We start from the raw sequence: 131,259 nt of genomic DNA on the forward strand, positions 1-131,259 counted from the left end.
CCTTCTTTACAACAGCAGACAGAGAGTGACTTTCAGACTGACAGACTTGCATTGTAGAAATGCCCATTTTGGGTTCTTTCATGCACAGGGGCAGAGTCTGTGATATCACAAGCAGCTTAACCAACCTCCCTCACGACACATGTACAGTGAAAGTCAAATCCTATGTGTGCGGTTGGAAATTACCATATGCACAGTCAGATACAGTCATCATCCAACATTGTCAGATGTCATTGTCTGCCAGTCAACATCTGAAAGCTCCCGATCAGAATTGAATGTCATTTTAACTTTACTCTGCTTCAAAAAATTTACTGGCCAGCAAAATGGCAGTGTGTACGGGCATTTTTATAGAAATAAAAAACAGAATGTAAAAAGAGAAAGAGATAAATAAGAAATAAAAAACTAAAGAGACATTTGGAACAAAATTTGAAATGTAATTTTTTTCACATCAATTATACAGTTTATTGGATTGCATTTTCAATTCCTTAAACGGCAAGTCAACCCAGTTTTATGTGTCAAAACCTGTATGTGGCTATCTTCAATTATGTATATGAAATAACTAAAGTGTTTCTTCCTTACTAAATCTAACAAAGTCACATTTCAACATTGGTGAAAGGTAATTGGTACCATTGGTACAAAGGTAATTTCATAAGCTAACTTGATAGTAATATAAGTTAAATTCAGAAGAAGGTTTCCCACTACAGTATCTGATAAGCAGAGTGCCGGCATTGCTATTCAGTGTCTAACATGCTAATGTTGGGCAGAGCTCGCTAGGCTCTCACTGCTTAGTGTCAGTGCACTCAGGACTCAAAACTAGTAGAAGAGCTGACAGCAGTGACAGTGAGAAGGGGAGTCAGCTGGTCAAAGACTGAGCGCCACCTAGTGGGCCATTAGCATCTGGACACTCTCTTCATCCAAGATACATTTTTCATTTTTTGACTTCTTGAACTATATAGTTAATTAAATATCATCTGGCCACTGATGACAGTTGCTATTTACATATGCATGCATCTAATACACTCACCCCAGTTAAGATGATACATTATGATGATAAACAATCGTAAAGACTATAAATGTTATTAAGGCATATATGTCTTACCTTGTTCTTGTCTGTCAAGACCAACAATCAGACCACACAGCAAGTGAGTTACTGTCTGTTTACTTATTCTCCTATTTATGTGTGGTGGTGGTGTGCTCAGGAAACGTATGACAAATTGTGTTAATGGCACTGCACTATATTTCCTTTTAGTGTGTGTTTTGGGATAATATCTTACTGCTATATGATCATTTGCAACCAACATGAGAACCAAATGTACGGCATTATGCATAATATAAGTATATTAGTTGCTCATCTATAATTCATGTAATGTGTTTACCAAACTCAAGTGCTTTCCATTTACAAAATGTAAAGTCCTATATGAAAGAAATGGACACTGGATCTTTCTCTACTGTGTTCTTCTAATCGTAATACAATAGGTCAATGCTACGGTAAGAATATTATAAATAATTTATGAAACATGCCATTGCCTTTACATGTTACTTATAAAACACAGGACTGTCATTGGATGTGTTGGTTGCTGTTCGCTCATGGACAAATGGGTTCAAATGTTCTGTTGTCAGTATGGATCTATCTGTATGATATAACATCTAGACTAATCTTGCAAAGGCTTTTATGCATTATTGAAGAAAAATATAGAAATAAAATAATGACACTTGTGGAATTCCACCTTAGGGTTGCCCACCATTGAAAATATTGTGGTCTACAAAGATCTTTACTCCAATTTAAAGATTAACTTCCTCCAAATATAATACTGCCTCAGGCTTGCCCACAAGTACAAGAAAGATAGGGGCTCTTACCCTATTTATAATGATGGGTTAATTAACCATATAAGTAGCTATCTCAGACCTCTCATTGGGACACATTATGCATAACAGTGAAGTCTCCCTGCGGACAATGTTCTACTTGTATGTTGGCCATACTTGCCAACTCTCCCGGAATGTCCGGGAGACTCCCGCATTTTGCGAGATTCTCACGGACTCCCGGGAGAGTGTGACAATCTCCCGGATCTGCCGACTTCATTAGGAAGTGCCCACTTCTTAGTGAAGTGGGCAGAATAAGGTCCAAACGCCGCGACTCCCGGTGAATCGGGCGTTTGTCCCTGCCCCCCGCTGTCAAATGACGCGCTTGCATCATTACGTCACGGGGCGGGTCCAAAATGACGCGCATTTTGGAGCCCCGCCCCCCATCATGCCCACCTCTCCCAGAAACCAACTTTCTAAAGTTGGTAAGTATGATGTTGGCCCGGTAATTCATGAGTGTACTAGTTATTCATAGTAACTATGAATTTACCTTATTAGTTTTCCAACATTAACACAGATAAACTATATACTTTGGAAAAGCAGTGAAATATATTTCTGCTTATAAAACTTAAACATAATCAATTATACAACAAAGAAATACAATGTTTAGGCATACATCTTGCATCACACTACACAAAAAAAAAGAAAGTACAGTTATCACTGTATATATATTATATAATACAATAAGCATTCTATGAGAATGCGTGGCTATGATGTTACTGGCCTATTGGGGGTATTTACTAAGTGTAAAATTGCAAATGTTAAATTGCCCATAGCAACCAACCACCTAATAACAAACAGAAAAACTGAAAAAAACATATCACACTGCAAGCTATAAATCACAAACGCAATATATCTCTGAAAACACTGACCTATAATTAGCACCGCAGATGACAAATGGAGATCTTATGATCTTATGTCACAAACAGATGTTTATATGGGAAAGAGGGAAGTATGTCTTACAGAGGAAAACCAATTACAAAACTACACATGAAAGTTATGATAAGTATGATGACTTAAAGGACATTTCCACTCTAGGAAACAAGCATTTATATAATAGGGCCATGGTAGGCATTGTGTTCTCAAATCTCATTACAGTGCAGTGGGGAGTGGATGTAAAAGACCACACCACTGCGATCAGTCCAACATCCGATCCTTCACTGTGGTGGCCAGATTTCATCAGAATAAGAAGGTTTTAGGGGAATAACCACCCCCCATACTCACAAAGATAAACATAATAGTGATGCTGTTAAATTGATAAAAACTTTAGACTTTATAGACTTTACTGAAATGAATTAACAGCAGATATCTGCTGCTTTTAACTGACACGTAAAATGCTGCTTCCAAAAAAGGCAGCTGTCATGTGCAGATAATGTACTATATATTGTTCAAAGAGGCAGAAAAGAAAATGTGTGACAGGAACACTCACTGGATAATATGAGATTAATATATAACCTTTATTGATATGCATTAAAACATATTGGTAAATGAGAACTAATATGCCTTCTAAAGATTAAAAACAAATTCATTAGCGAAATACTAAAAATAAAGTGGATGAATAAACCTAAGTGTAATCAAACTGTTAAAATAGCAGAATTTCTGGTATGGCACGCGGCTATAGGTATAAATGTATGGGTATATTTAAATTGTTCTTTATGTATATCTCTAAACTCCTATAATAAAAATGATGATAAGTACATCAAAATAGGATGTGAATAAGGCTATGAAGGATAATGTATTCTGATTATTGTTTTATAGTCTGCAAATGCTGTCATAAGCTTTTCCCTTAAGCCCGACACCAAATGCTATATCAGTTTATCAATGGGCAAGATTTTCACTTAACTATCAATATATGTTAATGTTGTGCTATTACATAAATTTAATAGCACTTATATGAGTGCTTGCCCACTGTGGGCCTAATTTAGAGTCGGACGCAATGTGCGTCTAAGACTTATATGAAAGAGAAGGGGTGGGAGTGCGCCGCAGCCTGGTAGGGTATTACGAGTGGCATGCAACCCCAGTTGCGTCCCACTCGTAATACCCTACTGAGCTGCGACCAGTTCCTGCAGCGAGCTAACTACTTGCGCCACCTAATTCCTGCCGCACTTTTTCAGTCTTTTTTGACGTGTGTTCCACCTGCGTCGCGTCTTGATCCGACTAGGGTAGTTTTTGCCGGTAGACGCCCATAGTATCTGAATTATTCACATCATTCCTACATAACTCCGAGTTCCACCCTTTCCCTGGTACTGAGACGTAAGCTGTCGCAGTGTACACTTGTGTCTGAAAAGCAGACGGAACTTCAGGGACCTGTTTCTTACTGCGCATGCCCCGTCAGTGGGAATGTGCAGGATGCGCCTAAAATGGACTTTGTGTCCGACTCTAAATGAGGCCCTGTATGTATACCTCCCCTAAGTCCCAGCTATACAGCTGAGAACACTAGCTAATTTGCAAATATTAAAAAACGGATTTTTGCATTAGTATTGACACATTGTAACATTCTGCTAGGTTCATAGACTGAAATGCCCCAATTCTGATAAAAAAAAGGAACACGCTGGGTGTCAGAATATTATGTCATGACAAAGCCTGAATATAGCTCTGGATATTTGGTATTGGAGAGTCTGTACATCAAAGACCCTGTAACCCGACCCTAAAGTCCTTTCATGTTAAATTAGCTTAATCGCTTTTATCCTAATAGGTTTTGATCATAGCCAATTCAACTGACACATATGTTTTGTAGGAGATAGTGACGAGCGTGGCATATTGCCTGACACGCGTTTCGCTAATGCTTCAACAGAGGCTAATTCATTAGCTTCATTTGTTTTATTTCGCTAATGATTTTGTTTTTAATCTTTAGAAGGCATATTACTTCTCGTTTACCAATATGTTTTAATGCATATCAATAAAGGTTATATATTAAGCTCATTTTATCCAGTGAATGCACCTGTCACACATTTTCTTTTCTCCTCTTTTTGAACAATAGTATGCTGTATATGTGGGGGTGCACCTTCTCTTTAGTAGTCTGATATTTAAGTTTATTTCATAATAATTGCTTTATTATAAATCAAGGGACAGTGGAGTTACCCAGAGCGGTATATAGTTGTTTGGTTCCAATGTACTATATATGCAGGGCTGGATTAATAATGGGCCTGATGAAACTGCAGCTCCAGGCCTCTACACTGAAATAGGCCCAGAATGATCCGGTCCTAATATGTTTTTTATGTTGCTGTTAGGCTTTTGGAGTCTTCTTCTACTTTAATCTAAACAGCCATTTCTGCATGGATTACGCATAATTGCCTACTCTCCCAAAAGTCCAGGAGACTCCTGAATTTTTGGGAGTCCTCACGGACCCCCGGAAGAGCAGGGCACCCTCCCAGTTAAGTGGCGGGGTGGGGCTTAGTGACATGATTCGCTTGTCATCGTGGCCCCACCCCCCTGCTATAATTGGCAAAGAAATGTGTGGCCAGTATAGGGGCGGGGCCAAATGTGATTCGCTGAGCCCCATCCCCACACGCCCATCTCTTCCACAGTCTCCTGGAGCAGAACTTGCAAGTGTGGGTTTGAGGCTTAATAAATAGGCTCGCAGAACTGATACATATTACTACAAAGTAACATATTCTTGATTTTACAATACAAGCACGTTACACACATTTGTATGTAGCTTCTCCATTAGGTCCACTGGTATGCTCAATGATATGATTGGCCAAATAAGTATTTTCGTCCTCTTGATGCTTTTCGGGCTTGTGGATTGTTGACAGACTTGACTCACTCATGTTGCAAATAATAAATAAAAGCGTGGGTGTAGCTTGGTGACGCGTCAAGCTTTTATTGGCTCGTCGCAGCTCCAAAAGTTCAAACGGCCAGAGTTGAGCCCTAATTGGCTCACCTCTTGCTGTTTATATATAATATACATATTATTATATATATTGTATATATATCTATATATATATATATATATATATATATATATATATATATATATATGTATATATATATATCTATAATATAAATGTCTAGTGGCGTGTGTTAGTCTGTCTGTGTGTGGAAAAAATAAAACCAAGCTGCAGCGCCACCTGCTGGGCGGAGTTATACACTGACCTACTAAATTCTTAGTGTGTGTGGGAAAAAAAATTCAGAAAGGGCTGAAATTTGGTATACTAAGATGTTTTTAATTTGTTCATTTAATTTGTTAATTGTTAAAAGTGTTTATAAAGATTTAAAAAAATATATATATATTTCTTGAAGGAGAAGTGACAGTTGGGAGTGGTTGGTGGTTGCCGGGGGTGACAGTGGGGAGTGGTTGGTGGTTGAGGCCTGGGCTATGGCCCAAATGCATGACAAGAACCTTTTTAACACCTTAAGTAGCTTGATTTGACTAGAATGCATGAGTATCATGCACGGGTTAACTTGTATGTATGTATATATATATATATATATATATATATATATATATATATATTATAATAATATATATATTATTATATTGTTTACACTTAGTGTTAGATTAAAAGGAATATACTAATTAATTTAAGCAAAAAGTGTAACTGCGTTTCCACCTAATAGGCAAATGTCTGCTGTGGGAGTAACTCCACAGCAAGAAGCAGCAAAAAAGACAAAGGGCGGGGCAGCTATAGCCAGACGACAAACTATGACTGATGACCAAAGACAAGGCGAACATGATCGTCATCGCCATGTAAATATGACTCCTCTCCAAAGTGCTCGACACAGAAAATAATCGAAGAGCCAACAGGACAGAGGTAATATCACGTCAATGCCTATAAAGTCAGAGAACAAGATGCCGCGCCATTCTTCATGTCAGTGACTTTGATGAAACAAATATTAATACTCAAAACTGTGGTCCCATGAACAGTATTTGGCAATTTTGCCACGATAAGCATTTTGTAGCTGAGCAGTCATCTGACCAACTATTCAATCAATGCTGACACAGTGGTAAAGTCAAATTGGGTGCAGTAAAAGATAGGGTTCAACATGATCTTACTCTTATCTTTTTCAATCATTTAACAGGCTTTTAACTAGTATATATATATATATATTGTGGCAAAGAGGACTATTTGCCACACCTCTCTTGTATAGGGACAGGTGAGGTCCCAGGAAGTCTCCAGGGGAAAGCTACATACAAGGTTAAATCTTTACACAGTCAAACACCTAGCCACACACACAGGTGGTCTAATCATATAATTATACCATAGGGAGGAGTCTTGTGTATTTAAACCTGTTTTTTCAGCTGGTTGGTATGACTGATGCTGAACAAGTCGGCCAGTTGATAGAGACCTGGATTGTGATAGCTAGTATTAGGGTCACCAGGAGGTGTAGGCAACTAGGTATTGCTTACTGGTGTCATCCTGACAAGAATGCATGTTGTTATTGTGATGTGAACAAAAAAGCACTGTTTGATTTCAAGCAAGAAGCTGTTGGTGTCTGATGTCTGCGGAGTGTCATTGTTACAAGGTGTCAGTAAGTTCTACTATATACATATATATATATATATATATATATATATATATACAGTGCTTTTTTTTTGTCAATTTTTTACCTTTTTTCGGTGGATTTCCCAAGTCTTAAAAGTAACTTTTGATGTCTGGTCCACATGGAGTTGAATCTCCCTGTCGAGCGTAGCAGGTTGGCGGCAAAATCATTAAAACGGTGCATGCGGGCTGCTTGTGTGTCGAGTCCGATGCATGCGCACTTCGTCCATGCTGGTTGTGATGGCACTGCTCGGCTTGTGGCGCTGCTCAGCTTGTGATTGGCGCTTACTGCGGGCGGCGACCGTTGTGTTTCGTTACACAACTGACGTCTGTGGGTGTGTGTACAGTGATTGACTACCGTGATGTGAGTTCCGGCACCTTTTTTCTTACAAAAAGCACTATATATATATATATATATATATATATATATATATATATATATATTACACCTAGGTTCATAACTGACTGCTTTTAAAAACCACAGGAGAATGTTTGTCTGTAGTATCTGTGAGCTGGTGAAGGGCCATAAGCTTGATGAAAAAAATGGAAAAGGGTCCTGGGGTTATGGATGGAGAGAGAGGGCGGCCTCCAACCATTAGACCTGTTAATTGGGTCTTCCAAGCTACTAGTTGGAAGACCTACTACTGCTGGTAATCAGGAGTTGCACCTAAATGAGGCTGGTAAAAGGCTGCTGCTCAATTCGGTCAGTTACTTTCTCACTGCCTGGGGACAGGGACTGCAGATTCTCTGTGAGAGAAATCCTGATATCTGCCTGTAAGTTACTTTTAATTTTGTCTAGTTTGTTAGTCCGAAGTGACCAGTGTTTAGTTAGAGCTGGACGGCAAGGTGTTTATTTTGGAGTTTTCTTTTCTTTTTCTTATTGAATAAAACTGTCTGAGGCCAATTACTTGAAACCATTGGACGTCTGTGAAATCTCACGCTTGCTATAAACACCACCTACCCTAGGAGATGTTACCAGGCCCATCTACCCAGGGCCATCTTAACAACATTATGGGCCCCCGGGCAAAGCAGTGCACCAGGGCCCCTAGATATAGATATATAGATGTATACAGATACAGATATATAGAGATAGAGATAGATAGATGTACTTGCTCAGTGACCCTTGTAGGTTTTTTTTGCAGGTTTTTTTCTTTTGCAGGATTATTTATTCTCATTAAGAGCCATGCCTATGGGGCCCCCTTGCACGTGGGGGCCCCCGGGCAGCTGCCCATCGTGCCCAATGGAAAAGATGGCCCTGCATCTACCACTTCTCAAATTATTTATATATATATATGAACTATGTGGAACAAGGGGGGTAGATTATTTGTATGGATGGACTTTGGGGCATTTATTATATAGCACCACATGTGGGGTACAAGACTTAATATTGGGATGGTCAGGGTATGGCTTGACTTTGGGACTATAATATGACTATTTAATATGCCAGGACATTGAGGACTACAGAATACTGTGTATATTTAGCCTTGATATGGAGGGATGCTTAATATGAATGGACTTGGGATCATATAATATACCTACACATAGGATATGTAAGTGAGAAGAAGTGATCCAAGACAGAGAAGCAAAGCAAAGGGTGCATTTAGGGGAGAAGCAATTTGATTAGATTTGTTTTCAATATATTTGGCCATATCTTGCAGCCATTATGGTTTAATATCATGATCCAGTTCAGTTCTATTTATATTTAATGTCTGCATGCAGGTTAGAGTAGTACACATGTCAGAGCTAGAATTCAGACCCAGATCCTGTATGAGTGCATGGAAACGAGACAGACTAGAAAGGTCATCAGCATGTACACATTGTAAGAGACATCCCCAACACAAAATACTCAGGATATTCCATCTCATCACCCATTTTTGCTGCATACTGTGGGAACAGAAACCACATATGACACTTTCCATCCATATAGGCATTTCCTGGGTAACTGCAATTGCAAAACCTACACAGCAGCTGATCTTCTGGTATGGATGCACACAACTTGCCTTCCCTTTTCTGAACAACTTTGAATCTGCAATTATGCAAAAAATCTGATTGCAATTTTGATGTTTGATGTACCAAAACTATCTCTGTGACTTCCTCAATAAAACCTCAAGTGCTTCTGCTGACAAAGAGAATTTTTGTCTTAACCAGACACACACTGAAAAGCATCTTCAGTCATTTAAACACCATGAACAATCCACCAAAACAGACACCAGAGGGAAAAAAAACGTAATTCTTTAACCACTCTGAATCCTCCATCATCTCCTAATGAAGAATCCTTGTCTGCCACTTCACATGTCACTAATCTACCTTTAAAAAAAAAATTAAATTATATATATCATAAATCATCTCTTCCTTACGGGATGACAATGTTGGAGATATAAAGGAACCTGGAATAGCACAAATTACAGTCCAGGCTCCACCAACAACAAAGTGAACTACAGGACATCCACATTGATCTTATTGTTGTACAAGTCACAATCCAATATCCAGAATCAAACTCTACAAACATGTATTGGAAAGGTATATAGAAAATCAAAATAGCCATAACAATGTCAAAATAATAGGCTGACCTGAAAATGCCACACTTGTCCTAACTCCTAATGGCGTGGGTAGAAAGGCAACGGGACATCGGGTTTGCTTTGCTGATTGTACAAGCACATAGAACTGACTTAGACCTCTGATATTGTGCATTTACACTGACAAGATCAAACTAATGGAGGCATATAGAAAACCTAACGTATTATGAAGGTTACAAGCTTCTACTAATCCTAGTTTTTTCTAATATGGAAGCAAAAGCAACAAAAGAATAGTAACATATTTGCAAATCGCTTCTTGCTAAGAAGATTTAAAATATAATAATTATTGAAGATTTTCACTTTTTACAGCCAAGATGAATATAATATAGTAACCCCCATCTGCATGGATGTGTACTGTGGTAGTATGTCTTTTCTGATACCTACTTGTCACCCAGCTACAGCTTAGACACTCTCTCTCTCGTGAGTGGGGGTAAACAAAGATCCCAACCAGGGGGCAAATGTATCAAGCTGCAAGTTTCCGGCGGGTTTGAAAAGTGGAGATGTTGCCTATAGCAACCAATCAGATTCTAGTTATCACTTATTTAGTACATTCTACAAATTGACAGCTAGAATCTGATTGGTTGCTATAGGCAACATCTCCACTTTTCAAACCCACCAGAAACTGGCAGCTTGATACATTTACCCCCAGGAATGGAACTTCCATGGAACTAAGAAGTGCTGCTGCTATGGGGTTGGCAGTTGGGGGTTGCCATCCCTGTCAAAGCCCAATGCAGCAGCAGTGGGGTTGCAGACAATTTCTCACATTTTCCATCTTACTGGAACTCCCTCTATCAAATATTTCAAACATTGCACCAAGCTGTTCCATGTAGGCTAGGCAACATAACGGATGACCATGCTCAAGCATACTTCCATACAGGGGCAGGCTGGGAGGCAAGGGGCATTTGCCCCTTGGGCCCATCCCACAGTGGGCTACATTGGGTTGAGTCACTCAGCCACCTGCATTTTGTCCTGTAAAATGTTCCTAAAAGGCTGCGGAGTCGAGTCTTGCCCTCCTGGGCTAAAATTTTGCCAGCCAGCCCCTGCTTCAATACAAACAAATACGGATCAAATCTCCCATTACAGCCAAACATATATTTTCATATTTTTCAATTTAAAACTTATGAAAACTCCATAATATCCCTATTCAGAATCGGGAGTGGAAAAATCCCTTAGAGTCGCTCATAACCCCAAGAGATTCACCCTCACCTTCTGTTCAACAATATACTTAATCATCAGAACAATATCAGAGCATGCAACAAAGCAAATTAGGAGGGCTAAATGGTTCTTTCTAATGCAAAGTTTAAATTATTCAAGCTACTCTCTGTTTAGATAACACACTGACTTCCATTAGTTATCATGAAATTAATTTCAAAATGATCCATAGATTCATATCTATCCCCCAAATTGAGATATTTAGTTAAACTTTCACTGTGACTAATGATTGCTCAAACAACTCTCTTAGCTAGAAGCAAAATATATCATTGTCTCTAGGAAAGTGATAACATGCTAGACTTCCACCACCTCTTTGGGCATTTTGTGTTATCTTTCACACATCAGAAAAAACTTACTAATGCAGAAACAAACCTGCTAATATTTTTTTCTCCAGTGACAAACAAAGCCTACTTTATCCCAGTGAAGATACCCAGATACATTAGCCAAAATATGATTACAGATAAAAAGACAGACTTTTACTTACTTAGAATGGATCAATACTATGACATAATAGAGAAAGCTTGTAGGTGAATCTGTGGAAAAAACTTTTTTTTAGACACACTTTAACCCAGGGTTTCCCAAACCCAGTCCTCAGGGCTCCCCAACAGTGCAGGTTTTTAGGATCACATGTGACATAATTAGGACCACCTGTGGATCTGTTACAATGTATCAGTCAGTAATGAATACACCTGTGTTCCTGCAAGGAGATATGGAAAGCCTGCACTGTTAGGGAGCCCTGGGGACTGGGTTTGGGAAACCCTGCTTTAACCTCAAATAAAAAACTATTTTCCATACACCTCATGGATCATTAATGAACAGCTAACAATGCATTATAAAATCAACTTAAATACTTGACATATAACACTGAACTTGACACATTTTGACACTGATATTATCTTTACTAATAGGACGGATAGACTTTATGTTCTTTACCATTGTTGGATTGAGGATTTATTAAAAAATTACACAGTTTTTTATACTAATATAAGCAAAATCCAGGAGTCCCAATTCCGGCACCAAACTTTTGGTATGATAAATGCTATGTGAAATTTAGTACTGTCAGGGAGTGCCCTATTTTTTTTACTGATCTCTGTTTTTTAATTATTGATTTTTTTATTGATTGTCAGTAAATTTAGTTGGCACCCGTGAAACCCATACAGGTATGTGGATGGCATACAGTTCTATGGGGATAACTAAATAAAACATTAAAACTCTGAATAATAATTCTATAATTAGAATCATTGTGAAATACATATATTTGTAAGTCTGGTGTGCAAATATATGTACTGCAATTTAAAGAAGAACTCAAATTCAGTATGCCCAAAAGTACCAGAAAGGTAGGGATCTTCAGCTAGTTAAGGAGTGGAAGATCAAAGAGAAAGTTAAACGTTTATCGCAGCAGGAGTCTCTGCACAAGTGGCATCTGATTGGAAAACTGCAGAACAGACCCTATCCAATAAAGTAACGGGAGATCCGGAGAAAGAGAACCTCACTATATTGGTACCGGGAAGGAGAGCAAGCTTCAGGGGTGGTTATTCAATTTATACATGGTGGACAATAGACATCAAATCATAATAATCTTTAATTTTATAAGATGTTCTAACTACATAAATGTGTTTTGCAATTGCAAAATATCAATATCAAACAATATGGCTATATTTATTGACACTTTTTTTAAAGCTATGGCACAGTGATAGGAACGTGGTTTGCTACAACATATGCCATAATTTTTTAAAATTGATTCACATTTTTGGCTGTACTAATCACCACCATTTACACATAGTTAAACTATACAAATAGGAAAAAGAGTAAAACAGAATTACAACTGAAAAAAAACTTAAAAATAGTAAATTCTGTAATAAACAAGGAGATGTAATCTTTAGGCATAGAACTTGCCTCACGCCACATTAAAACTACATTACAGTTATCATGGATCAAAATGAAAGATTGCTAAACAGTACTGTATTCATATCACATGCAATTCAGATAACACAAAGCTTGATAAATTGTAATTGTTCACATTTAGAAGAATAAAAAAATACTCTATTCAATATTGGAAATGAGCATACAATGTATATAAAAAACAGTAAGGAGACTATAAAGGCAGCAAGAATGAATAACTAGGATGTTACTGACATACTGGAGGTCATTTACTATGTGCAAACTTGCAGTTACCCAGAGCATATCATATATAGTTGCAAGTTTTAAATCAAAAGAACCATATTCATGAAAACGCTAACATATACTTACTGCAGATAACCAATGGAGATGTTACAAGGGTTTCAGTCAATGTTTATATGTATGTCTTACAGAGAGGGAAGTATTTCTTACAAAGAACAACTTGAAAGAGTATTGTGCAATTTTATAACCAATCGCAGAGTTAGACGAAATATAAAAGATAAGATATGTATGATATAATGAGGTAACTATTGTCACACTGTTTTTCAAATCTCATTACGATGGGAGGGGGGGGGGCAAAGCCAACAGAACACTCCACAATGCTCAGTGCTGCACACTGATTCTTCTTTGTGGCAGACAGTTTGCTTCAAGGGCCGCACAAGGAAGTTCTAGTGGAGTGAAGCCCATTTATTATCTGCTAGGTGAAACTACCACGTGCAACAATAGTGAGCATTAGAAGATTTGGAAATAACTAGCGTGCCAGCAAACAGCAGATTCCATAGACTTTACTGATATGGATTCACATCAGGGGGTAAATGTATCAAGCTGAGAGTTTTCTGGCGGGTTTGAAAAACCAATCAGATTCTAGTTATCATTTATTTAGTACATTCTACAAAATGACAGTTAGAATCTGATTGGTTGCTGTAGGCAACATCTCCACCTTTCAAATCCGCCGGAAAACTCTCAGCTTGATACATTTACCCCCATATATCTGAGGATTTTTTTTACTGGCTCATAAAAAGCTGCTTTCAAAAATGCTCCTATTCAGGCTTCATTGTTAAAAAGTTTAAACGGATTGTCCCTGTGTTTATCTTGATGTCCAACCCTTTCCTTGCTCCACCCATCTCTAAGTCTGTAGTCTGTGGGCAGCACAGTGGTGAAGTGGTTAGCACTTCTGCCTCACAGCACTGGGGTAATGAGTTCAATTCCCAACCATGGCCTAATCTGTGTGGAGTTTGTGTGTTCTCCCCGTGTTTGCGTGGGTTTCCTCCGGGTGCTCCGGTTTCCTCCCACACTCCAAAAAACCATACTAGTAGGTTTATTGGCTGCTATCAAAAATTTACCCTAGTCTGTCTGTGTGTGTGTATGTTAGGAATTTAGACTGTAAGCTCCAATGGGGCAGGGACTGATGTGAATGAGTTCTCTGTACAGCGCTGCGGAATCAGTGGCGCAATATAAATAAATGATGATGATGATGTGTGTTATTCTGGTTTGGGGTCTCACTTCTCTCTGAGTTGGTAGCGCTCTCCTACAAGACAGGAGCAGAGCAGTCACGCTCAACAATCCACTGTCAAGAGCACACATTTATGTAGCCTCTAATTTATGTACTTGAAAGGCGGTGTACACTTCATAGTTCAGCTGTTTTACTTTACTATCAGAACTTTTGCATAACTTTTCTTTGCTACTGTTGAATAGATTGATACACAATTGGACTATTTTGTGCCACTTTGTACAAACAGAGGTTTGCCCCTTCCAAGCACAATTGCATAATTTACAAGCACTGTCTGTGGCTGAGTTGAGCCTTCTTGTTTACTTTAAAGTGGCAAGGTTGCCACCTTGTATAATAATTATTTAGTGATACATTCATTAAAAAAAACTCTTATAAAACTACCAAAACATTTCTACTTCCAAAAGGCAGAATCTAGCCAAACAAATTAATGCACAGTGATATAAAATCAGTCTCAGATCATTGATCACATGATGGGGGAAAGAGTTTTTCCCTGTGTCTCTTTTAAATTTGCATTGTGATTCATCCACAATATGGAAATCAAATCATGTGTCCGGCTCTGTATTAGAGGTATATCTGCCATGTGTACAGCAGGCGTACATCAGATATACTTACATATAAATTAACCCAGAACATATATGTGTGTGTATAGCTTTAATTATGCTCATTAGTGACTGTAGAGGGCAGCGTATGCCGTCATTATGAAGACTACTCGCTATTATCATAATACCTTTACATCATATTCTAGATGAATACACACGGAACACAGGGACGGATTAAGGGCACTGTTTGGCCCCTCCCTCCTTGTGAGCCCCCCCCCCCCCCCCCCCCCCCCCCGCTTACCTCCTATTCCTGATCCATCCTGGCTGCAGGCGTTCTTCCGTCACACCTTGTAGTGCGTCCGCGGCGGGCAGTAATCTCCTTACTGAGGAGATATCGTAAGACTATGACTCATAGTCTCACTCTCAGGAGATCTCCTCAGAAAGGAGATTACTGTGCGCTTCGGAAGCACTACAGTGACAGCAAGCAGCTAACAGCATAACATTTGCTGTTAGCTGCCTGCCATTCTCCTTGACCAGCTGACAGTCGGAGCCAGGGGCGGGGACGCCCACCTGGTCCGTTGAATAATGCCGCCAGCTGCACTACAGTTATAAAGAAGAAAAAAAAAAAGCAGTTTCAAGGGCCCCCCAAATGCCCGAGGCCCCTGAAACTTAGGTTTATTTGGAACATTATTACTACATTATTATGTATGTCTTAATTGTTTATGTATTGCACATTGACAATGTTATCTGACTGCCCCATATGTAGAAACAAAAGGCACTGTCGCACTAAATCATATTTTTAGAAGCTTACTGCCCAATATATTCCATGTATCAAAATTGTATCGATATGGGGTGCCACCTTAACTTATTGTACATAGGTCAAAAGAGAGAAAAGAAGTTAATCGGTAGGTGCACTGTGGCTTCTAATATGTAAATTTGATATTTAATAAAATATAACTTTTATTTTTAATATTAAAATAAGCGAAATATGTTAAAATCAACTAAAAAACAAATGCTGTCTGCATATATAACCTTCAAAATATGTGGACTTATGCTTAGGTAGATTAATAATATCACCACTAGTTATGATCATCTATTGTTCGGTGATATTTATATCTCAGAACACAGTGAAACCTCCCTTCATTAAGCCCATTCTCAAATAGAATCAGCTGAGTGTTGCACAAAGTTTCACTGCGATGAAAACACTATCTTGTTAGCCCATATATTAGGGTTATAGTGTCTCCTAGCAAAAACGGGGAGTGTATTGCTATCTACCTACATAATATCTCCAAACTAATTGTGGTTTTATTGAAGTATTATACAAGCTGCCAATCTAGAAGTTATATTTCCTGCTGACAGCGAGGACGCCGACGCGCGTTTCGTTTGAGTCTGCTTTATCCACAGTGCACCTACCGATTAACTTCTTTTCTCTCTTTTGACCTATGCCCCATATGTAACCAAGAAACCCTTTTGCACCTTAACTATTAACGCCTTATTAGGTACAGTGTACAGCATGTATATTGTACTGTCACTGCAACACTAATACCTCACATTAATCACGCTGTTTAATAGTAATGCATTCACTTCATTTGACTAAAATTATACAAATTCTATTTAATGAAACAGTGAAATCTTAGCAAAAATAAAATATTCATTTAGAATATTTTTTTGGTAAATAACATTTTTATATTTATATTAATCTTTAAAATGTATTGTTTAATCACACTGAGGTTTTGTAGCATATTGCTATGGAAACCTTTCATTGCGTTAATTTATTGGTGTAGCCGATCCACGTATGCCAGGATCCTCTGCCTTTTTGAGGTTGGAGGGAGTTCCTGGTCAACAGTGATTTGCTTCCAGTCCTTCCCGATGTATCTGCGACTTACTGCTACAGCACTTATCTGAGTTTTCCTGAGCACCTACTTATGCACCTGGAGTCTACTGTGTTTCATGCACTTCTGGGACTTGTTGTTCTTCAATGCTTTATTATTGCAATCATAATCCTCTTGTCGCGCTCTGGTCCCGCATACGGGCTCCTGTCTCGTTACCTGCTTCTCACAGACCATGAAACCGGTATACCCTGGCATTAGGCTCACACCATAGGTTACTCTGCAGTCAGATCTGCACAGGTGCAGAGTCTGTTCCCCTTCAGGACCTCCTCTCTTCCCTCATTGGCTATGGGGTTATGGAGCACTATTTAAACATCCTGGATTCACCTGTCTGATGCCTGTTTTTCAAGCTCACTTCCTGCAGCCTGTGGTTCTGGTTCCTGTCTTCCTTGTGGTTTGCGTTTGTTCCTGACAGTCTGCTCTCAGCTAGTGGTCTGTGTTGAACTACCGCTGTTCCAAGTATCTCAGTTACCACCTCCTGAGTACTTCATTGTGACAGCTTTGGTTCCCTCACCGCTATTTCTAGGAGCTGCTACTGCTCCTGTGACTCCTCAGCTGTTGTCCCGAGTTACCACTGCTACTTCAGTCTGCTCTCAGCTCGTGGCCTGTGTTGAACTACCGCTGTTCCAAGTATCTCGGTTACCACCTTCTGAGTACTTCATCGTGTCAGCATCGGTTCTCTCTCTACTGCCTCTCAAGCTTCTATTGTTCCTGTGACTTCCCTGTTGTCCCTAATTACCACCGCTGCATCCATCTCCATGGCCGGCATTGTATTACCACAGTTCCTGTATCTCTACTACTTACCTTCTGGTACCAGTGTCTGCCTCCTAGCATCTCCTGGCTCCTCCACACTACTCTGCTGTCCACTCACTCGAGGGACCGCGACCTGCAGGTTTGGTGCTGCTAAGACCAATATTCCTTGCTGGGGTTCCTGGTGAAAACCACCTTCCTGTTAGACTCCGCACCTGTGAGTGGGCCTAGCCATGCCCAGCAGAGCCTAGGGATCCAAGTCCAGCCTTGTCAACCGTGACACCTCTGCATGTCTGATTTACTACTAGGCTGGGTACACACTACAGGTTTTTCAGCCGACTATTGGGTCAATCTAGCGATAAACAACCAATATCGCATAAGTGTGTATAGTTGAACGACGAATGACAGTCGATCCAAAGCAACAATCATCGTTTCATTTGTTTGTTCAGCAGAACTATAAATCTCATTCCAACCCTTACGATCCTGCAGTGTGTATGCACTCACGACTGTCTGTCCAAAGAGAGCGTTAGCAGCTAGTCACTGTGTCTGTGTTGTTAAATGTAGAGATGGAATAATTTGTCAGTTCGTTCTGAGAATGAATATTTCGTTTCAGAGTCACAGAAACTAACAAAATACATAATGACATTGTGGAAAAGCCAAAGTTTATTTCATGACAGGAATGAATGAATGACTATTGTGCTGTCATTCTCTAAGCGCCTACAGGACCAGATGAAGAGCACAGATCTAAAGGTAAATCGTGTATAGTGTGTAGACATGAAGCGGCAGACTGATTGGAACTTCAGTCGTTTGTAAAATCCTTAGTGATAAAAAATTGATCGAAAGTTTTTGTAGTGTGTACCCTGTGTATCTCTGATTTACTGTTACTGTGCCATCCACCACTGTTTCGAGTTTGTGCTGTCACTATGATGTCCATATTCCTGTTATTATCTGTACTAGCATTCCATCCAGTTCTCCTACTGTGGGTGTCAATGCACATCAGAGCCAGGCACAGTTTTATCGGAGTCTTGTAGAACGCACCTACATGACATATTACATAGCACAACACTGCTGGAGAAATTCAATGCAGAAAAAATGGTGAGAAAAAGAAATTGTGACCTTAAAGTTACGTAGTCTTGATGTGTCCCAAAAACAAAATAACAAGGGTGGGATAAGGATAGATTTACCAGCACATGATTATTCTGTCAAGCATCAGCCTAATGATACAAAACAGTGTAATTTATATAATATGTGGAAATATATTTTGAGGTATGAATAATGGAAGCTACCATACGTAGCAATTTTTGTTGTAGTAATTGAGCTTTTGGCTGTTTTGGGAGTTTGTACATCACACAAAGTGCACAGATCCAGCTGTTACAGCGATGATGGGATCAGTGAGGATAGGGGGTATGCTATATATATATAGTAGAGGAAAAGAGTGAACAAATGGAGGAGTTTGTTTATCATAATGTACAGGTACAGAATCTATCATTGAGAATGCTCAGGACTTAATCTTTTATGCATAAGAGATTTTTCTATAATTTGGAGCTTCAAGTCTAAGATCCAATGAGCTACATTTTATTGTCTTCATGCAATTCATGTTAGGGAAGATGGGATTGAGATGTAGGTGGTTGGAGGGAGGAGCTAGCTATGTACTCCATGGCCACACCCCGTTTGGCAGGATGGTGATTCTCACAATAGGCACTTCAGAATTTTCAGGTCCAGGCACATGTGGACCTTAATCTGTCGCTGACTATATGGCATCTGCTTCTAAGCAGATACCTGACCAGTGTATAGTATATGCACATCACAAGCCTAAGTAATTATGGAGCTTGGCAGGAAGAAACTCTTACAAGTTTACAATGCTTAAGAGAAATGTCAACAGGTTAGGTTACAGCTCATAGAGACAACTTTCTATAGTATTCCAATCATGTGACTCAGAGGTAGGAACATCAGTGATATGAAAGTTGGTGTGCGCATGTTTGGAAGGAGAGCCTGTATTAAAAAAAAAAAAATTCAAGGTCAAAATTTCATTCTGCAGCATGATTATGTTTTGGGTTGTAGACCCATCTCTACTGTTATTTAAATTCAATGTAATGAACCAATGTAATCATGAATTAATCCAAGGTAATGATTCCCAATATCTGCCTCTGTGTTACAGGCAGCCATGTGTGACTGTGATGCTGTATGTGCATATGTGGACACTTGCACACTTTTCATAGTAAACTGGTTTACCACTGTTCTGCCAAAAAGCAGCTGAACACGATTGGCTGGCGTGTAATAATAGAGGATGATCTTATAAATGCCATATATATATATATATATATATATATATATATATATATATAATTTATTGCACAAATAAACAATTATTTTATCACAAATTTGATTTTTTACAATTTTATTTATATTGTATTTGTATTGAAAAACATGAGAAGCAACAGTGTATTTTTAAACAATATAGTATTGCATAGTATAGGTTTTAACCAGGATGCTATGATTATAATTATTAATAATAATAGATATTCATAATGATAAGGGACAGTATGTTTGATACGAGACATGGAACAATATGCAAATAACAGGTATAGTCTGACGACTCAGGGTTAGATATTAGGTCCTGAGGAGGGAGGGCATCCAATTGAGTGTGAGACTCATCGGGGTCCTTGAATGGTAGCCAAGCGAAGCAGGTGGAGATGATCTCAGCATATTTATCTCGGGAGGAAAGGATAAGGTCTTCCATATTTATAGAGGTCAATTCTATGATAATTCATTTTCAATTGACTAGAGAAATCTTACAGACACCGATGTCACTGTTTCCTATTGAATGGGTGTAATGAATTGATAAGCTAAATTGTCAGTCTTTCAAAGTAAATCGGTAGGTTGCATTCTCATTCATTTCTGTTCTCAGACGATTCTTGTCGTCCATGTGTGGCACTTTGAGCTGACATTTAGCTCTTGGGTTTTATTGCCCTGTAACCTATTCAGGGGTGCACGTAGGATTTTTCAGGGGGGTTTCCCCTCCACCCCCCCAAAAAAAAAGCTAGAGAGCTGCCAAGTATGCGCGTGCGCATGCGCGGCAGCTCCGTTTCCGTTTCGGCAGCCCTGTACTATACAGCAGCCGCAGCGCTGTCAAAGAAGCGTCCGTGGCGGTGCTGTATACAGCACCGCCGCGGACGCTTCTTTGACAGGGCCGCGACTGCTGTATAGTACAGTGCCGCTATGTAGGGCACTTTTTTAGCGGAGGGGAGGGGTTTCTGGAGACCCAGAAACCCCCCCTGCATGCGCCACTGCTATTGAATGTACACTCCTCATCCATGTGCAGATTGTTTGCAATTGTTTGACAACCTCAAACTAAGAGCCCTTTCACACGTTCATTAAATGCTGTACATTGATTTAGCCCAAATACCGGTGATATAGATAAGTGATAAATGCGTGAATGGGTTAATGTGCATATTTAAAGCAATATGAGCTTTTTTTAAAAAAAAAACTGGAATGGCAAGTGCTGAAATCCTATTTTTACAATAATATTTGTTGCATTGCCAGATGTACATTTACCATAATTTGGCAATCTATAGAACAAAAATAGTGGGTGCTTGATATTTCATATATTATTTATTAGCACAGATAAAAATGTATCAATAAAATAACAATGGTATTGATAAAACATATTCATGAATAATCATGCATAATTGAGGACCTCAAGCACATCATACATTCAAATGGCATTAATGCTCTGAGTTGCGCTAATAATATATAGAAAAAAATCAGCCTGTATCCACAGTAGAATTATTTTAAGTTCAGCGTGCTCGCATGTTGTGTCAGAGAAATTCACTATCACAGAGAGTATTATCTCAATTTAAAAACACTTGCGGCTCCAGCCCGTGGAGCAGGGGATGTTTTCCAAAACCCCAATTATTTTAGATCTGTCCCGGCTATTGACGTGAAAGGTGTTCTTTATCTCTCTTTGGATGTTCCGATAACCACAGCTGTGTGTGCAAACATATAGGGGCACATTTATCAATATTCACATAAAGTGAAAAGTAGTTTTCAATCCTTATCGCAATGATAAGGATTAAACTACTTCTTACATTTATGTACAGCCCTGCACAGAAACAGCAGTTCCGAAAAACTGCTGTTTCAGTGATAAAAAAAATCATACTTACCCCCCTCTTCGGAAGCGCTGTCTTCGGGTCTTCTCTTCACTCTTCAATTGCGCATGTCCAGTTCCAAGAACTGGACATGCGCACACAGATTTCCTCTCTGTCTCTGCAACGATAGTTGCAGAGAGAGAGCGCTGAGTGACAGGGAGGGATCATGTGATCATGACAAGTTCCCGAAAAAAATGTTTTTTTCGGGACTTGTTAGATTGCGGCCAGGAGCAGTCACCATTCTGTTGAATGGTGACTGCTCCCAAAAACGAAGAGGAATGCAAAGCAGCAGATATCCATGATATCTGCTGCGATGCCCCCTTAATAAATTTGCGGAGGACACTGTGGCACCTTAATGACCCGTTAAAAGCACTTTCGTGCTTTATTAAATATGCCCCATAATCCATTCAAAGTTGAAATGTCAAATAATGCATTATATCACCTGTGGGATACTGCAGCTTACATATTTCCCCGATAATGGACCGTCTCTCAGGCAATGCGCTTGTCCGGATGTAAGATAGACGTGCTGAATTGTATATACCTCACAATGGAGACAACAGCTTACTTGAAAGCGATGTATGTATAGCCAATATTCGTGCTGGCAATAGATAGGTTCTCAGTGACTCTGGCAAGAATTAAGCACTTATAAGTTTCAATCGAAGAAACTGCTTGATGCGTTTCTCGGCTTCATCTGCCGTTTCATCAGAAGCAAAGTCGGAAATGTTTACCATTATGATAAATGTGTATGATTTACAATTCACATTTTTCAAATTACATATGTTTATGCACGTGCGAAAGGGTTACATTTTTGTAATGAATTAATAATCAGTTTCCTGGCTTGTTTTCCAACTAGGACATACACAACTGGATTTAGGCAGCTGTTAAAAGCGGATATGCTGGATAGAAGTGGCAGAAATACAATGACTTTATTCATCAGGGTAAACTTCATAGTGGAAACTGCCACTAAGAGAATGATCTGACCTAAAAACACCGGTGTCCGTGTACAGAAAAATACCATGACCGCCGCCATTACTAATCTGTACAGTCTAGATGATTATTATTATTATTATCGTTTATTTATAAGGCGCCACAAGGTTTCCGCAGCGCCGTACACAATACAAACAATGGACAGTACAGAGAATAACAGTACAATACAATAAACGAGTAGTACCAACACTTCAGAGGCTCCAGGCAAGGCAAGTGAGTGGAGGTTGGAGCAGAAGAGAAGGTAGCGAGACAGGAGGGAGGAGGTCCCTGCTCATACGAGCTTACATCCTATAGGGAGGGTAGACAGATGACAGGCACAGAGGATGTCGGAGGAGGGGAGCAAGCGCTCCCCTCTACTGAGGAGAGTGAGCATGGAGAGAGGGTTAGGGGGAAGGCTGGTAGGCAATGCGGAAGAGATGAGTTTTGAGTGCCCGTTTGAAGGAGCACAGGTTAGGTGACAAACGGATGGACCGTGGGAGGTCATTCCAGTGCAGGGGGGCACCTCGGGAGAAGTCTTGAATTCTGGAGTGGGATGAGGTGATCAGAGTGGAGGAGAGGCGACGGTCATTGGCTGAACGCAGGGGCCGGGCGGGAGTGTGGATGGAGAGGAGATTGGAGATGTAAGGGGCAGTGGAGTGGGAGAGAGCCTTGTATGTGAGGGTAAGAAGTTTAAAAAGGATTCTGTAAGGGAAGGGGAGCCAGTGTAGGGCAAGGCAGAGAGGGGAGGCAGAAGAGGAGCGGCGAGAAAGGAAGATAAGCCTCGCAGCCACATTGAGTATAGAACGAAGGGGGGCGAGGCGAGAGCGGGGGAGGCCGGTGAGGAGAAGGTTACAGTAGTCCAGCCGGGAAATGATAAGCGCGTGGATAATAGTTTTGGATGATTCATGAGATAGGAAGGGCCGGATGCGGGCAATGTTGCGAAGTTGGAAGCGACAGGATTGGGCAAGGGATTGAATGTGGGGGGCAAAAGAGAGAGAGGAGTCGAGGGTGACTCCCAGGCAGCGGAGTTGGGGGACAGATGAGATAGTGGAATTGTTGACAGTGATGGAGAGATCCATGTGGGATGGGGACTGAGATGGAGGGAAAACAATGAGTTCGGTTTTAGCAATGTTAATTTTGAGAAAGCGTGAGTACATCCAAGAGGAGATGGCAGAGAGGCAGTCAGATACACGAGAGAGGAGGGCGGGGGAAAGATCGGGAGAGGAGATGTAAAGTTGAATATCATCGGCGTATAGGTGATACTGAAGACCGAATGAGGTGAAGAGAGCACCGAGGGAGGTAGTGTAGAGTGAGAAGAGTAGAGGGCCAAGAACAGAGCCCTGAGGGACTCCTACGGGGAGGGTGGAGGGGGGGGAGGAACATCCAAAGATAGAAACAGAGAAGGAGCGTTTGGCGAGGTAAGAGGTGAACCAAGTGAGGACAGAGCCAGAGAGACCGAGAGAGTGAAGGGTCTGCAAGAGGAGGGGGTGGTCAACGGTGTCAAAGGCTGCAGATAGGTCAAGGAGGATGAGGAGGGAGAACTGACCCCTGGATTTAGCAGAGAGGAGATCATTAGTAACGTTGGTGAGTGCGGTTTCGGTGGAGTGGAGGGGACGGAAACCAGATTGGAGGGGGTCAAGGAGGGAATTGTCTGAGAGGTGACAGGTTAGGCGGTTGCAGACAATTCGCTCGAGAAGTTTAGAGGCATAGGGGAGAAGTGAAATGGGGCGGTAGTTGGCGAGTGAGGTGGGATCAAGATTGGGTTTTTTTAGAATAGGAGTGATAAGGGCATGTTTGAAGGAGGAGGGGACAGTGCCAGAGGAGAGAGACAGGTTGAAGAGGTGAGCTAAGTAGGCACAGACAGTGGGGGAGAGGGATCGGAGAAGGTGAGAGGGGATGGGATCCAGGTGGCAGGTAGACGGGGGAGAGGAACGAATGACGGAGTTGACTTCATCGCCCGTAGTAGGGCGGAGGGAGCACCAGGGTGGGATGTGGGAAGAGGGGGGAGCGAGGAGAGAAGCAGGAGAGGAAGGGGAGGAGGAGATACCAAGTCTAATGGCCTCGATTTTGGAGGAGAAAAAGGATGCAAAATCAGTAGCAGAGAGGGAGAGTGGGATAGGAGGAGGTGGAGGGGTGAGGAGAGAGGTGAACGTGGCAAAGAGGCGGCGGGGATTAGAGGACTGAGAAGAAATGAGGGACTTAAAGAAGGATTGTTTGGCGAGGGATAAGGCGGAGCAGTAGGAGGAGAGAATAAACTTGAAGTGAAGGAAGTCAGCCAGGGAGTGAGATTTCTTCCAGAGGCGTTCAGCAGCACGAGTGCACTTCTGGAGGAAGCGGGTGAGCTTGGAGTGCCAGGGTTGCGGAGTTAAGGGGCGTCGGCAGACAGAGGTGGCAGGGGCGACGGCGTCCAAGGCAGTGGTGAGAGAGTGGTTATAGAGAGAGGTGGCTTGGTCAGGGCAGACCAGGGAGGGAAGAGGGGAGAGTAGGGTTTCAAGAAAGGAGGAGATGATGATGCCACGGTCTGAGAATCCTTTACGCTAAAAGCAATGATAAGATTGGAGAGTAGGATAATACAAAGTGGGATAAGGTAACCAATCACTACAAGTGGAACTACAAGAGACATTGTTGAAGAAACTGCTTTATTCCATTGTGTGACAGTCTCTTGATCTTCTAACAATTCCTTACAAATTTCCCGTGGAACAATGTGAAGAATAAACTTTAAAATGTTATGACTGTTTTTATAGAAATATACAATGGAAACAAGGTCTTCGGAAAGCAGAGAGCATTGTGTCTCATTACCAAGTTCAAAGTGACCACTGTAAATTATTGCGGGAACACTACAGAGCAAAGCTATTACCCAGATAAGTGCACAGATACTGTAACGTAATCTCTGGGAGAAAAACATCAGGTGCCACATTGGTTTAGCCACAGACAAAGCACGGTCAATATTGAGTGCTGTGATGATGTAAATACTGCCATACATATTAACAAGGAAAAGGAAGTTGCACATTTTACAAACATGTGATCCAAATGGCCAGCATGCAATTATTACAGAAACAACGTTGAAAAGGAGAAAGGCAAAATCAGCAACTGCCAAGTTCAGGAACCAGATTTTAAATTTGTTTTTCTCCTTTAAGAATCCAGTGACATAGATGACAACAGTGTTGCCCATCAATCCGATGACACTGGTGAGTATGGACAGTACTAAGCTGGAATACTGGACAGCAGTTGGGTCGGTAGAGCTCTGAGAAAGGGCTCCTAGCTCGGGTACAGTGAATATGTCAAAGAAGAAATAACAGAGTTTTTCAAGTAGTTCATTATTCATTTTAAGAACCTGAAAGACAGAAACTGATGTAAACGTTTGAATCTGAACTTGCATTCTGATAAATCAGCAGCTGGACCGTTAAAGATTAAGTAAAACCACTATTTGAAATTATATTACTCAGCTGAATAATGTACAGTAAATAACTGGAGTATTCGTACTGCAATAAATAGCTCCACCATGCTCACTTTCACTCCCCTGCAGTGAATTGCCACGTTAGAATGAAAATTATTGTCTAATAGAGCAGACAGCGTGTGACTGCTGGGCTGACAGACTTACTTATTAGAAATAGTGTTGATTGAGTGTTTTCATGCACAGGGGCAGAGCATTGTGATACCACATCAACTTATACAGACTCAGTTTCAACACAAGTATTCTTAACAGCCAGATTATATGGGGCCCAATTAATGCAGTTGTTATTTTAGGCATGCAACTGTCAGATGCAATCATCAATCAGACATTATCAGATAGCTAATTTCACAGTCCTAGATGGAATCTGAAAGTTCCTGATTAGAGTCAAAAATTCTGTAAATTCCCTTACAAACTGATTTGTCAGCAGAATGGCAGTTTGCATGGGGTATCTATAGAAAATAAAATGCAACAAGAGAAACAGAACAATGAAAATAAAAAGGTGTTTCAAACAAAACTTAAATTCAAAGTCAACCCAGTTTTATTTGTCAAAGCCTGTAGATAACTGGATTGAATTGTGGACATAAAATAAGTAAATCGCTGATCTATCCAGCCTGATGTTTACCTCGTTCTCTTTCTTAAACCTGGTATTACTTTATCTTGCCTTGCAGATAGCTTTCTCTAACTTCATTAATAAAACTTATTATAAGTGCTTTCTTCAAAGCAATACATTATAATGTGCAATTACTTGTAACAATTGTCCTGTTCTCTGGCTGTTTTTCCATCGAATCTGTTGCACCCTGTCGGTCAGGGATTGGCTGGCATATGTTAGCCCGGGGTGGGGGGTGTAGTGAGACTCGGCTCAGCAGCCTATTATCATCATCATTTCTATAGCATAGGCAAACCGAAGGGGGGTTTTCTAGTGCCTGGAAACCCTCCTCCAAGCCAGGGGCACTGTATAATTGAGGTGGCTGGACCCTGCTCCCACTTCACACAGCTCTGCTTGAAAAGGGAGAGCTGCGTGCAACTAACAGTAGTGCACTCAGCATTGCCCATGTATATTATGGGGATAGGAAGAGTTGGATAGCAGCCAAGCACTGCCTATAATTATAGCCACACCCCCATGCATGCCGGTCACGCCCTCTGGTGGCATGGTGTGGAAACCCCCCTCTACAAATCCTGCGTTTGCCCCTGTATAGCACCACTAACTCACTGTACAGAGAACTCACTCACATCAGTTCCTGCCCTATTGGAGATTACAGCCTAAATTCCCTAACATACAGACAGACTGGGGTCAATTTTTGATAGGAGCCAATTAACCTACCAGTATGTTTTTGGAGTGTGGGAGGAAACCGGAGCACCCGGAGGAAACCCACGCAAACACGGGGAACATACAAACTCCACACAGATAAGACCATGGTTGGGAATTGAACTCATGACCCCAGCGCTGTGAGACAGAAGTGCTAACCACTTGGCCACCGTGCTGCTGTCAGTTAGTTACATGTTTTCAAACCACCACACAGGATTTACTAACCTACACCAATTACCTACTAATTACCTACTAATTTACACGACAGGAAAAAGGCACATTATCAGACATGATTCTGATAGGCAAGATAGCTCAACCAGCATGCTGTTACTTACCCTGGGATTAATTGGTACATGATAGCACTGTCAACTGTGATGTGACTCTCATTAGATGTGTATATATTTAACAAGAAAGAAGCCTTATTTAACAGCATGGGCAGTTACAGACTAACAATTGTACCTATGAAAGTTATTAGAAGTATTTAAATCCAATCGACAGCAAAAGTGTAAGGTTATATTTCTAGCAAAATAATTTATATGTATTTAACTGTGTTCAGGTTTTACCTGTTACCATTTGTGACCTTATCCTTAACCAGCTTAAACATTCTTTCTTCCTTATCCTTTTTTCATCTCTATTTTACCCCAATAAAAATTTTCCCTTTCAAAGAGCCCATTAATTGGGGTCTTGTCTCAATGGAGATAACCCACCTCTCTGTGTCAAGTTTGGCTACACTCCTTTTCCTCACTCAAGTAACTGGGAAGTGTCTACCAAGGATGGAACTAACTTGCTGAATCTAATGGAACTAACTTGCTGAAAATTCTATTTTGTATAGAAGTACTGATCTGTATACAGGTTTCTCAAAAGCTTTAGGGGAGAAACTGTCTTCATATTAATTAGCATTGATTGTTGCAGTAATGTTTCATGTTAACTTAAAGGACTAGGTTTTGAAGTGTGTAAAGTATCAGGTTGTATAGATTTTCTTAAAACTGTTTTGTTCTATTTATGCTTAGTCGCCCTTTCTCCAAAACACCTCCTACTCCCTATGATGAGGATAATCCAGTTTCTGACACGATAAAGGCGTTTGGAGTCTATAGTGCTGAGTTTGAATGAAATTTGAAATTGTAAGTAATAGTGTTTGGATTCTATAATGTTGCATATACTATATACTACTATACTGCCATGTTTGTTTGGAATGTGAAACTGTAATAAAGTTTTGTTAGTGGTTAGTGCTGTGCTTGAATGGCACGTGTATAGTTTGTGATGTATGAGAAATTGTGAGAAAATTATATGCATTGATATAGCATGTACTAAATGGAAGCAAAGGAGTAAGGCTATTGTCTGTGCATGCTTTGGATTTAATAGTGTTATGAGGATGGTTTTATCTGGAACACTATGTAATATGTCTGAGGATGGCAGAAAACAACATGTAATATGTCTGAGAATGGCAGGAAAAAAGATGGTCTATACCATGCTGCATTCTGAACTTTGTAATGTTTGTGTGATATAAAGCTGATGTTTGTCTGAGATAGCTGGAATGAAATAATGTGATAATATATGGTTTATATATGGATATATGTAGTATATTTGAGCACAATGAGGACAGAGTGTTATGGCTGCTGCAGTGTATGATGAGGATAATACTGTGCACATTATGGAGTTTGTGTAAGATAGCTGGAATGAAATAATGTGAGAATATATGGTTTATGTATAACGAATGTGAGTGGTATGTGAGTGGTATGGGATATACAAGTCAAAAACTGTATGGTGGGAGTCCCAGGACAGGGTGTGTAACCAAAATCTGCCCAGTAACAAGAAAGGTATATAAAACTGTGAAAATGCATTAATTGTTGTTCATATTCTTGCTAGAATGCTGCTCCCATGCTTGTATGCAAGAATAAAGAAGCTCACATTTGAATCTTTGGTTTAAGATTCTAGACGTCATTTTGCATGGTAAAATCCTAGATATAACAGCTATAAATGGCATTTGAGTTTTATAGTGTTGGGAAGTTTCTGTGATATATTTGGAAGTTTAAGCTGTATTGCATTTTTATGTTTAAGGTTGTCCTCCAACTTGCATTGTGTTAAACCTGTGTTTGCCTTCCCTGCAGCCTCCCCCTTCCCCCACACACTCTACTACTTAATACCACACAATACCTGCTGACACACACCCTTAACTACAATAGGTGACAGTGACTCTGACACACCCTCCTACACACATACAGGGCCTGCCTGAGTCATTAAGGAAATTAAGGCAAAAAAAGGAGTAAATGCTCTCTGGGACAAACCATGTCACAATGCAAGGGGTGCAAATTAGTTTATTATTTTGCATGTAAGGGAAATACTGGCTGCTTTTTCATGTAGTATACAAATACTTGATAGGTTTATTTTTACACTGAAATTTAAAGTTGATCTAGGTCATGCCCTACCCCAACTATAAATCTGTCCCCACATTTTAAATTTACCTCCCCCTCCAATGCAACATGGTTTTGCCCAGGTGCAAAGTTACTCATTTTTATGCTTTGCTCTTCTTAATAACTCAGGCCCTCAGAATAATTATATATATATATATATATATATATATATATATATATATATATATATATATATGTAAAACAGCAATGAATGTATTGTATTAACATCGATGATACTATACATATTAACAGAGTAAATGAAACTTTATGTTGTATACTTTGCTTACATCATGGTTTTATATTATGTATAAGAGTGTTACAATTAGAATCTTATTTAGACAACATAACATTTTAAAGGAAGCTACATCTTGCATGGTCTTTCTTGATAAACGTAAGCATAATATTATGATATAAATATTGGTCCTGGTGATTTATAGCAGACACTACCTGCAAGGAATTTGTTGATGGTAATAGTTATATATAAATTATTAAATGGCATATTTGCCACACTATAAGAAGCCTCAGTGTTACCAAAAAGAGACTATTTGTCACCCTCTGTCCTTTAACACCCTACATAATAGACCCTATTAGTAAGTGCTTTTGTTCTGCTATCTTAAAAAAAAATTAAACCTCCTTTTAATTTCTGGATACCCCATTTATACTTTATATGTGACTCTATTTTTTATTGTCAACATTATGTCTGTAAGAAAACGGTTGCATGAAAGTTTTCAGAGGAATTTACATAGTAGAAATACTGAGTAGTCTGAGATTGGTAGATAAAGGAAACAGTCAGCTGAACTGATAGATAAGCAGAGCCAAGAAGATACATTTTACAGATTATTGTTTAAGATTAGAGAAACATAGATTTTAGAGATAGCTTAACTAATATCAAGAAACAAAGAAATGTCAACAAACAAAGGAATGCAAACTTTAGGCACAGAACTTGTCCCATACCCTCATCATCATCATCATCAACATTTATTTATATAGCGCCAGCAAATTCCGTAGCGCTTTACAATTGGGAACAAACATTAATAAGACAATACTGGGTAATACATACAGACAGAGAGGTAAGAGAACCCTGCTCGAAAGCTTACAATCTATAGGACAATGGGAGTTAGAAACACAAGGGCATGTGCTACATCATATTGCACAATGGACCAGCCAGACTGCAAAGGTAAAAGTACTGAGTGGGCTGTGTGTGTTGCAATGTTGGTCAGAAGGTTGTTGTCTTGCATTAGCAGCGTAGAAGATGGCAATAGGGTAATCTAGGGAAATTAAGATGATGGTTGAGGAATATCATAACCTTGTCTGAAGAGGTGGGTTTTCAGTGAACGCTTGAAGGTTTGGAGACAACTCTACAGTTATCACGGATGAAAATTAAAGATTGCTAAACGCGGTATTCATATCACATACAGTTCAGATCATTCATAGCTTGACAGATTGTAATTGTTCACATTTCGAAGAATTAAAAAACATATTCTATTCAATATTGATATGAAAATAAGATGTATATAAAAAGCAGTAAGGAGACTATATAGTTGCCATGAGAATGAGTAGTTAGGATGTTGCTCATATATTGGGGATTATTTCTTAAGTGTAAACTTGTAGCTACCTATTGCATATCACATATAATTGCAAGTTATAAATCAAAAGCACCATATTCATGAAAATGCTAACATATACTTACTGCAGATAACAAATGGAGATGTTATGAGGGTCTCAGTCAATGTTTATATGTATGTCTTACGGAGAGGGAAGCATATCTTACAAAAAACTACCGGAAAGTAAAGTTGGGTGTAATTTTGTAACAGAACTAAATGAGATATAAGATAGGCTATGTATGATAAATTAACCGTCATTTCTCCTTTAGAAAATGTGCTTATAGAAATGTAAACCCCATTCCCCGTATCTATAATGGAGTAACTATTGACACTGTGTTTTTCAAATATCCTTACATTATGATGGGGGGGCAAACCCAACCCAACACTCCACTATGCTCAGTGGTTCACTGATCCTTCTTTGTGGCGGATAGTTTTGTTCTGGGACAGCACGAGAGAGTTTTAGGGGAGTGATGCCCACTATATAGGTACAGGGACGGAGTGTGTTTTTTGAAAATGGCCTTAAAGTTTACCCCCATACCCACCACCAAAACAAACCCAGCAATATTCAATGTATAAAATGGTGAACTTTATATATAAAAACTTTGAAATCATTTTTATTCATTTTTCATTTACCGTGTAGAATAATAGATCCCCAATAAAAAAAAGATACAAGAACAAGATACATAAGGATACACTATTATTATTAACATTTATTGATAGGGTGCCACATGAGGTCCGCAGTGGAATACAATACAGTAAACAAATAACCCTACAATTCTCAGCACAGCTACTGGGGTACAAGGGGTATATTCAGTGTAGGCTGAAACTTGTGCCCATAAGCGTTGGCGCAACTAACAGGTTTAGAGCGACTGAAAGAGGTGCAAAGACCATGGAGGATTGGAGCCAATGTGCAGAGAGCCCAAGGTGGAGGTGCGCAGTGTAGCTGGAAAGCAGAGGTTATAGGTAATGAGAACAGGAGGGAAGAGGGCCCTGGTCACTAGAGCTTACAATCTAAAGGGAAAAAGGCAGAAAAATGGTTGACACATGGGGGTGAGCCAATGTAAGGGGATCTGAAGGCAAGAAACAAGAGCGGGAGAGATGAAGGATGAAAGAGGGTGAAATGGATACATGAGGAATCAAACAGCATGACTTTCTTTTTGTATAGAAAAGAACAAAATATAGAGGTTTTATTTATTTTCTATGTCGCATCGGGAGAAATTTTCTGTAGTGTGTACCCAGCCTAAGGTTGTGTCTTGTTTCTTGGAGTCTTGTTTGGGGGTCTCACTTCTCTCTGAGTTGGTAGCGCTCTCTCTCTCTCTCTCTGAAGACAGGATCGGAGCAGTCACCCTCAACAATCCACAGACTAGAGCACACATTTATGTAGCCTCTAATTTATGTGCTTGAAAGGCAGTGTGTGCTCCCCTACACTTTGTGGTTCAACGGTTTCACTTTTCTTTGCAACCGTTGAACTACTTTTGTGCCAATTTGTACAAGCAGTGTCATGATGGGGGAAACAGTGTTTTCCTGTGTCTCTTTAATATTTGCTGTGTGATTCCCCCCACTATAGAAATCAATGCATGTGCCATGTGTACAGCAGGCGTACATCAGATATACTTACATATAAATCAACCAAGAACTTACACGTGCGTATAGCATGAATTCCACCCAATATTGAATGTAGAGTATGCTGTCTTAATGAAGACTACTCACTATTAACATAAGACCCTTACATCATATTCTAGGTGAATACACACATGTTACATGAACACTGCATATTTCCTAGGGTACTGCCACATCGCCATTAGAAACTTAAGTTTATTTGGAACATTATTACTACATTATTATGTACTTAATTGTTTATGTATTGCTCACTGACAATGTTATGTGACTGCCCCATTTGTAAGTGAGACCAGATGGACTTACTTTGCCACCCGCTCTTGCAGGGGAAGAGGAATGTTCTTACACAGTTTATCTGGGGGTTTTTTTTCATTGTCAGTAACCGACTGTTACTGACCACTCCTACTGGTGTCGCCAGCCACTCGCCAACTTGCGAATGCCAACTGCACAACAGTTGTAGGAGGATCTGGCTGGTATAGCTGCTGCAGCGCCTCTTTGCTGTGGGCTGGCTGGTTCCTCCTGACCGCTTACTATGGATCAGGACTGATGGGTAGTGGGCAGAGCACTGACACAGAGACGTTGGGTTCAACACAAGACAGCCGGGGGAACGGGATAGAATGTAAGCTCTTATCTGTTGGTCACAGGATACAGCAGGCAATAAGCGTCAGGAAGAATCTTCAAGCAGTGATGTTTATTGCTCAAGGGTCCTGATAAGGACCTTTACACACTAGTTGAACTACGCATGGTATACAACAGTTGAAATACAAAATATAGCTCTTTATATACTGATACTGACACATATGTAGGCAGGGTAAAAAGCAGCCCCCCCGCCCCTATCTGGCACCACAAAGTCTGAGATATTACATCCAATATTTAGCATCAGGATGTAATATTCTCTAAACTTGGATTCAACGCATTTTAAACTTAACAAAATTCTCATCAATCTATGATTTCCCAAATTACTTGCTGTTCCATTTTTCAAATAGTTCTCCTATCTCTCTTAACAGGACACACATGATAACAATCCCCTGTGGTCAGGGCCATCTTAACAACATTATGGGCCCCCCGGGCAAAGCAGTGCACCAGGGCCCCTAGATATAGATATATAGATGTATACAGACAGTGTCGGACTGGCCTGCCGGGGAGCCGGGGTATCCCCCGGGAGGCCCTGTTGCCTGATAACCCCGCCCTCTTTGTTGGTGAGGCAGAGCAGAGAATTACCGAGTTGCGGTCAGTCTACATATGAAACGGAGACTGTCAAACTAATCCCTGCCTACAGCCAGCACGTGAGAACACTTCCTGCTCCTGAGACAGAGAGAGGCAGAAATGCTTCACAGTGACACAGATCTCAGATTACTCCTTCTGCTGTAGTTGCAGGCGTCCTGTAGTCATAAAGTTGCCATCCTAACTGCAGTGTGAGTCCGTGTAATCAGTAAGTAAAAAATCGTGCAAACTTCTCTAGAGCTCTCCACTGTGTGACCTCGGAGGGAGGGAGATAAATTAGAATGGCTTCATTGCAATATACGTCTTCAGTGCCTCTATAAAAGGATCCTATTGCAGCTGACCAATGAATGGATTCCTAATAAACTAGTGACCAAATTCACTGTTTATATCATGTTCCATGTTTATTTGTTTTCAATCAATTGTGGGACTCTATTCCCTATAGAAGCATATCTTAATCAGAATAAAACACATTCAGACAGTTAGGTCCTTATAGGATTGCATCTGCTATATGCTTTAATATTAATGTTTTGCTTTTGTCCTTTGTAGTGGCATTGGATTATTATTGAGTGTACATTTTGTGGGTAGATCATTTTTTAGAGTCCTGTTTTTATTTGCCAGTGTCTAGAGTGTAATTAGATTTATGTAATATTTTAAATGTGCATATATTTTTATGCTAATAATTTTGTGGTCTCCATAGTGCTTCATGGATATATTAATTTTTAGTCTATACCCTTATATTGTGGTTTTCATATGATGAATGGTTGATCTCTAGTACTGTAGTATAGCATTTGTTTTCTGTGTACACTATGAGGGGAGAGAACACTAACCACAAAGAATGGACAGCACACAAATAGCTGATGATGATTGATTGTATTCAATTCATCCCTCCCCTTTCCCTGTCTCCCCTGTTTCACACAGTGCCCTCCATGCTGCATTTGCTCCCCTTCACTTACTTTCCTATTGACTTCTTTCTTCTCTTCTGTCTTTTCCTTCGCGGCTCCTCACTGCAAATGTCCTCTTTTTCTTTATGGACCATACTAAGGTGCTATACGTTGTCCTCCATGGCCTGACCCCATCCCCTTTAATGACTGACCACAACCCCTCTTACAGTTGGCCACACCCCATTGTAGTGGGCCCCTACCGCTGCATTTCCCCCGGTGGGCCCTTCTTGTCCCAGTCCGACACTGTATACAGATATAGATATATAGAGATAGAGAGATAGAGAAAGATAGATGTACTTGCTCAGTGACCCTTGAAGGTTTTTTTTGCAGGTTTTTTTCTTTTGCAGGATTATTTATTCTCATTAAGAGCCGTGCCTATGGGGCCCCCTTGCCCGTAGGGCCCCGGGCAGCTGCCCATCGTGCCCAATGGAAAAGATGGCTCTGCCTGTGGTGCATTCGGGCTAAAAAGGTCACTCTCAGCTAAAGGTTTAACTTAAAGGCTTAATTAGCATGGGACTTCCTTTAGAGCAGTTACAAAGACAAATGTCCTCCAACATGTCATACTGTCTCAGAGCTCAATACATTTCCAATACAAAAATCAATACATTTGCAATGAAATACAGCGATGCACCGTGCCACTAGTTAAAATAAACATATACAATAAGTTATTTCTAAGTGATCTGGCCAGTAACCAATGAACAATTTTGCACAATTTTGCACCTTCATTATTAACGCTTTATTAGATACAGTATACAGTATTTATACTGCACTGTCACTGTAACACTAACACCTCACATTAACCACACTGTTTAATAGTAACTCATTAATTTCATTTAAATAAAATTATACAAATTCTGTTTAATGAAACAGTGATATCTTAGCAAAAATGAAATATTAATTTAGAATAATTTTTTTGTAAATAACATTTTCATATTTATATTCATCTTTAAAATGTATTGTTTACTCACATTGAGGTATTGTAGCATATTGCTAAGGAAACCTTTCATTGTGTTAATTTATTGGTGTAGCCCATCCACGTGTGCCAGGATCCTCTGCCTTTTTGAGGATGGGAGTTCCTTGTAAACAGCATCTGTGGATGAGAAAAAGGGTATTATTATTATGGAATCAATAGTTATAGGTGTATGCAGCAAAGCAACAATTATGCATGTCTACTTTATAGAGCAGAAGGCATCAAGTCTGTTACTGTGCCTAAAACATGCGGTAACCTCTATGGATTACACTACGTGCACACATTTGTTGTACATGTCACTTACAGAATGGCATTGGAGTGCACGTTGCAAATATTTACATGTTCTCAGATTTGTTTCTGTGAGCAAATACTGATTGTTTTATTTTTGGGGGCAAAAAGGTGAAAACATAAGATAATAAAGTTCAATTAGTGAAACACCTACACACTCTGAAAATACACTTATTCAATCTTTTGTCTTGGCCAACATTGACTCAACTAAGGCCTACAGTGTTCTGTCTACATAACAGTGGATTAGAAATGAAGTCCACTGGGCGAGACCAAAGGAGGAAAAAAGTGAAAGATGTTTTGAGGTAGCAGAGACAGTGAGGCTGTCAATCTGGATGTTGAAATCATCTAGAATGAGTAGGCAGGTCAAAGGATAGGAAATCTGTGAGCCAGGCAGTAAAGTTTTCAAGGAATTAGGTAACTGAAGCTCATCCAGGGCGATAAATGGCAGCAACACCAAAGTGGAGAAGACAAAAGAGTTGGATAGTGTTGGCTTCAAAGGAAGAAATAGAGGGAGGGTTCCTCTCAGGTCAGTCAGTGACTGCGACCTCACAGCACGTTAGTCATTTCTCACTCCTGCATCCAGTATTTCTTCCGTGCTGCCTCCCACCTCTGGAATGATGTCACTCCTGCTATCAGAATATCCCCTATCCTGCAATGCCTCAGACGCTCTCTAATAACTCACTTGTTCGTTAAAGCCGTTTAACCACTCCCCTGCCTCTTTTATCTCCCCCTCTTCACAAACACGGAGTATACCTCATCATTAATCCTCCCCATCTTTTGTCACCTGCACTTGTTTGACTTCTAGTTCCCCTTATACTGTCTCACCTCTTTAGATTGTAAGCTCTTGGGAGCAGGGCCCTCCCCCTTTGTGTACTCTTTTCATTACCTATGCCTTTTGCACACCAGCTATGTTTTGCACCTCTTCCCTGAGCTCTCTGCCCTTAGTCTCCCCAACTCCTTTGTCTTCTTACCTCTATCAGTGACTCTCATCCTAATACCTGCAACCACACTCCTGGGCACAGGTTCAGCTTGCCTCCTATCCATTCCCCCACCTCTCCTACTTAATTCTTCTAGTTATAGTGACTTGCTTGCTATAGGACCTTGCACCTCATTGCCCTTGTTAAATATGATTTTTTGTTAAGGCCTCATAAAGCCTTTGTTCAGTCATTTTTGTAACTCGCATAGATATATTATTTGCTAAAAGAGATTATTAATTTTTCTGCTGATATGCAGTATTACAAGATGTAAGCCCATGGCCTTGAGGTTGAGCTGACATAGAGAACTCCTGAAGAATGTATCAAGATATGTGAACAATAGGTAGCTTCATTTTCAGCTTGTAGTGTGGGAGCTGTGCCCATGACGTTGGACATGGCAAACAGAAGGTAAACCTCCAGCCCCCCTTGAGATAAGAACAATTGACACATCTGTCCTGAGAAGGGGGAGAAAGTTAAACACCTCAAGAATACGTGAGAAAGTTAATCAGCAGCGCATCCCATAGACTAATGTATGCTTATGACATAGGATTCATATATTCAGTAGGCTATAAAAACTTGTATCTTTGTATCAATAAACAGAAAATATTCCTTGTATACAGAACTTGGTCTGTGTCAATTCTCTCCATCTGATTGAAGCGTTTCCAGATATACTTGACACCACAGGCAAACTTGGATCAGAATTTTAGATCTAACACCCTGTATGGCTATTCATAGCTGTATTGTGTCTTGTACTGCAATATCTATTATGTATGCTCTCCTTATGGCGATGCTGACTGTCACGAACAGCACTCACCTGAGTCTGCGTGACGCTTACGTGACACAGGGTTAACCACACAACAACCACTTGGTATGTCTAAAATGATTAAATACTTCCCTATCTATGCCACACACTAGCTTTGCGATACTAATTACCACCACCAAGGTTTTTTCGGATAAGAGCTGACACTCTTATTTAGGAAGCCTTCGGTTCTCCCTAGCATTAATCCAACACAATTTACTTTAATCAGAGTTCACTTAAACCACAAGGTTTGCACAGTTTCAATTAGGTAGCGTCTGGACCAAACTGTCGCGTGAATTCATAAGAACACAGAGACTAGAACTTATTAAGTGTAATTTAATATGGAAGACACATCCACAATGCTTAAGATAAAAAGATAATAAAATGACATACAAATATAGTGCAATTGTTTCTTATAAAATAAAAAGGATAAAACACAGAATTGATACCTCACTTAGAATCAAGTTTGTGGTGCCGGGAGGAGCAGGAAAAAATGGAACCTCTTCAATTAAACTCCCTCAGAAGAAAAAGAACCAGGAGTTACATTTTCAGTACAGTTTTAAAACCCAGCTACAGGGTCCACAGCCCCCCCCCCTTTCCTGTGACCTTATTCAGCTTGAATCTGTCATTTACATACAACCCAGTCTCTGCAGTCGGCATGTCTGGGGCCTCCCAAACATGTGTGAGATTTCATTGTCTTGCAAGAGATTTCTCCAAAGGCTTTCCCATTTGCGTCCTGCCCTAAATGACATAAGGTGCTACCCTTATCTACCAGCCCCCCTGGGTGGTTTAACATACACAAAACCCCTTGATCTAACAGCTTCTAAGAGAACCATGTCCCACTATTTCTAGGAAGTAATTCACAAACATATATTTGCAGATTTATGCCTAAAAATTAGCTTGCACATGACACCTCCCCGTTCTAGAGGGTGGCAGGGAAATTGTTACCTACAAGACGATTTTCCCTGCTCACCTGACACAAGGCTTTCGTTCTGACGGGATAATCCATCTGCATTACCATGGTGGCTCCCTTTTCGGTGCTGAACAGTGAAAGTGTATTGCTGGAGGGTCAAACTCCACCGGAGCAACTTCCCATTGTCCCCAGCCACCCTGTGCAACCAGCTGAGAGGGTTGTGATCTGTGATTACCGTAAAGTCCCGTCCATACAGGTAGGACTGCAACTTTTGCAAGGCCCACACTATAGCTAAACACTCTTTTTCCACAACTGCGTAGGCCACCTCCCTGGGAAGCAGCTTCCGACTAAGGTATAGGATGGGGTGCTCTTCCCCTTGTTGATTCACTTGGCTGAGTACAGCTCCCAGCCCATAGTTGGAGGCATCCGTTTGCACTGTAAACCTCCGGTCAAAATCAGGAGCCTGCAATACTGGGGATTGGGTAAGTGCAGACTTCAATGCAGTGAATGCCTCTTCACAGTCTGGGGTCCAAGTCACCACTTGGGGCAACCTCTTTTTTGTAAGGTCAGTTAGGGGCTTAGCTAAGGAGCTATATTGGGGCACGAATTTTCGGTAATATCCAGCGGTCCCCAAAAAGGACATAACCTGTTTCTTGGTCTTAGGGGTGGGCCATGCAGCAATAGCATCTACCTTAGTTGGCTCAGGACGCAGGGTACCTCCTCCTACTCGATGCCCCAAGTACTGCACCTCATTCATACCAATCTGACATTTCTCAGGTTTTATTGTTAAACCCGCCCCCGCTATTTTAGCTAGCACACTGCTCAAGTGGATCAAATGTTCTTCCCAGGTCTGGCTAAACACAGCAATGTCATCTAGGTAGGCTACCGCATGCCTCTCTTGGCCCTCTAGCAGGCTATCCACAAGTCGCTGGAAGGAGGCAGGGGCATTTTTCATCCCAAAGGGCATGACCAGGAACTCATACAGACCAAACGGGGTGATAAATGCGGACCGCTCCTGAGCCTCAGGCGTCAGAGGGATCTGCCAATAACCCCTACTCAGATCCATAATGGTTCTATAGCGAGCATGGGCTAACCGTTCTAGCAATTCATCTATCCTGGGCATGGGATAGGCATCAAACACAGTAGCCTCATTTAACCTTCTATAATCCACACAGAACCGGGTTCCACCACATTTTTTGGGGATCAGCACTACTGGTGCAGCCCAGGAGCTGTGGGACTTTCTAATTACCCCTAACTCCAACATTTCTTCAATCTCCCTTTTCATATCTGTCTGCACTTCCAGGGAAACTCGATAAGCTGTCTGTCTGAGGGGAGGCTGATCGCCTGTGTTTACATGATGAACAACTAGATGTGTTTGTCCTGGCTTCCCTGTAAAATGATTCTGATAGGGCTTCAATGTCACAAACAGCTGATCTATCTGTACTTCTGTTAAGCTCTCACTACGCTGGGTGGTCTCTAATGATCTCCCACTCTTGGCAGAGGCTACTAAGTCTAACAAGGGGTCTGGCTCCTGGTCCTCTTCAGGTAAGCTACATACAGCTAATACAGAGACCCCCCTTTCGTGGTAGGCCTTGATCATGTTCACATGATATACCTTGTGCCTCTTCCGTCCCTCATCCCTGGCTACCACATAATTGACATCATTGATGCGTTGAACTATCAAGAAGGGGCCCTCCCAAGCAGCCTGTAACTTATTCTGCCGCATAGGAACCAATACCAGAACTTTCTGACCCACTTCAAAGATACGCTCCCTAGCACTGCGGTCATACCATTGCTTCTGCTTAGTCTGGGCAGCCTTCAGATTACTATGCACCATCCCCATTAGGGATTGCATCCTCTCCCTGAACTGCACCACATAGTGGACCACGGAGGTTTCGGGGGTGATTAATTTCCCTTCCCAATCCTCTTTGATCAGATCTAAGGGACCGCGCACCCTGCGCCCATACAGGAGTTCAAAGGGGGAGAAGCCAGTGGATTCCTGCGGCACCTCCCTGTACGCAAACAGGAGGTGCGGCAGAAACCTCTCCCAGTCTCTCCCCTGGGACTCCACAAAGGTTCTGAGCATCTGTTTGAGAGTACCATTAAAACGCTCACACAGGCCATTAGTCTGTGGGTGGTAGGGGCTGGCTATGAGGTGTTCCACATGCATCTTTTTGCAAAGGCTTTGCATTAAATTAGACATAAACTGTGTGCCCTGATCAGTTAACATTTCCTTGGGGAATCCTACCCTGGAGAAAATGGATATGAGGGCATCGGCCACCTTGTCAGCCCGTATGGAGGAGAGGGCCACCGCTTCGGGGTACCGAGTGGCATAGTCCACCACAGTGAGAATAAATTGTTTTCCAGAGCTGCTGGGAATGGCAAGGGGTCCTATAATGTCCACAGCTACCCGCTCAAAGGGTTCTGCTATTATTGGCAGGGGCACTAGAGGGGCGTGTCCCACATCACCAGGCTTCCCCACCATCTGACAGGCATGACAAGATCGACAATAATTGGCAATATCTTTGCCCATTTCTGGCCAGTAAAACTTTTGCTTTAAGCGAGACTTAGTTTTCTTTATGCCTAAATGCCCTGCCAGCGGGACCTCATGAGCTACCCTGAGTAACCCTTCCCGATACATAAGGGGTACCACTAGCCGTTTCTCCATCACCCCCGCCTCAGGTACATCTCTGGCTACACTTTCCTTATACAACCTTCCCTGTTCCCAAAACACTCTTTCTTTATCAGACTCAGTGGGAGGACTGCCTGCTAGGCACCTCAGGGTTTCCAGTGTAGTGTCAGTGTGCTGTGCTTGTTGAAAAGCCTGGCTTCTCACTTGCTGCTCAGTGTCTGGTGATAAAGGTAAGGCGTCTGTAACTGCAGGTGCTGGAGGGAGGGGGGTTAGAGGGGGAGTTTCTGGGTCAGAGGGACTTTCTACCTCTCTCTCAGGAGTTAATTGTGAGGACCTATCCTTCTCTGCTTGCCTACGTGTGACCACTGACACTGAGGAAATAGTTACATCCCCTACCTCCTTGGATACAGACAGTTGACCTAGGTCGGATACAATTGAGCAATCATTTTCCTTCTCACATCCTAGTTTACAGACTTCAGATACAACTGAACAAACATTTTCCCTGTCACATCCTGATACCTGGGAAAAAACATGGTTAGGTTCAGAGTCCACAACATCACTACTAGCAACATAACGAGATAACATCCTGCCTAAATCAGTTCCAAGCAAAACATTTGTAGGAATATTGTCCGATACCCCGACTTCCCTTAGACCTCTTCCAGCACCCCAGTCCAGATAGACCCGGGCCATAGGCACAGCAGGGTGTATTCCTCCCACCCCGCGCACAGCAATAGTTTTCCCTGGAATTATATCCGATGACCCCACCAACTCTGAACGCACCAGGGTAACATCAGCACCCGTGTCTCTTAACCCCACAGTTACCTTGTCACCGACAGTGACCGTTTGCAGATTGTCATTCCGGCTCACTTGGGATCCCGCAACACACAGGACAGCTGGAGCAGACCGGGGAGGAGGTGGTCCCACAGTGGAGGCTGTAGATGTCTTTCGGTCTGGACAGGCGGCACTGAGGTGCCCTGTCCTGTTGCAAATAAAACAACGGCGGGTATCTCCCTGAACAGGCTTGGCCCCCACCCTCCCAAAAGATGAAGAAACAACAGCAGGTGAAGGTGCTCCTCCGGGCCGCTCCCCTTTCCAGGCAGACTGTCCTGGCACAAAAGTTCCTCTTTTAGCTGCAGGGGCCCAGGTGACAGTGTACTTGTCAGCCAGTCTAGCTGCTTCCGCAGATGATGCAGGGTCCCGATCCACTACCCATTCCTTCACATCAGCTGGGCACAAAGTCAGAAACTGCTCCTGGATCATCAAATCTTGCAGAGCATCAAAGGTGGTGATCTGTAGCCCTCCAACCCACTGTTTGAAGGAAGCACACAGCTGGGCCACTAGTCCTGAATATGTGTCAGAGGCACTGCGTTTTAAATCTCTGAATTTCTGCCTATGCGCCTCTGGGGTGATGTTAAAACGTTGCAACAGGGCACTTTTGATTGCCTCATAATTTCCGTCCATCTCAGGTGGAAGATCTGCAAAGGCCTCTAATGCTTTACCTCGCAAACCAGGGGTTAGATATTGTGCCCACTGATCTTTGGCCAGTCCATACTGTCGGCAAGTCTTTTCAAACCCTCGCAAAAAAGCATCTACATCCCCGTCTTTTTCCAATACAGGGAAATTCTCAGGACGGGGTCTGCTAATACCAGTGTCTTTGGCTTCTAGCTGGCGTTTGAGCTTGGCAAGCTCCAGCTCATATCTCCTATCCGCCTCTCGCTCAGCAGATTCTCTTTCTGCCTGTCGCTCTGCTTGGCGCTCCGCTGCCTCCATAGCAGCGCGCCTCTCTGCTGCCTCCATAGCAGCGTGTCTCTCTCTCTCCTGACGGTCAGCAGCTTCCTTCTCCTGGAACTGCTGTATAAGTTGCATTTTAGTTGTAATGTCCGCTGGGCCCAAATATTTCAGGGCGGTTTGCATATAAACGTCCATAGCAGTGTCCACACATGAACCATTAGAATCATCCGAAATTAACCGTCCCTGGTTTTGAGGAATATCCACAGTCAGGTCCGCTCCTGAGTCCTGGCTATGCTCTTCCTCGGACACAACTGTGAGTTGATGTTCATCCCTCTGTACAAGAGCTTCAATCAATTGCTCCTTACTTTTGCCACTGGTGGGAATTCCTGCATCCTCACAATCTGAAATCAGCGCCTCCTTTGTCAAACGTTTATATGCAGCAGCCATTTCCTCAGTTTAATGCCAAATAAAAAAAGAGAAGAAAAAAAAAGAGAAGGGGAGGGAAAGAAACAATTGCTGTATGTCTTATAATGTTTTAAGCATTGAGTTTAGTCTCTGGTGAATTAGTCTGTATTTCCTCTCAGGGATCACACAACCCTAATTCACTTAAGTTCTTAAAAAAAAATATTAAAAATATATCCCACAAGCTTGCCACCAATTTGTCACGAACAGCACTCACCTGAGTCTGCGTGACGCTTACGTGACACAGGGTTAACCACACAACAACCACTTGGTATGTCTAAAATGATTAAATACTTCCCTATCTATGCCACACACTAGCTTTGCGATACTAATTACCACCACCAAGGTTTTTTCGGATAAGAGCTGACACTCTTATTTAGGAAGCCTTCGGTTCTCCCTAGCATTAATCCAACACAATTTACTTTAATCAGAGTTCACTTAAACCACAAGGTTTGCACAGTTTCAATTAGGTAGCGTCTGGACCAAACTGTCGCGTGAATTCATAAGAACACAGAGACTAGAACTTATTAAGTGTAATTTAATATGGAAGACACATCCACAATGCTTAAGATAAAAAGATAATAAAATGACATACAAATATAGTGCAATTGTTTCTTATAAAATAAAAAGGATAAAACACAGAACCAGTCTCTGCAGTCGGCATGTCTGGGGCCTCCCAAACATGTGTGAGATTTCATTGTCTTGCAAGAGATTTCTCCAAAGGCTTTCCCATTTGCGTCCTGCCCTAAATGACATAAGGTGCTACCCTTATCTACCAGCCCCCCTGGGTGGTTTAACATACACAAAACCCCTTGATCTAACAGCTTCTAAGAGAACCATGTCCCACTATTTCTAGGAAGTAATTCACAAACATATATTTGCAGATTTATGCCTAAAAATTAGCTTGCACATGACACTGACTCTTTGTGGCTCCCTATAAATAAAGGATAATAATAATGACTCTGAAGGTGCAATATGGAGAAAGCAGAATGCCTACTCCACCACCTTGTCTGTTTCCGGGTCTGGGAGTGTGGCTGAGGTGTAGTCCCTGTGGGAGTCAGCTGCAGGTGTTGTAGTGTCAGTGGAGGTCAGGGTTCTTGGTCTGTAAGACCTTAACCCTTTCTGCAGCCTGTATCTGCAGACTTCCCGGCACCTCACCTGTCCCTATGCAGGAGAGATGTGGCAAACATGACTCTGTCACAATATAAATACATAACATCACCTCCTAACAAACCTTCCAATATTGTTCTCAGTCCAAATCGGGACAAGTGTATGCATTGCCATGCCTACAAGCAGGAGGAATGGTCACACTACCTTAGGGGTATGTCCAAGCCACATAGGGGTGTAGTAATATAGCATGTGTGTATCTCACGGGGGGGGGGGGCACATCTAACACTTTTGGAACACTAGGACACCCCCTACCTTATTCCCCTAGAAACACCTTTGAATTGCTAGGTACACAAGAGGCACATGTGCAGCCTGTTGAGTGGGGGATATACTTCTCAACTTTCTAGCAGCAGGGGACAAAGGTGCCAACTGGCAGGACAGTGGAAAAGTCCACCTCAATCGTTACCGTCTCTCTAAATCAGGATAGTTGGGAGATATGTCCTACTAGTATTATGAATGCACTTAATAAGCTAATGCTGATCCAGTTCATGTTTTTCTAGTGCGCATTCCTTTTTTTTCTTGAAACAAAAAATATTGAAAATAAACCATCTACCTTGCCCTCTGCCTGCCCACCAGTGTAATTGGGGGCATGGTTTCCTAACCACACGTCCCCTCTCTACTGCTTTCAGAATAAGCACTTCCTGAAAAATACATTTTCATAATAAACGAATTGCATAATAGCAGAATCCCTATCATAACTGTTTTAAATAAGTTAGAAAACACATTTGTACATAAGAACTACAATATCTAAGGAAGAGTCATTACACATGTGTTAGGACAGAGATAGCCCAGCAGCTCCATTCAAACAGGCTGCACACTAAGCATGAACGGGTTTACCCAATCAGGAGCCGCCTCTGTCTGGCCAATAGGAATGAATCATGACGTCACAGGCCGAGACTATAGTAAGCTGCATTCAGCAGGAAGAGACAGCTCCATGCAGGTAGAGAATGGTATTATGAGCAGTGTTGCTTTATTGCACAGACTCCACATTCCTCCCTCTTGTATTTCCCTGATTAATACTCAATGAAGGGAAGGGAAGGGAAGGGGACGGGACGGGACGGGACTGTAGGCAGCAGGCAGCAGGCAGTGTGGCTCCTTATAAAGAAGTATGCTGCATCCTCAAATCTCCCACTGTCTCTTTATAATGTTACCTAAGACAGTGGTGGTGTTTCTGCTGCTGTCACTAACCTTAGCATTGAAATCCAATCTCCAGAACACATTTATTCAATGTAAACACTGAGCACAACAGGAAGTAAAAATAATGTGTAAATACAACTTGTTCCTCTGTATTATGTGTGTACTTTTTATATATTTTTGTTATTAAGTTTACATTTCATGTGCATTGTGCAATAATGGCAACTTAAAGGACAAGACCCTGAGATTTTTTTTCTTAGGTAAATTGTCAGTTTAAAGAGACCCTGACCCTTTTTTTTTTTTTGGATGAGTGTTTTGTTTTTTTTGTTTATTTTTTAAGAAAGTACTTGTGCATGTATTGCAAAAAACAACAACTTTTGTACGCATTGTCCCTAGCAAACGTATAGTACTTGCTCAGTACAAATTGAAAATGAGGCTGAATGCTCTCTGCTCATTGCTAGGTAACTGACCTGGGCTGGGCAGAGTAAGGGCATTAGAAAGAATATTGATTACACTGCTTTGTTATGTCTCTGGTGTGTTTCCAACACATGTAAAATAATCTAAAGTCAAAAGTGACAGGTTATCTTCACATTGTTGTGTGTTTTGATTAAAAAAAATAATAAGCTGGTGACTTTGTTTATATGTTTAAGTACGCTATAAACTGTGATTCTAGTATAATGTTTCTCATATCCAGTTTTTAGAGACAGAGCATGTTTTTCATATCTCCCAGCTAGAATGCAGGTGTTTTAATTTGTCACATTTTGAAAGATCTAGAAGCAGTGGTTATTTTATTTGTTATTCTGTGAGAAGACCTAGAAAGCATCCACTGTTAGTGGAACCTCAGCAGTGGCAGATCTGGGGAAGGACTTTGGAGGCAAACGGTGCGATCACCTAACATCTGCCCTCCGGGGCACCCAGCACTGATCCCTGCGCTTAGAAACGGAATGCTTTGCTATGAAGTAAACAGCTGGTGGCCCTGTTAGACTAGGAGGCATCCAGAGGGCCAAATGCGGTGTGGGGTTTAATTGGGGAAATCGCCCATCAACCCTCTAAACAAAAAGTATACATTCACCCTGTCTCCTAGGACCAGATTTGGGTAAAAGCTGGAAACATAGCAAATGCATTGAAAAAGATGGAAATCGTGGAAAATTATTTGAACAATCCACACAAAAGCCACATACACACATACGCCTTGACATATACACAGTGAATTCACAAAAAACACCCAGATCTACACTAGGTTCACACAGAAAGCCGGAAGTGTATTGAAAAAGCTGGAAACCATATTAAATGCATTGAATAAAGACAGAAACCATAGTAAATGTATTGTTTAGAGCCGAAAACCATAGTAAGTGTATTGACTAAAGGTGGAAACTACATGGTTTCCGTCTTTTTCAACACATTCTATACGATTTCTGGCTTTTTCAATAAACCATGTGCTTTCTTGCCTTTTCAATACATTTACTATGTTTCCAGCTTTTACCCTCTTCCATAGATATCTTATTGCTTTTGAAATCTTCTCCTGAGAAAATGTCCATTTAGAAGTTTCCCAGCTCTGTAAATATCACACTGTAGAGAAATGTGTTATGTGTAATATATAGCATTCAGACCCACAGTACAGGGAATATCCATTGATATACCATACATGTGAGTGTTACTGATTTGCAGTGACTGTCCTGTATTTAATGAAGGGGAACTAAACAAATTAAGCTGTTCAGTAATTATAACATTTCTACAGAAGGAAAACTAGTAACACTATTGCGAGGAATGGGCTTGTTTCAGGCACTTAGCTGTTCTGCACAGCTGAACGTGATTCTAAAAAGCAGAACTTCTCTCAGAGGAAAATCTGATGATGTTACACCCAAGGTTTCCTGTAGGGGATAATGTATCTTTAATAATACAGTATTCAGCAATTCTTATGATTTTATTGAGGGCACGGGCCTGTAATTTTTATTCCTGTAATGCGTTCGGTACAGGTTGCATGCAATATGCTGGTTATTTAGGTGATCTATATTTCTGGCAATCATTTTCTGATCACTGTTACATACAGGCCCGGCGCTCCCATTAGGCAAGGTTAGGCAGTTGCCTAGGGCGCCGGGCTCTGGAGGGCGCCACAGATTTAAAATTACTTTAAAACTGTGTGGCGACCACTGACCATACCGTCCACGGCCACCGCACGGGGAGGGGGAAGGGGCTATGGATCACCACCGCCGCCCTCCCCTCCAACAGCTGATGGGGCGCTCCGTCTCCTCCCCTCCACTCACTCACTGACTGTCGGGCGTGACATCATCATCATCACGGCCCGACAGTGTCAATGAGTGGAGGGGAGGAGACGGAGCAGAGAGGAGCAGCTTTATGGAGGCAAAATAAGCTAAGGAAAGACAGGGGGAGGGTGCAGATTTTGAAAGTGTGCCTGGGGGGGGATTTTGAAAGTGTGCCTGAGGCGCCAAGGACCCTAGCACCGGCCCTGGTTACATATGGTAGTGCAAATGTGCATAACCACTCCTAAAAATGTACATGTGCCTTGAACATTTGTAATAACCAAATTGCTGGCTCCTAACTTATGGATTACTTTCTCATGCCCTTGAAATCCAGTTGAAGGATGAGCAACATATTTGTGGCCTGTGTGTTGACATATTGGCTCGGTCCCAGTTATACGCTGTTTGTGCTAAATTATCACATGAGTTTATTATTAAAACCATTATAACCATTATATAGCACTTTTACACAGGCTGTTTAATAATTTACATCAGCCCCAGACTAGCATACTGTTTACATTCTCCACCAAGCAAACACACACAAATGTTAATTCCATCAGACCCAATTCACCTGTCGGTATGTCTTTTAGACTGTAGGAGGAAACCCAACTACACAGATAGTGTTCAGGTTAGAATAGAACCAATGGCCCCAGAGCTGAGAGGCAGCAATGTTCACCACTGTGCCACATTTTGAACATATGGCGAAAAGCCACAGGGATAACGACTGCAGCTCAACTCTGTATTCCACGACAAAATAGTAATAATTTAATGTAAATTATGTTTACATGATTTCTTGTCCTTGAAGGACTCCATGGCAGCCCCATGAATGGGTTAATCCTTAATCAGCTGTGTAGAGACAGGAAAAATGTTGACACTCTCGTAAGGTATAGGAAGTGACTCCTCTTTTTCTTCCTGTCTTTTTGACTGACTTACCAAGCTGTCTCTGAAACTATAACACTATCGGAAAGAATATTGGGACTGCCTTGGAGTTCTTTAAAGTAAATAAATGATCCGGTAAACATAGTTTATATATTTCCTTTTCAAACTCCACGACTGCCCTACAAATGGGATATACCAATATGGGGGGAGGGGGCAACAGGATAAATCAGACACTGATCAATTCATGCACATAAAAGAAATGTTGTTGATCAACTACTTGCAAAATCTTCCTTCCAACGTGAGGATCCTCAGAAGTCATCACTTCCAGAAGATATAACCTGGAAAATATATGGATCAATGACCATTCTGCTGCTTTACAAAGAACTTCTGCTGAAGCCTGTGAGCCCAGAGATCGATACTGCTCTTGGGGAATGTGAGCTCAATATTTTTCGGCACTTTGCATCTTTTCCTCTTCCAAGCCTCCGTCTTGCCTTGGACCTTCAGGAAGTATAAAGAGGTGTTCTGTCTTTTTGACATCCCTTTTTCCTGGAGAGATACACAGATATTGCTCTGACCAGATCCAGTGTATTAATGGTTTTTCTTTTTGTATTAGATGGCTCTGGACACAAAGCTTGAAGTACAAATTCTTGGTTAACGTAAAACTTGGAAACTGCTTTCGATAAAATTGCCGGATTTGTTCATAACACCACTTTATCTGCATGTATGTTCAGAAAAGGTGCTTTGTACTACAGGTCCTGGCGTTCTCCCACTCTCCTAGCAGATGTGATGGCTATCAATAATATAAGTTTGTGTGTGAGCCATTTGAGTGACACATTCTGTAGGGCAGTGTTTCTCAACCCCAGTCCTCAGGACCCACTAACAGTGCAGGATTGCCAGGTGACCAGTGAAATAATTATACCACGTGCTACACTGTGTCAGTCAGTAATAAATACACCTGTGCTCCAGCAAGGAGATATGGAAAACATGTACTGCTAGGGGGTCCTGAGGACTGGAATTGAGAAACACTGCTGTAGGGGTTCTGATGTTAGATCCTCTAAAACAAGATTTTGATCCCAAGGTGCCACAAAGGAGTTCATGCAAGGCTGAACTCTCAGTGTTGCTTGAAAGAACCTGTTGATTAAATTATATCTTGTTAATCTTGTATCCAAAAATACACTCTGTGTTGACACCTTTAGTGTGCTAAGAGCAAGTCCTTTTTGCAAACCCTCTTGAAGAAAATGCAGTATCTGAGTTATGCTGACATCTGGTGCATTAACTGACTTGGACCTACACCTGTAGATGTTTTCTAAACCCTGGAGTACGCTATAGAAGAATTATTCTTTCTCATTTGTTGTAAAGCTTAAATCACTTTTTCAGAGATACCAGTGCCCACTCAATCTCTCTACCATAAAAGAGAGACTCTCAGGACTTGTGTTAAGAACTGGCACCTAATGTAGAAGGTCTGGCCAAGCTGGCAGAGGACATTGTTCTTCTGAGAGCATCTCCCACGCTGCCGCAAAGCACAGTCGACAAGGCCAGATTGAGATAATCTGCCACCTTGTTGTCCTTTCCTGCCATCGTGCAATCAGTCTGATTGTCTAATAAGATTCATAGATGTTTGTGTCACACTTGGGGCACAAAACTTTGTATTGCACGCCACACTGCTCTTACCTCCAGGATATTTACATGTAGTCTCATTTCACCTTTTGTGTTCAGATAAGCGTTCCTTCCGTTGGAGCTTGAATCTGTCGTAACTACAGTCCATTGTGCTTCTGAGAGGGGTATTTCCCTTTCCTTTAATGCTGGATCTTGCCACTATATCAAAGTTCTTTTTGTGTACCATGTGAGCCTCGGAGGTTGATGCAATGGTTTCGGACTCTGGTCCCATTGTTTGAGTATTAGGTATTGACCCAGTTGTCTAAAGAGGTTACATAATTAATTGAAGTCCAAATGTTTACAATTAGTGTTTCAATTGATTTTAAAATAAATACACCGGTATGTAAGAGGTCACTGTGTATTGTCCATTTAATAAAGGCCAGCTGCACTACCTTCTGTTCTGTATGCTGAATGTAATATACTGTACAAAAATATTTTTGTTGTAAAATCCAATTTGGTTATTACTCTTTATATATTATTTTTTCACAGGTCTACTATGGCCCATGTAGGAACAGTGAGGAAACGTGGAAAGATCCCTGCCGGCAGGGATGCCGAGCTTGCTGTGGTCCCAGATAAGGTCGGTCCTGCCTAATAGTCTGGACGAGTTCCCAACAGAGCTGGGCCCAGAAGTGGATGGATCTGTAGCTGCGTGTGTGAAGGAGGCTTCTGCCTGTATTTATAATGACGATTTGGGACGATGCGGGCAGCTAGGAGAGCGGATTATGGATTATAGCTGGGAGCAGCTGAATAGCTGTAACTGGAAGAACGTGTCTAGAGACTGGAGGACTGTGTATACCTATGGCTGCCTGTTTAAATTGGTGGGTGTGTGTGGAGATGGAGGACCAGTATTCAGGCAGGAGGAGGCTCTGCGGGTGTGTGACATGGCGCTGCTCCTGGGTGCGGAGGTCATGAACAATGTGATAAGCAGATTAATTCCCATCCTACGGACTAACCCGAGCCCTGAAGAATCTGCGGAGACCCCTCAATGTGCATCAGGTATGTAGCCCTCTCGTAACCAAAAATATCTGAGCTGTCACATCTTCTGTAAGATGAACTGTCTGACATTTGCATTATGGGGGGGGGTATTCAATTGACCGCAAGGTTTTTTTTTCCCCCGCAGCGTAAAAAAAAAAAACCACGTGCAATTCAATTGAAAAACAGGGAACACTGCCCCCACGCATTAAACATTGTGTTTGCAAATTTTTATGGGAGTTTAAACATAGTCATGTTTAACACAAAAAAAAGGATTTGCATACATTTTCATACATTAGATTGCATTACACATTGACAATATCTACATTACTGTACTTTCTTTAGCATATTTTTTTATTAAACTATTTCTTAACATAGAATCATCTATACATATACAAAAGTCAATAGTACATACATATTTGTACCAAAAACATACATAAATATAATTAATTAGTGATTTTATTATTTATTTATTTTTTAATGTTTTTATTTTATTTTTTCACATTATTACATGATTTCAAATAGTTTTCAGAGGTTTTTTATTTTTAACACACCCCAAAGAGGTGCGAGATAAAACGGCATATTTGCCTGTTTAACACGCCGTGCTAAAAACAATTGAATAGCTTTTAACGCGGCTGCCTCTCGCACAGGACCGTTTCATGAAAAAAAAAGAGCGTTAAAAATGGAAATGAATCGCGGATAAAGTTAACCCGCTCGAAAAGGATAAAAAAAACAGTGTTAAAATGACTTAACGTGGTCAAATTTTTTTTTTGCTGACAATTGAATACCCCCCTATGAGAGGATAATCTTAGTTGTTTGAGAATACAAATATTATATACAAACGGATCCAGCGGTAGGTCTATATGACCAGTCTCTGCCAGCATCATTTGAGAGATGGCAAACCTTGAATACGTTTTAAAAGTGAATATTTTCCTTCTACCATTGGCCAAGTGTAATGGTTGCTATTGGTATAAAATCTAATGTTTAATAAAGGAGGGCTAGAAAAATACCGGTAACCAGATCGCCAACACAATTAAAGAATTACTGTTGCCAGCTAAGTTTTGGAATTCTGTTGATGTCTGTGGATGCACATTGTCCCTGGTTCCTTAAAATATCCTGCTGGCTCCTAGATTTCTACATTATTTTGTCCACCCCTGTTATAAAATTATAATGAACAGTATGTAATACATATGATGACATACATTTCCCTGGGCTGCCACAAGAAGGTAGCATAAAGTGTGGGTTCAATGAATAGTGATGAAAAGTTAGATAATTTAGTATAAAAGTATTTGAAACTGGAGGTGACTGTTAAATATTTTTTATTTTTTTTTATTTTTTTTTGCTAGTGGTGCCGGCCTAGCTATGGAATCTAACACCAACCCTCCACTCTTTTCCTCTTATTCTGTGGTGGTGTTCTTGTGTGTACTTATGTTTTATAAAATAACTCGGTTGTACTAATAAACAGAAAGACAAGAAACACATTACATGGAACATTTATGGCAATTGGTGTGCATGCAGTTACTCTATAAAGAAGCTGTAGCCCAACCAGGCAGATATTTGCTTTCTTTAACTAAACTGTACAAGAAAAATGATAGTTAGAATCTGGTTGCTATGGGTTACCCAAGTACCAGTTTTATACAGGTTAGAATGCAGTGTTTTTGTGGTTATTTAATATAACAGCAGTTTTTCTTTTTGTAGACCTGACACACAAAAGACAGAAGAGACACAGAGCTAGTCAAGGAATTGAGATGGAAAGAGCACAACATGGCACAATCCCTGAGGTAGATAATTAAGAACATATAAGTTATGGGGCGGGTTGTATGTGTGTTTTTTTTTGTATTGTGAAATTTTGGATTACTTGATTTTTATTCCATACAGAAAATACCTCGTCCACTTACCCCAGTCCTGCATTTGGACAACACAATACCAGTTGTTCACTGTCCTTCCCTGGAACACTTCAAACAGAATTACTTGACTCCACAGAAGCCAGTAATTCTAGAAGGGGTCATTGATCACTGGCCATGCATGAAAAAATGGAGGTAAGGCTTAAATGTACCATATGCATTTTCCATTGCATGAGTCGCTTTATTGGTGTGTAGAGAGAGATGCTGAAATGATGGTTTCAATCGTCACCAAATTTACTTACACTTAAAAGAAACAAAACATGACATCCTACTGACATTTCTCTGCGGTGCCTCCTCCTATATTTAGAAACCAGTGTACCTCTTTGACAGAGAGCTTGTGCAGTCTATAAAAGCCACACCAGTCTTATTTGTATGTCAGATTAAGTTATAATAGTTGTTCTTATATTTCCAATACACCTCTGACTATGTGGTTTGTTAAACACTTTCAATGTCTTAAGTCATCCTGGTTTTTATTTTTATGCCCTTGAAAACTGGTGTACGTGCAAGACTTTAAGTCCACCTGAGTAACTAGTATTTCCTGATCCAGCATAGTTGTGGGGGAACACAAACCTCATATGGTGTCCCACACAGCTATATTACACAGTATTATTTTATCGAGAGCATCGGGGGGAAGTATTTGGTGGCCGAGAGGAGTGAATAGAACACATTGAATACAATAGAATCACCATAGATAGCAGACTTTATGTTAATACACACAAATGTTTTGCCTAATAATACTGTCAACAAAATTAATTTGAGCTGTCCTAAAACTGCATACCAACTATAATAAATAGAAACATGGAAATTACTTAGGCCTCATTGAATGCACGGTTGAATGATTATTATCAGTAATTTATATAGCGCCACTAATTCCGCAGCACTGTACAGAGAACTCACTCACATCAGTCCCTGCCCCATTGGGGTTTAGTCTAAATTCCCTAACACACACACACACACACAGACAGACTAGGGACAATTTGTTAGCAGCCAATTAACCTACCGGTATGTTTTTGGAGTGTGGGAGGAAACCGGAGCACCCGGAGGAAACCCACGCAAGCACAGGAAGAACATACAAACTCCACACAGATAAGGCCATGGTTTGGATTCGAACTTGTGACCTCAGTGCTGTGAGGCATAAGTGCTAACTACTAAACCACTGTGCTGCCCATGTTTAGAACATGGAATGTTAATTGTTAACATTTGAAAATAATAAAAACAGATGTTCAAAGTGAGCCGAGTGCCGCCCTGTAACTCTGCCGCCCAATCGCCAGGCCTATGACAAATTCATGTCTGGTTGGCTCTGAGGGCTGAATAGTGCATAGCTGCTCTAAGACACCAGCCATTGTTATCAATACAGAGCCAGCAAGCTGTAGATCTGTCTGTTGGGAATCTTGCCTATTGTTACTGTGATTATACCCAAACAGCGTGGAGTACCTACAGAAGGTGGCCGGGTGTCGTACTGTGCCCGTGGAGCTGGGATCCAGATACACTGATGCAGAATGGTCTCAAAGCTTAATGACCGTAAACGAGTTTATTAATAAATACATGCTGGACCAGGTAAGTAACGGGAGCTGTAATAAACAAACCCTGCAAAACATCTATTTTAATCGCCATAGATATGCCCCTGTCCCCTCTCTCCGTTAGTCCTGGTAGAGGTAACATTGTGATCCTGCAGCAACAGGAGAGGGGGATACTCACTGGGCTGGAGAAAACCCACCATTCATCCAGTCTTTATACCAGCAGGGGAACAGCAGAATCTCAGACCTACAGTGTACAGCGCTGCAGAATTAGTGGCTCTATATAAATGGTAATAATAACAATAATAATGGCTGCACAATGAACTCTCTGTTTACTGGTTGCAAACTCCCTGCAGAACCTCTGGTATTAGGAGTGGAATTAGAGGGGCTGTCATCAGTAATTAGTAAAAAGCATAAAGGGGGGAGGATACAGCACTAATGATTGTTAATACATTAATCATGATGGCACGTCCAGTTAAAGATGAAATAATACAATAATGTCATTAAAAAAAAAAATCCTGACAGGTATATGTCATATACTGTATGGTAATTATAGTAACTAATTTATTGTATTATCTGTTTGTATTAAGTCGGCTCGCATGGGATACCTCGCTCAGCATCAACTGTTTGAACAGGTAATAGGATATTAATATATTCAGTGCACTTGTACAGCAGATATAAATATTACAATATTAATAATAAATCATACAGACTGGACATAGAGATGAGTTCTTTGGTATGATTATTGTAATGGTTGGGTGCAGTATTATATCTATCAAGGTCATTTCATGTTTCATCTATCCGCAGAGACACTGTGGAACTCGTCTATCAGTGTATGTGTCTGATATGTTTATTGTGTACACAAAAACAGACATAGATCCTCTGCACTCACCATGTACAGACTGGGGTGCAAGAGGGGGTTGCCCATATTGTATAGACAGAAAAACAGAGATACTCTGCACTCTCCAAACACATAATTAATGCTGTACTAAATACTGTTCTATATTAAAAATAAAATATAATTATGTGTTTGGAGAGTGCAGAGTATCCCTGTTTTTATGTTTATTGTGTACATCAGGCAATGAAAAGTTTGTTAAATAAGACAAACTAGATAATTGCTTAGATATGAATGTAAGATATTGCATAATGAGCAGAAAAACCAATAGGCCATCATTTTTGTATGGTAGTAAACAAGGGCACTTTGTCAATATGAAGCCAGTCATTTCGTAACTACTTAATTCATCTTCAGTGGTCGTTTATAAAAAAGGTGCTGGGGATGTTGTCCTCACCTGCACCCCTGAAAGTCGTTCATTATGATTGATCCTAATTTTAAAAGTATTTAATGGTCAGAGAATTTGAAATAAGGGAATTAAAGATTATAGGCAGCAGTAACTGGTTATTTCAGATGGTAATAATAAAACGGTCTCTGCTGTCTTAATTTTGGGTGATGGAAACAGATACATGAACTGAAAGAGGATATTGGTATCCCGGATTATTGCTGTCTTGGTGAGGGAAATGAAGATGACATTACTATTAATGCTTGGTTTGGGCCATCGGGAACAGTGTCCCCTCTCCATCAGGACCCTCAGCAGAACTTCTTAGCACAGGTCGGTACCATAGATCTAATCCTGAACTTTTACTGTCTGTCCACCAATTTTTCAGTACAGGAAACAGAAAATTCTTATAGTGCCAGTGTTGAAGTTGCTGCCTATGGAGAAGCTTGGTTGATGATAAAGTTTCCTATAGACATACAACTAAATACACAATAACCAACTAGCACTAATGGTCCCATATGCGTTAGAAAGTGCAGATAATGTGCTGGTTGTGTAGCATGTAAATAAAGTGGTGTTTGTCTCTCGCCTTGTACTACTAAATTGTTGTGTGATACCATACACTGCCAAATATTGTTATTTGTGAACTCATCTAGTGCAGCTTTTGCACCAAGGCCCAGAACATTACATTATTTCTGCTAACTAAATGTTCATAGCATTTAATAATACATGTAATGGAGTGTAGTAAAATCTATGTTGCCCAAGTTTGTAATGGGGCAGAATACCTCAAGGTGTCACCTGAGTGGATAGAAAGTGCACCCATCAAATCTGTCTTGATATCTCCTGTCCACTAATTCCATTGGTCTTCACCATGTGAGGACTACGTGGTTGGAACCGTAGTTCTCTAGGTTGACGAATCAAACAGGTAAGGAGGCAAGAAATAGATAATAACCCCTTCATTTAACAAAGTGTACACACAAAGTAAATGCAATGTTTCTCAAGGAGAAATGTGTTCCCCCACCAAATATAACAATGTGTCAGTAAAATCACCATTGTCCGTAAAAGCCTCCCAACAAAGTTCCCAGCAGGTTAGCTCACAGCTCAGGGACAAAGCAGGCACAAACTCCCGCCAACAAAGTCCACAGTTGACAATCCAAGTGGGCATGGGGTTCTGATCGGTTAGGTGGGTCTGTGCGTCTTGCTGATCCCGGCCGCTCGACCAACTCTCCACCAGCTTGGTGGGACTCTGGGGATCAGTCTCCCTACCGATGTAGGCTCAGCAATTCCCCAGAATCTGCTAGTATCTTCTGATGGAATGGTGACAAATCAGTGCTAGAGGTTTAGCACCTGATCTGGCTGAATAATCTCCTGCTCCAAATAATCCTCTCTGGCCCTGATAGAGTACGATTACTCTACATCAGTCCAGGTCCTCTTTCTCCAAAATCCTCCAGCAACAACCCCCGCTCCCCTCTGGGTCCCCCTGTCTCTCCTCAAAGTTACGCATTCCTTGTCCCTTCCAATGATCCATTTTCATTGGTGGTGGATGGAATCGAGGTGGCAACGGGTGGGGATAGATCATGACCTCAGCAGGAGACCACCTGCTGATTCCCTGCCATCAAGTCTGGTTGACAATGGACAGTAAATGGTCAGATCCCACCTGATCTTCAATAGAGTCCAGACATTCCCGTTCTTAACCCTTTTCATTCTTTTGTGATGTCACAGAGTCCCCCAACTGTTCATGCTTCCTGTGGGTTGGCTCCCCAGGTTCATACAATTAGGAAACTAGTAGCAAACGGTGTCCTGGGTCATGTGGGAGTTATGAAAATTTAGTGTTAATTTATAGGTACAATTGACCTATTGAAAATGATTTGGGGTGGACAGTTCATCTGGGGCACAGTGAGTGTTGCTTGTAAGTGCATTTGCATGATGTAAAGATGCATGTTTGTGCAAATTGATGCACATGTGCACAACTTGCATCCATATTTAGAGTTACACTTACAGCCCCACCATGTGCTAGAAGAGACTGTTTAGGGGAATTAATGTGCAAACAGTACAATAAGGGTGGTATGTAGATATAAGTTAAGTGCGCGCTTTTTTTGAGTTAGATCTTCAAATGATTTAGCTACGATACATTAATTTTTATAGTGGAAAGTCACATCTTTGGTCTATTAGCGTCTTAATATACATGCAACCTTAAATCTACCATATAGTCACATCATGAGCAAAGAGGCATCATTACATTCAACTATAAACCCAGTGTGTACTACCGGTAATTAATTGTATTTGATGTATTAAAAATGTTGAAAAGACAATGGCTATTGCATGATGCAAATAAATAATAAATGTTTGTTTCTTTTCTTTTTGTAGATTGTAGGGAGAAAATTCATCCGTTTATACTCTGTGAATGAGACGGAACGGCTGTACCCATTTGATAGTTCCCTTCTTCACAACACCAGTCAGGTAAGTCACCCTTCTTCCTCATACTCACTTCCTAACTTTTTGACGTTACGCTTTTAGTTTAACAGCTAAATATTGCTTTTTATTCATTTTAGATAGATATCGAAAATCCTGACACAGAGAAGTTCCCTAACTTTGAACAAGCAGTTTACCAAGAATGTATCCTGAACCCTGGCCAGATCTTATTTATCCCAGTGAAATGGTGGCATTATGTGCGAGCTCTAGATATCAGCTTCTCTGTTAGTTTTTGGTGGTGCTGATCAGACACTTTGGGTAGATTTACTAAGCTGCGGGTTTGAAAAAGTGGGGATGTTGCCTATAGCAACCAATCAGATTCTAGCTGTCATTTTATAGAAGGTACTAAGTAAATGAATGCTAGAATCTGATTAGTTGCTATAGGCAACATCTCCAATTTTTCAAACCCGCAGCTTAGTAAATCTAGCCCTTTGTTTATTTAGCAATTGTACACGGTAACAAAGACAGCTCAACGTTTAAATTCAAGCAGCCATAAATCCTGTTTCAAAACAGAAATTAGGGATATTTTTTATTGCCTATAGTCTATATATTTCCACTGTTTTTCATATATATTTACAACTAATTGGGAGACATTTCTTAAAACTGGTGCACTAAAAAAGGTGCTGTAACCAGATATTTACTTTTATTTTTTTTATAAATAGAATTTAGAAAATGAGATTATTGGCTGATCTAGGTTACCAGTTCATTTAAATGCCCTCTTTGTTTGCTTTGTATATGTAAAATAACCAATCTCGCTTTTTGTAAAACTGACTTACACAAGAGATAGAGATATGTTTTTATAAATGACTCCATAGAGTAACATGAAAGTTGTCCAGGCTTCTACTCAGCATCCACTTTGTGAGGTGAACCAGTAGTCATGAGATCACAGCCAGTTAATTAACTAGTAATAATACAAAGCCATGAGCAACTGTGTAATTGACAGGTACTCTTTAACTGATATACACAGTACATTAATGAGCTCTATGGTGCATTCTACAATGTAGTAACACCATGCAACCTTTTGTTCACCAGCCTATCAACCATTACAATTTCCAGACAACACTTGCCAAAAAGTAATTTCAAGTGCATAGGAAATTAGACTAAGCCTGCAGTAAATGTGGTTTTCATATACATTAGTGAGATTCAGTGTTTGATATTAACCCGACTTTCAACTTGTTTTTATGTCTGGAGTAATACCTCCCACTGCATCTCAAACCAACTCAATAGCATCAAAAGACAATGATATGGATGCTACATTTGCACAAAAAACTAGAATAGCTATTGCTATCTCAGCAGATCATTTCCTTTTGTTTTGAGGCAACATGGCAATCGCTCAGTTCTATGATGCTTTAGGCTTCAGTGCACGCTCTGCGTTCTCACTCCCCACCCTAGAATGATGTAGCATTGTTAGAAGCTCTGCTAGTTAAATATTTCTTAACTTGTCAGCCTACAGGCAAATAATAGTTGCATATAGCATACTGAACAGTGGTCAGGTTTAATCTCTTCAGTGATTTCACTTATATAAAGTTTATTAATACAAGATTTGGTAATCTTCAGTAGCATTACATTTTCTACATAAGGGCCTAAACCAGTATTGTCATTTCAGACACCTGTAATAGCATCAAACACTCACCAATAAAGTGAATTCTGTAAAGTTTTGATGAGCAGTAACTCATGTTTTACATACATTCAGGGACATTTAAAAAAAAACTGGTGCACAGCAAAATGGTGCTATAGCCAGATGTACAAAGGAAAAAAATGCAACAATGGTAGAGTATTTAAAGCATCAGATGGAACGGTTAAGGTTCCATTAACTGTTAAGGAACTCAGGGAGCCGCGAGCATAGATCCGGGTTAAAATGACTGTATTAACGATAATAATGTGCCCTATTACCGTAGTAACGGTGTGCTGGTCGTGTTACTTTTGACAGTAATGTGGCCAATTGAATCTGCCCCATATTGTTTGTTCTGATGCAGCAATGGAGAAGAAACGGATTAAATAGTTCCAGATGATGAGAGAGACAGACCACTTATGTAGCAAAGTGGTGTGTATATATATATATATTTTTTTTTTAATTACACTGTATTGCTTTACATAAGTCATATGTCTCAGTAGCAGTCAGCATCATGCATCTCTCCACCCCACAAGGTGGCTTTGATGTCCTGCAGGAGTGACAGGGGAGTTTCATGTAAATAATCGCTACTCTTTGATAGGGAACATTTTATGTCATCAAAATCGATTTTCTTTAAAACATCAATCACCCAGCTTGCGTCACGCTGCGCACTTTCATCACCAGCGGGGGCAGTGGTGTGCTGATCTTTTAGTGCGCGCTCCAGCCAGTCTCTATCATACAGTTCTGCAGTGTAAGAGTCTCCCTCACACAGTTTTGTCTTCACAAGTTGGAGGATTTCACAGGCTTTTAAAGCCACTGGTCTGTCACAGTCACACAGACAACTCAGCAGGAACTGGAAGAGCCCTATTCGTTTACATTTTAACACCGCATCTGGGAACGTGCTTGTAGTACCAGGTAACCCTATAGTGTACGGGCAATGATAGGCGGTGTCCGTTTCAAGTGTTTGGGATACATAGACACTGGTGAGGTCCAGTGCGTTCACTTTCACTTCCCAATCCAAGTCCGCGAGTGTCGTCTCCAGGATCCGGGAGAGCAGGTTCTCTGTGTCATGGAAGGTTTGCATGTGACTTTTCCTTAGCCAGTCGGTGAACACCTTTACCACAGCCCTCCTGGGGAAACCCTCAGTGTCCTGACATAAAACGTCTAGTAGATGGGGCACCAGATCCTGTTAAGGAAGATGAGTTATTAAAGAGTAAAACCAACTAATGCCTGGCTAACTATTGTTTAGTGTTGTTGCTCTAGGGAACAGACACTGCTCAGCAGTCTTGGGACTGTCTGGCCAGAGCTCTACAATTTTGTTTTACCTTCTCTGCAGCTGTTAGCTCGGTGGAAGATTTCAACTAGCGGATTTGTGGTGATGTCACAGGTGTGAGACAGATAACGTTATAAGGATGGTTTATTACCACATTCATTACATGCAGCAAGGTCACTGCCAGATCTTCATTTTACAAAGACAGATAACGGCTACTGGGGTTTACGGAAGTATCTAAAAATATTTTGTATACTAGTTTTACTGGGCAAATATTAGCTATACAACTTCAATTAAAAAGTGGAAATACGGTTTCCTAGATTGAGGACAAATGAACTATTAAGTTGGTCTCTCAAAGAAGTAACAGTTTGTTACAGTAAAGTGAATGACATTCTTCAACTGAAGATAAGACACTTGGAATTTTGGTTATATCTGTATTACCTGGGTGGAAGAATCCAGACCAGTAAATGGATTCCCTGAATTTGCAATATAATATAATAAAGGCAATTATCCACACTGAATCACATCTAATGGGAAGGTGAGATTGGTCCAGCTGCCAAGCTCAATAAGGAAATATTAAAATGGGTGGAACCAAATCCAGAAAAGATAAATACTGACCTCTCTTTTCAAGGGTTCCACAGATATGGAGTTGCCTGCAGTGCTGTAGATGTGAGTAATGCCAATGATCTGTCCCAGGCAGGTCACAGCGCTTGCTCGAACGTAACTCTCAGTGTCCTTAAGAAGATCCAAAACAAGCTTTGGAACTCCAGAGGAACTGAGAAGTTCTCCGAATTCTCCATGGTCTGAAAAGCATAGAAGGAATTTGTAAATTGTGAAAATGATAATATGCAAGTTTGCATTCCCTTTCATTTATAGCCTTGGCTTTGGGCCTGTTCTGCTCCGAAGAGACCAGAGGATTGTGGAAGGGAAGTGGCGGATGTGCCGACCGTGAGTGCTAGGACCGTGCTCAATGCAACACATGGGTGGAAGCCAAAGAGAGGGGCCCACACCACAGTATATATAGATATCTCTACACACACTGTATATATTACACATGTAAGTACTACAAATTACCTACAATATGCATTATGTTGTAAAACTAAAGTTAAGATTTGTTACCTTTAACCACTTCTGTGACATGAGTGACAAATTCTAATGTCGTATCTCGAACCTCCCAAGAGGGGCTGCAGAAGCGTTTCATTAACACAGGGCAGAGAGCTGGAAAATAAGAAACTATATGAATTATTTGGAAAGCACAATGTGTAGTTTCTTAATTGCAACTTTCTAATAGACATTAAATGGTGGCGAACCTGCAACTGGTTCCAGTTCACAAACTTTTGTCTATTACAACTGCAAGCTTCTATGTGTCAGTCACTCGGTGGACTGCAACAACTCCAATCTTCTGATGGTTATCCGGTGGATGACCTTAAGCTGTAATAGGCCTCCTACCTTCCTAGGGCACATGACTTGTGACCTATAATCTCTTCACTCACCTCGCTCTGTGCAACATGTGCTGATTCTGCTCTATCTGTACAAATTCAGAAACATCCCATATGTGAAAGTTCTCTGCCTCTACCGATTGGTCCTAATAAAGCATATCCCACCCACAACCTGCACTTCTCACTGAAGCTGTGCTTAGCTGTTCAGGTGCACTAGCACAGCTTGCTTAAGCAATTAATAATTTGCAGTGAAATTAGAACTTGAATGTAATTTGCCCCTGTCCATGGAGCTCAGTAGACCAATATATACTTATTATAGTCCAACACTGATGGCATGTAATAAATTGGGCAACATTTTGTGTAACCCTTCTAATGTAGTATTACAGTGTATGTGTGCTATATATATATATATATATCTTATTTATATAAAAATCAGTGGTCTGTTTGTCTGTCCAGTTATGCATTCGGACACCCCTGTACTGATTGAGATGAAACCAATGTGAGGTGGTCCATTTGGATCCTGCCCAGGTTTTAGGGGGATTAGGGTCCCAGTCAGACCTCCCGTTGGTGTACACTGGGCAGAACTTTGGCACATGGAGCCTGTGGGCTCCATTGGATGGATTTGGATGAGCCAATCATTTTAATAATGTCAGTTACATCCAACTCATTGATAACTTACATTTATGAAGTAAAAACACTTATTATACCCACACTACCGCTATATGAAGGTTAATAGAGTACACCTGACCCCATTGAATCATCATTTAGAGACTGTGTCCCCTTAATTATCCAGTAACCAAATAGATCCAGACAGGTTTGTTGCTTAAAAGAATCTATAGTACATGAGCTTGTAAGCGAGACCTTGGAGAAAAGTGTTGCTTTCTTTCCAGCGCTCATCAGATGTGCGAGAGGCCTGGAGCCACTTCAATGACGCCTGGAAAGCCTTTTTCAGAACCTAAAGTGAAGACAGTGATTAAGCAAATAAAACATTAGACTGGCTGCCTACAGAACACATATCCACAACATGAAACTAATGTCACATTCCTCACTCTGGTGCCTGAAGACAACACTGTAAATATAGTCAGTTAATCGATATATATAAGCAATGTTAAGTGACTCTACTGTCTGTTCCTTTGTCATAGAACACTTGAGGTTTCTCTCACGAAACGAGAAAAGGGCGGGTCCTGAACTGGGGGTCAAAGCAGACCTATAAAGGTTGATTCTAAAGGCAAGCTGCCTTCCTACCCGCCAACTAGGTTATTTTACTTACAAATCCATAGAAGGTGGACGATGGCAATAGTGGCCAAAGCACTAAATAGGGCATTGTTTTTGCATTCCCAGGTTTATCTATCCACTCCAATACATACATGGTCATTGTTGTTATAAAGTCTGACAATGTGGGCATCTTACCGTCGCATCTGTCTCTGGGTTCTCAAGATAAGCAGACAGCACGCTGTATGTTCTTGCCAAGCTTTCAGGGCTCACTAAAAAGCAAAAACAATTATTAGATAATGCTACGTTGAATCACTCACAGTTCAGGAAACAATGGGGTAACCCCCACCCCTCTTACTACAAGTACACTCCACATTCTAGTAGCTATTCAGGGGAATAAGTCACAACTAGCAAGGAATCACTGCGCTGGGACACTAGTAGTATAATCACGAGCCACTCTGTATTTGCCTCACATGGCCAACGTGAAAGCGCTCCGATGGCATCCAGCGCTGACCTTTGAACTCGAAGGGAACCAATCAAGAACTTGCAGAAGTGAGACCCAGCAGACGGTGAACAAGTTGCTTGTCCAATGCTAAACTGCAAAACCAACACCACAGAATACAGCACAGAGCCATGGGGGATCTGCAGGGGGAGACCGTCCTGAAAAGAGAGGACACTGTTACAAACACAAAACCATGCAAATGGTGCAGGATGAACCATGTCTTATAAATTACCCTTTCACACAGCTCCGTCAGATGGCTGAGACACTGGCACAACAGGCCGGCACATGAAGACTTTGTAGATAAGAGATTCTCAACAATGACAGGATCAGACACTGGTTCATCAAGAAAACCTACGAAACATTCCACGTTTCTCTATATAATACTTGGTTATACAACTTAAGAAAACAGCATTACATTTCTAAGTCATGGGTTTTTGTTATTTTTTAAAGATGTCCTGTATAATAAAACTACTAGAAAAAGAGAATGCAGTTCTATCACCAGCAATGTATAGACATTGTAGAGACATTCCAGTAGACGACCACGAAGGATTAAATAAAACATGGAACTGCAGCTGTACACAGAGCTGACAGCTGGAAAAGCGGGTGAATGGCCGATAGCCATAGTTTATTCTGGAGATGCTTTTATTATACATACTCACTGGCATCCTGAATCGTTGGCCCAGTTTTACCCATTAGCTTTTTCCTCCCCAGATGGTTAAATCTGGCTGCAATACAATTATGGGGTAAAGGGGGAATAGCAAAAGGGTGCCTGTCTCAAATTATACATTCTTCCACCCCCTTGCTTGAAAGCATTACCTTTTTGATTTTCTTGTGGTGGAGGGAGAGGAGGGGGGTGGGTTGGGATTTTTAATAAAACTGCAGGACCACATCCTCGTGATAATACTGCCTGCAGATCTCCACACCCCGGTATACACACAGGAAGACACTGTCACCTCTGCAAGCACTCACATGAGTGGCCAGTGGATGCTGGTTTCAGTGTTCACAGGAGGAAACAGTGTTTCCCCAGCAGGGCTTCTCAGAGAATGTAATGGGTGATTTGGGACTAAAACTTTTTTTGCTTTGTAGATAGTGGTCCTTTTATTCAATATGAAAAAGCATCACAACTATAAATGTATAAGTTCCTGTGTCCAGCTGGAACTCGATGGCTTACACGATATGTACACGTACAACCTCATCTTAAATACTATTAGCTCAAAGAAGTACCTGAAACGTTTTCATATATATATATATATATATATATATATATATATATATATATATATATATATATATATATATATATATGTCAATATTGCTACTAGTTAGTATGCAGAAAATGTTACTTGCATTTTAGGTTTAGTAGCCCTTTAATTTCTAACATCTCATTTGCCAATCTTAAACTAAACATATAATACTTTTTCATAGATGGCAACAAGGATCCTATATGTTACAGTACCTGCGGTACTAAGCAATTTATAGTAACTAGTAACTATAATAAACTAGAAACAGTTTTCTGAAAACACAAGTAGACAATGATGGGTATTGTAGGTGTCTGAAACTAGAGCCAACCACTGGCTGGTGGAGCATCACGGGAACTGCAGTAGAGGAAAACATGTGAGAACAGTTTGGTTTCAGCCGATCTGCAAAATACCTGGTTGTCCAAGATGGTCTGATGAAATTCTCAGTACACAGTCCAGCGGGTGGAGCAGAACACATGCAGCTTGCAGACGTACATCCTGGGGGCTACAACAACAAAACAAATCACAGAACATAAAATGTTAAGAAACATATAAAAAAAAAAAAAAAAAAAACCTAAAAGAAACAAAACAATAAAACACAACATCAAACAGTTCTATTCTGAAAAGAGTAAAAGACAAAACAGAAGTTGCTCACACATCCAATGTTTGCACCATGTTAGCATATGAAATACTGCAATAAACACCCTTCGGTAAAACACCAAGTACCAAATGATGATTAATCTAATGGATAATATATAAAATAAAATAATTGAAGGATGTACTAACCATTGCTTTAGTTTCAGAATGCCAAACGCCAGGGAACCAGCCTGGAAAGGATTTAGATGTTTCAGAGCACGTTTCATCACAATCCATAGAGCATACTCAGCATTACAGAAAGCAGGAAATCTGGGAGAATAAAGAATAATGACAGTGTACTAAGTCCAGGTCTTAACGCGAGAAAGACTCCAGGGAAGTACAATGATCCACAAGAGAACGAGAAAATGATGCCGGAAACTTTTTCATGCAAACTGGTGAATGTTCGCAACATTTATTTTATATAAAAATCTTCTATTTTCAGTTGCTGGACTAGCGTTCCTCAAGGTTTGGGAAAGGGTGTTTAGCCCCTTGTGGTTGCCTTATTTGCCCTTTGTTTACAAAACAAATAAAAAAAATTGGAGGGGGAGGGGTGGAGGGCACAATATGTGGGTTTTGGGGGGTATGGGGTAATGGGATTAAATTGTGGTTACCTGAATTGCACTGTATCTATTCATAATTCTTATCTATTTGCAAAACATAGTTGTGCAATATAGATTTAACAGAATAAAGTGAAATGTGAAAGCAATAGAATATTCTGATTATGCACTGTATATCTAAATCAGTATTCTAATAGTGTAAAGTGTATGCGGACATCCGTGCACAGCCTGTAATGTCCCTTGAATCCTATGTAACAATCTTGTGTATATTCAGTAGTCATGCACACTTTAAATAAAGAACTTATCATATCCTGATCACAACAATTTTCTATTCTCTATACCAGGCCTGTCCAACCTGCGGCCCTCCAGGTGTTGTGAAACTACAAGTCCCAGCATGCCCTTCCAGCTATCAACTGGTTGTCTACCGGCAAAGCATGCTGTGGCTTGTAGTTTCACAACACCTGGAGGGCCGCAGGTTGGACAGGCCTGATCTATACAAATGAGACTCCCAAAGTTCAACCAGTCCCTAATCAGTTTGTCACTCAGTCTCGAGCACAACAGCAGTTTAACGATGTTATGCTTCCAAATGAATGTAAATCCTCAAACAGTGGATTAGTTTCAAGCACCACAGTAGTATTCAGTGTGTATATACAGTTTCCATTCACCTCCTCTTCTCCTGACCATCACCGAGCCATACAAGACATAGAGATGGAGGTAATAGTGTAATAACGTCTTCACATTTTAATATTTTAACCTATAAAATCAACACACTCACATTTTGCTGAATGTATATAAAACACCACTGGCATTTTAGGTTTACAAGATTGTTAAGAAAGGCAAATAACCTACTGTTGATAAAATAAAACATAGGCTACTATGTCAGACAGATATTGTAATATCTGACCAGCGTTACAAAAAACAGTTTCTAGTGATTATAATAAACTACACTAAAGCTTTTCTGAAAACCCTAGTAGACAATGATTAGCATTGGAGCCGTTTGGAGCTAAAACCACTGGCTGGTTGAGCATCATCAGAAAGTGTCAAACATTAATAGAAAATATGATTTTCATACTTACATTAAATCCTTTTCTCTTAATCCATTGGGGGACACGGGGTACATTGGTCCCTACACTATACCCCAATGTCCCCGGTGTCCACAATGGATGCCCAAGAAAAGCTAAGACAACATACAATTAATAAAGATACTTGACTGTACATAAGATCATACAATCCAGTCTAAATAGACCAATCCAACTGATCAGGAGACAGGCAACAGCAATGTGCATCTGTCCTCTATGGACATCTCTCCACTTCCATGCCAGCCAATAACCTCATGTGGCAATGAAGGTCATTGGCTGAACCGATTAGACAATTTACATATATAAGATCTAGGACAGTGTTTCTCAACCCCAGTCCTCAGGACCCACTAACAGTGCAGGATTGCCAGGTGACCAGTGACATAATTATACCACCTGCTACACTGTGTCAGTCAGTAATGAATACACCTGTGCTCCAGCAAGGAGATATGGAAAACATGTACTGCTAGGGGGTCCTGAGGACTGGAATTGAGAAACACTGATCTAGGAGGTGAAGAACATTAACCCATATGGGTAGCATTCAGCACTGATCCCGTATTTACCTGGTCACAGCAAGTAGTAGTCCTTCCAGGTGAGGTGCAGCATGAATGGGCTTTTGGTCCAAGAGAGACATTATCAGCTCGGCTATTTGTGGCCAGAGAATCTCAGCCAATGTATCAGAGCAGCCTCTGAAGATGGCAGTCAGAGATTTCAGTGACTGAGTGACTGACTGGGAATCACTGGAGGGGAGAAGCTTCTCTAAACGATTAAGGATTGTTACTGCCACATCAGGTAAATCAGATAGATTGCCACTTTCAGGGTGTCCGTCCAGCTTCACACACATGAGGAAAACGTGAGCTACCAGGTCATTGGCTGCTGATGCCACAAACAGGCTGGAGTCCATCAGCAGATTCAGGGTTAACTCTAACACTCCTGGTGGAATGCAAGATCGACAGTGTGACATAAAACGTAACTGGTCTTTTAGAATTAACATAGATTTTATAGAATACATTCAAAAACCTCTTCGGTATCCCCAATATGCAGATCTGTGACATTCCCGTTTCTAAATATTGGGGGTTTTTGGTGAAGGCATTCACACCAGCTGAGCTAGTCTGATTGGTCTGTCCACACTAAAATAAGTTAAACCCATTTGCAATATAATCAATATAATGTAATTGCATAATATATTGGTGAGTGCTCCTTTGTTTCTCTGATTATTACAATATGTTGTTTCTTATAACTCTTACAATATGGTACTGCTAATCAAAAAAAGCTATGAGTTAACCAAGATGTATTTAGATAGGATAATGCGAAACGCGTTTCATCCTAGATGGAATTTTTTCAGAGAAGTCCATCTAGGATGAAACGCGTTAGAATACCCACAGCAACTGTTTTGACTCAATACTGACACTACACAGGAACTTCTCTGTTCCACAGTGCAGTTCACTGCAGCCGCGAGGACAAGCATCTGAAGAGGACACCGGAGCAGGCACTGGAATTGCTGAATTTTGCTAAAGTAAGTGCAAGAGACTTGCAAGCGTTTTTTTAATAGTTCTATTACTGATTTCTATTGTTTTTTTAATATTGACTTTTACCAAACAAAGTAATAACGATTGTTTAAATCAAGCCTATTTATTGTGCATATATGATTTAATTAACAATTCAGGAGATCCAGTTCATAGACTTATATGTACAGTTGGCAATCTAAATATATCTTGGTTAACTTATAGCTTTTTGCGCTTCTGATTACCAGTACCATTATATAATGTAATTAATTAGTGAACCAAATTCACTAACTGTGAGGAAGTAAAATAGTAGAACTTAAACTGGACACATGTATAGCTTTATGACTATATCAGGTCCATTAAGGTAAATAATGCGATTGCCCAATTCTGGTAGGTCCAGTCATTCAGTGGTTAGGCTCAACAAAGACATTACATAGTATAGATTACTGATTACAGCAAACACAAACAGATCACTGACTGAATGTTATTTCCATCAAGAATTTAAAAAAAATCTAAAACAGCTTTATACTGCAATCTCAGGTCCATTTGGTCTACAAACAAAATCAGCATGTGTGGAAAATATTACAGCTGGTCTACTAACTTTTGAACAGTAGTTACAGGCCCGGCGCTCCCATTAGGCAAGGTTAGGCACTTGCCTAGGGCGCCGGGCTCTGGAGGGCGCCCTCCAGAATGAAAATTACTTTAAAAATGTGCGGCGACCGCTGACCATACCTGTCACTGCCGCCGCACAGCATTCAGATGCACAGGGGAGGGGGGAAGAGGCTATTGCTCACCACCGCCGCCTCTCTGCTCCGTCTCCTCCCCTCCACTCACTAGTATAAGTGAGTGGAGGGGAGGAGACGGAGCAGAGAGGCGGCGGTGGTGAGGTAAGGAAAGACGGGGAGAGGGGGGAGGAGGGCACCGATTTTGTAAAATTGCCTAGGGCGCCATGGAGGCTAGCACCGGCCCTGAGTAGTTAGCTACTAAAATAACTAATAATGATTTGTTAGTAACAGGAGAACAGTGTATCCTAATAACCTGAAAGGAAAATATCACCCAAAACTAAAAAAGGGCAACCAAAGACATACTGCGAGAAGACAAGTAGGGTGCATGCACAAGATTTCCAGGGACCAATCAGAACATGTGAATGCCAAACTCCAGGTAAGTCATCTTTTGGAACCGGACATGAATTTTCAACTTTGGGTGGAATCGTCCTTAAACTACCCAGCTCTTATGTAACTAGATTAAGGGGACCATCAGCCCTCTGTAAGCTATATTTAATCAGCATTGGTAGCAAAAAATAATAAAAAATAAAAATAGGTTGGCAGGTCAGCTGGAGGCCGATGAGGTTTAATGGTCTCAATAGCACCTCCTCAGGTTCATACCTCTGAGAAAGTACCAACAATGCAGCCCCCCACAATGTAGAGTAAACATTGTAGACGCGGCGCTTCCCTAAATGACCACCTTAATACCGAGAATGTCTGGGTTGCACTTCAAGATGACGTGATTGGAAACGCCGGCATGTTCATTGGCCGGAATTGTTTGCAGGAGTGATTCCAAGCAGTCGTTCTCACCTACAGGTAGATAAGCTGAAAATCAGACTTCTCCAATCGGGGAAACTGCTGTCGGACTTTATGTAGTCGATAATTGGTACCCACCCCTCTATTCTGCCCAGAGAAATGTGTATAAGGCTCCTAAGCTCAGCAGTGCAAGTCTGGGATTGAAGACCACATCAGCTATCTGGCCTTACATCTAACATACCAGATCATAGTGTACTCACCAGCTGTATGCAAAAAGTTTACTGCCTCTCGATGCTGTACCATACTGAGCAGACCTTGTATCCAGGCTCTCCTAACTGAAGCATCCTTCCACATAAAGTTACTGCAGCTATACTGCCCAAACATATCGTGTATAATGTTGCTATCCTGAAAAATTAAACATAGCAATAGAAAAACAGGTTAATAAACCCGTACAAGCGAGATAAATTAACAAAGGAGAAAAACTGAGAATCAACAAAACGGAAGTGGTGGATACAAGAGAACATTTGCTAGGGCTAAGCTATGCCACCCTCTAAGTTCACAATATGACCCTTGGCGCCTAGTGACCTCTACTTCTACAAAACATTTCCTTTATTCCTGTTCTCTTTGACTCACACTGTGCAGAAACATTAATGAATCTCTTGTTTTACAACCTCACCCCCCCAAACCCCGACAGTAAAACAAATGTATGTACAAGTCTCAGATGTTTAATTCACATCACAGCTGCATAAACCCAAGAAAGCATTCAAGAAACTACAGCCACTAGGTGCACTGTACACACACTGTTCAGTCTGTGTATAATAATTCAGCTTATCCTAGTAAAATAACAAATATCAACAGCTTGCAGAAGTCCAGGCAAACAGATTATTTCCTCTTACCAGCAGATATTTAAATCCTCCTTCCTGAGCTGCAAACAGCCCTACCAATCTCATGGAAAAGGAAAGGAGGCTTGGATCTGTGTCTCCTACGTTTAGTACTTGCTGAAGAAGTCCTACAATACATTGATTCTCATCCAACAACTTCTCAGGAGGAACTAGAAAATAGAATAGAAAGATTGAAAGTTAACTTACAGTTTACAGTGCGCCACAAAGAGACACATAAGCTGTCCACATACGCTGCAATATCATCAAAAATTATTTATATAGCGCCACTAATTACGCAGCGCTGTACAGAGAACTCATTCACATCAGTCCCTGCCCCATTGGAGCTTACAGTCTAAATTCCCTAATATAGACACACACTCACACACACAGAGACAGAGGGACAGACAGACAGAGGGACAGACAGACAGAGAGGGAGACAGACAGAGAGGGAGACAGACAGAGAGGGAGACAGACAGAGAGTAGGGTCAATTTTTGATAGCAGCCAATTAACCTACCAGTATGATTTTGGAGTGTGGGAGCAAACCGGAGCACCCGGAGGAAACCCACGCAAACACGAGGAGAACATACAAACTCCTCACAGATAAGGCCATGGTCGGGAATCGAACTCATGACCCCAGTGCTGTGAAGCAGAAGTGCTAACCACTAGGCCACTGTGCTGATCGTAACAAAATCATTATCTAGTTTGGTGGAGAATGTAATCAGAAGATGGTCTCTATGGCCTGTGTGTGCCAGCAGCTTCCTACCGCGCAGGCTGCAGCGAATCCAGGTGTCATCTGGCCCAAGCAGACAGATTATTGTCCAATTCTGTCATCAGTGTGATTGGACAAGTTTAAGAGAGATTTTATGAGACAAACAACCTGCAGGATGTGGCTATCCGAATAGCTGAATTATATTCTGTCATTGAGCAGGCGTTCATCACAAAAGAGGGTTGGGCAGGTTGTCTATCCCAGATGCAACAGAAGAAAGACCTCAAAACCTTATTGCAGTTAAATGAGTATTCAGTTGCCAAATGGAATATCTCACAGCCAAGTCCAACAATACTGCTTTGGAAATTAGCATGCAGTGGTCAAGACCTGTGCATTACTAAACTGAATAATGGATCTGAAATAAAAGATACATTTATAATTTATTAAGTCTGTCCAGTGTGCTATCTTTCACATAACAGCATTGCTGTATCGCCCCCTGTAGCTATGTTCATTATTTCCTATATGACACCATCAGATTATAATGCAATGTGTCCAAAATGCAAACAGATTACCGGACAACAGACAGGACTATCCAATGGTGGATTTCGAGCTGTGTATATACACAATTCACACAGAATCAGCCATGTGGGTCTGTTTACACTAGACAATAAGAATATTTATTGTTACTCACCAAATATTTGCTTTGTACAAAACATCCATCACAAATACATTTCTACTATTAGAAAGATGGAAACTACCTGTCAGAAGCAAAGATTTGAACCAATCCAGCAGCTTCTCATAGATTGAGTCATCAGTCATTATCTGCCTGTTGTCAACCAATACCCCACAGACATGAGGCAACAGCTGGAAGCACTCTGCATCCATAGCGAGCTCTGTAAGAAACATCAACTATTACTATCACAGCTGTATCACATCTATGTATACAGGTATATTTACAGAATATATGCGTTGCACCCCTTGTGTGATGTATGTCCTATCTGCTGCAGTATGACTTTGTTAATCATTTTATTGAAAGCCCTACAATTGCTGTTTCTGTATTAATACACCTAATGCATATTTTTATCCAGATATTTGACTGGGTGTGAAAGTATGTTCCCATGTCCACGGCACTGAGGCTAAATAGCCCGTGGGTGCCCTGGTATTGTGACAAGGGGTAAATTTAATAATAGTTAAATATTTATTGAATTAGACAATTAAGCCAATACATTGATTTTAATCTTAATGTATTATATAGTTAAGTTTGCTAAGGTGCTATTGCTTCAATACATTTGACTTTTGCATAGTTACACTATTACCCCCAATCATCCATTGTGCCCCCTCCCACCAACCTATCCATAATGTCCCTATTTTCCCACATAAAGTTTATTTGGTGGCCCCCTTCTGGTTGGGGTCTTGTCAGTGATTCTCTAAAAATCACGATGAAGGGCACTGTCTCCTTTATTCAAAAAATTGGCAATTAACAAAATTGATATCAGGAGCACAGCAAGTGTAAATGTAATGTCAATTATCTCAAGTTTTGTTAACTTTTACATACACATGTTTAGTGAATGTTATTAGTAATTACTTTATAAAAGGTAACATTTTAACGTTACTGGTTCTTTAACATAATACAATGATATAACTTTTTACATTAGCTCCTTGTGTATTTCTGCATTTAGCATTCCACTCCACTTCCCATGTTCTTCTCTTTATATAAATACCAACACAAACAAAACACAATGCTGTTAGTTGCTAATATTAAAAAGTGTAAGCAGACCTCTATGGAGAGCCCAAGCCTCCCTCACGATGTGTGACACAGACCTAGAACCAGCTACTGCAGCAAGCACACCATATTGAAGCTCCTGGGGGAAGAAGCGGACCTATGACATCATCATTAAGCGCAGAGGACATGCTGTGGCCATCTTTGTTTTGGGAATATTGTCTTGCTGCATATTAATAGTCTTACATCTTGCTTAGTTTATAATACATTTATATGAAAGCGGCTATATTTAATTTGGGAGTTTAATTTGCTTACTCAAATAAGCCGTAAAAAGCATTTTAGAGAAAAGATGGGAAACATAGCTATCAACAAAGGCTATTAGTACACTAAGATAGCTGAGGTGCCACTAGAGAGTCACCTTCCCTAAATATAAACATTACTAGTATTTAGCAGTATACGGTGTGTCAACAAATCTACAGCGATCCAGTTATCTATTTAACGTGTATTTATTATATCTTTCTATGCTATGGTGGTAAAATTTATTTGCCCACATCAAACATGGCGTCAGAGGATTCCTCAATGGTGTGCGGCAGAGAAATGGCTCCGGGTTGCAGTGGAAGTACTTGCACCCTCCTTGGTTGCAGTTGCTAAGGACTCGTTGTGGTACACGGAGCCTCGGGTGATCCTTAGACCCGTTTGTGCTGCTGAATGCGGGGGTGCAGGTGAGTAGATTGGGTGAGGGAGAAGGGCTGATATTATATGTACAGGGGCTGTGCAATGTCTAGGGGGTATCATCTATACATGTGCTGCAGCACAATATAAATGTGTAAAGGAATAGAACATAAATGATTCCTTAAACGAGATTATTTGTTTAAACCTTTCTATATATACATAGAGGTATTAAGTCATTGTAATACACTGATTGATAGCTGAGTCCTGGTCTATTGTATGTGAGTTTATGAAAAAAAATGAATGAATGTTGCATTATGCTACAAAATGCTAGTGGATCAGATTGTTATTCCAACTTGTAAAAGACCATTAAGGTAAATTAAATCAAACAGCATAGTTGCAGTAACTTGAAAAGAACTCTCAGGGATACTTTGTTGCAATCAGTTAGGCATTTCCATCTATGCCAGTGTTTTTTAACCTTTTACAGTCAGTGATGTACTTCCTTTTAATTATTTTATTGAATAAAAGACTTGTACACAATGATATTAAAATATGAGTAGTAATTATTGCTAGTTGGTAGCGAACAACCGGTTTACTAACTGAGCATCATGTGGACCCAGTGTCAATGGGTTGGCTATCCATGATTTTAGTCCTGATCCGTAGGTTAGGAACCCTTGTTTGATGCCAGTACCTGACAGGAGAATTTTAAAATTCAGAATACTCAAACAAGTCTTCAGCCAAAAATAAAATAGTAGTGTTACACCCCTCTTCCAAAACCATAAAGGTCCAGCGTTCAGGGCCCCTAACAGTTGTGAGATATTCTATCCCTTCGCTAATTGGACAAGTTTGAACTTCAAGCTTGTTCTATCATGAAAGCTGATTTGATGGCTGCCCAGACTCTATACAATGAAGAGCTGCAGTGTCAAAGCGCTTAAAATTAGTCTTCCACCTTCTGTATAAAACTGTCCAAAGCCAGTCTCTCCATCTGGACCTTAGCAGCTGGTTTACACGTATCCCAAATGCTTAGATGTCCCATGGGATACAACTAGTGTGGTTTGACGATGATGCACACACGGTGAGATAGAAGTCATCAACCAATCACATTTCTCACCAGCCCTGATTGACATCTAAACATTCCCAGTCAGATATTAACAGCCTTACTGTGCCCACACGCTATGTTTCGCTATAAATATGCCATCAGTATCATTGTGTATATGAGCTCCTTAATGAAATGAACCATTCTTTCAAAGACATGCCTATACTGGTGTTTACACAGTGAGAGGGTACTTTATTCATTTCTTTATAATTGTTTTGCAGTGTGATAGTAATGCAGAATCTATATATGTAGTTAGATGATATGATTTCATAACTTGTGCCCACAGATACACTACATGATTGAGTAACTGGCTGGCTATAGTGTTGCTTTTTACATGTCAAGAGAGTATAAAAATTATTCACATCATTTTTTTTTAAACTAGTAAGATGTCTGTAATGTGTTAATCCCAGTCCTTTAGTTTCACCTTACTCTCAGCCCATCAGTTAATGTCATAGTGCTGTTTTGTTGAGTTTGCTGGATATGTATTGTAAACACGTCTCATTTGCTGGATTTTATTAAAAAAATATTTATATTTATATACATTTTCAGATGTTTGTGACAGGTTTGTAACACACAACATCCAGATCTAGAGAAAAGAAAAGTTTATTTTTTTTGAAGGGAAAATACTAAGACTGGATTTTGTTTTCTTATTAATTGCAACTTTGTTGCTGCTAAACCACACCTTGTATAGCTCTTTTTCTGAGAATAATATATGCAATATTTATTTCTTATCACCTTTTTAGATATACACATGAAATGTATAACTTGAATTATAAGATTATCATATTTATTACAATTACAAGTGTAGTTTGTCCATTACATAGTTGTTACTTAGAATTTTTTGGTGGGGGGCGTGCATTATAAAATATGAAATACTTTGTCTTAAAAATGTTAGTCATCATTCTAAGGAAACTATTTCATAAGTGGATGTGTATTTTTTTGACAATTTTTTTTTTTTTTTTTTTTTTTTTTTTTAATTTTTAGGGGGGGGGGGGGGGGGACGGGATTGAAGGGTCTGTTGTTGTTAAAAAGTGTGTTTGTTTTTTGTTTCCGGGCCATCACTGGTGTTGTTTTCTGCAATACACCTATAAGGATTGCTCATACGCTTCGGCAACAGGTTACAGAAAACGAGTTTACATTACTTGAGGATCAAAGATCCCTATTTCTTTCTCAATGTGCAACGGGAATAAAATACAGCGATCCGTGTCACTGTAAGGTTTTCTTTTTTTTTTTTGTAATTCTAGGACTGCAGTTTGTGGATGAGGAATTGTATTCCCAGTAGGCACTAGACCGTATTAAGCAATGTCTTGGCTGTCCAGTGAAAATGGAACTGAAGCTGAAGATTTGGAGGATGTGGTAAGCAAACAAAATAGTCAGATTTATTACATACTTGCCAACATTTCCCCATTGGGCAGTTGGAGCATATAATGCCGCACCACAAGATCTAAACCACTCCCAAATCGAATCGAACCAGGCTGGGCCTGCCCATTCCATGCCCATTTCAGGCGAGACCGTGCACCTTGTAACCCCCGGAAATCCCATCAGGAATGTTGGCAGGTGCGGTGTGATGATGTTTAAAAGGTAGGAAATCACTACAGTGCTGTATTGAGTCTCAATGGATATCTCTCTCTCAATAGGATCATTTAGCTTATGAGTCACTTTTACCTTTTCAGTCTGGCTGGGCCGAAATGCAAAATGTAGTTTTAACCTCATGTATCAAACTCCCATTGTCCCATAGATTGTAAGCTTGCGAGCAGGACCTTCTCACCTCTTTGTCTGTTTTACCCAGTTTGTTTACTGGGTTTGCCCCCAATTGTAAAGCGCTACGGAATATGTTGGCGCTATATAAATAAATGATGAGGATGATGAATTGGCCCTTAGTCTTTCTATTTTCCCCTCTCTCTTTCCTATTTTTGTCTTGTTTTTATTGTTAATCACTCAAGCCCTCGACAGTCCAGTACACAATTTAAGGGCAGCTACCTCTTTAAAAATATCATATCTACAATGAAAAAAAAATAATTGCCGCCATACCACCACTTCTCCTAATGCTTTAATTGGTCTCTGTTATTCCATTCACTTACATTTTCCATACAGCAACTTCTAAATTTCCATTTCGACCTCTGATGGTTGTTATAACAACCAGCAAAGGAAGGGGTTCTTTACAGTAAGGGCAGTCAAGATATGGAATTCACTGACAGGGAAGGTTGTGATGGCAGATTCAATAGATATGTTTAAGAAAGGGTTAGGCAAATTTTTTGCGGAAAAGTGTATCCAGGGATACGACCGTTAATTAAAATGAAGGATAGTAGTGGATATAGGGTAAAAATAGGACTGCAATATTGGGTCTGGGGGGGGGATTTGCACAATTGAAAAAGATTGGTGGTTGTTTTCTCTGGATCAATTTCAAATACAATAGAGGAATCACAGGAGATCCAAAATAGGTTGAACTTGATGGACTGGTGTCTTTTTTTCAACCTCATCAACTATGTTATTTCTTGCACAATTATTGTTGAAATCTTTATTTTTCTCATGTCTAAACTATGTGATAATCTATTATGCTTATAAGCTATTATTTTAAATAAATATTTACTTTGGTATTGTATCACTCAGACTGGCAATAAGAATCTTTTATCATGTTTATCCTTAAATCAGCTTATCTCATACCTTCCAGCTGCACCATTTTAATTGGATAGTCCCCATTTGTGGGGATTGTAGCGATGTCCCGAATGTAAGCACCTGTGTCCTGACTGTTGGGAAAGTCGGTAGTTATGTGCGGCAATTCTGGGCTCTTTTAGGAAAGAGAAAGGGGGTGTTGTTTATGGGTAACCTAGTGCTTCAAAAATGCTAGACAAGCCCAAATATGGTGGGCCACCAAGTTGTCCCCATTGTCCAAGGACAATGTTGGGAGATATGCAACCTATTCATGCACGTGAACTGGTGGTATATGATGTTTTCTGTTGCCTATATGCATTTTGGAGGATTAAAATATGTGGTAGAATTACTTTTACCAGTCGTCCATTCATAATGGAGACAGCTATTTTGTTGTCTGAATCAATATTCATGAGAACGTAGCGTCTCAATTTTCAAAATAGTGACATTACTAGGACACTTCATGGTGTCCGCAGTGAAGGCAGCCATTTGGTATTCACTACCAGTGCAGCCTAATATTCCACTAGGAACCAGAGACATTACATAGTGACTGGGTCTAGTGAATTGTTGTCACGATATTTATTCAACCCAAAAAAAATGGCTGCCTCCGCTATGTGCATGTGGCAAGTGCACTTAAACTTAAAACACATAGGGGCATATTCAAATACGTTTGCGGTCCGCGGTAACGCGCCGGAACGGGCCGCAAAGTCAATCCACGATACCGCAATAATGTGGATTTTCGTGCGCACCACATAGGGTTGTGTAGGAAAATCTGCTTTATTGCAGTACCGTATTACCGTCAACACTGCGCACTTTCCACGGTAACGTGCGTTACCGCGGACCGGAAACCTAATTGAACATGCCCCATATTCTTTAATCTTGCCCTCCGCAGTATAGCCCAAAATGCAGATGATGTCTGTAACTGAATAATTTAATTTAAAATCACCTTTAATATTCTAGCAATATAAGTGTAAGTCTTTGCGCTGAAGATCTTATAATGTATATTCTCTTATTTTCAAGTATCATGAGTTATCCCAGCTTGCTGATGATGGATTGTCTGCTGTTACGTATGAATCAGACACAGATAAGGTAGGAAATATGGTCATATTGTCATAACTATTTTTGTTTTTAATATTTTATACATGATTTAAAGGGGACGTCATTTATTTAAAAAACAAAAACTAGCAAAACTATGTGTGAATCGAGCTTCGCAGTAAAACAGGCTGTTTAGGGCTATAAAGTATTTGGGTTCCACTTTTGCTTCCCCATTTGGTAAAATGCCCAGCCGCAATGAATTTGTAAATTCTCACTTTGCGGAATTTATAGTTTATGAACCAAGCTGGGACGACGATGGTCAATTTGAATTAATTCTGCAGTGTAGTGTAGTTGTATCATGACCTGAACACAAAGCCAAATTCTGCAGCCAAAATGTGCAAAATTGTTCTGCTAATTGCGGAACAAGGCAAATATTTTCTGGAACGGTTTTGAAAATTTGGATCGTCTGTAATTGTTGGGAAATGCTTCTGTGAAAAGCTGCCTCTGCACAGAATATTATTCCTGTGGATGGTGCTTTTTAGAGAATTCTGCTGTTGCACACAGAGACTCAAGAAAACACTTAGGGGGGTATTCAATTGTTAGCGAGATCGCTGAAATACTCGCGCTCCAAAAATATTACCGTTAATACCGTAATATTGCGCGTAAATACCGTTAATACGGTAATTACCGTATTAACGGTAATATTTTTGGAGCGCGAGTATTTCAACGATCTCGCTAACAATTGAATACCCCCCTAGAGGTATATTTACTAAACTGTGGGTTTAGAAAAGTGGAGATGTTGCCTATGGCAACCAATCAGGTTCTAGCTGTCATTTTGTAGAATGCACTAAATAAATGACAGCTAGAATCTGATTGGTTGCTATAGGCAACATCCCCACTTTTTCAAACCCGCAGCTTAGTAAATCTAGCCCTTACAGTCAACTTAAAAAGTCTTACCTCTGCCACCAGGTGGCGCACCATTTATTATATAACAGAAAAAGCCCACAACATATATGTTCTATAAATTGGTTTTGTGAAGGGGGAGAATGAATGATTTCTTTCTATCTTACATCAAATAACATATAAATTAATTTAAACTTTTATCTATGCAGAAGGTGAGGAAGAAAAAAAGCAGCAATCCTCCCAGGTCACAAAGTAAGTATCTTTCTTTGCTGCAAAGCTTCTGACATGTCTCATTCTCGGCAATGTGCCACAAAGTGTCTCCAGAATGGTCTGTGAAGTCAGTCCGCAGTCTTCTATCTTAGCTCAGTTTGCCACACACCTTTTATAGAGCTCATTGGCACATTGTGCGAGACTCCGTAGGTTTGAATCTCTCCCAGTGTTTTTTGCAGTAAATCTAGTCGTAGAAATTGCAAACCACTCGCCTCTGATGTTTTTCAATCATTTGTTTAAAACCACTGAATAAATATATATATATATATATATATATATATATAACAGTACAGTACAGTGGCCTAGTGGTTAGCACTTCTGCCTCACAGCGCTGGGGTCATGAGTTTGATTCCCGACCATGGCCTTATCTGTGTGGAGTTTGTATGTTCTCCCCGTGTTTGCGTGGGTTTCCTCCGGGTGCTCCGGTTTCCTCCCACACTCCAAAAACATACTGGTAGGTTAATTGGCTGCTATCCAAAATTGACCCTAGTCTATCTCTGTGTGTCTGTCTGTCTGTGTGTGTGTCTGTGTGTATATTAGGGAATTTCGACTGTAAGCCCCAATGGGGCAGGGACTGATGTGAGTGAGTTCTCTGTACAGCGCTGCGGAATTAGTGGCGCTATATAAATAACTGATGATGATGATTCATATATATATATATATATATATATATATATATATATATATTCATATCTCTCTTATTTGGATTTATCAACATGTTTGACAGGTGTAATAGCTATTTATCATGATATATAAAATATACAGAAACGAATAGGATAGTGTCCCCTATGACAAAGTCATCATGAAAAATAGTATTCTATTGTCTATCATAGATATTGCCTTTCTAAGCACAGCACTTCTTAAACATAACAATGCCATATTTTTTTAAAAAAAAAAAAGAAATTTAGCAAATATATTTTGGATTTAGGCGAAATGTTGTTTGAATGTAATGCAATATGTAATAAAATGAGATGGGTGGGCACCTTTTCATGTAAGCCATAAGTATAATTGCTAAGTCATATTGACAAATCTGTATGTTTAGCTTAAAGCCAATGAAGGTTAGGGACTTGGAGCTGGGGATGCTCCTTTAAGCCAGTTAGTAAGTTTCTGCGACACAGAATGGCAAGCCAGACTTGTAAATATAATCCGATGAAATATGAATTTGTGAAAGCATACACCTCATCTCTATTCTGTCTGTAGATTCCCCATATCTCTCTAGCACAAAGCTGTACTCTAGAAAGGCCCCTGTCTGGAGGTCTCTGAAAGGGACGGGTCAAATGCACACAGAGAACCCAATGATCAAGGTACCAAGACAGCTCTGGTTGGCCTCCCTTAAACAGGGCAATGGTAAGAATATATTTGTATTCATTCTACACGCTTCAAACTCTACATGAATGCTGTAACTTACAGGGTAATGTAACTCAAAAATCATTATAAGAAGATGATTTTACCCAATTAAAATCATTAGCCTGGGTGCCACTGGAATATCATCTGCCATATGAAATAGGACTTGTGCCCAGGGCCGCCATCAGAAATCATGGGGCCCAGTACGCCCCCCCTTGGTGAGCGCACCCCCCACCCCCCCCCATGAGGGAATGATTCCTCCACCCCTGTGATCGCATTCTGGTGCCTGGCTGTCACGGTGACAGCCAGGCTGAAGACATCAGCGCAGAGTAGTGGAGACCAGCGGACTGCAAGACAGCGGGCCCCCAGGTAAGTTTGTGTTGCGCTGTTGTACCGGGCCCCCTGGTGAGCCCGGGCCCGGTACAACAGTACCCCCTGTACTCCCCTGATGGCGGCCCTGCTTGTGCCCTAAATGGGCTCTTGAAAACTCTGAAGTGTGTTGCTGCCATCTGACAGACATGCTGTGAGTATCTGCCATGTCTTAGTTTGTTTCCATGGTTACTGTTATTGCTAAGAAATGTCAGATATATACAACATGTCTGTAAATGGCAGCAACAGACAATTCTGAGTCTTTTGGTGCCCGTTTAGGGCAGAAGTCTTATTACAGCAATAACCGTCATAATGATTTCAATTAGGCAAAATCATTTTTAATTATTATTAAGTAAAGTTAACTCTAAAGTAAGATTAATGACTCATGTCATGCGAGTTGTTAGGCCGGGTACACGCTACAGGTTTTTCAGCAAATTATTGGACCAAACACCTGATAAACGACCGTTTGGCCTGATATCGAATTAGTGTGTATACTGGCACAATGAACGACAGTCGTTCCAAAGTACCGATCATCGTTTCATTTGATTGTTCAGCAGATCTATAGATCTCGTTCCAACCGCCTTCCGATCCTGCAGTGTGTGTGCACTCACAACTGTCTGCCCAGAGGAAACTGTCACTGTGTCTGTGTTGGTAAACCTAGAGAATGCTGTAGGTGGAATAATTTGTCCATTCGTCCTGAGACTGGATATCTTGTTTCAGAAATTTATAATGACAGTGTGGAAAAGTCAAAGTTTATTTTGCGTGTTATAATCAGTGTGACAGGAATGACCGAATACACTGCTCTCCGATAAGTTGAAGAGCACAGATCTGAAGGTAAATCGTGTAGTGCGTACACATGAATCGGCAGACTGATTGGGACTTCAGCCGTTTGTTAAAATCCTTAGTGATAACAAATTTTTTCGAAAGTTTTTGTAGTGTGTACCCAGCCTTAGTTTGCAACCCAATTGCCCAGTTATTGTTGCATGTGTGGGATGCAGATGACCAGCAAATGCTATCAAAATATTATTAGAATTGTTCAGACGTTTAACTGGTATGCTGGCAACTCTAGCCGGCCAATCACATCATCCTTCATGTTTGCGCGGCCATTGGTCCACCGGATCTGGTCATGTGCACTGATCACTAAATGTCAGGATATGTGTCCCTAGGCCTCCCTGTGTGTGGAGACGTTGGACGTAGCTTCTGTCGTTTGGGGATCAGACCGAATCACCAGGTTCAACTATTGACAACATGATAAGCAAGAGCTGCCAGTTTCAAAAATTCCTTTATGTCTCCTTAAACAATTGACACTTGCAGAAGGTCCTCCTTGTGCGCACAGCATAGTGTGTGGTTTATAAATACTATATTCTCACTGTAACGTAGTCGCTGTATTGGTGCGTCTGACACTTTCCTTTTACATATCCAGCACCATGCTTGTACCATGTGTTTCCTCTCACAGGTTTAACTCAGCCAGTGAAATCAGACAGTGACACTGGCCAGTCCTGGGCCAGTCCCAGCAGCAGCACTCCGGAGTATCTAAAGGAAGCTCTTGGGATGAAGAAACCTAAATACTCCCGTTCTGCTAGCACTGGTAATGCCAAAATACGATACAAAGGTTCAAACTTCACACAGTGTACAGAAGACACCTAGATCTAACGGAATTGGCCTGATATGTGAATGAAGATAGTTTTATAGGGCTTGTTTAGATGCAAACTGTGGTCACAACAACCATTCAGAAATTTATTTTTTTATCTGTATATTAATTTTGTCTTTTCAAACGAAAGTATCCTAAAATGACATGGTGTATGAGCCCCAAAAGATTGTCCATTCCAATCAACTTTGAGATGTGTGCCGGGATGGCTTGTAAATCTGGTTAGAAGATGACCACGTATAACAGTATTTGGTCATTGTCTGACAACGCTAGCTATGCCCTCTACGATCTGGCCAATCAGATATATCAGCCATATAGGTGTTTGCAGGTGTATGTTAAGATCTAACGGAGATCCATCCACTGTGCGGTCAGACCAAGGCCAACCTCCTTGTGTATAGTCATCTTCATTGCTCTAGAACCATTCCACTTAATCCTGGGGAGCATTATCCTGCAGCAGACCCAAACTGACAAAGTCCGTTCATTAATTTGTATTAATATATTCACCAGTCAGAGCCACTGAAATCTGTTCATTTTACAAATATTGGCTTTGACTGAACGGACAATAGTATGATATATAAAGTATTTAAATATATACAATTATTTATGTGTATGTCATGTGCCTATAATCATTCTGCACAGTGCAGTGGATCGTGTTGGCATTGTATAAATAAAGTATGATAATTATAACATTGTCAAGTTTGTGGATAGGTGTAGCAGCTGCCAGTCGGAGGATGGATCCCTAACATAATGACGTGCCCCCCCCCCCCCCTCCCCACAGTAGATGGTTGGACATTGACATGTAAATGTTGTTCCTGGCTCTCTGGGCTGAGAAGATAATTCTGATAACATGAATGGCCAAGCCTGAATATTGTACTGATCATTTTATTATCCACGTTTACACAATTCTGCTTTACATTAAGTTAAACATGTTTGTGTTGTAGCTTTTGACGTTTTTCTTTTTTGTTGTCGATAATACAAGTTATTTTATTACTGAATTCATTGTATTTCATTTTTTTCAACAATACGTAGGTTACATACCAGGAACACCAGACTTCAAGGAGAAAGAGGACATGTATGACCAGATCATAGACTTGAAGAAGGTATGATCTATTCTAGCAATTTATATTCTAGTCTGCTTTTTCCTCCCAAATTTTCTTCAAAGTCTTCAATCACTTGTCTTCTACAAATCAAAAGGAAAACCAAACATTGACTTATCTCTTACTTGTTGGTCACCAAATCCACCCTGAGCCATCCAACTGTCCCACACTACAAAACTTTGTCTGATGTCATTTGATTTTGTTCAGACGATGATGGATTTGGAGCTACACAAATGTTAGCTGGCTAACAATTCACAAAGGTACATGTAAAAAAAACAACAAAAAACAATAAAGATCTTAAGATATGTGACATTTATGTTCTCTTGAACTTAACTTCATGAAAGCTTTACATATATTCTTGGGAATGTTACAAGTAACTCATATAAAGTAAATATCAATTTTACATTAATATTTCCACAATGCGCCCCCCTCCCCCCTCCTAAATTTCAGTTATCCTAACTATTGTTGTGCAGTATATTTCTAGTCAAACATTCTTACATGTTTTCATCTCATTCAGATGTTACAGGCACAGAAATCTGAGGGAGATATAATGAAAACGAAGCTCAGGAGGTTGGAGGAAGAGAACAACAGAAAGGATCGTCAAATTGAACAGTTGCTGGATCCCTCAAGAGTGAGTTTCTGCCAAAGCTAAGAGGCAAACATCTCATTACCCAGAATCCCCTGCTAGTCTGGCAGAAAGGTTTTCTGTTCAGTATTCGGCTACTGTAGTGCAACATGGGAAAATCCAATTAGTAGTCAGTGCGGCTGAGAAGCCGGTGCACTAGGGCCCCAATACGTAGTACAGTTGTTCTTAAAAAAACTGTTAGAAGTTAATATGGCTCAATTTCCAAAGTCTGTGATATTTTCCATTCTCCTAATCCTAGTAACATACAATAATCCCACTGCTGACATGTTTATGGGGGATTACATATGATTGGATTTCCCCCAAGCCAAGACATTTAGGGTTATTTAGGGACAATATCTAAGTAGTAAACCTGCAGCCTAGCAGCACAAGTGTCATTATAGCATGCCATGGGTCTATAGTAGAACGGAAGCTCCAGTTTATACGGGTAAGCAGATGGCTTGCTGGTTGAGGATGGCGGAAACTGGGGATTTGCATAATGTTGCACCTTCTTATAGTTGGAGTTGGACCTATAAGGTTTCATGTTGCAGGAGGAGCAGCAAGGGGTGTAGAGAGCGTATTTAGAGGAAGGTTCCCAGCTTAGCGGGTGACCCCGGGATCTTATTATTCCCGCAGCCTGATTTTTACACTTCTGCATTATACAGGAAATTCATGTAGTGTGTATCATCTTTTTGTATATTACATCTATACTATGCATATATCATAAATGTTATGTGGAATGGTGTCCATGACAATCTTGTCTTTACATCTATGATTGTTCCCATTCTACTATACATCTGTCTGGAAAACCTTCCGCAAGGACCCAGTGAAGCCCTCTCTTACCTTGTTCTATAAACCTCATACATTACTGTACTTCAGGTTTTAGTGGAAGAGATTGTCCACATAACACTAGGAAGTAAAATGTTGTGTTACCACTTTGTAAGTCAGTGTCGGCTAACCTGTGACACTACAGGTGCTGTCAAACTACAAGTCCAAGCATACCCGTCCAGCAATAAGCTGCTATATATTGGCAAAGCATGCTGGGACTTGTAGTTTCACAACACCTGGAGTGTCACAGGTTAGCCAACACTGATGTAAGTACTGCTTGCACAACTTTGTACCTATCCTTGCTGCTCTGCTTTATATAGTGACTACAGCTGTCTGTTACATTAAAAATTGTCACCACTGAGTTCTCTTTTCTCCTATTGGCTGCAGAGTTCCGAATTTTCACGGAGCCTGGTGGACAAAAGAAGTGATAGCAGTGTGGTGAGTCCATATTCCTTAAAGAGACGGTCATTATTAACATGTCTTTGTATAGTGTGCAGCGCTTTATAGAGAATGTTTAACCATTTACATCACTCTCTGCCCAGTCTAAATTCTCTACAACAGAAACTCACACACTGGCGTTAACTTTCCAGTCAGTATGTTTTCAGACTGTGGGAGGAAACATTCCCAATAAAACAGTCTCCCTGAAGCTGGTCATGGAAAGCATCGGGAACCCGACAGTCCCACTGGTCCGTTTCTAACCCCTTTAATAAATATTAGCTGGTGAAGGAGCCTTAACAGTGAGCTCACACCAAACACTGAAGGAGGGCAGCACCTGGTCTAGGTGTTGGTATATTATCCCATTGTGATACGTGAAAGCCTGTGCGCTCTGTAAGCCTGTGCTGATAGGTCTGTTCATTATAAAGTAATATAACAACATTCTGTAATATATAAATAACGACCTGACCTCTTAGCGCTACCGTTTTATTGAGGCCTATAGAGGTTTTGTCATTGTACATTGACAGAGCAAGAAATATTACAGCTCTCACTTATAGTACTATACAAATAAGAAAAACAATATTGATTTATGTACAGACATGTTAGTATCTTTTTCTGGGCACTTAGCAAAAACAATGTAAAAATAAAACATATTTATTACGTATTTTATCCTTTTAATGTTCTTTTACGGAATAAGTAAACTTCTACGTCAGAGGCATGCCACCTGGGCGTCTAAACTGAAAGTGGGGTCCCAGAATTTATTTTGGGGTCCCCTGATTTTCAGATATACAATACGCCAACCGTTTCCTTTTGGGGTGTCAGAACAATGTCCCCCTCACACTTGAGATGTCCGTTTAAGATCTACCTTATACACAAAGTGACAAATCATCCACTAGTGTAGCTTGAATATTAACAAGTAGTATTTTTGGATTTTGATATTCCCATTGTAGGTAGTGAATAATCTAAAGCAGAAGATTCTGAAGCTAGAAAAACAATGCAAAGAAAAAGATAATGCCCTCAGGTATGATAAAGAAGATATATATTTTATATTTTTATAACGTTTTATTCTGTTATATTTTATTATAATGGTAAAATAAATATGTAACACTGCAGTTATGACTTTAGTGGCATAATATGTACAAAGACTATATAAGCCAAACTGACACGTACAAGGTGTGTTTTGATAACTTAGTCCTAACTACAATCAATGACACTAACCCTGGTGTATACATGTTTGATAACACGCTCATCAAATTTAATATTGTACTGCATCCCTCATGACCTTCATCCAGCAGCCTAAATTCTCTTAATAATCCGTGCCTTCTCCTCTTTCTTTTTTCTATCTATATTTTAATTCATTAGCACCATACTCATTAAAACTGATTGACCAGCCTGTTATTTGTAGTGTGGATTTTGGCATTGTCCAGCTATCCATAATGTTTAATTATGCATAAAGCATACACTATGGGCCTGATTCATTAAGGAATATAAGGCTATGTACACACTGGAGAATTTTCCGACCAATCTGTTATCTACAACGATTGTACCTGTGACTGAAGGTCCGACCGATCGGGCGATTCATGCGTTCACACTATACACGATTTACCTTCAGATCTGTGCTCTTCATCTGGTCCTCTAGTCGTTTAGAGAATGACAGCACAGTAGTCATTCATTTATTCATTCCTGTCATACTGATTAACCGCCATGTTACAGCTATCCACATGTCATAACGAATATCGTTAGCTTCTGTGACTCTGAAATTAAATATTCAGCACTCTCTACATTTAGTCCCCGGGACATGTTCATTGCCGACATAGGCTGAACAGACCATGGGGTATATTTACTAAAGAGCGGGTTTGAAAATATGGAGATGTTGCCTATAGCAACCAATCAGATTCTAGCTATCATTTATTTAGTACATGCTACAAAATTATAGCTAGAATCTGATTGGTTGCTATAGGCAACATCTTCACTTTTTCAAATCCGTAGTTTAGTAAATATACCCTCGCGACTTTGTAAACTCTGTGGAGATCGTAAATGCGTACACACTACGTGATTGGAACGAGATTATTAAACAGTACGACCAACCAAATGAAACGACAATCGGCACTTTGGAACGACTGTCATTCATCGTGTGATTATACACACTAACGTGATATGTGGCCAAGCGGTTGTTTATTGGGTGATTAGATATAATCGGCTGAAAAAACTCCAGTGTGTACCTAGCCTTAGGCAAAAAAGCAGCACATTTTTTTCCTGGACAAACCATGTTACAATGTAAGGGGTGCAAATTTGTTTATTATTGTGCGCATGAGTTGATTACTGGCTGCTTTTTCGTATAGCAGACAAATACTTGTTAGGATGATTTTTACACTGAAATTTAAGGTTATTTTAGGAGATGCCCTACCCCAACTATAAATCTGTCCCCATATTTTAAATGTACCTCCCCACCAATGCAACATGGTTTTGCCAAGATGCATAGTTACTCCTTTTTTTCCCCTCTTCCTTTCCTTAATGAATCAGGGCTGTTATATATACAGAGATAACTCCTTCTACTGAATGCAAATACATAAAATCTGAACTATTATCACCTGCACCTATGGCAGTGACGTGCAATCACATTTTGGTTTTGATACAAAGCAGAGTGTATTTTTTTCTTATTCATTTTTATAGCAAACTCCAGACAGAACTAAAAACCACCAGTGTGGAAGAGATGAGGGTAGCAATGGAGACTTACTATGAAGAGGTAAGTGTTGTGGATACAAATGCTATCAGCATGCAATGGTTTTTTGTTTTTTTTATTTGCCTCATATATGGGCAGGGCCGGATTAAGTGAATGGAGGGCCCTGGGCTAAGGGAGCATCCATTCCCCCGTGAGGGCCCCCCCCCCCCCCCCCCCCGTGATCCGAGCGCCCCCCTCCCCTGGAGAGCTGAGCCGCCCCCCCCCCCTCCCACGGTGAGCCGAGCCGCCCCCCTCCCCTGGTGAGCTGAGCCGCCCTCCCCCCGCCCCGGTGAGCCGAGCCGCCCCCAAGGCACTTACCTCCTTCTCCTGGCATTGCAGTCCTTCCCCGGCGCGCTGTACGCTCTTTAATGAGGAGATCTCGTGGGAGTGAGACTCACGAGATCTTCTCAATAAGGAGACTACAGCGCGCCGGGGAAGGACCGCAGTGAAAGTGCTCAGCAGCACTGATCGCACCGGGGGCGTCCCCGACCGATTAATACTGCTGCTGAGCACTTTTAAGGGCCCCCTGGATGCCCGAGGCCCCTGGGCTGTAGCCCAGTTAGCCCTAGGGTTAATCCGGCCCTGTATATGGGGGGTACATTTACTGATTATTACAAGTCATCAAGGTAGATCGCTAAAGTCACTGCACAGTTACTTGCAGCCTGCAAGGTAAGCTTTAATTTATATTAATGTAATATATATACATAGATGAAAGTGTACCACTTGCTGTCGGTTGTTCCTGCTTTAATGTTAGTGGATAGCTTACTAAAATGTAGTACAGTATTATAGTGTAATATTGGTGTGACAGCCAGACAGCCCCTTGGAAAAGTGAGCGTGAAGATCAGTCATAGCGTTATTACGCAGAGGAGACCCGGAAGTCCTCTCCTCTCCTCTGCTATTTCACATCATGGCCAGAGCTGAGTAGAGTGTAGAAGTCAGAATGGGTCACGGTTATTTCTCTAATACCAATACTGGACAAGGAAGACTACGGGTGAGGGACAAAATTAATTTTAATTTTATTTATTTATTTATTTATAACTATCAGTTCTGATATAAACTACTTTTGAGATATCAGTACCACTATTTTGCACCAAGGTGGCGCTGCAGCTCTTGAGAGATGGAACTTGGAAGTGTTATACTGTGCAGCGGATGTCTGCCGTCCTCCCACGTATGGCTGTGATTAGCGGGTGGGATGCAGCCAAGAGCATCCCACTCTGAATGCTGAGAATATTTATTTACACTGCCAAAGATGTTAATCGTGCTTTTATCATAATAAAATGACCCAAACGAAAGGGCAGCCAGTTATCTTGATACGTCTTGTGTGTTCTGTTTAAAATCTCTAGATTCAGAGGTTACAGACCCTGCTGGTCACAGCTGAAGCCGCACAGCGGAGGTGAGTAAGTGACAGTACAGTGACCTGTTTCTCTTACTCTCTGCTACAACATAGGGAAACAGGGAAGAAAACGTTAGTTGTCCCTATGTACAGGGGGTATATTATAAACAGTATGTGTAAGAGCGTGACATATGGGTATAATGTCCAACTAAAATATACAAACAGAAGTGTAAGACATGTAAAGTCATGTACATAAAGGAGTCTAGTAAAGCATAAGTTTCTGTTTAAGGCATGTAAATTAAGGTATCTGCAAGAAAGTGAATTGTAGTAATAGCATGAATAATATAGTATGAGTGTACAAGAAAGTACCTGTAAGACAGGGGTTACTCGTGTAGTGTGAAATTACTCCAAATTACAGTGCGCACTTTTTGTAACACCACCAGGTATATTGTCTGCACATATCATCATCATCATCACCATTTATTTATATAGCACCACTGATTCCGCAGCGCTGTACAGAGAACTCATTCACATCAGTCACATATGTACATTAACATATTAATTCCATTATATGTTGTCACCCACTGTATGACGCCAGCCGCACATTAACACCAGTTGTGGTCCGTTATAATAAGAGATGAGCGGGCTCGGATATCTGAAATCCGAGCGCACCCGAACGTTGCCGATCCGAGCCGGATCCGAGACAGATCGGGGTATTCCCGCCAATTGCAAAACTGAAACTGAGGCTCTGACTCATAATCCCGCTGTCGGATCTCGCGATACTCAGATCCTATAAATTCCCTGCTAGTCGCCGCCATCTTCACTCGGGCATTGATCAGGGTAGAGGGAGGGTGTGTTAGGTGGTCCTCTGTCCTGCTATATCTCGTGCTGTGCTGTGCTGTTCAGTTCAGTTCTGTGCTGTGCTGTGGAAATAATGCCCTTAGAAGGACACAGCACAGCTCAGCACAGCACAGCACAGCACAAAAAAGTTATAAAAAAAAATAAATTAAAAACAAATATCCAAAAACAATCCTGCAGTATAAATCCATTGGTACTGCAATATTACAAAGTTCACTGATTCTGCAGAATAGACTGGGAATTAGTGGAAATGATTGTTATTGAATGTTATTGAGGTTAATAATAGCGTAGGAGTGAAAATAAACCAAAAAACTTGATTTTAACACTTTTATGTTTTTTTCAAAATAAATCCGAATCCAAAACCTTAAATCCGAACCAAAACCTTTTGTCAGGTGTTTTGCGAAACAAATCCGAACCCAAAACCTCAAGCAAATCCGAATCCAAAACACAAAACACGAGACACCAAAAGTGGCCGGTGCACATCCCTAGTTATAATGTGGGAGCACTGTACACTAAAGCTCCTTGTTCTAAGAACCCTACTTCCCAAACATTCTGGATAGTAGATTCCAAACCTGCATTAAATAATAGATGAAAATAATAAATGACAAATAAAAGTTATATCAATGGAATAATAGCTAGTAAAACTAATAGATAGTAAGTAACTAATAAGTACATATTTCTGCCATGTTATGCTTTAATCTGACTTCCTGTCCCTCTAATCACATTTACCTGTGTCATCCATTCACCTGAGAGGAGAATAACAGGCAAGTGTACGATCACCTGATTTGTAGCACTTCTAGTTGTTATAACATGCATTAGAGGCCCTTAGCTGTGTCATGATTGGTTATGCTATGTCCCATGTAAGTGTTTCATTATAAAGTGTGGTTTGATTTGCGTTAGACCTGCTCCAGAAAGTAGAGATTCCCCACAGAGACAGAAAGCGCTGAACGCGGCTCTGCTAAAACTATCCAAACAAGTTAAGGAGCTGCAGGATGAGAATCAAAGTCTGAAAGCCGATCTGGACAGAGCCATGGCTCCGTCACCTACCTCAACCAGAGCAAAAGGTAAATATACCAAATCAGTGGGAAAGATCTGAAATAAATGGGGTGAATATGACTTGTTAGGGACGATCTTCCCTAATAATAATACTTGAGCTGCCAAGTTTCCTCCCTGTGATTTCTCCACAAGGGGGCACTGTTAGGCCTTGGTTATAAAACACGATCTGAGAACAGAGGGCCTGATTCATTAAGGATCTTAACTTAAGAAACTTCTTATTTCAGTCTCCTGGACAAAACCATGTTACAATGCAAGCGGTGCAATTAGCATTCTGTTTTGCACACTGGCTGTTTTTTCATGTAGCACACAAATACTTGATAGCTTATTTGTACACTGAAATTTAAAGTTGATATTTGTGTGCTACATGAAAAAACAGTCCGTATTTAACTTATGTGCAAAACAGAATACTAATTTGCACCCCTTGCATTGTAACATGGTTTTGTCCAGGAGACTGAAATAAGAAGTTTCTTAAGTTAAGATCCTTAATGAATCAGGCCCAGATTTATCAAAGGGTGAGAAGTGATAGGGCTTTCTTCACTGCACCGCATATATGTAATGAGTTTTTTTACACATTTGGTTTTGCATGTGGGAGACTATTTAGCAAGTATCCAGATGACATGGACTTAAAGAGAAGACAGAAATATAATAATTTACTGATGAAATATTTTTTATAATTTTAAAACGAATGGGGCTATTGTCCCACCACAGAAAAAAATAATATATGTATTTTGTTTTTGAAAGGGGATGCTAGTTACCGGTATATTATATTATATAAAAATATATATAAAAGCTTCTTTTTTTTCTACTTTTTTTAACTTTACATTTTTTATTTGTTGCTCCCAGTGGGGCAGTACATACTGTGTCTTTTAATAATCTGACATTTTATTGTGTTGTTAAATAAACCACAACCACTTCTTGTTCACTAACATAAAGAGTCGGGGAACGACTATCCTAAAGACAAGCTAAAGTGAGAAGTTCCATTCCTCTACTTCCTCCAGAATATCTCCCTATGTGTTAGTGTACCCATTCCCTGCACACAATGGAGTGAGGTGTGGGGGACCAATTTTTACGACAATGAAAGCTTTCAATTCACTCGTAAACCATTGACATCACTGCGGCTCCTTGTGCCCAAATGGCTGTTTCCACTGTGTAAGTGACGGGTTGCAACGTTTGAAAATACAATGCAATAATTTGGTTTTATTACTTTTGTTTGTTTGTTGTTTTAATTGTCAAGGTTACAATGAGTGGAGCAAACAGAGGCTAGTGAGAAAGATTTCTGAATTGGAAAAGGTGAGTGAGGTCTTATAACAAAACAATTTGTAATCAGAAACACTAATCATAGCAATCTGTCATGTGACAGATCTCCAATGGGCAAGACCCCAAGATGGGGGGGTGACCACACTCCCACAGGACTGCTTAGTGCTGTAACATGTTAAAAAACATAAAGTAACACACAGCGACCATACCACTGAGGGCTCGTTCGCACCTATTTCTGTACCACATGACCATACCACTGAGGGCTCGTTCGCACCTATTTCTGTATCACATGACCATAACACTGAGGGCTCGTTCGCACCTATTTCTGTATCACATGACCATAATAACACTGAGTGCTCGTTCACACCTATTTCTGTATCACATGACCATAACACTGAGGGCTCGTTCGCACCTATTTCTGTACCACATGACCATAACACTGAGGACTCGTTCGCACCTATTTCTGTATCACATGACCATACCACTGAGGGCTCGTTCGCACCTATTTCTGTATCACATGACCATAACACTGAGGGCTCTTTCACACCTATTTCTGTATCACATGACCATAACACTGAGGGCTCGTTCGCACCTATTTCTGTATCACATGACCATAACACTGAGGGCTCGTTCACACCTATTTTTGTATCACATGACCATAATAACACTGAGTGCTCGTTCACACCTATTTCTGTATCACATGACCATAACACTGAGGGCTCGTTCGCACCTATTTTTGTATCACATGACCATAATAACACTGAGGGCTCGTTCACACCTATTTCTGTATCACATGACCATAACACTGAGGGCTCGTTCGCACCTATTTCTGTACCACATGACCATAACACTGAGGGCTCTTTCACACCTATTTCTGTATCACATGACCATAACACTGAGAGCTCGTTCGCACCTATTTCTGTATCACATGACCATAACACTGAGGGCTCGTTCGCACCTATTTTTGTATCACATGACCATAATAACACTGAGGGCTCGTTCACACCTATTTCTGTATCACATGACCATAACACTGAGGGCTCGTTCGCACCTATTTCTGTACCACATGACCATAACACTGAGGACTCGTTGGCACCTATTTTTGTATCACATGACCATAACACTGAGGGCTCGTTCGCACCTATTTTTGTATCACATGACCATAACACTGAGGGCTCGTTCACACCTATTTCTGTATCACATGACCATAACACTGAGGGCTCGTTCGCACCTATTTTTGTATCACATGACCATAATAACACTGAGGGCTCGTTCGCACCTATTTCTGTATCACATGACCATAACACTGAGGGCTCGTTCGCCCCTATTTCTGTACCACATGACCATAACACTGAGGGCTCGTTCGTACCTATTTCTGTACCACATGACCATAACACTGAGGGCTCGTTCACACCTATTTCTGTATCACATGACCATAACACTGAGGGCTCGTTCGCCCCTATTTCTGTATCACATGACCATAACACTGAGGGCTCGTTCGCCCCTTTTTCTGTACCACATGACCATAACACTGAGGGCTCGTTCGCACCTATTTCTGTACCACATGACCATAACACTGAGGGCTCGTTCACACCTATTTCTGTACCACATGACCATAACACTGAGGGCTCTTTCACACCTATTTATGTATTTGCTTTTATAGATTGAGTGGGAGGACTAGACACAGAAATGCCTATTTTCAGGCATGCCGTTATCTGATGCTCATATGCTTTTCAGCTGCTATATAATGTTTGCTCAAAATAGGATGAATGGTTTCCTTTGAGAGTTGTGCTGACGACCTTACATTTATTAGCAGTGTCAGTATCTTCTGACTTTGGACACGTTACTTTTTTTCCTGGCAATAAAATGTAAATTGTATGTTTTATTGAGCAGAAAAGCTGTGCATGGCAAATTGTGTGTAGGGCTCAATGTTTTGAAAAGTAATTATTATACTACCAGTGCACAGATCCTAGTTTATGTGGTTGCTGTAGCCACATCGTTGTATCTGATAAATAGTCACATGTTTGTGTCACTAGTGTAGAGATCAGATAAAGAGAAGAGAAACTGCGTGGAAGCCGGAGTTTATTTTTACCTATGGTGTATAAGCCTGGCATGGAAGGTGAGGGGCGCTAGGAGCGTATTAGCTTGGCATGAAAGGTGAGGGGCGCTGGGAGAGTATTAACCTGGCATGGAAGGTGAGGGGCGCTAGGAGAGTATTAACCTGGCATGGAAGGTGAGGGGCGCTAGGAGAGTATTAGCCTAGCATGGAAGGTGAGGGGCGCTAGGAGAGTATTAGCCTGGCATGGAAGGTGAGGGGCGCTAGGAGAGTATTAGCCTGGCATGGAAGGTGAGGGGCGCTAGGAATGTATTAGCTTGACATAGAAGGTGAGGGGCGCTAGAAACGTATTAACCTGGCATGGAAGGTGAGGGGCGCTAGGAGCGTATTAGCCTGGCATGGAAGGTGAGGGGCGCTAGGAGCGTATTAGCCTGGCATGGAAGGTGAGGGGCGCTAGGAGCGTATTAGCTTGGCATGAAAGGTGAGGGGCGCTAGGAGATTATTAGCCTGGCATGTAGCGCTAGAATAGCAAAAGCAAGACAGCCCTCGATTAAACTCCATCTTCTCTATTTGGGGGGTTTTTAAGTGTCGTTTATCAATATTTGGTTCTTTGTGCTATAAATCTGTAGAAATTTGAAAATCTGGGAAACCCAAATCCATCATGTATAGAACAGACCAAGTCAGCAGGAGTCATGGCCGTTCCTAACACCGATCAGTTCGATGGGCCGTTAAATCCTAAACCAGATCTCCAGGAAGAATGTGAGCGATTGAGGAACTTAGTCAAGAAAGTAAAAGAAGATCGTGCGGCTTTGCAAGAACGTCTTGGCACAAAGGAGTGAGTGAGCAGCTAGTGAGCGCACTTGTTAAGAGTCTTGCTGGGCGTATACTAAGCATATTACAATATAGAGATTGGTATCTATAATATAAATGTCTAGTGGCGTGTGTTAGTCTGTGTGTGTGTGTGTGTGTGTGTGTGTGTGTATGGAATAAAACCAATCTGCAGCGCCACCTGCTGGGTGGAGTTATACACTGACCTACTAAACTCTTAGTGTGTGTGTAAAAAAAAATTCAGAAAGGGCTGAAATTTGGTATACTAAGATGTTTTTAATTTGTTAATTGTTAAAAGTGTTTATAAAGATTTTAAAAAAATATATATATTTCTTGAAGGAGAAGTGACAGTGGGGAGTGGTTGGTGGTTGCCGGGGGTGACAGTGGGGAGTGATTGGTGGTTGAGGCCTGGGCTATGGCCCAAATGCATGACAAGAACCTGTTTAACACCTTAAGTAGCTTGATTTGACTAGAATGCATGAGTATCATGCACGGGTTAACTTGTTAAATATATTTCTCCACAGTTTAGACATAAAGAAACTGCAACAGGAAAAGGCAGATCTGGACAGACAGCTACAAAGGTTGAAGGACAAAAAAGACTATAGGTAAATGTTTATATCTTTAAAGTGGACCTGTTGTCTACACACAGTGAAAGCAGACAGACCAATATTCAGAAGATTTTAGCCTGGGCAATTGCAATAATTTATGTCTCAGTCTTCAGTGATGTCCATAGTTTCCATGAATTTCAAGGCTGCCTCAAGCATTGGGGATGTCACTGGTTCCTAGAGGTCTGATAGGCTACATTCTCTCGAATATTTATTCCACCAATCAAATGTCTGCCTCAGCTGCGTATAGGATCATTATTATATAATCAGGGACCTGAAAATATCTGTAATATAATCCAGTCCCTATATTTGTATTAAAATTTATCAACCATGGGCCTGATTCATTAAGGATCTTAACTTGAGAAACTTCTTATGTCAGTCTCCTGGACAAAACCACGTTACAATGCAAGGGGTGCAAATTAGTATTCTGTTTTGCACATAAGTTAAATACTGCCTGTTTTTTCATGTAGCACACAAATATCAACTTAAATTTCAGTCTACAAATAAGCTATCAAGTATTTGTGTGTTACATGAAAAAACAGTCTGTATTTAACTTATGTGCAAAACAGAATACTAATTTGCACCCCTTGCATTGTAACATGGTTTTGTCCAGGAGACTGAAATAAGAAGTTTCTCAAGTTAAGATCCTTAATGAATCAGGCCCCATGTGTTTATGTGTTTTTTAATCTTTCCAGGAGGGAGGGAGTGTGGGAGGACCAATCACAAACCATCTGGGTTTTCGTCTTTCATCCGACCTATAAGAGGAAGGGGGAGGGGCATGCTAGTAAAATCTTTTATGTAGGTGGCAGTACATCTTTAGCTAAGGTAATACTGTCTTATCTCGTTACTGAGAGCAACTATGAAATAAATACATTCATTTGGTGTGAAAGAACCAAGACTATAAGTTGGATATGTAGTGGCAAGAATACATGTTGGTGTTTTTCTTTCTATTCATGTATAATACACAAGTCCTCTCTACATATGTATATAAGTCTGTAAATCATATATGTGTAAATAGTGAGTTGTGATGTCATAACTTCAGAGGTCATTAGGAAAAATTGATTTCACAGTAAATTATTACGGATGTTAGTCATCTCAGATCTCTGTGAGCTGTATAACGCTCTCTGCCTATAACGTGTTTTTATATTATCACAGAACTCCTCTGTGACTTTTAATATAAAATCACTAGCAGATTGTGCAGCTGTAGAGTACATAGTATGTCAAATATAAAGCCAGAGTAAGACAAATTGCATGTATTTCATCCGCTGCTTGTAGACACTGTAATCATGGTGCAATAATCACAGTAAAACACAGTTTATAGGAGTCTGTCACCTTCCTTTTTGCAATAGAGAAGAAATTAACCGGCTTAACCAAAAAATAAAGAGGTTGGAGGCTCAGCTGGAGGATGAAAAACGTGAGAAAGAAGCAGCACTGGAAGCTTTGAAAAAGGTTATTTTATGCTTTTTGTTGTGCAGTACCCAGCTCTTACACCATTCACTTCATCATATACCCAGCTCTTACACCATTCTCTTCATCATATACCCAGCTCTTACACCATTCTCTTCATCATACACCCAGTTCTCTTACACCATTCACTTCATCATATACCGAGCTCTCTTACACCATTCACTTCATCATATACCCAGTTCTCTTACACCATTCTCTTCATCATATACCCAGCTCTTACACCATTCACTTCATCATATACCAAGCTCTCTTACACCATTCACTTTATCATATACCGAGCTCTCTTACACCATTCTCTTCATCATATACCCAGTTCTCTTACACCATTCACTTCATCATATACCCAGTTCTCTTACACCATTCTCTTCATCATATACCCAGCTCTCTTACACCATTCTCTTCATCATATACCCAGCTCTCTTACACCATTCACTTCATCATACACCCAGCTCTCTTACACCATTCTCTTCATCATATACCCAGCTCTCTTACACCATTCACTTCATCATATACCCAGTTCTCTTACACCATTCACTTCATCATACACCCAGTTCTCTTACATCATTCACTTCATCATACACCCAGTTCTCTTACACCATTCACTTCATCATATACCCAGCTCTTACACCATTCACTTCATCATATACCCAGCTCTTACACCATTCACTTCATCATATACCCAGTTCTCTTACACCATTCACTTCATCATATACCCAGCTCTTACACCATTCACTTCATCATATACCCAACTCTTACACCATTCTCTTCATCATACACCCAGTTCTCTTACACCATTCACTTCATCATATACCGAGCTCTCTTACACCATTCACTTCATCATATACCCAGTTCTCTTACACCATTCTCTTCATCATATACCCAGCTCTCTTACACCATTCACTTCATCATATACCAAGCTCTCTTACACCATTCACTTTATCATATACCGAGCTCTCTTACACCATTCTCTTCATCATATACCCAGTTCTCTTACACCATTCTCTTCATCATATACCCAGTTCTCTTACACCATTCACTTCATCATATACCCAGTTCTCATACACCATTCTCTTCATCATATACCCAGCTCTCTTACACCATTCTCTTCATCATATACCCAGCTCTTACACCATTCACTTCATCATATACCCAGCTCTTACACCATTCACTTCATCATATACCCAGTTCTCTTACACCATTCACTTCATCATATACCCAGCTCTTACACCATTCACTTAATCATATACCCAGCTCTTACACCATTCACTTCATCATATACCCAGTTCTCTTACACCATTCACTTCATCATATACCCAGCTCTCTTACACCATTCTCTTCATCATATACCCAGCTCTCTTACACCATTCACTTCATCATATACCCAGTTCTCTTACACCATTCACTTCATCATACACCCAGTTCTCTTACATCATTCACTTCATCATACACCCAGTTCTCTTACACCATTCACTTCATCATATACCCAGCTCTTACACCATTCACTTAATCATATACCCAGTTCTCTTACACCATTCACTTCATCATATACCCAGCTCTTACACCATTCACTTCATCATATACCCAGCTCTTACACCATTCACTTCATCATATACCCAGTTCTCTTACACCATTCACTTCATCATATACCCAGCTCTTACACCATTCACTTAATCATATACCCAGTTCTCTTACACCATTCACTTCATCATATACCCAGCTCTTACACCATTCACTTCATCATATACCCAGCTCTTACACCATTCACTTCATCATATACCCAGTTCTCTTACACCATTCACTTCATCATATACCCAGCTCTTACACCATTCACTTAATCATATACCTAGCTCTCTTATACCATTCACTTCATCATATACCCAGCTCTTACACCATTCACTTAATCATATACCTAGCTCTCTTATACCATTCACTTCATCATATACCCAGCTCTTACACCATTCACTTCATCATATACCCAGCTCTTACACCATTCACTTCATCATATACCCAGCTCTCTTACACCATTCACTCCATCAAATACCGAGCTCTCTGGCTCTCTTAGACCATTCACACTGCTCTATCTGGCTCTTTTAGATCATTCACACCACTGTATCTGGCTCACTTAGACCATTCACACCGCTCTATCTGGCTCACTTAGACCATTCACATTGCTGTATCTGGCTCTCTTAGATCATTCACACCGCTGTATCTGGCTCTCTTAGACCATTCACACCGCTGTATCTGGCTCTCTTAGACCATTTACACCGCTCTATCTGGCTCTCTTAGATCATTCACACCGCTCTATCTGGCTCACTTAGACCATTCACACCGCTCTATCTGGCTCCTCTTAGATCATTCACACCGCTGTATTTGGCTCTCTTGGGCCATTCACACCGCTGTGTCTGGCTCTCTTAGATCATTCACACCGCTGTGTCTGGCTCACTTAGACCATTCACACCGCTCTATCTGGCTCACTTAGACCATTCACATTGCTGTATCTGGCTCTCTTAGATCATTCACACCGCTGTATCTGGCTCTCTTAGACCATTCACACCGCTGTATCTGGCTCTCTTAGACCATTTACACCGCTCTATCTGGCTCTCTTAGATCATTCACACCGCTCTATCTGGCTCACTTAGACCATTCACACCGCTCTATCTGGCTCCTCTTAGATCATTCACACCGCTGTATTTGGCTCTCTTGGGCCATTCACACCGCTGTGTCTGGCTCTCTTAGATCATTCACACCGCTGTGTCTGGCTCTCTTAGACTATTCACACCGCTGTGTCTGGCTCTCTTAGACCATTTACACCGCTGTATTTGGCTTTCTTAGACCATTCATATCACTGTTTCTGGCTCTCTTAGACCATTCACGGCAATGTTTGTCTATCGCACTTTGTGAGTATTAATATCTTTGTACCTGTCTGTGCTTCCCATAACATCTGAAACAGGTAGTTGTTAAAAACATAGTATCCAGCCTGAACCGTTGTAAATATGTGAATTAATTTTAGGAAAAGTGTTGTGGATAGAACAGAGAACACTGCTGCTGAATGCATCAAACCATTCCTGCCTTTTATCTTTTCACAGAATGAGTCACCAGGGTCCTATCCAAGCTCGGCAAGGAGTACACCTAGCACATCATCCAGCCGAGGCTCTACCAGTTCCCCCAGTGGAACGGAGAAGCGGAGGAAACAAGACGCTGCTCAGCTTATCCAGAAGAACTGGAGGCGCTATAGAAGCAGGGTGAGCTCCTCATGTGGCTCTGAATCTGCCGTGAAAGCTAAAGTCAGAACTGTTCTAGGGTTCTGTCCGCTAAGTTAAAGCAACAGTAACCCATATCTCTGGTAGGTTCTTGATTGAAAGATCATGCACAACTCTTTTTATGGAGTGACGAACCAGCTTATGGACGCCGCTTATTAATATTACATTTGCACAACATAGCTAAAAATATATTTCAATCATAAGAATAATGATTGGGTCAATGACTGTAGTAACATTTACCGTAAACACTTATTTTAACTTTAACACATGTGCATGTGATCACAAACTTGCTACTCCAGCGATAACACTAGTTGCTAGTCAATGACTATTTGTGGTCTCTTGAATATCAGTTCAGCCTATAAAATGGCTGCCTCCTGTGTAGGCAACAGATGCATGTACATTTTAGCAAAAAAAAATGTATTAGTTTATACTCATAAGAAAGTATTATAGACTGTGCAGTTCCTAATTTGTCCTCTAGGTGGCAGTCATCTGTTGTGGCCTAAGAATTGGATGGCACTTTGTTGCTTTGACAGTTAGAACTGTAATTATATGGTACTTTTCTCTGAGGCTAACTTGTATTTTGGCATTAATGGTTTGGTTTGCATTACTTTCCTTTACAGAAAGAAAAGAACGATGACTTGGAAGAGGTAAACATTTTTCTTATAGTGTACTATCACTTTCATCATCATCATCAACATTTATTTATATAGCGCCATCAAATTCCGTAGCGCTTTACAATTTTTAAAAAAACAGACAATCAAAGTAGAGACTGAGAGGGGCTCAGCTGAGAAAGAACGATTTGCAGGGAAAAAATCAATCTAGCCGCTGTGTGCAAAATAGATCGCATAGGTGAGAGTCTGGTTCAGGGAAGACCAGTAAGGAGGGAATTGCAATAGTCAGTGCGGGAGATGATGGGGGCATGAATTAAAGTTTTTGTTTTTTCTCTTGTCTGAGATATGTACATATTCTGTAAAAGTTTTTTTTAGATGTTTGCAACATGATTTAAATATAGTTCATGATTTATTCTATAGTAATTTATTTATATATATATATATATATATATATATATATATATATATCTAATATATAAATGCTTAGTGGCGTCTGTGTGTGTGTGGAAAAAAAAACCCAAGTTGCAGCGCCACCTGCTGGGCAGAGTTATACACTGACCTACTAAATTCTTAGTGTGTGTGGGAAAAAAAATTCAAAAAGGGCTTAAATTTGGTAGGACTCAAACTCATTTTCGTGAGGTAATTTTACCTCATGAACACACATGTGTAGAGGCGTGCGTTAGTGTGTGTGTAAAAAACTATTTTCTCAGAAAGGGCTCATCCAATTGACCTGAAATTTGGTATACTGACATTATTTGACAAAAAAATTAGAATAGTCAAGTCAGTTAACTTCCATCATCCCCCCTTCCCCCCGTGGGAGGCGTAGTAAAGGCTAAATTTACGAGTTGAGGGGTCAAACTCATTTTCGTGAGGTAATTTTACCTCATGAACACACATTAAAAAGGCCCTTGCGTCGGGAAGTAACGCTCTTCCCCTGAGGAGGCCTGGGCTAGGCCCAAATGCATGACAAGAACCTTTTTAAGACCTTAAGTAGCTTGATTTGACTAGAATGCATGAGTATCATGCACGGGTTAACTTGTGTGTATGTGTATATATATATATATATATATATATATATATATATATATATATATATATATATATAATATTACTGTAGAGTAACCATTAAGGTTAGTTTGAAGTGGGCTTAAAAGGAAACAAAAAGGCCTTAAAAGTTAAGCAATTGCCTTCTTAGCTATATGTCTGCTATAAATTGTAGATGCTCTGTTTTTAAACTATGAGGATTAGAAACACACTTTCAAACTTATCCCCAAAGGTATTAATGCCGTGGAATAGGGTAATGGTCATAGCTTTCAATGTTCTACACAAGGAGCACATATGTGCAACATATTCATATTATTTTAAAGAAACACTGTGCCAAAACATTACCTATTATAAAAACAAATATCTGCCTGAGGTTTTCTCCATTATTAACCAATAAGGCTAAGTATGTTTTTTCTATTTTTGGTCATTATAACAGGAGCACATTGCATTTAGCTTTTGTATTTTGCACTGAACAACAGCAACCTATCAGGTACTAGCTTTTTGCAGCCTACTGATAGTTAGACAATGAAAGCAAGTATCTGATTGGTTGCTGTGGATTAGTGCCAATTGTGCACTGTTAGTAAATGAGCATATTTTTCCATTAACTTTAGTCAAATAATAATCTGCATGGAATCTGCCACTGAAAATATAGTATTTGTCAGTGCAAAATAATTTCTATCATTCAGTTTGAATTTCATTTAAAGAACCAAAAGAGGAATTCAACTAAGAAAAATAAAGGTTATCTTGTAACATTCCTAAATATATATGTAAAAATTTTCATATATTGACACAGCTTTAAATCTTTAAAAACCCCATTTTTTAAAAACATTCCTGTCAAATTTCTGTAATTTCGTTAAGGAGTTGTATATGTTATTATCTTCAAACAACACAACTTTTAATATCTGCACGAACAGTGTAAGGATACAGACCTGTCATGTTTATTTGGTAGGAGGGTATTTTTTTCCTGTAGTCTAAGCCTTCCTTCCTTCCATCCATCTTATTATAGGAATTCTGAACAATTAGATCTCTGTAATTTTGGCAACACGCGACCATATTAGCTAAGCAAATCTGTACTTGTGTTGTCAGCGTAACTCAAAGCGTGCTTCAAGCAGGAAGCTTTACTTTAGGAGAGGGATACATAAGGTCAGGAGCGAACTTTCCATCACACTTAGGGGTATATTTGCAAAACTGCAGGTTTGAAAAAGTGGAGATGTTGCCTATAGCAACCAATCAGATTCTAGCTGTCATTTATTTAGTACATTCTTCAAAATGACAGCTAGAATCTGATTGGTTGTTCTAGGCAATATCTCCACTTTTTCAAACCTGCAGTTTAGTCAATATACCTCCATGTCCTTTGGATATACAGAGCTACCAAAACAAAATAAGACAAAGTGAAAGCTGATGTCTTCTGGCCTCAGTCATTTCAGTCTGAGAAGAGACCTTTTGACCTGTTTTTGATCTGAAGGCCCAAAAGAAATCAGAAGGACCGATTCAAGATCTAGCGATATCCGGTTAAAGGCCTAATCCATGGAGATGGTTGTCTCATTTCCATTACGATCCAGCTAGTTCTTATTTTTGCTGTTTAGAACACTATGCTAGTGAAAGAGCACTTGTTGCTGCTTTCTTATGTTTGGTTCAGACAACAAAACAGTTGGCGGGAGCTCTATTACTACCACTCTATAGCAGTTGTTTGTTTTTCTGGTTTCCTGCATGGACCTCTAACCATATGGCGGCAGACTGGGTAGGTCCTTCTTGCTTCTATTTCACAAATCAGAGTTGAACAGGTTTGAGTTCAAGTAACTCCTTTGCTGGCAACCCTATTAAGCTGCTGTGACGACACAATTCATTCCTTTCACAGTCAACCGTGTTCCTTCAAGCAGCTCTCCGGGGTCATCTAGCGAGAGAGAAAATCTTATCTGCTACCGCGCCCCATCGTTTAAAGTCTCCCAGAGTAAACGGCCTCACCCAGCAGGTAAGGAAGCTGTTATTGTGTATTAGTAGGGGTTTTGTCAGTTTTGTTTTATTTTACAACAAAATCTCATCTTTACATGCTATAAAACTCCAAGGGGTAAACGTATTGAGCTCCGATGTTTGCAAATCGCCGCTATTCGGCGACTTTGTCAGCAAAATTTAAAACAGCAATGTGTTTAAAGACAAAACTTGTACAGTACATTTACCCCCAGGTGTAATATAGCAAACCCGTCATGTTATTATAATATATCTGGTCACTGTGGTGCATTTTAGTTCAGTTCATGTACTACCAAGTTTATTCTTCCATTTGCTTCTTGTTTGCATCTGGTTAATTAATAAATTGTGACCCCTGGTATTGCAACCCAAAGCCTCCTGCCTGTAATGTCAAAAAAGTAAAAACAAAAACAAAAAGAAACACTCAAACACGATTTAAAAAAAAACTTTATTTGATTAAAAACCACAAAACCTCCATATTTTCTTCTTTCTTGTTTCATTGTAGTCCAAATGGGAAAAAAAACTTTTCCCCCTCCCGAAAAGTCCATACAAGCGGCCGGCTTGTCATATGGTGGTGGGAGTCCTGATTAGTCCCAGCTATAGTTATATATTTCTTGCCTGTCAGTCGTAAATGTGGGGTTGGTTCGTTTTTATGAGGGGAGGGGAGATGTTGTTGATCTTTTACCCCTTTGGACTCGATGAATTACAGAAGAAAATATTTAATAAAGTGGTCTACAAAGATTTTGTGTAGTCGTTTATTTAACTTCACTTTATTTTAACATTGTATGTGTAACTCCATGGGTCCCAATCTTGTTAATTATCCCCCCTCCCAGCACGGGATAAAAAGCCCCAGTGCAGTAGTGGTAGCCTGTGACTATCTAGACATAAATTGCAACAATGAAACGGGTCCTGGCACAGAGAGACAATTTTTAAATATGTTACAATACATTTCACAAGTGGTAGAGGAACCAACTAGAGGAGTCACCAGTAACCAATGACATGACTTACGTAGTGTGTGCCTCATGTCTCAGTGATGTCACTGGTTCATAGTGAATTGGCATGCTGAATGTTGGTTCAAACTGGCTGCCTATAATGTGTGTAGGCAACAGACAGAATTAAATAAACGTATCGAAGAACCATTATTAGTGTTCATAGCCCTTCAATAATGTGTCTGCCACAAACTAATCCTTCTTGTGACTTTGCCCCAGGACAGCACCGTATCGGATAGTAAACGTTTACAAGATCCGAACAAGGATGAAGAAGATCATGTGACCTTTCTACAGGCCGCTTTTAGAGCACATTTGGCGCGTACAAAGATGCTGGGACAAAGGTACATCTCTTGTACATAACTGAAGAAATATGAAACAATTTGCACATTATTTACAGGACCTGTGACCGTATTTCCTTTTCCAGCGAGTGTGACACATTTCCTGCCACCTGACAATGTACTGTAAATACCAGTGAATAATTGTTAAGCCATGAGACGTGTTAAGAATTACCCTGTTCATAGAAATAGGGCTTATTGTGTAATTTTCTATGCTGTGCTTTTACCATGTGTGACATGGGCCGATTATGCAATGCTACTTAAACTGACATTTTCCTTTGTGTTAGGCCCAGTGAGATGAAAGGCAGAGAGAGCCCTGTCAGGAGAACTCCCAGAGAGATGACGAGATCTCCAGTCTCCTGGAAATCTTCCAGCCAAGACGTCAGGAATTCCCGAGGTAACATGTTCACCTATTTGCTTTATCTCCACTAAGGAAAATCAGATTTTTAACAGTCTGCCCGGCAGATGACGTGAGTGTATTGGTGTGCACACACGCACTCCTGCAACCTTAATGTCAGTGGAGAATCGCACACATCACCTGTAATAAAAATCCCCATGTACAGGGCATGGTGTAAATGAAAAATAAATCATCATCATCGGATGTCATCTTCAACCAGCAGCAGAGCTAGGCAGCCTGGGCTGGCTGGTATAACAGGGATAACAGCTCCTCACCCCCTCCTTAGTGGCAGCAACACACAAGCGTATTCCCATGGATAAAGAAACATTTTAGTTTCCATTTGTACTACAACGATTCAAGAGAGTAAAAATGTTTTGGTTTTTTTATGTAGTAATATGGCGAGTCGTTTATTCAATTAAGCTTAGTTTGTGGTTTTTTTGTTTTACTCTTTTGGTATAATGGTCAAGGGTCTTAGGGACCCTTTCCAATTATACTGGAAACACTAGGATGATAACGTTACCATTCCAGGGGCAAGGCCACCAATAGGAGTTATGGACCCCCAGACAATGTTCGATCCTGGGCACACTCCTCCTTTTAGAGATGCGTTTGAAAAACATTTCAGGATCGCTGTCAGGTCCTGCTTCTATTGCGGATATTGGTGTAATTTCTATCCTGTAGGTGTATTCTGGTTGTTATGTCATTCTTTCAGTAAGATGTACTACAATAGATTCCGTGAGAAGTTTATGTAGCAGAGTCTTTATTTATTTCCAAAACTTTATATACAATTGTATGTACTCTATGGGCTGTAACGCCAGTCACATGATGTGCGGCTGCCACCGTGCCAAGTTATAGACATGGCAATGCAGTTTCTGGACGCGTTCTGCTGAAGTGAATTGTTGTCAAGGCAACCTGATGGGTTAGAACATAGCCCTAGTTAGAACATAGTTTCTTTAGAATGTTTTCAAGTTCTTAAAATAATAGCCACAGGGCCACTGAGATCACAGGCCCCTGACATTTTGTGGGCATCTCTGTCCAGGGGTTATCCTGGCCCCTGTACTCCAGGTGATGACCCAATCTCTGGCACCTTTAACCTGGGGCAGAATTCCACATACAGCAAGCAATGCTCCTTTAAGTCATCACAATCTCGCCCTGCATCTGCACAACTTCTCCCTTCTGCTGCTCCTCTACAAATGTACCCACCTCACTCTCAAGCGGCCGCACCCTGGCAGAAATTGAGGCTCATATGCTCAAATTGAGGTGGCTCCAAAGATGCATTTGCACTGAGAAGGTTCTATTTTGTGCTACGTAGAAATTTGCTGGAAGAGGTCATGTACTAGCCAATAAATGAAAGTCACCTAGAGCTTGACAACCTCTTTAGAGTGGAGCCACACAATAGCATTTTGTGCAGCAGCAACACAGTTATACACAGAAGCTCTCCAGTATTTTTGAGCAGAGAGTTTTCCTTGCTGGACAAGTTCTACCTAAGCAGTTTCCCAGCAGCTAGAAATGACCTGTCTTTCTGTGGGCCCTACTGCTTGTAGCCATTTAGCAGCTAAGAAATATTCATTCATTTGTTTTTTGGAGCAGTTGACATAATAGCTTCCTGTTTCCCGCTTAATGTCAGGCCCAAACTTTTCAGGTGGCAGGAAACACTTGCAAACATGTATAGAATTTTTATCGCACAAAAGTTTCATTACTGACTATTCTCTCTCTTCCCCAATATGCTTCACCCATCTTCATGCTACTTCTGATATTTTGTGTTTACTGTTTCTTTCAAGATGACATGTTAATATGGCTGAACAGGCAGCAAAGGGACAATTGGGATATAATAAAGTCAATTCCTACAGACACATTTGTAAAACAGTTATTATTTAATGGCTAAGTAAAATCTGGGAAAGGGTGGGTATGGGTTGAAGTACATATTTGTGTATACTTATCCCCTTTAAATGTAAATAATGGGTAATCTTCTCCATAGATCAGAGTTTCCCAAACCCAGTCCTCAGGGCTCCCTAACAGTGCAGGTTTTCCGGATCACATGTGACATAATTAGGACCACCTGTGGATCTGTTACAATGTATCAGCCAGTAATGAATACACCTGTGCTCCAGCAAGGAGATATGGAAAACCTGCACTGTTGGGGAGCCCTGAGGACTGGGTTTGGGAATCCCTGGCATAGATGCTATAAACCAGATTTTATTCTGCACTGCATGGATGGAAGGAGGCAAAGGCTCTTTCCAAAACTTTGCGATCCTACATTTTGCCGTGTGTAAAACATGAAAAGCTAGTTTATCTGAAAATGAGATTAGGGATTCGTAGACCCGCAGAGTTTTGTTTGTAAATTTCCTTCCAAAATAAATAGAGATCTTGGGGCAGGTCCACCAAATGTGGAAGAGGTTTCCTCTTTGTCCACACGCTCGCCAACGTGAGGGAGTAGTGGACAGATACAATTTGTTAAGTCTAACAGGGTACAATACACCACACTGTATATACTTTGTAAAATGTTCTGTATTTAGTGTTGAAATGAAAGATGACCACTCTCGGTCTAACCTTGTCCAGGTATCTTCCCTCCATAGCAACTTCTGTTTTAACCATAATTTAATTTTTAAGCGTGGTAAATGGTTGGTTACATTTGTGGTGGACATCCTATTTAGAGGCAAGTTAATCTTATTATTATTTTCTCTTTGTAATTGTCTAATGTAACTACAAGGAGATATATTTATAATAGTACTGTTGTTGCATTGCTTTACCTAACTTCAACAAAGATGTAATGACCGAACGTATGAAGCTCGTCATACAGTGCCATCGATTTCGTCTGTGTTCCATAAGACTTTTTTGTTCTCCCAAAGCTCAACTGTCAATCATGTTTTGAGATTTTTATTTCATAATAGAAAAGTCTGAGAGTGTGAACTAGCGGAATGTTTGTGAACTAGCGGAATGTTTCAGTAGGGGGGTGGCCCAGATGAACAGGAAATCACAGAGAGCAGGAAGTACGCCACAAAGTGTCCTCATTGCCTGTATATACAGATACTATGACCCTATTCTGTCATATCCTTATAATAGGCAATATTAAGCAGATGTTAGAGTGCCGTCTTAGTGACCAAAATAGAGTAAATATCCAGAGACCTTAACATTTATAGCACAAATACCAGCCTCAGTAAGTCATAGAATTTGACGGTAGATAAGAGCCACTTGGCCCATCTATTCTAATCTGCCCCTTTTTAACCTATGGTAACCTGTAACCCTATTTTATTCTTTGTAAGGATACCCTTATGCCTATACCAAGCATGTTTAAATTCCTCTACTGTATTAGCTTCCACCACCTCTGATGAGAGGCTATTCATGAGCTTAAAGCAAAATTATTTAACCAATGTGGTGATTGTACTGGCCTATATCTACTGAAGTATGGACTATGTCACAGATACATGTTAGAATGCACTATTGCAAACGGTTTTTATTTTACCATATTAACACAGGCAGTGGAGAAATCAGTGAGGACTGTATTAGAGAGTTGACATCTGAAGAAGAGGAGGAAACACTCACAAAGAGGCCAGTCTCGTACAGTTCCATGTCACAACAACCACCATCGGGTAGGTGACTGTGGATCACTGCACAATTCAAAACCATCAACTCTTAATTATTGTCCCATTGCTGACATTCTATCTGGGGTGTGTAGTTTCAGGAAAGACACGTCCGCCTGTTGAAGAATCGCAGTCTGATGATTCCGATGACATCGTCATTGTGTCTCCAACACGACCTGCCAGGAGGAAAGACTCACATTTTTAACACTGCTGAGATGCCTTCCTAGTGCCTTAAAACTTCACCTGGGACAATTACCTTTTTATAATCTTTTTCTATATTTATTCAGTTTTTATATGTCGTATGTAAGCTAAATTTCTCTTGATGTACAGTTATATGAATTTTTTTCTTTTTATCATCTATAAGGGTTTCTTCTATTAGACACAAACACCAAAATAATGTATATGGTGCTAGTAATTATGTTGGGTCAATCAGCAAACTGTGTCTCACAGATATTGTTAAACTGCAACGACAAGCACCTACGCTTCTTTGACAGCGCCGCGGCTGCTGTATAGTGCAGTGCGCAGCCCCTGACATGGTACCGTGTAATCCAAGCTAGATTTATAATATGACACATGTCCATTGGCCTCTCATCCATGTTAATTCTGTACACTGTTAATAGCTCCGCCCATTTTAGATGCAGTAGGTGGGGCTACTGTTAAATGAGGACAGTTATAGGCAAAATCTACATAATTATTCTAGTTTTTACTGGCAATCTAGCTGTAGAGATGACTGAAATTGCTGCAGAATTTTGCACACACTAAATTTGGCGGTTGTACAGGCAGTTTAATGGAGGTGCAAAATACCGGTGGTACAATCTTCAAATTGCTTCGCAAACCTGCAGAATTCCATTCCACTCCGTATTTGTACGTTTAGAATGTTGCACTATTTATAGTCTAAAAATAGAGCTTGGAAAACTGTGGTCAATTCATTCTGTTCTGTGGTGGGGTTTGAATTCTGGGCAGAACAAATATGACAAGGGGAATTCTGCGCTGGACACGAATAAATGTGCTGAATAATGTGAAAATACCGTGGAACAGGAAACTTCCCTCTTCTCTAGGAGAGATAGACGTGCCTTGCCCAGTGATGCATACCGTGTACATCTGTCCATATGGTCGGTCAGTTTGCTTCTTGACCAGCAGTTTGGCTGTGAATCTTTATATGCACAAACAATTGTATTTATTTGATCAAGTTTAATAATAATCATGAATACTTAAAGCTCCAAAGTCTGTCCTCTGTCCTCAGGCATTTCTCATTCTGGCCACTTGAGAGGCTGGAACGATGTTGCTGCTTTGTTCCTTACGCGTTTTGGTGTTAAAGGTTCATCATTGCTTTCTCAATAGTCTTCTGCTAGATTTTGATTTCTTACACCTGTTTTATATGCAACTTTGAGTGGAAAGTCTGAGCGCTTATATTACTTTGTCATGTTTGTTTGTGTGTACATATATGTTGTTTGTGTTTACTTCATTGGGAGATCCTACAAATCGCTACCCAGGGACATTTGTTGGTACCCTGCTGTCAGCACTTTCAGGCCTTTTATATATTTTCTATTTCGTAGGAGTCTGTTTGACTCCGAGGTGATCAAAACAGGCACTTTTAGCTCAAAGACTAATAAGGGCTTTTTCTGGACATATATTACTGTCTTTTTTTAATCTTGTATACCAGAAACAAATGTTATTTTGTACATAATGTGAACTTTAAGACAATCACATTTGTATGTAATCATGTGTTGTAAGTAAATATATGGACAACTTCAAGCAGATTCTTATCAAAGACTCTTTGTTATTATTGAGGTAGACAAGTATAAGGAGGCTGAATGCTGGTTTACTGAACACATAAAGGGGTATTCTTTATAATCTAAGCTGGTGCTACACTATTTCCTCTAATACACACTTATCAGTCTAGAACAAAACACGTTGCTTATGTAGTGATCATATTATCTTGGTATTTTGCCAACACAAAAATAAAGATAATAATTTAGGGCCTGATTCATTAAGGATCTTAACTTGAGAAACTTCTTATTTCAGTCTCCTGGACAAAACCATGTTACAATGCAAGGGGTGAAAATTAGTATTCTGTTTTGCACATAAGTTAAATACTGACTTTTTTCATGTAGCACACAAATATCAACTTTAAATTTCAGTGTACAAATAAGCTATCAAGCATTTGTTTGCTACATGAAAAAACAGTCAGTATTTAACTTATGTGCAAAAAAGAATACTAATTTGCACCCCTTGCATTGTATCATGGTTTTGTCCAGGAGACTGAAATAAGAAGTTTCTTAAGTTAAGATCCCTAATGAATCAGGCCCTTAATTCTGTAACACAAATCATATTACTCGAAATCTAAGTGATGACCTCACTACTCACCTTATATGAGGATATATTTTACAGGCATTTCTACATATAATAATATCACTTGTGTATTATATACATCAAAGTTAATAATTATGTAATGTCATTATTTGTAGAAATTAAACGCGTAGGGATGCGCTCTGTGACCATGCTGAACAGGGAATTATCAGAAGTGGGCACCATAATACTAATATCTATATAATCTTTGAGTTCGGGGTTGTAACAAGGATATTTTCTATTTGCATTTGTGTGCAGTCCTATCAGAAGGTACAACGAAGGCTGATTTACCACACTAGGATAAGGATGCCCAAAGTGTAACAGTCAAAACCTAGCACAGATATAGTAATGATTAACAGTATATGGAGAACTGTAAAATAATAAAGACAGTTGCCTTTTACTGGAATTGGCCCCCTTTAGACTGATAATAAGCCAGTAAGTTTCTAGTAGTTCAGTAGTCAGTAGGTAAATTGCCGGAAAAGAGGATTGTTTTGATTGGTTCCCTGCCTTGAGTATTGGGGTCACCGATTAGCCATCCTTTTTATTTTAGTTCACTCCATATTGCACATAATCAATATGTGGATAGAAGCTTCAGAAGAAGACATTGGGCTAGATTTACTAAACTGCGGGTTTGAAAAAGTGGAGATGTTGCCTATAGCAACCAATCAGATTCTAGCTGTCATTTTGTAGAATGTACTAAATAAATGACAGCTAGAATCTGATTGGTTGCTATAGGCAACATCTCCACTTTTTCTAACCTGCAGTTTAGTAAATAGAACCCCCAGGAGTGCTTTGTCCAAACCATGCTATTTGACACAAGTAAGGCTGCATCTGGGCCTTGACACTGTGACTTCCCTTTACTTGCTTGCATGTGCAATATTCCTTGCACTACAGTCCGTGATAAGGGGTACAGGTAAACATCTGTGGTACGGAGCAGGGAACCAGCAGAGGGAAGACGATGCATGTCCCATGGGCACAGAGCTTGTCTCTGCCTCCTAAGAGGCAGGAGCCTTGTGCCAGTCCTTTGTTGGCACCTACCTCAACCCCTCCACCTCTACTTTGTTCATCTGTCTTAAACCTGTGATACCACAGTCGTTTTTCCTTTAAATAGCAGGTGAAGTACAGTTTAAACATACTTTTTAAACATGCATTTTATTTAGCTGTCCTCTTACAAATTTGGTGCTAACTTATTAGCCTCATATGTAGGGGTGCTAACAAAGCGTTCCAGTGAGGATGAAGCCTTCGCAAGTCCCTGAGCAGACTGGGCTAAAGCTAACGCCAGACCCGCTTCTCCCTGGAAAGCCACACTAGTGGTCGGTACATGCTGTGAAGTCAGAATTTGTGTTGCGGTCAGAGAAGGAAAAGGTTCACCTACTTCTTTGGCCTGAGACAGTACCCGAGTCAATTCAGCTTTGGAAGTTGCCAGTGACTTATCTTATTCTGGCTCCTCCGGGCCAGCAGATGTAGTTGCAGGAGAACGCTGAACACAGAACTCCGCAGTTGTGCTTGTGATCTTACAAAATATGTATAGGCCTTTTTCATTTGTGTCTAGCTCCAGTATAAATAGTTCTCATTTTCAGTTAATTTCATTATGTTATTTTTTCAGTGTAATGGTCTCAGTAAAAACAGACCACAATTGGGCATTACCTCTCTTGTATTTGTCGGACAATCCTCCTCACTGTCATATGGCTGGCAGTTGGGGTCTGAGTCTGTTGCATATACGTATCTTTATGTTTTAAGTGCAGAATGTTGGATGGGGTGTTACAAAAAAAGAATGATCATGAACCATAGCCAGCCGTGTGAAGGGACAAAGATCGGGGATTACACACCTTAAAGCAGACCTGTCTCCCGTACAGAATGGAGATGGAGGCCTACCTTTTATCTCTGCACCAGTTGTAAGCCTATCAGCAATAGCACTGACACTCCGCCAGGTCATAATTACTCAGTGAAAGCAACACTACCCACACTCCCGCCTCTGACATCCTCTGATTAGCAGTTAGGTTAAATAGTTACCTAATATATTATTAGTTGTAAGGTTAAACTAGAGATAAATAAGTATAAACACAGATATTTCCTGAATATCAATGTGTCCATCATGCTCTCTGTCAGCAGGTTTCCAGGACATGTTAGAATGGAGGGTCTTCTTTATTTGACCCAGCAGAGTGTGAATAACAGTGTAGAATGAACTTTCTGTACTGGTGAATTCATGCAAAGGGCCAGTGATGACACAGCAGCTTAACTGACAGTGACCTGCTTTGAAATTTGAGCTTTTTTGTCCTTTGTCACATCCCAGTAGGATACTATCCTAAAAATATGGGATGCGGCTTCAGCTGTCTGTGATGGGAGGTATTGTATTAAACTTTCTTCTGTAGGGAAAATACCGATGTAACACTAAACAATTTATTTTGCCTTCCTGCGTCATACATGAAATGTTAATTTTTTTTGTTTTATGGGTTCTTTAAATTACATTTCTGACATAAATAAAGAATTTTGGATAAATGTGTTTGGCCAAATTTATTTTATTTCAGACTTAAATTATTCGATTCTTTTTATCATGTTTTCTTTGATCACATTTCCTGGAAACCGTTTAGCAAGTTATATACACTTATACATACTATGTGTTATCTAATGATCGTAATGGTAGAAGTTTCATTGTTTTGTAAGAAGCCACATTACTCATTGAATTAAGTACTTCCATTACTTCTCCATAAGTGGTGCGCCGATTCCTCTGCCATCTATAATTGGCTAAAGATTCTCAATCACATTCGTTTTCCAGGAATGAGTGCATTAAAATACTAGTTATTTGACAATCAAAGTGATATATATCTCTTGGCATTCTGATTATAAGTAAGGGGAAATGTAATCTTATTTATTTCTATTGAAAGAGAACTTGAAGCAGCGTAAATTACCAGCAGTCAAATCTGGTCTCTGAAACATGTAATTAGTCACACAAAATTGCAATTAATCTGCTTGAGGTACCAAAGAATTTGGGGTGCCTTGCTTACAACAAGAGGCAGACAGGTTAGACACATCTTAAAGCATACTTGCCAACTTTAGAAACCTCCCCTCTGTGAGATCCCAGCGGGGAGGTCATGTGACAGGAATATTAGGGGGCCACGCCCCTGCTAGGAAATGCCCAAATTAACGGCATTGCATATGGAAGGGAGGGGCTTAAAGATGCAAAATTGCATCACTTAGCCCCACCTCCTCCACGGTCTGGACGATGCCTACTCTTCCGGGAGGACTCCCTAAGATTCGTGAGCCTCCCGGAAATTCCGGGAGCGTAGGCAAGTATCGCCCTTTATCTCATTTCAGTAATCTCAAAATGCAAAATTAAATCTCATTTTACCACTGCTGCATGAAACTAGGTGGGTGCACCTGTCGCGTACATGGCAAGGCACGTCCTCACTCTGCCCAAATCCTCCTATCAGCTGGTGTAAACTTTCTGCTCATGCGGAATCTGTACCATCTTGTTTGCAAAAGCATGCACTTTAGTGTAAGTCTAAGTGGGTGCGTCTGCATAAATTTTGGCTCGTAGCACAACCAGAGTGGTTTTGCACTTTGACAAATTTTGTGTTTTCTAAATGACAGCAGTCGTTTTCTGAGAAGCAATAAACCTGCTAAGAACCAGTGACATTGTCTGCTCCTGTTCCTGGTGATGGAAACCTTTTCTTTCACATCTGCAGTTATTTATTCTACCTTGTATCTCACAGCTTCATGTATGTTGTTTTCCCCACTGCTTAGTGCGACAGGGCACTGAAGTGATGACATCTATACTACTGGTAGTGTTATACCATATGCCAATTCCCAGTCTGAGGCAGGGCCATCTCTTCCATTGGGCACATTGGGCAGGTGCCCGGGGGCCACGCCCAACATTCACTGCAAGCACAGCACGGAGGAGCGCAGAAGAGACTTAGAGCGTAAAAAAAAGAAGAGAAGGGGATCAGACTTAAGGTAAGTTAATGGGCCCCTATATTTATATGTAAAAAAAAAGTGATTACAGTTCAGTGATATATATATAATCACTTTTTTTTTTTACATACATATATTTTTTTTTAAACACACTCATATATATATATATATATATATATATATATATATATATATATATATATTTATATTTATAGTTAGGGGCCCCGGTGCACTGCACTGCACTGCCCGGGGGCCCATAATGTAGTTAAGGTGGCCCTGGTCTGAGGCACACTCACTCCTCTCCTCTCAGCTGTGGCCCTTTCCACTTAGATTGTAAGCTCTCTCATGAGCAGAGCCCTAAATTCCCTTTATTTTCATGCCTGCGATTATTTTGTCTACCTTGTGCACTATGTTGCTGTTTTATGTATGCCTTATTTTTCCCACTGGTACTGCAGAGCTCGGTGGTACCTTACAGCCATAATAATAATGGTCACCCTCAACATGGCTAATCTTGTTAGATAACTGAGGGAATGATGGCTACAGACTAGAGATGTTCGGGCTCAGTTTTCCAAAAACCGAGCCCCCCCCCAACTTAGCAGATCCGAATACAGAGCAGAGCTGGCACGCTACTTTCGCGCGTCCTCGGAAATGAAAAAGAGGTAAGACATCATTGTTGCATCGTTGGATCTCGAGAGTTTTGGATTCTATAAGTACCGCTCTCCACGGAGATCCGTCGCCATTTCACAAACAGACACAGAAGGGGTAGCAGTGTTCTTGGCAGTCTCCAGTGCAGTTGGCCAGTGTCATAGCTAAAACAGAAAGAGGAGGGGTGCCAGTGTTCTTGGCAGTCTCCAGTGACATTGCTCTGTACCATTGCTCATACAGAAACAGGCGGGATGGCAGTGTCCTTGTTACTCTCCAGTCACATTGCTCTGTGCCATTGCTCATACAGAAACAGGAGGGGTTGCAGTATCCTTGTCACTCTTCAGTCACATTGCTCTGTGCCATTGTTTATACAGAAATAGGAGGGATGGCAGTGTTTTTTGTCACTCTCCAGTCTACAGTCACATTGTTCTTGCCATCCCCCAGTCTCAGTGCCGTTGAATGCACAGAAACGGGTAGCAGTGTTCTTGCCACTCTCCAGTCACATTGCTCTGTGCAATCGATATGGATTCACATCAGTTCACAGAAGACTAGGAGCACCAAGCAGCTGCTGGCACCAGTCATGATGATACTAATCCCTCTACGTCATCTGCTAAAGTCTATGTTCAAGTGCATAGTGGTTTTAAGTCAGGGAAGCAAAAAAAAAAAAAAGCACCTCTATAATAAAAGTGAAAGATTACTGTTGAAAAAAAAAAAATTTGTCAACATGCCATTCTACCCAAAATATTAACAAGCATACCAGCATCAGCTAGCTCCCTTCTCTCAGCTAGATCCCAGCACCTGCAATCTACACTGTCATCATCCTCACCCTCATCAGTGTGTACATCATCCTCACACAATACTAATTCATCCCCGCTGGAATGCCCCATTACAGAAGTCTTTGTACTTTGATGTAATTGCCGGTAATGGCCTTCCCCTTGGAATTTGTAGTTCATTTTACGAAAGAGCTGTCATGATTTTTGGGAAAATCTTTTACACCAGACCAAATGTCAAAATGTTGTGCTGACTCATCTGCATCACCACTGGGTGTCTTGGGAAAGCTACGATTTTTCCTAGCAGCAGTTGCCAAAATAACTGAGAGAGGATGAGTTGTCATGTCATGTACCCTTTACATACTGGGAGGAAAAAAAGGCAATTTGGAAACCCATGTACAAACTCGCTTTGCAATACCTAAGTTGCCCACCCTCCAGTGTGTACTTGGAAAGAGTTTTCAGCACAGCCGGGAACCTTGGCAGAGAAATCGGCGTAGGAGGCTACTTCCTCAAAATGTGGAAAAGATGATGTTCATCAAAATGAACTACAAATTCCACGAGGAAGGCCTTTGCCGGCAATTACATCATCAAGTACAGAGACTTCTGTAATGGTGCATTCCAGTGGGGATGAATTAGTATTTTGTGAGGATTATGTACACACTGATGAGGGTGATTAGGATGACAGTGTAGATTGTAGGTGATGGGAGCAAGTTGAGAGAAGGAAGTTAGCTGATGCTGGAATGCTTATTAATATTTTGGGTACAATGATATATTGCCAATTTTATTTTTTTCTACAGCAAAGTTTCACCTTTATTAAGGATGTGCTTTTTTGTTTGAAAAGGTAAAAGCTTTTTTTTTTACATTTTTGTTTTTTTCATTTATGTTACAGAGACTTCTGTAATGGTGGATTCCTGTGGGATGAATTAATATTGTGTGAGGATGAGGCTGAAGACCACAACATCTTGCCACTGTAGAGTTCATTGACAACACTGTTAGCTTAGGTGCCTTAAACCCATTGTTAGCTTGTTTTGTGGGGGGCCCAAACAAACCAAGCACTTCAGCAACAAAAGTGGCACTCATTGTCGCTGAAGTGCTTAGTTTGTTAAACTGTGCATGTCCTTTTTAAGATCCAACATAAGGGTGAGTGGGAGGACCAAAGAACAATTCCATCTTGCACCACTTTTCTTTCCTGACAATGCTGTGTGGCATTGGCAATGTTTCCTAGATGTGACATAAACTGCTGTGTGTTTGTGCCATTGCTCTAAACAGCCTTTTGCTGTGGTCTTACAGTTCATTGACAGCACTGTTAACTTAGCTGTCTTAAGCCCATTGTTAGCTGGTTTTGTGGGGGGCCAAACACACCAAGCACTTCTGCTGTGTGGCAATGTTTTTAAGATGTGCTATGAACTGCCATGTGTTTGTGTCATTGCTCTGTCTCTTAGCATCCTGCCATGTTGCTGCAGTCTTTGTCCGAAAGTGTATGAAAATAATATTGTGACCTGTGAGGTGGTCACAATTGACTGGAAATGAGTGTTATTGAGATTAATAATAAGGTAGAAACAAAAAAAGAGCAAAATTATGGGATTTTAGCATATTTTAGCTATTTTTCTTAAAAAATACAGATCCAAAACCAAAACATGAGGCGGATTTGCCAAAAACTAAAACCAAAACACAAACTTAATACAGATCCAAAACACAGGGGTCAGTGAACATCTCTACTACAGACCAAGGTCAGGACAGACAGCTGAAGTTGAAAATCTGAATCCAATCCGGGGTCATTGGTTGGCAGCACAAGTACAAAACAGAATAAAAAGACAGATTAGAGTCACAAGCAGTCAAACAAGCCAGATCAGTAAACAGTAATTTAGGTATAGGAGGCCAGTCAACTAAGATACAGAACCTGTTGCTCATGCTCTGGAGAAGAGCAGAATCTCTTAAATAATATATAATAGAGCTACAGATGTGGATTGTCCAAGTGCATTGACATGTTGGTGACAGGTTCCAAGAACATGACAGCGAATCGAGTTAAATGCAGTGGCTCCAGTTTTCTCCAGACCCTAATCCAATCACGCATCTGTGGGAAGAGATAGAACAAGCAATTTGGAGTAGAGATCCTCCACCGTGAGCTGATTTGCAAAACCTATGTTAAACACTAGAGTCGACATGAAACAGCCTTCATCTCTTGCACTTTTGATACCTTATTGAGTTTATACCCTAACAATTTAACAGGCTGTTGTATCTAATAAAGTGGTTTCTCAGCTCTTTCTTCTCCTTTGAAGTCCATACCATGAATCTCTTCTCTAGATTCTACCTCCTCGTTGATGCCATCTATCACATCTCAGACCCAGTTTCCCAATTCCTCTCCAGCTTTGCCGCCTGGTTTTCTTTATTTCCACTGAACTTACCCACTCTTATTCTATTTCAGCATCCCCATTGACAACCCTACTGACACTGCAAGCAGCAAGAATAACTTCATAAAACCAACGACTCAATATCAATCATCTTACACATCAGAATAATTTTCATTATGAAAAATGCCATATCACTGTACAAAATGATTACTGCGAGGAATCCATGTTATCGCCTTCAAAGTAGACAGCTGGACAGACTGTAGACCTCTGGATCATTATCAGAATGTATTACAGCGTAGGGCTGTGGAATACATCAAGCTGTGTTTTATCTCGATATTGTTATTGCTGCAGCACTAAATCTAAGGCAGGAAATTATCTTTCAGCCTCTGTGTATTTTAAGACAGAGAGCAATTAAAAGTTTTTTTTCTCACTCTCTTAGACAGTCATTGATCTGTTCGTCAGTCACACTTCATAAACCACATTATAAATCCCGAAAAATAAATAAATAAATAAAAAATAATAATTATATATATATATATATATATATATATATATATATATATATATATATATATATTGTAATGTGCGTATTGTCGCTAACCAATAACGATTGTCGAACCTCGATTTGTGTTTCCAACGCACAAAGATTTATTCGTAATAAGTGGAAAAAATATGCTCAAGCGATGTAATAGTAAATACAGCCGTTACTTAACGCAGGCGCTCTGGATCCAGTGCAGTCATTCAATCCTGAAGTCTGGGGACAAGAAGTCTGCACTCTGGATCACAAGCTGCTGCTTATATACACAATCAAGTACAGTAATACAATGAAGATGGTATGGCTTGCATCTATTGGTCCGGGTCTCAGGAATGTCCAAGGGGTTGTCAATCATTGGCTGGTTCATCCTAAGGAATCCAAAGGAGGGGGTCATCTCTGCAGGGGGTATGCTCTGCTCTTCCCGCCAGAATTCCTTAGTCTTAAGTAGTTCATAATTCCCTATCATTCATAACTTGTGCATGCACTCTGCGATTCCCTCGCAGAGCGCGCCAAACAGTAGGATATGTAACAAGGTTCATTATGATACCACTCATGAGGTTATTCCTTTAACCCGTTCTGTGTATTTCACTAATATGCATGTAACTCTGATATAACATATAAATACTACTATATTTCGACATAACTGACTATGTGTTGCAACTACCAATAATGTGTACTATTTTATAAGTATGCGTGTTTGTGCGAATGTATGGTAAAAGACCGATTACTGTTGCTGCCACGTGTAGTGGATGTGTACGCCCTTTCACGCCGTAGCGTGCCCTTGTACGTCATAGCGTACCGTACGCATCTTTTCAGACAAAGACAACCAAGTTTGCTAGACTTTAATTGAAATGACTTTATCCAATTTACTGACTTCGACAGTTCCACCCTTTGATAGTGTAATAAACTATCACCCAATCACCGTTTCAAGTTCAGGATTATACAATACTTCTTCACAGACCATGATCTCGGTATCTGGTACCACCCTTTCAGTCTCTTTCTCAGTGTTACTCCCATGAGACCGTTTTCCACACTTCCACACAGTAGGAACACATTTGACAACTAAACCAATTGCTAAGATGACACCCAGTATAAGGAGAAGGAGCTTACCTACACTAGCAATCATTTCCTGTACCCACTCCCCCAGACCGGAGAACCATTTTGCTGGGTTCAACCATGAGAACCAACCCGCCACCTTTTCCCCGACCTCATATAACGAAGAATTATGGCTCTTTCGAAATTCCCATTTCAGCTGCAAAATTTCATCCATCTTCCGGTCTATAACCTCTTTAGGGTCTTCCGTAGTATTAGTAATGTATGTGCAACATTTGACACCGAACTGGGTGGCCAGTGTCACACAGTACCCACCAGTAATAGAGGTGAGATAATTTAGTACCAGTCTATGTTGCACCAACTCCTTTTTGTACGCTTGTAGCTCCCTTCCTGTATACCTGAAAGTGTCATCATACATCTCGGTGATATTATCTATTAATTTAGCTAGGTCTTGGATATATTTAAAGTTTAATGTTCCCCGAGCAGTCCTGGTGAGATCTAGAGCAACCATAACTTGGAAACCAGCAGTTTCACTAATCAATTTTGTAGCTATGGGTTCCTCACCAGGAATCATATTTCTCTTGCCACGGTGTTCATACTGTGTGTGTATGTATGGTGGTGATGTAGTCTTGTGAATATCTACCATTTCTTCATGAGTAATAGTCATGATTTCAGGAACCAGTTTAGCTAAGAAACACAAGCCCTTGGAACTCGGAGTCACCCAGGAATAAGCTTTTCTCCCACAAACAAAATACACATCATCAGGGAGAACATAAGGAACAGTATGCCCATGAATTATATCACACAGAGTTTTGATAAAACTACCCATGCCTAGTGTCTCCATCTGCTCTATACACGTGTCGGCATTAATGATATTTTCACATTTATCTGTAGAGACTTTTCCAATAGATACCTTCTTATGTTTGGTTATACGCCCTAACTTGTGACTTCCATCAGCATTCCTGCCTAGTAGTGACCTTGTGAGTCTCTCTCTAAAATGAGTGTGGCGAGCCATTGTCTGATCTGATAGGTCAGCCTCCCAATTCTCCAGGCGCTTTGCATGAGATATGTTTAGGCACAGCAAAGATCTGCCTATGGAGTATTGTCGAAGCGTCAGACTAGGGGACCTAGTGTTATTGTACCTCCCTTCTATGGGCCTCCCACCCCTTAATTCGAGTACTTCGGATATGTTTAGAGGGAATGGCACTAGTCCTATGTTATGCTGCCCTTGAGGCACGTGAGAGCACACCCAACACTCAGTTTGGTTTAGCACCTTACCCACCAGGGAGTGATAATCCTCCAAAGGATGCCCGCCTATATTCAGAGTACTGGGGGACTGGCATCGTTGGATGCATCTCTCGTCAACTAGGGAGTTGCAGAACTTGCAGATACAATACTCATCAGACAATAGCCCCTCACACTGCCTCCGAGTTCCTGAGCTAGCAGACCTTTTCATAACCCCTGGACCAAGTTTGATAATGGGCTGCTCAGGATATCCTATTAACTTTTCTTCGGCCTCCATTTCATCCGTATCACTCCCAGAACTCTCCTCCGTCCTCCATTCTCCTTCACAAAAATAGAATGTCCTAGAAAAAGTAAGAACAAGGAAAATCCTGGAACAAAAGAAAAACAAAAACCGCCACTCCATCGCTGGAAAGATAGTTCTGAGGCAACGTCTCTGGTTCAGGTGTCTTAACTGCAGGCTTTAGGTCTCCCGGAACAGGCTCACAAGTGACAGCTCTATGTCATCGGTCTGAGTCTTGTCTTGCACTTTCTCCGGATTATGGACTCTCCTGCAGTGGGTGGAATGGACCCAAGTGTCTCTCTCTGCAACCTTCAGTGATGTAGTACTGGTCAGCAGCACTTGGTACGGGCCTTCCCAACGGTCTGTTAAACAACCTGAACGTAAGAAATTGCGGATCATAACATAGTCTCCAGGTTCAACATCATGACAGTTCGTTTCTGGCATACCAGGTGACAGCATTTTTAGTTTTTGTTGTTGTTGTTTCAGCTGTCTACTCATTCTTATAAGATATTGTACAGTCACTTCATTATTACACTTTAAGTCGTCTTGTGGACTCACGATCAAATGAGGTTGTCGTCCGAACAGTATCTCAAAGGGGGACAGATTAAGAGGAGGTCTAGGAGTGGTTCGAATGCTGTGGAGGACCAACGGCAAGGCCTCAGGCCATGCCAACCCAGTTTCAGCCATTATCTTACCTAGTTTGTTCTTGATAGTACCGTTTACTCTCTCCACCTTACCACTGGCTTGTGGTCGGTAAGGGGTGTGAAGTCTGCTACTGATTCCCATGAGTTTACACATATTTTGGAAGACATCACCAGTAAAATGGGTACCCCTATCACTTTCAATGATTCTAGGGATACCGAACCTACACACAAAGTCTTGTACAATTTTCTTTGCAGTGAACACAGCAGTATTAGTGGCTGCCGGATATGCTTCTACCCAACCGGAAAACACATCAATACACACTAACACATACTTTAGATTCCTGCACGGTGGTAGTTGGATATAGTCAATTTGTATTACCTGAAAAGGTCCGTCTGTAGGAGGGATGTGGGATGGCTCAGTTGGAATAGTTTTCCCAACATTTTTCCTCAAACAAGTAAGACATGACATTGCTTTCTTACCAGCTTGAGAGGAAAATCCGGGAGCACACCAGTATGCTCTCACCAGTTTGCACATACCTTCTTTACCCAGGTGAGTCAGGCCGTGTGCTGCTTCAGCCAGGCTTGGATAGTATGTTCGGGGAGCTACAGGCTTACCTTGTCCATCCCTCCAGAGTCCTGAGGACTCTTGGCCACATCCCTTCGCCTTCCAGACCGCCTTCTCCTGCAGGGAACACAAATCTTGCATTTCAATTAATTTCTGCGTGTCTAATGTCTGAAAAACCATCATAGTCTCGGTCGATACAGTCATAGGTTGCCCAGCTGCCCATTTAGCAGCTTCGTCTGCCCTGCTGTTGCCCAATGACACTGGGTCTTCTTCAAAGGTATGGGCTTTGCACTTTATGACGGCTACTGTTCTGGGTAACTGTATCGCTGTCAGAAGTCCTTTTATGTGTTGTGAGTGTGCCACTGGTGTACCTGCTGCTGTCGTAAAGTTTCTAAGACGCCAAAGGGCCCCAAAATCATGCACTACCCCGAAGGCGTACCTAGAGTCAGTATATATGTTGGCTGATTTACCCTCTGCCAATTCACACGCTCTCCTTAGTGCTACTAGTTCCGCCACCTGGGCTGAGTGAGGTGGACCAAGGGGTTCAGCTTCTACCACATCCTGATCGTCTACAACAGCGTAACCAGTACATAGCTCTCCTGTCTCTGTCTGTCTATGGCAACTTCCGTCTGTATAAAACGTAAAATCTACATTTTCTAAGGGGGTGTCACGTATGTCGGGCCTTGCAGTAAAGGTCTGATTCAGGTGTTCCATACAGTCATGCGTGTCAGTATTCTTGCCTAACTCATCATCAACCAGGGTCTCCTCACCTCCCACCCTTTGTGTCTCTTGAGACACATACGGAAGGTATGTAGCTGGATTTAGGGTGCTACATCGTTTGATGGTGATGTTTGAGGGGGCCATCAGGGCTAGTTCCCACTTTGTGAATCTAGCTGAAGAAACATGTCTGGTTTGGGCTGAATTTAACAGAGCTGATACAGCATGGGGTGTATAGATGGTTGAATTATGTCCTAATACTACATCCTCACTCTTACTTACTAGAAGGGCCGTTGCTGCTACACTTCTAAGACATGTTGGGAGTGACCTTGCCACATTGTCTAATTGTGCACTGTAGTATGCTACCGGTCTGCTAGCGTCACCATGTTTCTGTGTGAGGACACCTGCTGCACAGCCATCAGCTTCTGTACAAAATAGCTCAAAAGGCTTTTCATAATCAGGTATTCCCAATGCAGGTGCTTTTGTCAGACTATCTTTAAGATTAAAGAACGCTTGCTCCGACTCTTCTGTGTGTACGACACGTTCTGGTTTTGAGGAAGAGACTAGCTCCTGCAATGGTAATGCCAGAATAGAAAAACCTGGGATCCAGGACCTACAGTATCCACACATCCCCAAGAAAGTACGAATCTGCTTCTGGCTCTGCGGCAGGGTCATGTGTTGTATGGCCTCAATTCTGTCGGTTGTCAGGTGTCTTAGCCCCTTAGTGAGGCAGTGTCCTAAGTATTTGACCTTAGTCTGACATGGCTGTAATTTATCCTTTGCCACCTTGTGCCCTGTTTGTGAAAGATGAAGCAACAACAATTTAGTATCATGTAAACATGACATAAAAGAATCAGAGCACAACAACAAATCGTCCACATATTGAATTAGAACAGACCCATTGTGGGGTTGAAAGGATTGCAAACAGTCATGTAAGGCTTGGGAGAAAATACTGGGGCTGTCAATGAACCCCTGGGGTAGTCTGGTCCATGTGTATTGCACTCCCCTGTAGGAGAATGCAAAAAGGTATTGGCAGTCAGGGTGAAGAGGGACTGAAAAGAAAGCAGAACATAGATCAATGACAGTAAAATGACTGGCAGATGGTGGAATCTGCATGAGGATGACAGCTGGATTCGGCACTACGGGGAATTGGCTCTCAACAACTTTGTTAATTCCCCTTAAGTCCTGGACTAATCTATAGCCCCTCCCCCCACTCTTCTTCACAGGGAAAATGGGACTATTTGCTGTACTGGCTGTACGAATTAAAATCCCTTGTTGTAACAGCCTCTCAATAACAGGATATACCCCTAGTTCCACCTCTGGTTTTAATGGATACTGTGGGATTTTTGGAGCTATCCTACCACTTTTTAGATTGACCATGACAGGGGCTACGTTTGCCATCAGTCCAGTGTCCTGTCCATCTCTGGTCCATAGGGAACCTGGTATTTCCAGCAACATCCCCTTTACTTGAGATGGACTTTGTTCTATAACAGGAGAGTGTAACATTAACCTTGGAGGGGTGTCCAATATGTCCTGTACCTCATGTGCAACCTTCTCGGGTATATCTAGGAACACACCATCTGAAGTACAGTATATGACACATCCCATTTTACATAACAAGTCTCTCCCTAGCAAGTTAGTAGGAGCCGCTGCAGCCAAGAGAAACGAATGCTTAGTATGCAGAGGCCCGATAGTAACTTCGGCGGGTTTAGTTAGAGGATAATGTAACACTTTTCCCGTCACCCCCATAGCTGGAATAGTTTTGCTGGTCACCTGTAGATTGAAAGGAGAGGTTATCACAGATCGGGCCGCCCCTGTATCTACAAGAAAAGTTTGTTTCCTGCCAGCTATGTCAACTATCATTGTTGGTTCTTCACTCTGACTCTCAGTTAACCTCACTGGCTGTAGACTACAGGTATGACCTGACCCCTAGCGCTGACTATTGATTTCCCGCGCAGCATTTGCTGCCGTAATATGCGCGGGTAGATGTGAGTCTTCTAGTCTATGTGAATCCTTTCTTGGAGGATATCTATGTGACCCACCCTTATGTGTATTGGGTCTTTCTTTATTACAATCTCTCCTGTAATGTCCTTCCTCGTTACAGTTGAAACACCTGATCACTTTAGGTTTCCTGTTATATGGGTTGTATGCTGGTGGTCGTGTATGCACCCCTTCTAGAGCCTGTATACTTACCGTCATTAACCTATCACTTTTCTCTTCCCTTTTTCTAAAAAGGTTCTTGTCATGCTCCACAGCAGACTCCCTAAGGAAGTCTACCGTGACGCCTCTCCAATTAGGTAATGTGGTTTGTACTCTCGTCTTTAAATTTTCCCTAAGGCCATCCATCAGTACCCCTACAGCTACCTCTCTGTGATGTGGGTCCTCACTTATGTTGGATATCCCAGTAAATCGTGCAATCGCTGTTATAGCTCTAGCAAAGTAATCTGAGGCAGTTTCACTATCTTTTTGTTTAATGGTGAAAATCTTACTCCAATTTACTACTACTGGAAAACAGATGGCTAAGTGTTTGACAATTTGTTCTATATTCCGTTGGTTAATCTCATCAGTCAGGGTGTCATCTTCCTCCAACAAACAATCTCCAATAAATTTTTGTATGTTAGTATTGGGAGGAAGACACGCCCTCAACACTACCCGCCAATCCTTACTGGTTGGTTCATGAGCATTCCCTAAGTCTTTAACAAATTTCTGACATTTAGCTAACTCTTTTCTAGGATCTGGGAATTCAGTCATAATGGAACGTAATTCTGATCTAGTCCAGGGACAATGCATTGTAACATTTCTTAAAGGAACTATACCATCCTTATCTGGTTTCCCATTGGGAACTGATATTGTGCGGACCGGGAACACACCCTCTGGTACACTAACTTCAGGGGACGCTACAGGATTTACAGGCCCTAGATTTAGAACACTTTCACTCCTAGTGATCACGCTACTCTCACCTATCTCAGCCATTTTCTCATACTTGCGCTGAGCCTCTAGTACATTAACAGCATGGGCAATGGCCGAAATCACAGTGGGTTCATCTTCGTTTTCAGATACACTTGATTGAAACTGATTTAAAACAGGGTACAACTTAGTAATTTTTCTATTTTCAGTTTTAACAACGGCTGTACTTACCCCTCCCGCCACATAAGGTGGCGGGGGCGCGCTTGCGCTGAGTTCGCCACGCTTCTCAATGGTTACATCCGCCTTGCGCGCGCTTTTTGCCACGCCTATTTCCGGTTTGCATTCGCTGCTCTGCCACGTGTTACCTTCCATTTGCCACAATTTTAAACAATCATTATGTCTATTTCTCTTTTTCGTTGACTTGATCAACCATATTTTATCTTTTACAGTATTCAGTACCTCTGCATTAAAACTCCCTATTGTTGGGAAAGGCCTATCACAAGCTTTGGTCATCCCGACCCACGTGTCACAATACACAGTTGCATATGCACCATACTTCTTACACATGAGAAACCTCGCTGAACCAATAGGGCCTTCCTTAGGCAGTACACTGACCATCTCTAGCGTATGCTTAGCACCCATGTTGAACAATATACCTTCTACCCGGAACACAGACACACCGCAATGCTCTGTTCCTTCC

At 40.7% G+C, this 131,259-nt stretch overlaps 4 protein-coding genes across 4 annotated transcripts in view; 2 read left to right on the forward strand and 2 right to left on the reverse strand.

Moving 5' to 3' along the window:
- The window catches only part of LOC142098656 (chemerin-like receptor 1), a 15,441-nt gene extending 1,996 nt beyond the window's left edge, over window positions 1-13,445 (reverse strand). The window contains exon 1 of the mRNA XM_075181481.1: window positions 13,379-13,445. The gene's annotated coding sequence lies outside the window, so the exon portion shown is untranslated. The remainder of the gene's footprint in view (window positions 1-13,378) is intronic.
- A 38,296-nt stretch (window positions 13,446-51,741) lies between these two features.
- On the forward strand, window positions 51,742-60,433 carry KDM8 (lysine demethylase 8). Its single transcript, XM_075179536.1, has 8 exons — window positions 51,742-52,245; window positions 53,920-54,002; window positions 54,100-54,260; window positions 55,550-55,682; window positions 56,233-56,277; window positions 57,100-57,249; window positions 59,281-59,373; window positions 59,466-60,433. Exons 1-8 carry the CDS (start codon window positions 51,798-51,800, stop codon window positions 59,628-59,630), a joined length of 1,278 nt encoding a protein of 425 aa, XP_075035637.1. The 5' UTR covers window positions 51,742-51,797; the 3' UTR covers window positions 59,631-60,433.
- A 984-nt stretch (window positions 60,434-61,417) lies between these two features.
- On the reverse strand, window positions 61,418-75,397 carry BRAT1 (BRCA1 associated ATM activator 1). Its single transcript, XM_075179535.1, has 14 exons — window positions 75,318-75,397; window positions 74,299-74,433; window positions 72,849-73,003; window positions 72,213-72,357; window positions 69,491-69,860; window positions 67,445-67,564; window positions 67,072-67,163; window positions 65,653-65,771; window positions 65,392-65,578; window positions 65,117-65,190; window positions 64,568-64,661; window positions 63,387-63,485; window positions 62,886-63,070; window positions 61,418-62,183 (listed from the first exon to the last, which is right to left on the reverse strand). The coding sequence occupies exons 2-14, from the start codon at window positions 74,423-74,425 to the stop codon at window positions 61,494-61,496; spliced, it is 2,457 nt and encodes an 818-aa protein (XP_075035636.1). The 5' UTR covers window positions 74,426-74,433; window positions 75,318-75,397; the 3' UTR covers window positions 61,418-61,493.
- A 422-nt stretch (window positions 75,398-75,819) lies between these two features.
- Window positions 75,820-114,344, forward strand: IQCE (IQ motif containing E). The gene is made up of 24 exons (XM_075179537.1): window positions 75,820-75,982; window positions 78,270-78,381; window positions 80,695-80,763; window positions 81,822-81,864; window positions 83,083-83,229; window positions 85,052-85,183; window positions 86,273-86,343; window positions 86,858-86,971; window positions 88,178-88,228; window positions 89,176-89,246; window positions 90,899-90,971; window positions 92,291-92,340; window positions 94,039-94,202; window positions 95,429-95,484; window positions 98,137-98,342; window positions 98,860-98,940; window positions 100,290-100,389; window positions 103,494-103,649; window positions 104,288-104,314; window positions 107,181-107,294; window positions 108,496-108,617; window positions 108,899-109,008; window positions 112,482-112,595; window positions 112,682-114,344. The coding sequence occupies exons 2-24, from the start codon at window positions 78,328-78,330 to the stop codon at window positions 112,789-112,791; spliced, it is 2,235 nt and encodes a 744-aa protein (XP_075035638.1). The 5' UTR covers window positions 75,820-75,982; window positions 78,270-78,327; the 3' UTR covers window positions 112,792-114,344.
- Window positions 114,345-131,259: the final 16,915 nt, after the last annotated feature.

This window comes from Mixophyes fleayi, chromosome 7 (assembly GCF_038048845.1).
Source record: "Mixophyes fleayi isolate aMixFle1 chromosome 7, aMixFle1.hap1, whole genome shotgun sequence".
Lineage (NCBI taxonomy): Eukaryota > Metazoa > Chordata > Amphibia > Anura > Limnodynastidae > Mixophyes > Mixophyes fleayi.

Bases quoted from the DNA above. Each gene is read 5' to 3' on its own strand.
- KDM8 (XM_075179536.1), top strand. From the start codon at position 51,798: ATGCCGAGCTTGCTGTGGTCCCAGATAAGGTCGGTCCTGCCTAATAGT. The intron at 54,261-55,549 runs GTAAGGCTTAAA...ATACCCAAACAG, and splicing joins CCATGCATGAAAAAATGGAG to CGTGGAGTACCTACAGAAGG. The intron at 56,278-57,099 runs GTAATAGGATAT...TGATGGAAACAG, and splicing joins AGCATCAACTGTTTGAACAG to ATACATGAACTGAAAGAGGA.
- BRAT1 (XM_075179535.1), bottom strand. From the start codon at position 74,425: ATGGATGCAGAGTGCTTCCAGCTGTTGCCTCATGTCTGTGGGGTATTG. The intron at 73,004-74,298 runs GTAGTTTCCATC...TCTATTTTCTAG, and splicing joins CAAATCTTTGCTTCTGACAG to TTCCTCCTGAGAAGTTGTTG. The intron at 65,579-65,652 runs GTAATTTATAAG...CTCTCTTTTCAG, and splicing joins TGACGGAGCTGTGTGAAAGG to GACGGTCTCCCCCTGCAGAT.
- IQCE (XM_075179537.1), top strand. From the start codon at position 78,328: ATGTCTTGGCTGTCCAGTGAAAATGGAACTGAAGCTGAAGATTTGGAG. The intron at 83,230-85,051 runs GTAAGAATATAT...TTCCTCTCACAG, and splicing joins CTCCCTTAAACAGGGCAATG to GTTTAACTCAGCCAGTGAAA. The intron at 103,650-104,287 runs GTGAGCTCCTCA...TTTCCTTTACAG, and splicing joins GGAGGCGCTATAGAAGCAGG to AAAGAAAAGAACGATGACTT.